The 129,833-nt window shown below is 48.8% G+C and overlaps 2 protein-coding genes across 3 annotated transcripts; both read left to right on the plus strand.

Moving 5' to 3' along the window:
• The first annotated feature begins 7,720 nt into the window (after window positions 1–7,720).
• On the plus strand, window positions 7,721–112,428 carry LOC133350076 (protein WWC2-like). Of its 2 annotated transcripts, none has more exons than XM_061564070.1 (24): window positions 7,721–8,054; window positions 47,828–47,937; window positions 59,900–60,103; window positions 60,582–60,658; window positions 61,797–61,876; window positions 70,316–70,445; window positions 72,265–72,411; window positions 74,072–74,145; window positions 76,518–76,760; window positions 81,375–81,464; window positions 83,056–83,331; window positions 84,122–84,480; window positions 93,840–93,963; window positions 94,710–94,793; window positions 95,857–95,943; window positions 98,250–98,442; window positions 102,856–103,017; window positions 103,797–103,909; window positions 104,162–104,435; window positions 105,218–105,388; window positions 105,971–106,063; window positions 107,053–107,283; window positions 107,614–107,741; window positions 110,377–112,428. In XM_061564070.1, the coding sequence occupies exons 1-24, from the start codon at window positions 7,927–7,929 to the stop codon at window positions 110,441–110,443; spliced, it is 3,645 nt and encodes a 1,214-aa protein (XP_061420054.1). In that variant the 5' UTR covers window positions 7,721–7,926; the 3' UTR covers window positions 110,444–112,428. The 2 variants fall into 2 exon arrangements, with proteins under 2 accessions (XP_061420054.1, XP_061420055.1); XM_061564071.1 differs by having other exon boundaries at window positions 107,623–107,741.
• A 5,705-nt stretch (window positions 112,429–118,133) lies between these two features.
• LOC133350077 (kelch domain-containing protein 8B-like) lies at window positions 118,134–128,494 on the plus strand. The gene is made up of 5 exons (XM_061564072.1): window positions 118,134–119,234; window positions 121,979–122,143; window positions 123,311–123,535; window positions 124,655–124,756; window positions 125,353–128,494. The coding sequence occupies exons 1-5, from the start codon at window positions 118,808–118,810 to the stop codon at window positions 125,538–125,540; spliced, it is 1,107 nt and encodes a 368-aa protein (XP_061420056.1). The 5' UTR covers window positions 118,134–118,807; the 3' UTR covers window positions 125,541–128,494.
• Window positions 128,495–129,833: the final 1,339 nt, after the last annotated feature.

Raw genomic sequence — 129,833 nt, forward strand, 5'->3', positions numbered from 1 at the left:
GTACCTACGTGACTTTACCGAAAAAACCGGAGAGTATGTAGCTCTCTTTCAGACGCGACCTGACCACAAATGATAGCTCAACGAAGTTGCTCATTGTGCAGAAATGTTTAGCAGCCAAATACTCGAAACGCATCTTTCTAAATGTGGAGGGGAAACCCCAAAAGCAAATCTACGCGACGACGGGGAAAACGTGCAACCTTCAAATATGCAGGTATCAGGGTCAGGACCGAACCCATGACTTCCTGCATACTAGGCGATGGCGATAACATCTCGCCATTTCAGCACGTACAAGTATCCGAATTTGCTATGAATAGCGGGGCAAAGTCCGTCTTCTTCGAGATTTAAATATAACAAATTTAACACAATCTCTATTTTAATCAAACTACTACCACCGGTGAGTTTTAATTGCCAGGTTAACAATCACAAAGATGGCATTTATTTCATGAGAAAACCCTCGCTGAGTTTGAATGTTCGGCTAATTCCAATAATGGGAGTTTTGCAAATGGGAGGGACCGATCCTGGGCTTCCCCTATGTTGACTCGGCCACAAATTAGTATCAAGTGCGGTGTGTAAACGTCGCCACTGTGCCGTGTCGGCCTTCATAGGTGCTCGCTAACAGCACATGCCCCAAATGTCAATTTAGGCTATATGGGGAGCTTTGTCTTTGCAGTCACAAAGATGGAGTACCTTGGTGATATTATGCCATAAACACGTCAAAGGTAACGAGCCTGGGAGCACATCCACCGTGAAGATGCAGCGACAAAATTTGCTCAAATACAGGTGCTGGGTGGATCGTTACATCACAGGATCATTCGAGTCTGTGATGACGCCACCTTGCGTGATGAAGCCACCTTGCGTGATGACGTCACCTTGCGTGATGATGCCACGCCAAGGCAGCCGAACAAGCGCTTGTTCCTACTCGCGCTATATCCAATTCGCATCCGCGTTGTAAAAAAATGCGTCCGCGAATATTGAATCGCGTTGTATTCAATTCGCGTTATGAAAACACGCGTTATAGGAGAACAGACTTTGCTTCTGTACTATGTCCCTGCGTGAGAAGACACACACGTGCATTCCGTTAAGAAGTATACAGTAAAACCTTGGATTGCGAGCATAATTCGTTCCGGAAACGTGTTTGTAATCGAAAGCACTCGTATATCAAAGCACTCGTATATCAGTTGTGATCACGTGACGCTCGGCAAACAAAGTGTATACACGTACTACTCGTATTGCAAGACCTCGCTCGTTTATCAAATTAATATTTATTTTAAAATGTTGCTCGTCTTGCAAAACACTCGCAGACCAAATTACTCGCAATCCAAGGTTTTACTGTACGTGATTTAAAGCTTTCGTGATTGCAGGAATGCATACTCTTTGGGTCTTTCGGTAAAGTCACGTAGATAGAAAATAATAGAATTAGAAAATAATATTATTTTACGTGACTTTAACGAAAGACCCAAAGAGTAAGAAGAATACGTGTGAGGCATAACAGCAGAGTCCGGAAACTCTCCGAAAGCAGGAGAGATATTACATTACAGCAAAGCAATTTTTGTGCAATTAAATGTTTCCACAGAAATGTACGAATCACAATTGGCGCGTGTGCGTAAACTGCTCAAAGTGGGCTGGGGTTTGTTTGTGGTGCTGCTATGCCACTGACAGCTAAATTGTTTGTTTGGTATCCACTAGCAGACTGTGCATAGCAACGTGTTTTGTTCTTGTTCAAGTTACAGGCCGTGTCAATAAGCGATAACAGAAGGGTGCAGAGACCTTCTAATCCATGCTGCAATCCCAACAATACAACATAATGATCTAATCACAATTACACTCCTGTGACCTGTAGCTCTGCCTTTTAAACCGTGACATGGATATGAGTCACTCGCTAGCACTCTAAATGTACGGTCGTAATAGTTATGATTAGCTACAGCTCATTGTCGACCCACTGCTGGATGACAACCTCGCCACAACCTTTGGCAGGGAGCGTTGGGTGACGGGAACTTGAGCGCATTCTGCAGTCAACAAAAGCTCAGCACGCTCATCAGCAACACCGCGCAAGGAAACGGAAATGGAACAGACGAACTTTGGATTTCAACTCCAGCCCGCAAACCATTTGACAATGATGTCACAGCGGCATCCCAATTCCCAGTAAATGACTCGGTTTCAGGGTTGCGTTCCTACGGTTCATCCGGAGCAGATTCCATGCGAGTTCTCTTCGAAGACGAGCATGTTTTTCTCTCCATGTTCGCGAACATTAAATATGATTTTCATCATCACGCCTCACTTATGGGGAGCAAGGTCACGTCGTCCCCACCTCACGGTCAAATTACCTGCCCATAAGTGTGTAATATTATTCCACAATAAAAATACGTGAAGGCGTTCCAACTAAGACGTTCCCATTACATCCGCTTTCAATGCGCTATCCGTTACCGTGCTAGGCTATTGCATTAAAGCTGGTGACAAGCCTTTAAAAATCGACATAAAATTGTCTCCTTTAAGCACTGCATGCTGTTGCTGACAGTTATTCTTAAATCAGCTGCCTCCCGGTTTAAGATTATGTTGATAGTAACTATGTTGTTGTTTGCGTGTAAGGGGTATGCACTCTCTTTGGCTGCGGTTGAAGTCCAACTCGTATTGCACCACCCTGTGATGGCTGTTGAGTCTGTTGAGTTTGTAGAGGAATCTCTCACAATCCACGGTGTGTCTGTGAGCATCAAGTACCCGGACATTTTCGCTACTAACGTCACTTTGTCCATCTCTTATTTCCCCCCCTTCTCTTTGAAAAAGGCCGTCTTAGTTTGAAGGGATAACCTAACCCTGCCACCCAGTGTTCGAACCCAGGAATTGAACCACAGTTCGTAAATTGAGACGTGGTCTTGTGCAATGCCGTACACTTCTGAAATTACCTAGTTTCAAGGGTCGACAACAACTATTGTCTTGTTTGGTTGAATTTAGAGCATTTTGGGATTCGGGAGCAAATCGAAGTGTGCAGAGAAGAGCTCTGAACGGTGGGAGACGAGACAATAACAGCAGCAGCGTTCATCACAAAGTGGCAGCGACGTCACCACGGCGCCGCTTGTGCGATTTGCACGTCAAGGCCACGTGAAGTGTCGAATGCCCGCTGGCAAGAGGTCATTAAACACACACCCGGGTGCTGTGGGTTGGCTGAGATGACTGACTGGCGGATGCACCGACTGTGGTCTCCACGGTGCCAACTTGCTGTGCTTTAGCCACACGGCGTGTTCCGCTCGTTGTTGTGAGCGTCGCTCCTCTGCCCTCCGTTGTTGTTGGTGGGCGACTGCCTCCAGCTGCCCAGCGGCGTCCTTCACGAGCCTCGTCCACAGAGGCCGATCTTGACACCGCTGGTACCGGTCATCGGCAAGTCCACTCTTTTGCCCGCCTCAGCAGTTGTTTCGTGCTGTGGTTGTCCCACCTGATGACGGACGCTTGTGTTGCGTCCGAAACATCGTCATTAAATGTATTTTGTTTTATACCTACGTGACTTTACCGAAAGAACCAAAGAGTATGGGTCCCTGCAGTCACGAAAACTTCTAATCTAGATTGAAGTCCACTCAGCACCACGTCCTGCTGTACCGCGTGAGCTCATCTCGTCTTTTGCCGCTACGCACAGCAGGCGAACACACACATTTGGCCGATCAATGCGAAAATCCATGTGGAGGGAAAATCGGAGGACCCGGAGAAAAATCTGTGCGGAGAATTCTCAAGCTCTAATTATGCATCTTCTTGGTTCTTTCGGTATTTTATTTTATTATATTATTTTATTATGTTTTATTTTTATTATTTTATTACTTCCCTTCTACGTGACTTTACCGAAAGAACCAAGAAGATGAATCCCTGCAGTCACGAAAGCTTTAAATCGAAATCTAATTATGCAGCAGGCGTCAAGGTCTGGATCGAACCCACGACGTCCTGCACACCATGCGAGGTAGTTAACATCTCGCTACCGCTGCGCCCGATACAAGCAATAAAAAAAAAATTGTCGTTTAGATTTGTATTTAATATTTTTTTACGCAGATGGCCGGGAATCATTTCGCCAGTATCCTGTAGGAGAATGACAGCTGAATGAATGAATCGATTGCCTTTGAACGAAACAACGCTGGGCACTTAGCGCGCTTTGACCACGAGGGGGCGCAATTGAATCAGATGTTTGGGGGGAGAAGCAGAAGAAGCAGGAGGACAAAGTCACCGACTGGCACCAACTTGGAAGAGCCGCGCCACCTCGAGGAGTTTGAAGAGAGAGAGGAGAGGGGGGGGGGGCTGCCCCGGGGGGGGGGGGCTGCCCCAAGGATTGCGTCACCGTAGCGCAGTGCGGTGATCGCCACTGATTTGTGTTGTGGCTGTGTGTTGTGGCTGTGTTGTTGTTGAGTGTTGTGGCTGTGTGTTGTGGCTGTGTTGTTGTTGAGTGTTGTGGCTGTGTTGTTGTGGCTGTGTTGTTTTGGCTGAGTGTTGTTGTGGCTGTGTTGTTGTGGCTGTGTTGTTGTGGCTGAGTTTTGTTGAGTGTTGTTGTGGCTGCGTGTTGTTGTTGAGTGTTGTTGTGGATGTGGTGTTGTGGCTGAGTGTTGTTGTGTCTGTGTTGTTGTGGCTGTGTTGTGGCTCAGTGTTGTTGTTGAGTGTTGTTGCTGTGTTGTTGTTGTTGAGTGTTGTTGTGGCTGTGTTGTTGTTATGGCTGAGTGTTGTTGTGGCTGTGTTGTTGTTATGGCTGAGTGTTGTTGTGGCTTTGTTGTGGCTGAGTGTGTTTGTTGTTGAGTGTTGTTGTGGCTGAGTGTTGTTGTGGCTGAGTGTTGTTGTGGCTGTGTTGTTGTTGAGTGTTGTTGTTGCTGTGTTGTTGTTGTTGAGTGTTGTTGTTGTGGCTGAAGTGTTGTTGTTGTTGAATGTTGTTGTTGTGCGCTACGGACCTGGCGATCCGGGTTCGATTCCCGCTCACGGCCACCAACACCAGGTGACGAGTATCTGAAACCGGTCCTGGGCCTCTCCTAAGTCGACTCAGCCTCAAATGAGAACCTGGTGCGGTGTGTAACATTATCACCACTGGGGAGACAAAGGCGGCCGAGCGTGGTGCTGGCCACCCACCCCCTCGTGTGCCACAGTGCCGGCCTTCGTAGGTGCTCGCTAACAGCACTTGCCCCAACAATCTGTAGAGGCTATAAAGTGGGAATCTTTGTCTTTGTAACCTCAATGTTGTAGCCCCACACTGGCTGCTCGTGTTTGGTGACACCCTGAAGCCTTCAAATCTGCTAACGTGATGAGCTGCAGGGCCAAACAACGTGCGCGACTGACATTGGCAGAGGCGAGAGAGGGCCTTCGTCCCACGGCATTGGCAAGGGGCTCTTCTTTTAATGATCAATCATCCTCAACTTAGAGGCGGTTCAGTCTCGATCATCCTCAACTTGTCAATAAAGTGAAGAGTCGGCTAGAGTGTGGCACGGCTTGATTCGTGCGGCATTGCAGTGGGAATAAGTTGGTTTAGTGGCACGTTCAGTCTGGAAACATTCTCACTCTGATATCATTATTATCGAGGCCCCATGGTGAAGCGTGCAGTTTACAACTATTGTATTATTCACCATCGATCTGTGTGCTTACGAACAAACCTCGCCTAGTATATATTGTACGTACTATGTATGTATATATTCAAGAGCCGAATGGCTCACAGGGCTATACCAAATAAATGAAACTGAATATAGAGTGTGCGCTATACATGTATAGTATATATAGTACATGTTTTATATAGTACATACTATATATGTAGAATAGATATAGTACATACCATATATGTAGAGTATGTACTATATATACTTTTTTTCTCACCAGGCAGTTAGTGACATTCATGTGTTGGCCTTTTGTTAACTGTAAGTTTTGTTTTAAGTGTCTTAATCTGGCTCTCTAATGTCCGTGCACGGTGAATGAATGATAATAAGCTGTTGACAACACGACGAGAGAAATTCCGTGACAACAAAACCTCGGCAGTTTTCGTTTGGGTTTTTTTTTATTGTCGGGCATCAGAGAGGGAAAACAACAACAACAACAACCACAACAACGAAAAGAGCTTCATAGCTCATCGGATTCCTCTTGCAAGTCTACAGCAAGATTCTGATGATGTATGCCCGTGGCTCTCTCGCTTGTGAGCTGGGAGAGGCAGAGAGAGAGGGGCTCGCTGGAGAATGATGGCCAGGGACGCACAGAATGCGCGCCCCTTTGTGGCGCTGCGGCTTACGTAATGCCCCAGGAACGCAGGAGGCTCAAGTGGCAACAATGGGCTTTGTCAATGAACCGCTCGCCCCCCCAACCCCCCCACTACACCACACAACCCCCCACCACACCACACAACCCCCACCACCACACCACTCCACCCCCCCCCCCTTCACAACCCCCCACCACACCACACCACCCTCCACCACCCACACCACCCCCCCCACCACACCACCACAACCCCCCCCACCACACCACACCACCCCCCACCACACCACACCACCCCCCACCACACCACCCTCCACCACACCACACCACCCCCCCCCACCACACCACCACAACCCCCAACCCCCCCACCACACCACACAACCCCCCCACCACACCACACAACCCCCCACCACACCACCCCCACCACACAACCCCTCACCACACCACCCCCCACCACACCACCCCCCCACACACCACACCACCCCCACCACACCACCCCCCCACACACCCCCCACCACACCACCCCCCACCACACAACCCCTCACCACACCACCCCCCACCACACCAGCCCCACCACACAACCCCCCACCACACAACCCCCCACCACACCACACAACCCCCCACCACACCACTCAACCCCCCACCACACCACTCAACCCCCCACCACACCACCCCCCACCACACCACCCCCACCACACCACACAACCCCCCACCACACAACCCCCCAATACACCACCCCCACCACACCACTCAACCCCCCACCACACCACCCCCACCACACCACCCCCACCACACCACTCAACCCCCCACCACACCACCCCCACCACACCACCCCCACCACACCACACAACCCCCCACCACACCACCCCCACCACACCACACAACCCCCCACCACACCACCCCCCACCACACCACACAACTCCCCACCACACCACCCCCACCACACCACTCAACCCCCCACCACACCACCCCCACCACACCACACAACCCCACACCACACAACCCCCCAATACACCACCCCCACCACACCACTCAACCCCCCACCACACCACCCCCACCACACCACTCAACCCCCCACCACACAACCCCCCACCACAACCCCCCCACCACCACACCACACCACCCCTACCACACAACCCCCCACCACACCACCCCCTACCACACAACCCCCCCACCACCACACCACACCACCCCTACCACACAACCCCCCACCACACCACCCCCTACCACACAACCCCCCCACCACCACACCACCTTGACAAGTGAAACGGCGTCACCCGTTACGGCCGGCGCCGGGGACCCTGATTCACATAACGCGTTCACCGACCTAATTAACATAACGCTCGGCGGTGCTCATTAGCATAAGTGAGGCGTGGCGATAGGGGGGGGGGCGTGGGCAGCATCGGCGACACGATTGGCCAAAACGATCGCGCGCGCTCATTAGCATAATTTACGCGCGTAATTTATGCTAATGAGCACCTACCCCGTTAGCGAGGCCACGCCCCCGTCGCTTTATGTTAATGAGGTCGCCGTCCGGGCAAGATGGAGGGAGGCATTGCGGCGCTGGCGGCAGCGGCGGCGATGCTGCGCTGATGCCCAGACCGGCGGTGACGACCATGCCGACTCCTCTTCTTCTCCTGCTGCTGCTGCTGCTGGTGATGATGATGATGATGGTGTCATCATGGAGGAGCTCGACTCTGCTGCTGCCGCCGCTGCCGCTGCTCTAGGCGGACAAACATGCCGAAGAGAGGCAACGGAGGGCTGCCTCTCCCCAGCGGGTGGGAGGAAGCGAGGGACTTTGACGGCAAAGTGTTCTACATTGACCACAACACCAAGCAGACGAGCTGGATCGACCCCCGCGACAGGTGAGTGAGGGTTGTTGTTGTGGTGGTTGTTGTGGTGGTGGTTCGCCCGACTCCTCTGCCCGTGCGAAGTCGCTCTGCCACAACGCCGTGGTGGATGAAGTAGTTGTTGTGGTTGGAAGTTGTTGTTGGAAGTTGTTGTTGGAAGTTGTGCCGGGGAGTTCCACTCCGGGATGAGTGGGATTTGTTGAACCTGGAGGAATCCGAAGAGCTGTAAAGCGCTTGCTGCTTCACAGCTGTCCAGGGCGCGCTCTGTGGGCGTTGAGCTGCCAGTGGACAGCGGCCTGACGCGCGGCTTCGTGTCCCACTACCAGATAGCTATAGTACTGATACTATAGTACTGCTGCTATAGTACTGATACTATAGTACTGCTGCTATAGTACTTCTACTGTAGAACTGTTCCTATAGAACTTCTACTATAGTACTGCTCCTATAGAACTTCTACTATAGTACTGCTGCTATAGTACTGCTACTGTAGAACTTCTACTATAGTACTGCTCCTATAGAACTTCTACTATAGTACTGCTGCTATAGTACTGCCGCTATAGTACTGCTGCTATAGTACTGCTGCTATAGTACTGCTCCTATATTACTTAAACTATAGTACTGCTCCTATGGTACTGTACTTCTACTATTGTACTGCTACTATAGAACTTCTACTTTAGAACTTCTACTATAGTACTGTTCCTATAGTACTGCTGCTATAGTACTGCTGCTATAGTACTGCTGCTATAGTACTGCTACTATAGTACTGCTGCTATAGTACTGCTACTATAGTACTGCTGCTATAGTACTGCTGCTATAGTACTGCTGCTATAGTACTGCTGCTATGGTACTGCTGCTATAGTACTGCTGCTATGGTACTGCTGCTATAGTACTGCTGCTATGGTACTGCTGCTATAGTACTGCTGCTATAGTACTGCTGCTATAGTACTGCTGCTATAGTACTGCTGCTATAGTACTGCTGCTATAGGTACTGCTGCTATAGTACTGCTGCTATGGTACTGCTGCTATAGTACTGCTGCTATGGTACTGCTGCTATAGTACTGCTGCTATAGTACTGCTGCTATGGTACTGCTGCTATAGTACTGCTGCTATGGTACTGCTGCTATAGTACTGCTGCTATAGTACTGCTGCTATAGTACTGCTGCTATAGTACTGCTGCTATAGTACTGCTGCTATGGTACTGCTGCTATGGTACTGCTGCTATGGTACTGCTGCTATGGTAACGATGAACTCTGGGCACAAGTTGACAAGCGGTGTTCGTAGCCCCCTGAGCGTCACGTGTCGTGGTATCGTGGGCTACGGAGTTGGCGGTGATCCTCTCGTCATTGATGCACAACGACGATGATGATGATGATATGTCGCGATGGTTGTGATAGTTTGACAAGTTGTTGTCATCAATGAGTTTATGATGATCGCGATGTTTTGTTTGAAAGACCGGCGATGCTTGTGCGGGTTATGAGTTGTCCAATCGATATTCTTCAACCCCACGAGTTATTTACATCGCTGGCTTGCCAGTCAGTCGAGACGGGATTACTGATTTAGCAGTTATTGACTTCGTAGTTATTGATTTCGTAGTTATTAACTTGGTAGTAATGATCCTATCGGCTCGGTGTCGATGTGCCGCCGTGATTACCCGGGGTAGCGATGATCATCACCAGGGTGATCCCCCAAACCACAACTTGTTGCTGTCAACTGGGAGTTTTGGTGGTCGTCGTGTCTGCTGTGTCGATGAGTAGCGGGTTAACACGTTCTTGACAATGAAACGTTGTTCTGATTGTCATTGTGCACTATTAGTAAGAGAGTTGATAAAATCTCTAGCGTGCGGTTGTACTCATTGCCCGTGGGTTTACCTGGTGGGTGGTGATGATGCTGCACAGCTATCAACACAATCACACGCGTTAATTTAAAAAACTAAATGTAACTTTTGTGGCGACGTTTCGGGCAATGCCCCTGATATTATTTATGAACGTAATTGACTTGACGTGTTTTACTCTACGGAATTTCACGCAGCATTGCCATTTAGATGTGCCATTGTTAATTTAACAGTTAAGATAACGTTGTTATTAATGTTGTTTTTTATAACTACACAATAAGTGACGATTAACGATAGTGATCGTGCGTTAATGTTGACGTGACATGACGTGACGGACTTTAGTCGCAGCTGATGAACATTTCATTAATGGCAATGCTACTTTTAGTTTAAAGTTTCGAGCTGTCTCCATGTGTTGTAATAAATTAAATCCTGATATTTCACAATACAGATCTGTATTGTAACACCCGTATCTCTGACTTGGTATTGGCGTGAGAGAAGCTGGCACAACCATAACGTATGTTATCAATGAGTTGTGATGAATGAAAGCATGATTATAAAATAGAAATCATTTCTGTAGTAGAATTACTCCAAAAGTTACACGAAACACCAGTGACTTTCTCATTTACTATTCATTGACATCGTTTGCGTAGTTTTGGCACGACCAACCCGATAGAAACGCACTTAATAGCGATGTACAGGACTGTATCGTTGATTTGCTAACTTAAAGTTTGTTTAGTGTTGGTGTGACGTGAGTAATGCATGACAGTACGTGAGAGAGGGGGGGGGGGGATTATTGTGGTGCTTGTAAAATGTTCGTAAATACTGTTATACGGAAATTAAAACGATGTATCATCATTTGACACAATTGCCTTGATTTTTCTTCTCGACGAGAGGAACCTTAATATGGTATTGCTACTTTTAGCGTCACGTTTTCTGTTTTACGTTCATGTAGGGTAATTAATAAGTGTTTGTTAAAAGCGATTAATATGGAAGTATTTCTGAAAGTGCCAATTAACTGGCCGTAACATGTCTGTCGTGACAATGCCATTGTTTTATAAAGGAGTTTAAAACAGCGTCACCATTAAATATTTAGTAATTAAGTTTATCGTCGAATTTGTTTAGTGTGAATGTGGTACATGATCACTTAATGCAATGTAATAAAATAGCAACAGCGCTTCCGTTGTGTTAATATTAAACGCATTGTTTGGCGAGTCTGCGATGGCAGTGGTAGGGGAACGTTTCGGACAATGTCCCTTCTTCAGAGTACTAATAGAGAAGCCACTTTAATCCTTTGCCCTCTCTAGCAATGTGTGCACTATGAAGAAGGGCTTCTTGCCCGAAACGTCGCCTATTATATACTTTCACGGCGACTGTTGTTGATGTACGTCTGTGTTAATATTGCGGGGTTAACTTTGTACCTGCAAATGATTTATTTACACCATTGACATGAACTTGACTTCACTTGATGCAGCATTGTTGAAGTTAAAACCATACACCATTGTTACTTTTAACTTGAAGTTTGCTTTGCGTGCCGTGTAAATGTGTTTGTGATAAACTACTACAAGATTATTGAAGTTAGCGATGGTAATGATCGTGTTAATTAAAGCGTTTAATGTAACTGCATGACAGTTTCAGTAGCATTGATTGTCTGGTTGATTGGCATCGTTGGGTTGGCGTTGACATTATTAACACATTGTGAAAATGTGGCGATGAAAAGTACATGTTCTGGTTATTGTACTGTATTAAAAAACGGTGTTGTAATGTCTATTGACTGGTATATTATTTTGAGCTGTGATTTATTGACGTAATAGAAGTTAATACCGTATTATTAAAATAAATACTAATTACAGTATATTTATATAATCAGTTGTGATTCAGTGTAATGACTAAATACATGACTAAGATAGGGTTATGAACATTTGAGAGTTGTATATTAAACACTGAGCTTGGTGCTGTGTTAATTTACTCAAGTTAGCAATAAATACTGCACAGTTGTACAATTCACCTGGTAATTCACTGACTTTTCTTGGACGTAGGTGGTCTGATACAAGTGAATAATGTATTATAAATAAATAAAATATGGTTACATTTAGCTGCAAATGTTGTTTGTATGAATGTTTATGTGATTAAAACATGCTAACGACAGTCCACTACCTAGTACAAGTATTAATTCTTACGTCCGATGTATTGCCCCCTGCCGATGTGTTAATGACATCATTGGAATGCTATTGGCATGCTCGTGTATTTAAAAGCAAATGCGATGTTACACTTACAATGAAATTGCATAGTCGCAAAATAAATGCACCTTTGTTATTTTTATCATCTAGTGTTTGTGTGTGATACCATTTGATCATTAACAACATGGATACATTATTATTATTGCAAGATAGTGAATTATATGATAATTTCTGGAAGTCCAATTGGACTTGAATAATATTGACCATTCTGTAACTTATTGACATCTTGCTATACATGATGTGCTTGATTAGATTGTATGGGAAAGGTGTAATCTTGCCAACATACCAACGTTTTTTTTAAGTTAATTGTTCACAGTCTAGAGAGCAATGTTCATGCCTTTGTCAATCCAGTGCTGGATGAAGGCATCCCCTATGCTGTGTCAGTCACGGAGGTCGTTTGACCATACTTCACCACATTGGTCAGTGCGGGTTGGTGAAGGGGTGCAATTGGGAAAATAAAGGGTCGATATTTTTATCTTTAAATACCCTGGCCACTTGAATGTTATATCTGGGGGGGGGGGGTGGGGGGAGGAGGTTAGTGTTTTGGCCTTTAAAACACAACTTGAAAACACGGCTGGCTGATTAGTTTCCACGTGTTTATCTTTAAAGCATATTGTATTATAATATGGGCTGTTTTGAAAGAATAGGTTTGCCGTTGTTTTTTTTTTTGCCTCCCACGCCACCTTAACAGATTCAATGTTGTGAGTTTGGTACCTGCTAGGCATGACACGACTACCGTCAGTGGCGAGTGATTTATGAGCTGGGCCTGGCTCTTCGTCGTCACCAACGCGCACACTGGTGGCATGGGGAAGTATGGTCAAAACTACCCCCATGACCCACACGACTTGCTGAGGTCTGCATCCGACACTAGATCGACAACGGGTGTGAATTATTCTAGCGATTTTTTTTTCGGTGCGTATTTCATTCTGTGATTGCTTGTGCTTATAATCTGATTGTGCATATCCCATTTGGATTGAACATGCAAGTACTTGTATATGATTAGTATATTCTATTATGAGTATTGCATGTGACTGGCAGTGTAGTGATTTTTAAACGTGCATATGTTTTATTTCGTGTGATTACTTGTGATATTCTAATCATGCATGTCCATTTATATTAAACATGCAAGTACTTGTATATAATTAGTATATTCTATTGTGAGTATTATATGTGACTGCCAGTGTATATATAATGAGTTGTGGTTGATGGTGGTTATATCTCCGTCGTCAATCGTACCTTGGCCTTGAGTCTTAGGCATATCTGCCTTTCATTCAAAGTGGACTTAACAGGAGCCAGTGTGAGTTGACGTTAACACAGCGCGGAGGTTGAAGTGTTGGATTGGCAGTGGGCTTACATTTTCTTTCTGTTATTGTTTTCGTTAATGTCTGGTTGCTCCCTATGCACGCTTTTGCGCGTGTGTGCTACAATGAGAAGCATTATGCAGAAAATAATCTTGGCGCAGAGTGTGGTAGTTTTGCCATCTGTTAGGAACCGAAGGACTGTACAGACCTTTTACAAATCCTGCGCACACATACGTGTGTGAAACATCTTCTTCGCTCTGCGGTGGGCGTTCTACGTAAGTGCCGAGATGTTAACGACCTCGCCTGGTATGCAGGAGGTTGTGAGTTTGATCCCGACCCCGAGGCCTGCTGTATGTTTGGAGTTTGCATGTTCTCCCCGTAGTCACGTGGATTTTTCTGTGGTTCCTCTGTGTTTTTGCCTCACATTTAGAAATATGCGTTTGTAGTATTTGGCTGCTTTAAATATCCACGTGATGATGAGACACTTCGTTGAGCTATCATTTGTGATGGCCAGGTCGCTTCCGAAAAATAACTATTACAGCTCAGTGGGCCTTACCTGGTAAAATAAAAAGTTTGGTTTTAGCATATATGTTGTGCATGTAAGTTAACACTCCAGTCTATATACGGACACCAACAACATGCATATGCTGCGTGTGCCAGTGCTGTGCTTCGCAGGCCCCTCCGCAGTGTAGTTCTTGGATGAGGAACGCGCGATGAAGGCTGCAGGCTAAACGCCCCGCAGTGGCATTCATTGAGAGCATCGTTGCCGCAGAACCAAGAGGCGATAAAGCTCCGACAAAAGTTCAATATCGTCCATCCAACCCGATAATACATTTACTCGTTAAATGTTTCTTTTTTACTGCCTCTCGTGTTTGATGGATCACACGCCGAACGCTTTATAACCCTCTGTGTTGTTGGAGTGTGCGTATAGGACCCCCTGTAAAGTTTGTGCCACCCGCATTGGCACTGCCAATTGTCGAAAGTGCTTAACGGACACATTTTTTGTAAAATGCCCGTCCACGTGGCCCCTTTCGGTTGGGTCTGGTGCAAGTGCGGATCCCCTGGCAGGCCATGTAGCATTCTTGCGTTTTTCTATTTTTAGGGAGAAATGCGTTTGTCGTTCCGTGCAGCGTTTGCGTTTCGGTGGGCTCTCACAGATATGATCGGCATTGTGGAATTGCCTTTCAGGTGCCGGCGTGGGAGGCGGTGGGGGAGACTCGAATTTAGCGCGGTCGGTTTATCTTGAACCGAGAGGTATCGCTTTACACCCTCACATTGGGTTCACATGCAGTGTAATGCGTCCGCCCGCAATGGGCTTGGCGGCGTCTAGGATGCGCACGTATGTTGAACGTGGAACTTGAGTTTGGCAGCAATGTAAACTGCAGTAGGGTGGTGCGTTTTTTTACGTACGATTGTGTGTCTGTTGGCTGTAAGATACGTGGAAGATGATTTATGATTGCGTAAAATGTGGTTACCACCCTTCACCCACCTTCAACCTTGCTTCAGGTCAGCTTTGCAAAGTATAGACTAAACGACCCTAAAAATAACTTTGTGTTTTTCTTGAATTGGTATGTCTATTTTCTATTATAGCTTTTGGTATCTGAACCTGGCCTGTGCGTCTCTTAATTTAACTTAGCCTTAAAATGTGTACCTTTTACGCCATAGTCAATACCAGCACTTGTGGGAGACAATGATAGCTCGTCAAGTTGTACGTGGTGTAATGCTGCCACTGGCCTCCCTGTGCTCTGAAAACCTTGGTGGAATATGTGCTCGCTAACAACGTCAGCTCCCGGCAGTCCGGCATGCCTAAGGCATCTTGATGATGACACTCTCGTGAAGATTTAACATTGAGTGTTCGGTCCTGGTTTTGTACCTCCCTTTTTGGCCAGTTTTGAATCAGGTGAGGCCCTCCCGCCACACACCAGCTGGGTTCATTGTAATCTCATTACTGCGCGTTAAATGGCATTCATTGGGAGTCGTGTTTCGAATGAAGAGGCATCATTGCGAAAGGAATGTTAATGGCATGATTGGCGTCTCGCTGCAGTCTTCGGCATGGGTGTGGGGAGATTTGTATTGAATTCGTCAAGGCAACAGCAACTTTTCTTCCAGTTCTTTATTTATTTCACACTTTTTCATTCCATGTGTTGCTGCTGATTCACGTCTGTGTGGTGTGTGTCTGCCGGTTCATCGTTTAGCCCGGGTAGTTTTTTTTCTCTCTCCCTACGGATATGTTTTCAACCGTGCACACACGTTCTCTAGCCGATGGAAGTTCCAAGAGACCACAAATTATACTGCCACTGTCCAAGGTATGGGGTTTACTATTCGTGGGAGATATACAAATGCCATAGTTTACAAATCTCCTGAACACTAAAGTCGGTGCTCTGTGTACCCTAATAAATGTTTGTGCTTTTGAGCAAAAAAAATGCCCCCCCCCCTAAAAGTTTACTGCACTTATATAATACTTGGGGGAGTTGCGTTGTGTGCTGACATTCCTCCGTGCTGTAAATTCCATTCTCTTTTACAGTGTGCTGCTGTGTACATTTACTTTTGCAGTCGTCTGTGTAGACAGTCTTTGCTTACCGAGGCCTGCTCTTGTCCGTAGCCCTGTGCTTCCGTGTTAATGCCATCACTCCACTGGTGCTACCTTGCATGAAGTGGACACCACTATTATCTGGCCTCGCCCGGGGGGGGTGGGGGGCTTGCTATGGGTGGGCATAGCACGCCGCCAAGTGCACCAGCCTCCACTGTTTCGCGGTGTGAAGTGAAGCCAGTCACCCATCCATCACTAAGAATTTTTTTGTTAAATCCAATACTCTCTCATCTGATAAAGTGAAGAAAAATCTAATTCATGGTGGAGCGGGATAGCGTTAATAGGCTCCTGGGGCATAGGAAAATGCCACTGCATATTAACGCTGTGTTTGCCGATTTTGAAGGAGACCGCATATAAAGCTAAATTGTATTTTACCAAAATTTCCCTGCACGTTCGTTTCAGAGTAACCCTCTGATTAATGACTCTTGTTGCGTCTTCATTTGGTTTCGTGACAAGACGAACAGAACAACAGATGGACGGAGCTTCTGAATGAACACTTTCAACGTCAGTTGTAAACCTCCACAAGTGCGGTCTGCGCTCAGACCGTGCCGCTCTCGCGCGTTGTAGCCGTGGCCGGTTTGTCCGGTCCGCGTCTCCGAGCGCGCCACGCGGCAGCTGACGGTGGTGACGACGGCTCCTCTCCGGGAGTCGTCAAGAATGCTGCGGGGCCACATTTGAGCCACTTCGTGGGCATTCTGCGCATTGTTTCACCTGCACGCCCGAGTGCCAAGATATTTCACGTTTGTTTGAGAAGCGCCTTCCTCTTCATTGCGGTAATGACTTCGTGGCAGCGTTAAAATCGCTTGCTTTGTGTGGGATTGTGTACAGTCTTTGCGGTGTGTATATGGCCAAATCACGCGGAATGCACCTGGTCACGTCAGATCTTGACAGCTTCGCAAATTTTATCCTGGACCGTGATTGGGTGGGCGACCGCCATATGGAAGACAGGTGTTGTCGGCTCCTATAGGCTAATCTTGTTGACAACAGAGGTCAGTCGAGCTAAACTAATTGTACTCTACTTTATTTTTTTACCATCTATGACCTGCACTGGCCAGCGTGATGAAGTGTGATTGTGTAACCCCCACAATCTGCACAGCTTGAGGAGGCCCCATCCAGCAGCAGCCTGACAAATGCCTGTGGATATATGGTGGCACTTTTGTCTTTGTCCATGTGTGTCTTAGTACTTAAGACCGCTGCTATATAAGAAACGTACTACGTAGTTGCAAGTGGGAGATCGAATTGTATCGACCCAGCTTCATGGCCTGCATGGTCAATTGTTCTAACAATTACATCCCAGTCGAAGCGCTGTACTTACAGTAGAATCGGATAAATTATGTCTTCCTGTAAATAATCCCTCTGGCCATGGAAGAGAGGTGTGTGTTATTAATTGGAGGAACAAAATGCCAATAATAGATGTTCTTTTGCACACATTGGTGCTGCTACTGCTGGCTTTGTGAAAGTGAAATTCTGTGTGCAGTGTCTCTGGCTTGATGTCGTTTCGTGGGTCAAGCCAAACCCCGCTGCCCCACCACAGCATTTGAATCACCCACTGCTCGTGGCTTAAGGCTGAGTGCATATGCGGTTCAGTCTGACATGGTAATAGCTCAACTTGTGCATTATAAAACATTGTCGTTCAATCACCGGCAAAAGTCTAATGTTACGAGCCTGCGGAACAATGACCCGAGCCGTTATTCAACCTCGTCACGGTGCCACCGTATTTTATGAAGATCCCAGGCATTTCGGGTGATGTAAACTTTAATGTAAAAATGATGGGATGATGGATTATTTTTTTATTTAAAGCATCATTAAAATGTACTGGACAGATTACGTTTATTTACAATGAGGCAAGAGCCATTGAGACCTGAATCCTCATTTTAAAGAGAGCCCTACTAAGAATAATCTAAGTAAACAAAAAATCGTTATATACACACCGCTGTGGAAACAATGACGCAATCTACCTACGTATTTGTTAATAACACGCTTTAACCCCCCCCCCCCTCCACTATAATTATCAATACATTGTGCAGCGCAATTTCTTTCAATCATCACAAGAATGGAGGCAATGTTTGATCTGTTGAACCGTTTGGAATTCCACGTCGCCCCTGTGTTTGGCATGAGGGTGGAGTCGCTGAGATGCACTGCGGCCGGCCGGCGCGCGGCGGCGTGAGATGTTGACAGCCGCATTCTCCGGGCACGGGGCGACCGCGCTGCTGCTCGCACGCAGCGTGCCGCTGACAAGTGGGGAGCGCGCGCCTTTGTTGCACTTGAAGGTGTGGGCCCCTTCTCGAGCAGCGTGCACAAACATTCTCTACGCCGTTCGGAGGTGCGCTTTGCCAATGACGCTTCGTTCTTGTCGGTTCAGAATCGATTTTGAAATGCTCACGACACATGCGTCAGCGTCCGAGCTTTTTAGAATTCGTCATTTGCAATTTATGAACACCGTATCCAGGTTATATGATAACGTTTCGCGTTTGCCAATTGAGCAGGTAGTGCAGACGGTACAAAAGAGACGGACAGGACATGTCAGAGGAAGGGTACAAACCGGACGGGCAATTCAATTGAGACGTTCGTCACGAGATGGACAATAACAACTGAGACTGCAATCAAGGCAAACAAAAGCTCGATTCTGGATTCGAATCGTGACCGTTCCTCAAATTGCTGGAATGGTTAGGGATTGAGTCGTTACATGCCTGATGACTGCTGCAGTTTGTCCCCAGCGGGAAGAGATGGATGGAGGGGACCTCTGAGCTGGTTCATCGCACTGCACCACCCCACCGTCGCGCCGTGTCCCTACTGCGCAGCGTGGTTTAACAGAACGAGCGCTGGCTGCTGATGAGTTCTGTCACCGTGTGACGCGTTCTGATGAGTTTTGCACGTTCCCTGTGCTACCGTACCAACTCCACTCCCCACCCTCCACCAATAATCCAGTGATTTTCATCGTGTACAATGATTTCCAGGGTGCTTGCTCTTCTTACCGGTGTTTTAATAGCAGGGAACGGCCAGAAAAAAATAAGCAACTTGTATGTTGTTTTTCTTGTCCCTTATACTGTGTAGGCTGAAATAAAGAAACACTCCACCTCCACCACATTTGTCATCGATGCTTTTGTGGGTCAGGCCAATAAAATAAGCCTCCAGGTTATTCAAGTTTCAAACAACACCCTTTCAACTTGTGTCTTTCTGGACCGCACTTTTTCCTTTCTGATGGGTTTTTTTTTCTCTTATCCTTTTGGAGATTTGATTTTTAGAGTGCTTTATTGCTCCTTGAGACTGTAAATTTTTTATCTGTTTTTTTTCCCCAAAGCTTCAAGCTCGTGTCGTCAGACAGCCAATTCTAGGAAACTCCTTTGATACGCTTGTGCAAGGTAGTAAGAGTTGTCTTTCGTTGATACGTTTAATCGCACCGAGACGCCCCATCGTTTTCTTGACGTAAGACGCTAGAAGAGCGACGACTTTACCCTCGCATTGCGTGCACACAGCATTCTGGTAAATGTGGGATAGAAAGGCTATGTGCCAGGTTTCCTTGGTTTAATTATTCTCTGGATGGCTGCCTCGAAATGTTTGTGATGTAATACCCATACATATTTACACATATTGCACGTACACTATACATCTGTACAATATTTGTGTGTGTATCTGTGTATGTGTGTGTATCGGACAAATATAAAATCAATAACATCTTACGTGAGTTAATCCCAAATGATGATGTATGGTTCCCCAGGGTGAGTTTGAATTAGAAAAATGCATTGTATAGCATCCGGACACTTATTTAACCGATTTATGATGCTTAATTCGCAAGCTCATGCCTGAGATGTTCTATCGAGAAAAGTGTTTCACCAATCTGATAAAATGCGAAGTTACACTTTTTGTGTGCTCCATTACCGCATGGCATTTGAGGTATCGTACGCTGCATCGTGAGAATTTGACCCCGACCCCCCCCCCCCCCCGCACATAATTATTTTCATCATGCCATAAATGCAAGATGTAGCGTGTCAAAATAGATCCCTCGCAGATTTCCATTTTTGCTGTACGCGTAACAATGCACGCGCTGCCATTGTTGCATAATCGGCAGCTGCTTCAAACCAGCCTCGGCCCCCACGCACACCTCACTTGTCACGTCCATTGGGGAAAATGAAGGAACTGAGCGACCTTCGAAGGAACAAAAGCTCGTCTGTCCGGCGAGGAGCGGGCCAGGTAAGGTTTGGATTTTTTTTTCCTACCTGCACTTTATTTGGCGTCGTGTTTCCAGGGTGCCGGGGGGGGGGGGGCGGTGTCCGGTTGCGGGGCATTAACCCCGGTTTGGCCAGTTTTTGAATAGCACCACGAAATAAGCCTACTGAGCTATTCGCTTCTGCACCCAAACAAGCGTCCACGGTGCGATGCGGACAACGGATTCAATGCGGATCGCTTGCAAGACGATCGCTCCCTTGCTCATGAGTTTTGGCTTGAGGCCACCGGAGATTGGTATGTGGGGTGCCATTGTCTTTGCCAGGCTCGTGAGATGGCACAAATCGGCAGCCAAGGCCCTCGCGGCAAAGAAGCAGAAAACAAATTGATAAAACTTAACGTTGGCCTATTTTGTTCCCACGCACTTCACCTTTGGTGGCATGAGCTTCGTCACAGATGACCGCGCAAAAAATGAACGATGGTAGCTCTCTCCTGAGTCGACGTACGGAGTACGCTTTCATTTCGTGTTTCTTAATTCATTTTAATTTCTCCACCACCGGGTGACACCCTTTTGAAATGATGGAGTGTCACAGCAAGAAAAAAATTTGAGTTCAGACGAGGTTCATGATCGTCATTATGAGCCATGATCTAGCCACTGCTGGATGAAAGCCTACCCAAACCATCACCATCCATCAGTCTTACGATGCTAAAATCCATCCCTTTCCTTCACGTGAATTGATCTCGTTGCTGCATCTGCACTGCGGTCTTCCACTGAGATTAATTCCCTCCTTTGATTGCCACTCCGCTGTCATTCTCCAACACCGGCCATGTCCTGCCCCCAAGCCCTCTTTACTTTTCTTAATATACAAGGGTAAAGGCTGTACATGTGGTGTTCATTTGACTTTTCAGTGGTTAATTATAAAATGTCGCATTTGAGCTGTGACACTGGCCACAGTCAAAGGCCGCACTTGTGAGACGGTCTTCACTGTTCACTTTAGGTGAGAGCACCCTGCCCACTGGGCAATTCGTCCATCTGGGTTTGGTCATTCTCAGCTTTAATAGTGAATGGGCATTGGGCAGGTTATCGTGGCCAAAAAAGAAAGCCCCTTTTAGGCAGGTTACAGAAGGGTTCTGTCTCGGCATTGGTGCGATGGGATTGAGCAACATTACCCGGGCATTAGCTGAACGGCCGTCTGTGAGTGGAGCGAGCGTCGCTCTGCACCTGTCGCTGAATGATCTGCTGCAAGGCAGCAAATGAAGGAGGCCACAACGGCAACGCCACAAAACCGCGGGGAAAACAAAAACCCGGCGGCCGTGGTCCAGTTCACGGTGAGTGCTGCCGCAACAAAGGGACCTAGATGGGGTTTCTTTCTTTTAAAATTCATAGGATTTAGTGAAATGCCTTCGAATGAATTTTTAAACCAAGCCACTCAAAGTGAGATCGGGTGTCAAACATAGGGGTCTTTGTGGGGTTTTTTGGGGGGGGGGGAGGTGGGGGGGGGTTTTGGTAATATGGTGGGAAAAAAGTTCCCTTTTTGAATGGAACATTAATATTTAAATAAATAAAGCTTCCCAAATTTACGTTTTATTTAAATGCATTTGCAGCAGTTTTGTTTGTAAAGCTGACATTGGTCTTGAATCTAAATGGGAATTGTTACAGGTATCGTCATGTCATGAATTGCGGTGAACCTGAGCTTTAGGGTTGCAATAGTGCATATGTTGTGTGTAAGAAGAGATGGATTAAAGTGAGATTGCTTCGTACACGATGATGGGTCCCGGGTCACTCCTGCAGCCACTGCAGGTGCCAACGACGAACCACACAAAAAAATGCAATGATTGATTTGTGAAAACATTCGTGACCCCGAATTCTTAGCGTTCTTGGTATTTCAAGAGGTCAAATTGTGGGAGGGCATGTATTTTTCTTCCCCTGTGTAAAATACAGATCACAACTCGTGCAATGCGCGCACTCGGTTGTGTACTTAGCATTGACGATTCAAACCTGAAGGTGAGATATATATCTTATCATATTTTAATGTATATAGCACCTTGGTTTAGGCACTGAACAAAGAATTAAATGATTCGCGTTCCGTTCACCAGCGTCGAGTTGCAGTAGTTTGTGGTTGCCCGCTCATTGCGTCCCCGGTCGTGTGAGTTTCTGCCTGGGAGACCAAAACCACTTTGGGTGACATTGCCGCTCCGGGCTTTCAGCCCTCCTCCCTTTGCGCTCTGCCGCCAGGCCTCTTCCGAGAGGCACTCACTCAGCATCGGCTCAGCATCGCACCCGCGGCCGGGAAGGAAACGGCGACTCTTCTTGCCGTGACAGAGTGTCGCCGCACATTTTTCTCAGCCCCGGAGCGCGGTTTCTGTCCCTGCGATGGCTCCCAAGCCCCTGGGCTGTCGAGCGTCAGGAGCTCTAGAATGGGCTGTTGTGACTGGTGTGTACACAGAGTCACGAGCTGAAAGAAAACAATTTGGAAATGGTTTTTTTTTCCTACAGCGTAACATGACCCCCTTACGTGTGGGGCCTTATTGTACACATGGGTCACGTGTGTCTCAGGCAGAAAAACAGCTTGAAACAATGCGGAATGATCCTGTGTCTGTGCAGAGCCAGGGACTCTTCTGCCTGCGTGTGACCGCCAAATGCAGCAGGGCAATTTGTTAATTTGGTGGGTTTTGAAGAAAATGCGGCTTAAGCTATTTTTGGTTATTTACTTTGTATAAATTGGTAGGAACAAGAATAGATCTCTGTAATCGGGAATCTCACAGAGGTTTCTGTTTTAGGAAGTTTGGCCAGTTTCTTTACGAGTGAAGAAACAGCACCCAGAGAAGCCCCACACATGCAAAAGGATAAGACGAACTAGAACAAATCTGTTGATTTGACAAAAAAGTAAATTGCCAATGACATCTGGCTATAGTTTCTTTCTGTAAATTATAACCAACTCTGGGCTCCATTTTTATCCTCACTTATCAAAGAACGAATCTCCCTGCTAGCCTTCACATTCTCGCAGCATTCCTAAATATCCATGTCGCGCAGGCCACGTGGCGGCCTGAGGTTTACATTGGCTCGTGTTCTATAAATATGTGCGTGGCGATTATTAGAGTATTCGTTTCGCAGGGGTCAGCAGGAGACACTGCATTGTAAATGACCTGGGGATTAACATCCATGCATTGGGCACCTTGGGTTCAGTCAGAAATGGACATTTCCTCTTAAAAAAGTGTTTCATGTCTCTTAAAAAAAAGCATTAAGACTTGGCTGAGGTACAGTACATATTTTCTACGGGAGAGCGAGTGGAATGTCTTGCCCCAGTCCGTTAGGGACTCCGTCAGTCGATGTTTTTAGGGCTCGTTTGAAGACGCACAATTGTTTTCTCCTGCGTATCTGTTTGTCGGGTTGTTTTCCTCTTAGTTTTAATGGTTTGGTTGGATTGTGTTGTAAAGCACTGTGAGTCCTTGTGTGAATGGCGCTACATACATATAATCAACTGACTTTTGGTTACTGTCGTAAGATTGAGATAATGATTATTTATAATCGAGTTCTGTTTAAATTACACTTTGATTTTTTCGTTTTGCCGGTGTTCACACCAATGCCTGGTGGGGGAATTCGTCGCGTCTACTTTTCACGAGGCTGCTTTGGTAATGTCTCGTAGTGTCACCAGGTGGGTCTGAAGGCATCGGCATCAGATGCAGAGTGCAAATTGACCCACAAGCCTCTAGGCTACAGTTCCCCTCCCTCCGTACAATATTGTGAACAAGGAAAACGTTGCAGCAAAAGTTAAATATGTATTGTAACCTTGGACATACTTGACTTAATTAAATCGTTGTCCACGTGAACAGGTCTCTCAAGTTTTCCCCGTTTCCCTCACTCATGAATTTGTTTCACTGAAGTTTATCTGAAGGAAGCTCTGAATGTCTGTTCTGCACCGACGTTCTCCAACACAGCCATCTGCGTAGCCGGATGACCACCAGCAGGTGAATTTGACTTGGCAGCTCAAAGTCAATCCTACCAATTTAATGTAACTCTTTGAGAAGATAATTACCTCCACTCTCTTGCAGAAGCAAGCTGTCATGCGGTCGCAGGCAGTGACAGCGTTTTGGCACAAGGAGATCTAAAACCAGAAATACTTCTTTGCAGATTAAAGCATATTTCATGCTCCAGCAACCTATGAGAAATGCCATGAGAAATGCCATTCTTGTGTTTGTGTGTGTGTGTCTTTCTCCCTTGTCGCATTCCGCATAAGACTGGTATTTAAACCACTGTTATTTATTGCACGCAGTAGATAATCGTGGTTGTCATGCGCGTGTATAGTTTCAGAATTTGTTTGCGAGTTGGTGAAATAAATTATTTTGGTTTAACCTTCAGCTATGCGGACTTTGACGGCTGCATGGCCATCATTTTTATGTCGGCTGTTTTAGGAAACCCGTTAAAAGTTGGGATGATGAATGACGTCCACCCAGACAGGTCCAATTTCCACCTCTGCTCCAAACACGTGGGGGGGGGGGGGGGGGACACCCGAATCGTGCAGTAGAATTTCTGTGAAATTCCGGCATTGTGACGAAATTCCTTCCTGACGATTTCGCCAAATTTCCCTCGCAGCTTTTGGGAATTATTTGTTGCGGGGGGGGGTGGGGGCGGGGGGAGGGGGCAATGGGTGGAGCCCCATTTTGTAAAAAAAAAAAGCGCATCCACTCAGAAAAGCTGGAGAAGCGCCAAGGTGAATGCGAAACGGCGCCGTGATGAGGTCGGCACGCTCGTGCCGCCTTGCGCTCCATGCCGACCGGTTGGGCTCCATCCGTCTCGCACGCGCAGACGCGTGCACGTGCGAACGTGTGCGTGACAGTCGAGCGACCCCCCCCCCCTCCACCGAGGTGTGCAATGTGGTTGCTAAGCCAAAGACGACTTGAACAGCACCATTGGTAATGAGTGGACACCTCCCCATGCCACCACCGTCCCTCATGGTGGTCCTGGGACGCAACAATTCACCTGGAACCTCCACAAGGGCTGATCTTATCACTCCATCTCAACGGTGGATGTCCTCTCCGGCGTCTGCCCTTCTTTGGCTGCCACTGGTGTTAGTCTTGACCATTGGTGTCATTCCTTCTCGTGAAGTGTCCTTCACAAGCCCACTTACTTTTGCAAAAAGAATCAATGTCAATTTTGCAAAAACCGTGTCACAGCAGGTAATGTACACGAATAAAAACATATATCTTCCTTAGGCGTAATGGTATGATACTTTTCATTCTCATTTCATGTAAAAAAATACTTGCAACCTCCTCTCATCGCCCTCATTTCATTACTTGGATTCTGGCCGATCTGCAACAGCTGTTCCAGATGTTTATGTATTCTCATTTGTGTCCCACAATTGCAAACTGGAATATTTTAGATACTTTTTTTTCAGAATCGGTCGTCTTTATTCCAGTGAGTGGTGGAATAATGCCCAAAGTAAGCCACACGAATTGGGCCCACGGTGCGGATGCAGGCTCTGATGGATGAATCTTTTTCCCCATTGTTGGAGCTGTGCTGCACTGTACGCAAATGCTGTCCAGGGATCTCGCTGATGCTGAACATTTTTGTAGGTTTTTATTGCTTACTTGACGATATTTCTTTCTGTTTCCCTTAAACCCTATGAAGCAGACGCAGATTTGTTCTGATAAAGTACGTGTGGATTATCTACCCGGCAATACCTCGCTAAGCCCCATGACCCTGTCACCTTCGCAATGGAATTCCACCTCCGTGTGAGTGTACAATGAAGAGGACCATTTATTTTTCATTATTTACGTGTGAATGGGGTTTTTAAGGCCTCGGATTTATGTTGCAACTTGGACACAAAGTGGCCTCCTCCGACATGTAGTCGCGTCAAAGGGGCATTAATGTTCACTCAACGGAAGATTGCATCTTCGGTTGACGCCTCAACATCGTGAGGCTGCCGTGGGAATTGAACCATTCACGACAGCGGCCAGCTGGCTTGGTCATCGGTCACAAGTGCACTGGCCACGCGGTTATCCAAACTTTAGCAAAATAACAAAACTGCATGTAAGTGCCACAACATGACATGGCTGTAACCCTTGAATCAATTTTTCAATTATTTCTTGCAAAACGGTTTATGCTGTCGAGGCATTTCCAATTTTATTTGAATAACCGTGCTTTCAATGTTTTAACTGACCAACTTGTGTTGGTTTAACACGTAGGCTTTTGCGACCAATATTATTCATAATAAAGGTTTTTGGGTTAGATCGCGTAAGTATCAATGGGTCGTAACCCTCCCCCACCTGACACGGCCAATTAGTAAGGGATTTGTCGCGTAAACTTAACGTCAGTTAGTTACTGCTTCAGCCCACCGGTGTGTTGGAGAGTAAATCCACAACATTTACAACTTGAGTACGACGTTTCGCTGGTAATTACATCCAGCATCATCAGGCAATTTGCCAGAATAGTCTATTCTTGGTGGAGGGTTACGACACATTTATACTTACGCGATCTAACCCAACAACCTTTATTATGAAGCTTGCGTTGGTTGCCACGTATTACTGTGCTGTTGTTTGTGATTCTGGTATGGCTGGCTGAATTCCTGCACGTTTTGTGCTCATTGAAACTTGTTGTCTGAATCGATGCAGCGCATCATTTGACCGTCCTGCCGTGACGACAACGCTTTTATCTGTGAGCTCTATCTGTCGAGGTTTTTAAAAATGTATTCAGTATATTTATTACAGCGATTGTGCAATTCATAAAACACACAATTTGCCTTTCGTGTTTTTTGGCATTTCATGTTGTATTTCCACATAATCGGACGTTATTTTGTTGCCTCTGCCCAATTGCATGAATGCTGCGTCTAACTGCTAGCTAACAAAAGTAGGTGTTTGTTTACAGACAGCTGCTCTGCTGATGCGTCGCTGAACTGAGCGCAAGCACCAAAACGTGAGCTGGCTGCAATGGGAGCCAGCCTAAGCCGCCTGCTTAAGCGAAATAAAGTACATCTTGAGAAGCTTTTGAAAGGCACAGATGCAGAATGACTCCTCAAGTCATCGTCTTAACAGTGATCCTTTAGCTCGTGATACTTGCGTCCAATTGCATGAGTAATAGTCCATTTTACAGTGTGCACATATTCTCCAGATTATTACACACAGTTATAAGGCGAGCAGCACCTTGGGGTGGTTGTCTTAGAAACGGGTCGGAGTGTGCGTGTGTGACTAGATCTGTATAACTTTATTGACTCTGGCCCCGAATTTGGGGTGCGTTGTTGTACGCTATGTCACACCCCAATAATAGAGTTTTTTGGGTTGGATCACGTAGATATAAATGTGTCGTTAAACCCGCCACCACCCGACACAGCCAATTAGTAAGGCTTGTCACGTAGAACGTTTGTCACGGAACATTCCAATTCGTTACTAGTACAGCACACTGGTGTGTTGGAGAGCCAAGTCACAACATTTACAATCTGAGAACGACGTTTCGCCAGTAATTACAACCAGCTTCATCAGGTGAAAGCCAGATTTGTGGAGAGATCCTTCTGTTTCGTTCCTTAGATACAGGGATAGGTGTGACGGCGTCACTTGTGTCACACCTGCAGCCACTAGAGGAGTTATAACTAACCACAATGCTGAGAAAGAGAAAATCATCTCGATTAGATTTTTTCCGTCGAACGTTGATCCCCCGAATCTCGACCCCCCCCCTCCAATGATTTGTTCTACCGGCTTACCCCCCGCAACATAACACATCGCCGCTTCAAGTCCTCCGTAACGCAGAGCTCCTGTGTTGAGGTGGGAGGCGCAGCCTGCAACCTCGCACTGGTTCTAGCCGCACGGTGTGACGGCGGGGAAGAGAGGCGCTATGAGCACATGCCGGTCGTGTTTCTTTGAGGGCAGTGGCTCTTCCACGGCCCTCATCGGCGTGGCGCGCTCGACTCCTCTGCGAGCCGCAGGCGACATTCTTGTCGGCGCCCACGCTTCACAATTCAGTTTCCAGAAGTTGCGACGAGGTCTTCTTCCCGCTGCAATTTCTTTCCTCCTCTTCCCGCCCCCCTGGCCCCCCTTTTTCTCTCTCGAAAGTGTAGCTTGCGGAAATTACATTTGTACAGTGTGGGGCTTTCTTTGCAGCAATCTCTCACTCGTTGTTATTACCACGCCGCGTTTTTTTTTTGGGATCGAAAATGTTTGTGCACTGGAAACGACCCGGCGTGTTTACAAGAATTTCCGCGCGGTGTTGGATTTCGTTGTACCAAGCGGGTCACGTTGGACGGCGCATGAAAGGCCGATTTACGATGAATAAAGCGCACATTTATAAGAGTTGAATATCCTCGCGCGCTGTGTGACTAAATCGGGCAAAATGCAAACCCTGATCGCGAGAACGGCCGGTTTTGTTTTTTGTTGTTGACTACTTTGACACGGGCTAGCCCCCAATCGGGCAGCAATCCCGCTCGCTCACAGCTTAGGGGCCTCGTGATAATCAAACAAGGCGGGTGCACCGCACAATTCGATCGCACCCGAGCGCGCTGCCTACTGACAAGGAGCTTGACTTGTTTATTGAATGTTAAAGCAACTCCATTTCGAGGCCTCTACCTTAATGCTGCCCAACTTGAGAGGGGTTATTTTTTTGTACCGCTATCGCGCTGGTTTTAGCGATTTGCGCTGTACAGTACAGCTCTCTGGCGAGTTTTTAGGTCGTGCCGCGTGTTTGTTCCACGCGACGTTTCGCTCCACGCGCTGAGAACTTCTCCTGGAAATTGGTTCTGTTCCTGGAAGAAGCTCGCCCCCCCCCCGCACCGGAGAGCCCTTGCGTCACGTTGTCACGTCCGGGAGGTGTTTTTTGGCCGTGACCCCAGACTTGCACGTGACGGTCCACCGCGCTTGGTTGAGGGTTTTGTCAAGTTCTTAATGTCCACAAGCTGGAGGGTGCTGGACTTTGGGCTGATGTGGGGTTGGAAAAATGCTCTAACCTTGGACTTGAAGACAAACCACACACAGCCTTTCGTTTGGTGGTTTTCTGATTAAATCAAGGTTTTTGTGCCTGCAGGTCACGCGCATGCCACAGGCGTTGGTTGGGTTGTGAATTTGGCAGTGATATACCGTGTAATCAGTTTTGCACTTTTACAGTCTGTTAATTTGGAAACTTGGACCTTGGGCAGGTCACGAGAGCTGAACTTGAAATTCTGTACCGCTGTGACCCAGCGAGTTTAAGCAACGCTATTTACACAGCAAGTATCTCTGGTCCTTATTAGACGATGAACATTGGTGTATTTGTTGAACGAAAATAGTTGATTTGTGGTTGCAAAAAAAAAACATTGTTAACATGAGTTTGGTGCTTTTGTGTTTTATTGAAGTTTTTGATCTCGTCTTTAATGTGTTTTACCACAGTTGCAATGTGCCTATTGTAGATGTTCAGCCGTGGCTGTTAAAGGAAATAGTTGACATTTTTTTCGACTGCATACCGCAGCGCCTAACTGCTGTACGCTGGAAAGTAACGCGTGGGTTCTGAGAGCATATTTTGTGTTTTCTCCCCTCTTGCAAACACCGTGCGCACGCAGCGCTCTCGGCCTGGCCTTCACGGCGTGCGCATACTTGGAGATCTTTTTTTCTTCTTCTACTACTATGTTGCGAACAAAGATTTGCTGCCGAGAAAATGTTGGCTATTCATGTGGGCTTGGATTTTTTGTTGTTGTTCCATCAAACACACAGTGTCCCCTCCTCCTGCTGCCTCCTCGCTCTCTGCTTGCCTTGTGAGCCTCAGGACAAGTTTGGGCCGGTTCCTGCCCCCCCCCCTCCAACTAGCCCCCCCCCCACCCCTCCGGCCCTCGCCCCCCTGCGGGCCCTTCCCCCCAGGCAGTGGAATGCAGTCAGGAGAAGTGAAGGCACGCGTGTGTGTGTGTGTGTCTGTGTGTGTGAAGTGAAGGCACGCGTGTGTGTGTCTGTGTGTGTGTGTGTGAAGGCACGTGTGTGTCTGTGTTTGTGTGTGAAGTGAAGGTACGTGTGTGTGTCTGTGAAGGCACGTGTGTGTGTCTGTGTTTGTGTGTGAAGTGAAGGTACGTGTGTGTGTGAAGTGAAGGTACGTGTGTGTGTCTGTGAAGGCACGTGTGTGTGTCTGTGTGTGTGAAGTGAAGGTACGTGTGTGTGTCTGTGAAGGCACGTGTGTGTGTCTGTGTGTGTGAAGTGAAGGTACGTGTGTGTGTCTGTGTGTGTGTGAAGTGAAGGCACGTGTGTGTGTGTGTGTGAAGTAAAGGCACGTGTGTGGGTGTGATTCTAGCACGCCGTTCTGGCCTTTTGACTGCCGAACGGACTGTGCAGAAGCCCATCGCGCCCGGCGAGAGTGCCCGGCTCAAAAGTCCTTGCTGCACTTAAGGGGCACCTCGGCAAGAAGAAATGTATAATATATATTAATATGTTATAGAGGTAGCTGGGAGACCTTTGAGTGTGAGGGTGGGTCAAATGCTGCATTGGAGCACTGAGCCAGTGAGCGTCTTTGAGATTCCGGGTTTTGCATGTGGGCAGCAAGACGTGGATAGAAACCTGGTTCTCAAGTGCGGTGATGAGTTGATGCTCTCGGCTCGGTCACAAATAACTGCTCAAACGTGGCAACCACAATTCCCGCGGATGTATTGTTTGTTCAAAGTTCAAGTCAATCGTCAAACAGCAACGAGCACACGTACATGTGCTCTTCTTTTTTTGTCAATCCACTTTTGGACGAGGGGGGGCTCTCCAAACGATGGGGGTTGTGGGGGTTATTTGACCATACTTCACCATACTGGCCATTGCAGGTTGGCGAAGGCGTAAGCGATGGAATCGTCGTGTTTTGCAGCCCTGCTTATTTTCGCACGGCTGAAATTCCAAAGTGGAGACGCCACATTTCACCGTTGCCCTTATTGGCCGGAATAATTTCTCTGCAGACACAAAAACTGCGATCCGGTCCCTGGGAAATTGGCATCGCCAGAGAGGGGGGCGCGGTCCGGCAGTGGTGGGATCGGCTCCGACAAGTCCACGCCGCGACCCGACGGGAAGTCGAGCGAACAACTCCCCCCCCCCCCCCCCAGCTGCACGCAGGCCCGGCCCCAAGCGTTAGAGCCAGCGGTGGACGAAAAAGTGCACTTAATTGTGTTAATGCATCCCTTGCGTGACCTTTTGATTGTTTGTAAAACAGCGGGCCCATTAGACGCGTCATCGGCGGCGGTAGTTTATAAATACGAGCAGCTTTGCTGAATGGAATGCAATTATAGTTGCTTACTTGCTGCCTGGGTACACAAAACGTTAATTACTTAGGGTTTGTTTACTTATTAAAGTGTTATTTATTAGTTTTCAACTCTTGTGGGTGTCAATTTCACTGTTAATTTTGCAGGTTCATGTGAATGATTTGTTCCGCTGAAAGACAACGGGAGGGGCTGACTGTTAAGAGAACTGCACGACCGTTCAGTGACCATTAAAAATAAAAAGCAGTCGGGCTCGTGCAGGACTCGTCACCGCAAGAAGGGATGACGTTCAGTGGACGACACTCCGTGATGGAAGTGGCAGCCAATAGGAGAGAACGCACCCGCACGGGGATAGCCAACACGAAGAGGAGGCGGTCAAATCAATTCGCTTGAAGGTGCGAGTTGAATTCTAGCGACTGCAGAGGGGGGGAGACCTTTATTCTGCATCATTGGCCGGATGCCTTTAACTTTAAATCCGCACTGAATGAAGATGGCTCGGTCAGCGGGTGGAGTCCTTCAAGGACATTTTCCGTGGTCAGCAAACTCTCAGAACAAGCACGTGCTCATTACCCACGGCAAATGAGCGAACACATGCTCGGGTAACCACAGTGGGTGCTGTGACGGCGGTGATGAATTTGGTATTTTGGACTATGCAGAGCTCAAACCCTGTGCAATGTTGTTGATTGGTGCTGTAGTCCCAGGCGACTGGCATGCATGATCTAAGCAGTACTGAATTGTTGTACGACACATTGACTTCAGCATGGGCACAAAAATAGCCTCATTTTGTAGAGTGACATTGGATGCGCGTTAATTAGCCTTGGTGCGTTGTGAAAATGATTATAATGCTTTTTACCCGAGTAAAGCCTTCCTGAGTCTCATACTAATTTTCAGGAGGGTCCGGACTAGTTTTCACAGTATTGGGGCGATTTTGCTATTCGTAATCCCAATTGAGTAATTTGCAGAATGTTTTAGCAGTTGTTTTTGTTAGCTGTGGGAGGAAACCGGACAACTCGCAGGAAACCCATGCAGAACAGGGGAAGGGAACACACAGACTTCATGCAGCAAGGAGCCCCAGTCGGGAATCGAGCCCAGGATTATTTTGCTCCGTGGCACAGATGTTGCCGCTTCATCACCCTGCACCCAAAGAGAGACTTGGATGTTGCACCTGCAGTCTGGTGAGGCTGGGGATGTGGTTCAGACTGCTGAAAACTGTTTAATCATTCGCAGTAGTTAATGAGCACGTGCTTGCTCTGAGACTTCTCTGATCACAGAACGTCTCCTTGATGTTACTCGCCACTGACCGGAGACATCTTCCGTGCAGGAGTAAAATAAAATGCATCCAGCCCCTACTTGCTTCGTGATAACTGATGCTGCAATCATTTGTTTAGGACCGTTTTGAACTTTAGTAATTATATTATTAATCACAAACATGAGTTATGCATTGTCCATAACTTTTGCCAAAAGGGCACGTGCCCAAAACAAACTTTTAAAAATCTGGTCCCGAAAGAAATATGTTGTGGAGGTCGATTCGTTTAATTCCTCAGTCACGCAGAGCCTCAAGTTCTACATTGCGTCAAGTCTCATGAAACACTTAAACGAAACAATTGTTTATTTTACCAGGTAAGGCCCACTAAGCTATATAGCTCCTTATTAGAAGCAACCTGGGCACAACTAATAGCTCAACGATTAGGCTAATCATGTGGAAATGTATCAAATGCTCTAAACATATGCTTCTAAATGTGGAGGGAAAAAACCAGTGGATAAAAATCCACACGACCACTGGGAGAAGATGCAAACTCCAAATAAACAGCAGCAGGCGTCCGAGTCGGGATTGAACCCACGACCTCCTGTATACCAGGCGAAGTAGTTCAAATCTCACATCTCCATCCGTAAAGCAAGTAAATTATTCTTAGGTTTTTTCGGTAAAGTCACGTAGGTAAAACATTAAAATTAATGAAAGTAAAATAAAATAAAAATCACGACGTTTCGGAGGCAACACAAGCTTCCGTCTTCAGGAGGAACTGTCACAGCCCGACAGCTGTATCATTTACTTGATACTTGATGCAGCTGTCGAGCTGTGACGGTTCCACCTGAAGACGGAAGCTTGTGTTGCCTCCGAAACGTCGTGATTTTTATTTTATTTTACTTTATTAATTTTAATGTTTTACCTACGTGACTTTACCAAAAAAACCTAAGAATATGAATCCTTGCAGTCACGAAAGCTTCAAATCTAGAAGCATGTAAATTGCCTCCTGTGGAGTGCTACACGACAATCACTAGAGAGCGCATGAAGCTCGCTACCAGTTAAATGGTGTTTCATTTGTGCCTCCATGCAGCAAATAGCGGTGTGTCTCGTGCCGCATGGAACTCGCTCCTCAACCTAGTAGAACTCACAATATGCGTCCTTCCACATTCGATGTCTCATCAACAGTCAGGCTTGCTTCAACAATGAATGGCTAGACTGGTCAACAGTTTGCTTGCGTTGAACGAATGCTGCTGAAATTATGCGCTCCCAGAAGGCTGTGTGGCTGATGGAATGTTTAAAAGAATTATGAGCTTACTTTGTCCATCAGTCACAGATTGGCAGCGGGTATTTTTTAAATATCTAATTCGTTTGTGTCCATGTGTTTGCCTCCACACAGGAGTGCTGATTTTTTTTCAAGTGTCGGGTCGAGGCGGCCCAGAGCACTCATTACACGCAAAGTGCTTGCCACAAATGAACGACAATACCTTGATGATCTCGTCTAGCAGCATAAACCATCATGCAAACTCCGGTCATTCTCGCAAGCAGCGACTTTTGCTTAACCATCGGACAAAGACAGTCACCGCTTCGCTCGCACTTTCACATGCGCTTCTGCGGCCGTCTGGAACGCCCTTCCGATATTAGTAAGCCACTGGAGCTATGCACTTTTAAATCTTGATTGAAAACTAATTCCTTTAAAACTGCTTTCTGTGTTTAGTTTGTTGTCCGTCCCCCGCGCCTCCGATTAGCACGGTTGGTTACGTAGGGTGTGAAAGAAGCTCGGCATGCGTGCAGAGAAGGGCCAGGTATTTTGATGCCTGCGTTTGAATCGGGGGAGGAGGAGGTCTCCCTCCTCGAGAACGCACACTCCAGGAGGAGGTTCAAAGCCCCCCTCTACGGACGTGCGGCCACTGTACAAAGCATCCCCTTCCCAGAGGGGTTGGGCCCCGGGCAGCTCTGCGAGCAGTCGCCCTTCTCCGACGACGACGGACGGACGTTGGCCCCGGCGAAGGAATCTCGTCGGGGCCTTAAGAGCAAACATTCCCATGTCCAAAGTGCAGCTCCCTTGGCTGGAGCCGAGGAATTTACGGCCTCCGCCTAGGCAACCGGCGGCCGCTGAGAAATGCTCGGGGCACAACAGGCACAGGAAAGCGCCCGTGGAACCACCGCGCCGCCTCGCATTCAAGTACGGCAGTTGAAACAACACAAGGAAGTGCAATTAATGTCGGCAGGGAGGGAGAAAAAAAGGAAAAGAAAGGGGGTAAAAAACATACAGTGTGTAAAGTAAAAGAAAACAACAAAGAATCGTGTAGACGTTACGATATTGTGTTGCTGCCAACGCTGCCCCCCCCCCCGGTCGCACACAATGCATTTTTTAATATTTCATAAGCGTTTTGGCCAACTTTTGCTCTTGGCTATTATTAACACGATGCGTTTTTTTGTGAAACAAGATCGTGTTTAGGCGATTTTTACCTGCCTGCTTGCAATAATCAAGATGGGTCGTTTTGATAAAGATTGCACCACATCGGTGGCGTGCGGCTCCACGGTGGCTGTGTGGCGTCTTTGCGCGTGCCAAAGGAATCTTGTTTTGACGTCTTTCACCTGTCGCGCATTCTCGACGGCATTCTATTGACCTGAGCCCTCTGTCGATCTGATAACTACGTGTCCGGGGTACCCAGGATTCGACCGCTTGAGGGTTTTGTTCACAATTTTTTACACCAAAGCCACAATTTGTTGTGACCCTCGCAACGTTCCTGGCACGCCAGCTTGATTGAGAAGGGGGGGGGCGGCCGCCTCCTCGCTTTTAACTCTGCCCCCGGGCGGCGTTGCGTTCACAGACGTGCCGTGCCGTAATCTCCGCCGCCGCGTGCTACGAGGCCCCTGTGGTTTTGCAAAATCCTTGGAATGTTATCCATCTTGAGCATTTATGATCCCTTTTGTATCTTTTTTTAACAACTCCACATGTCCTCGGGCGACCTTAGCCGAAAAAAGTCTTGTTTCTTATTGCTATTGAGAGAGGAAATTCACGGTGCCATCTCGAATGCGCCTCATCTCATTTTGTAGGTTTTCGGCGATTTGCGTTCAGCCGAAGCTGCAAACTGTAAGGGAGAGTGGGGGGGGGGGGGTGACCCTCGCTGCAAAACTCATAACTCCTCGCCCCATCATGAGTTTCGAGTTTGCTTGTGTATTGCCAAGGGTGGAGCGATGGCGTATCGGTTAGTGAACTCCGCCACGAACGCGGCGGGCCAAGTTCAATTCCTGTCCACGGCTAACATCGGCGGCAAGTGATGTCTGAGCGGGTCTTGCTGTATATCCCCCGCACCAACCCTCACTGGCCAAGGCGGTGGAGTATAGTCGAATAACCCGCGTGAGTAGAGTACTGAGTATCGTTGGAAGGTTGGGAGTTCAAACCGTGGTTAGTGGTTGACTCGGCCCATCATCCTACCAGGGTCGATAAAATAATACCACTTTGTGGTAGGAGTATGAATTAACAAAGGTTGTCCAATGGATAGGCTTGCCACTGGAATAGAAATGTGGAATGTCCACTGCTGGCTCAGGGCTGTAACAGGAAGCAAGCACCGCCTTTAATGCCCATTTGAGCAAGAAAGAATTTTGATTTTGAATCGAGTGTAAAAACACTACACTTGAGACAGGGAAAAATAAAAAACTCTACCAACTAGACAATAAATGAGATTTAATCAAAATCACAACCACAGATCTTGACAATTCCTGGAATCACTCGGAGGGTAAATCAGTGCCTGGCGAGTCAAGAAACACCTGAGGCGGGAAGCCACTGGGATATGGGCAAAGCCCTCGCACGGCCTTGACCGGATGGGGCCTGCACCCCCGGTGCTTGAGCCTGGATTGTGGAAATGCCGCACGGGTCACAAGGATAAGTACCTCTACAAGAGGGTCCACGCTTGGGGCTCAAGCGAGGTTTAAATGTGCAACCCTGCTTGAACAAGGAGTTGTCTTTGAATTACTCCGCTGCCCTCTCCCCCCCCCCCCCCCGTTAGTTTACGCTCCTTAACCCCTTGCTTGGCACAGAAATTCGGCTGTCTTTCCCCGTGGCGTGAAATCACGGTAATGAGCCAAATGCAAATGTTCTCAAATATTAAGTGTGGCGTGGATAAGGTGTCGATTGGCGTTTTTGTATTATTGTTCTCGTTAAGTTGCCGCCGCGCTCTTTTAAAACTTTGAACGGCACCTAGTGAAGCAGTCGGTCGTTTTAGAAATTGAGGGCACGCCAGGCCGCCGTGCCCAGTGTCAGTCGGCGTGAAGAGCGCACCTCCACCGCTCCACCTGTTAGATGGCGCTCGGCGTGCGGGCTGTGCCGGGCTGCGCCGCGTTCTGGTGAATCGGTGACGTGACATCTATTATGGATGAGGCCGGCAGGATTTCGTAAAGGTCAGCGTTTGCATTTCCCATTGTGCCGGAACGATGCTTTCGTTGGCATATTTTTAACTGGCCCGCGTGTCTTTTTTCCGCTTTGCACAGCAACATAGGCTCCATTCTTCCTCCTCACCCTCACCTGGTCAAGAGCGGAGGAATTTATTGAGAGCTGCGTTAAAAATGGCAACATTTTTATCTGCCCCGCGAGTCATTTTTTTCCACTTTGCGAAGCGAAATAAGTTCCGTTCTACCTCGATTCACCTGCTTTGTTGTGTCTCGTTAGAGCCTCACCTGGTGAAATGCAGAGGAATTTATTGAGCACTGCGATAAAAATAGCAACAGGTTCCCCGAGGCCTTTGCCAGACGCGGTCCCATTCTCGCATTGTAACGTTATGCGTGGAGTAACAAAGTAGAACTTAAGACGTAGCGCGCTCAAAGCTAATGGATTTAAGTCTTAGAATGATCTACTCCCTGCAGCTGTCAGACCTGCGAGGCGTCACCTCTGGTTGGTGCCGTTGACTGCTTGAATCACATCAAGACAAGGGCGTCTTTGTACATCGATCGCGACGCAACCATTCTCAACAGACACAGCGTCGTCGTCGTACGGCTGAAAAAAAAAGTGTCTGTTCACGATCCGAGATGTGTGCACTAAATGTCTGCCGGTCGTGAAAGAACCCCTTATGCATTTAGGAGTGAGGCTCCAGGCCTTTAAAAAAAAACCCTCCATTGGTCTGGTTTGACTCCTGCCAAGACATTGTTTACCAGGGGTCACTCGGAGGTCACCGAGCACGGTGCCTTTTTTTTTACGAACCCCAAAAGTGTCCCCTGCCCAGTTCGGGGGTCGTGTGTTTCCATACACACGTGCGTCGGGTCCGCTATGCAAAGGGAGAAACCTCTCATCCGTCTACGATACAGGGGTGGAGAGGGGGCATGTTTATTGGTGTATGCTAATAACCGTGCCGGTCTGCAAAAATCCCACCTGATATCTGCACAATTCCCACTGGGTAAGCGCACAGAATCCGGACGAGTTTGTGACCACCTCCGGGTCACGGCTGTTAGCCGCACACAACCTGCATACAATAGAAATCATCCACCAATGGCTCATGCCATTTTTCCTTGGATCGATTGGGGTCTGTGGATATTAAAAGTTGTGCGTATTTGGGCTGCATATTACAGGCATCCTTCTGCCTGCTGTGTACACGTATTGTGTGTCTCCCCTGTGGCTGAGCGAGATGATTGATACCTGAAAACTCCTCGTGCCAGGTAGTGCGATAGGTAACTTGAGCGCCACGTGTTGCGTCTCATGGGTTTATTTTCTTCTTTCCAACCCGTGCTCCAGTTTCCCGTAACATTTAACCCCCGCCACTCATTTGCCCTTGCGAATTGACGAGCAACGCTAACGGGCAATGCACAGGATGCGACAGAAACTAAGGGACCCCGTGCGTCTACAGTAATTCACAGCGTACGCTGAAACTGTGCAGCAATTTGCTTGGACACGTCCCAGTCCGTTTCGCACAGGATGCTTGAACATTCCTTAACACGTCCACATCGATCGTCGTGCACTCCCCGCCTATTTTCCCCCCCTCGTTGCTGTGATGTCTCCGGGACGGTCGGTGTAGACCTCCGACTTCAAATGCCCACACACGGCAAAGTCAAGAGGTCGTGAACTCCGATGCAGTTGACCTCTGGGGTCAATTTGGAGGCCATGTCTCCCTTGCGTACACGCCAAACAACAGTACGATGTATACGGCGCAGTCCTGAAGGCGCTACGGCGCCCGATTTTTGCGGCAAGTGTGTTTTCAATTGTGGCAGCTCAATGGCTGCTCTGCTGACTTTTAGCGCTGTCGGGTATTTTAGATGAGTGATAATGTGTTGCGATATTGAAGCGTGCCCGGTACCCTTGCCATCATTCAAGTTAGGTATTGTCAGTGTCACGAGTGTACAAGATCGTATGCCAGTGGGGAAGAGGTTGAATGAAGCCGATTGTAACACATTGTTTTTTTTAATACCTTGAAAGTGTTGATAAATGTCTCTCAGAGAGTCACCATTTTAATCTGTCTGAGGAGGGTATATCAGGGATAGGTATAAAAAGGTTGACCTTGTGTGGTTCAGAAGCCATGAATGATTCACTAACTAATTATGTTTTGCTATGTTTACAAGAGACAATGTATTCTGCAGTCTGTACCCTGATTGCTCACAAAACTCCTGACTGCACAAACCCAAGCTTTACATACAAACTGCCTTATTTAATCTGTTTGTATGTTTTCTAATTATCTTTTATTTTGGCAAATAGATTAAAGGAAATGTCGCTTGGGGCTATCGTGTAATTGGGTTGATGAATTATTTGCTAGCTGTCTGTTATTTTACACGCAGTGAAGATGCCTGTCGCCGTCGTCGTAAGAGAAGTTCTATTTGAGGTGGCCAGATGGCTAGTGGGAATAATGCCCATTCTGGATCTAGGCCAGCCCCTTCAGTCGGGGAGGATGTTGCACAGTGAAGTTTACGAGGTGCCCGTTGCCCAGTGCTCTTGACACACGTTTACAGCAAGCATGAGTTTAAAATCTACCAAGTTCTGCTTGTGAACGAGAATGCACGGGTCCTCCGAGTCGGTTGTGTTCAAACTTGACCGTTTAGAGACGTCTGCAAGTTACGGGGTGGGTCCCGTTGAAGGCTGAATCTCGAAATGCGAAATCGATTCAGTGTTAATTTTTATTTAGAGGGGCATAGCGCCGTTGTTTTTGAAGACATTGTACTCGCCGCAAAGAACTGTAGCGACACGACCGCACTGATACCTGGCGCCAAACTGTAGCTTTGTGGGAGACTCAGTACCGACAAAATTATTTTATTATTTTATTTTAGGTTTCCTCCAGTTAAGTTCCAATGACATAAACGTAATGGAATCGGAATAAAAACCGATGAGGTACACACGCACGTCACATCGGAAGGGGAGAAGGGTTAAGAAGCAGGTCAGTTCCCCAGCCATGGAGGAGGAGAAGAAGAACTGGGTTCAAACGTTCTAAAAAAAACTGGCCAAATTACCGACATTTTGTGGATGTTCGTTCAACTTGGCTCGGTCAATTTCATTACTTTAATTGCATACATTTTTGAGGAGGGGGGGGAAATCGGTGTTTATTTTTGTTCACGCTCGTAAAAAAACCTTAGAAATGTGTTAATAGATTATTAAATAACAGTGGCTATAACAATAAGCTGTGTTAAACATTATTTACGCTTTGGATTTAGAAATGTGACCTTGTGACCCCCTGGCATGCCGATCGTGTTTTCGTGAGTGTCCAGCGTGGTGGTGGTGGTGCGGTTTACGCTCTGAACAATTTTTGGTTTGAATCAGTGCTGCTGTGTTACTCTGTGTGCTCCAGCGAGACAGGCCAATTCTATTTAGTATCTATATAAATTATATATCCATATAAAATGTTTTACTATCCAAATGTTCAAATTACCATTTAACAGTCAGCTCTTACCCAGCCCTGAGCAAGTTAATGAATACCAAATAAATCTATTCTTTATTACTGTGAAACAAAGTCATATATTACACAAATGTTTTTTAACGGCCATCGTTTAAGCACATGACCTCAGAAGCTGTTTGTGCTTTGAGTGTCATCAACAATGTGTGGGCTTAATTTACCAACACCAAAAAAGCACAAACAAATTCAGATTGGAAGTTTGTTTGGCACTTTGGAACCACGGACTTTGGCAAATCAGAACAACTCTTTGTTGTGTAGGTTGGTGCAAGTCCAATACAAGTCATACTTTTTTAATGCTCCTAAAGCGTGCGTGAAATTGCCTTGCCGACGAAAGTTCGGCGGCGGCGGCGGCCGCCCGGCTGCCCGGTCTCGTGGCTCCGTGGGGAATGGGCTGGCCAAGCGCTGAGGCTCAGGCTCGCTCGCTGCCTGGGCCAAGTTCACTCGAGTATGAAGAGCGATTCGCCCAGGAATGCGCGCCCGATAAGAGGAATGCGAGCTCCCGGGGAGATGCGTTGAAAGAGGGCACCGCTGATCAGGCCGCCGTCGCTCGTGCCAGATGGGGCCCTAACAACAAAGAGACGCCAAGACAAGAGAGAGCAGTGGACACGGCGAGGAGAGGGGGTGTCGGAGACGAGGCGCGCAGAGGGAGAGAGAGAAACGCTACTCAAGAGAATGTAACAGCAGCACGAGCAGTGAGGCTTTAAGTATGTCCGTGTGCATAATCTTCATCTTTCCTTCTGAACATTGTGGTGAAATGTAGTCTTATAACTCCCAAGACCTGCACGGCATAGCGAGACCCCTCACCCAGCGGTAGATTGACTAAAAGGCTGTATACGTACACGATGGTGCGCATAAGTTAACAAAATAAGAATTATAATATAATGCAGCCCTTTACAAAAATCGATTATAGAAGGAACGAGTCGTCGTCCCCCACACCTTCTTAGCCATGCGGGTTGTGGATCGGGTACCCAGGACCCCTTCAGATGTCACTCGCCACTGATGCTTCGCCGCGGCTGGGAATCAAACTCGGGTCGCTGGGTTCGTATTGCTTTGTGTGCGCAAAGCGGCACTGCTGCCGCAGATCCACCCCCATGCGCCGCCGTAGAGTCTCTCCAAAAACAAAGCAGAGTGTTTGTGTTTTTTTTTCTCAGCAAGGGGCCCACGTGGATCGAGGCAGGGGCCTTGTTTACTCTGCTCGGTCCCTGTGCACCACAAGTGGCCCTTTGTGGTGCGGTGATGAGAGGGAATTTGTGATCTGTTTTTGCCAGTCCCAACGTGGCATGCGACGGCGCACGCGAGCCACCAGTCGGTGCTTGCGTGTTGATGCCACCAAAGTTTTCAAATGTGTGTACAGATTGTGAACTTATTTAGACCGTGGCTTGTGTTGTACTGATGGACTGTGGTTTGTGTGCGTTTTGCGGTACTCTACCGTGTTTTTCCTGCTTGTTTATCTGCGCAGTGACGTCGTGGTTAACACGCTGCCCCATGAAACCGTCGACCCGAGTTCGAATTCTGCCGACGGCTATCACTGGTGACAAACATCTAAAACAGACGTGGGCCTCCCCTAGGTCGACTCAGCCTTACATGAGTACATAGGCGGCGGTGCTGGCCATCCACCCCTTTGTTTGCCTTTGTAGGTTCTCGCTAGCAGCACTTGCCCCAATGGTCTGTTAAGGCTGTAGGGAGGAACCTTTGCCTTTGTTTATTGCCACACGCATATTTTAATTTGCATGTTGAACTTCTTTCACACTGTACGTAGCCAACTGAGCTAATTGGAGGTGCGGAAAAATATAAAATTGGTAGCTACTTGCATCAGCAGCGCGTGTTTAGTTTGAAGTTGTTCATACACTTGTAGGTGTATTTGTGCATCTCTCGATAATGGCATTGTTGAAATAATAATACTGTTAAATCCACTCCACGTCACGAATAACCTTCCTGATACGCGCCCATCGTGAGAGATGGCGGTGGTTTGGGGGAGGCCTTCATCCAGCAGTGGATTGCCACCTTGGGCGGAGTTTGCAGGGGGGGCGGTGGCATATGGTGGGGGGGGGGGCAATGCCCCTCCCAAACTGTACGCCTTTATTAATTTATTTTAATTAAATGTTGCCTCAAATCAATGAATTACCGTAGGCGCCACCGTGAATCCTAATGCGAGGGACAAAGCGAATCTCTGCCCTCCCCCCCCAAATATAGAAATCAAACTCCGCCTATGATTGCAGAGAGACAGTTGTACGTGGGTGCTACGTAAATCCAAACTGTGTTCATTTCCTTGGTACTTTCGGTAAAGTCACGTAGAAGGGAAATAATAAAATAATAAAAATAAAACATAATAAAATAATTCTCACGACGTTTCGGCCACAACGCAAGCAGCCGTCCTCAGGTGAAGAACAGGTCTGTCGGAAAGACAGTTGTTCAGACGCTGTTATTATTATTTTATTATTTCCCTTCTACGTGACTTTACCGAAAGAACCAAGAAGATGAATCCCTGCAGTCACGAAAGCTTTAAATCCAAACTGTTCATTTCATCACGGATGTTGTGGTCGACTTTACAATGAGTCGTCCACGTTGCTGTGGCCGCTGTGAGAACGACGCCTCTGAGTAGTGCAGCTTGGGGGAGCCCGTGGGCAATGGTAAATCGCATGGCAGCAATTTTCATTCTTGGGGGCTTATCGCTTGTTTTCTTATCCACGTGTTTGTAGCCGCGAAATAATTAAAATACTCTATTGTTTTTTTTTTGCGCAGAGGCTGACAATGGTGGACCTTGACCATATTTCCCACTTGGATTTAGTGCTGCTGCTGCTGCTGGGTGATTTAGTGTCGTAGGGTTTTACAGACACAAGAGGAAATAACAAGTTGTTAGGGCCCGTCCATGAAAGGAGGCCTCGACTGGTTAGGGGCAATCATAGGATATGTCCTCGACGTGTAATAATATTGTGAAACATTCCGCGGAATGCCATCTCAAGTAAAGTTGATTTGCACAACAGCCGTAATTTATCGATCGCTGGATGATTAAAATAACTTCCCAAATTGTCGCCATCTCCCACAGTCCTGTGATGTAACAATCCATCTTAGCGGGTTGAATTCATTACGTAATAATTCACGATGGCCATCCTCCTGGGCATGTTCTTCCTTGGGCTGCCGCTGTGTGCGTGGTTCGTCTTGACCTCCTGCTGACTGTCATCCCTTCTGTTGATGTTTCCTGTCCAAGCCAAAGCCGACTAAACTGTCGGGGCAGGTAATGTTAATCAACATCCATTAAGGCCAGCACGGCACACAAGCAGGAGGTGGTGTGGCATACACCACCACTGGCCGCCTTTGTCTCCCCAGTGCTGATGTTTACACACCGTACCAGGTACTCGCCTAAAGCTGAGTTGACCTAGGCGTTTCCCACTACTGATGTCAGCTGTGTTTGAGAATAAAACTTAGGTCGTTAGGGTTCGTGGTACAATACTGTAATCACTTCAGCACGACACCTTTTGTGTACTAAAACAAGCACACACACGTACAAAGATCCCCCATATAGCCATAACAGAATTTGGAGGCAAGTGCTGTTAGTGGGCACCTGTGAAGGCTGGCACGGCACACGAGGGGTGGGTGGCCAGCACCATGCCCGGCCGTCTTTGTTTCCTAGTGGTGATATATAGGCAATGTACCAGGTACTCAATTGAGGCTGAGTCGATCTAGAGGAGGCCCAGTACTAGCTCAGATTACCATCACTGATGTTGGCCGTGGGCGGAAGTTGTCGAACTCTGTTCGCCAGGTCCGTAGTGCAGCGCGCTAACCGCTGCACCACCGCTCCCCACGCGCTTGCACGTACATACGAACGCGCGTTTAGAGGACACGAGTGCAAACGGACAGAAAGCCAGAGCCGTAAGTGTGGGTGTCACTTCACTGTGCTTGATTTGTGTCTCGCACCGCGGCTGTGAGACGCGCAAGAAAACACCCTGTACACGCGTTCTGACGCACGCATACTGCGCGTGCGGCGTAGGAAGCCGGAACGTTACACTTAAAAAAATGTAAACTTTTTAAAATTCCCCATTTATCTGTACCCGCATTTCCAATTTGGCCCACCATAACCATACACATCTGCGTCGTTTTGCAATTGGTAAGCTGTGTGTTACGTACTCTTTGGTTTTTTCGGTAAAGTCACGTAGGTAAAAAATAAAATAAAATACTATTTTTACCTACAGTCACGAAAACTTCAAATCTAGAATGTGTGTTACGTCTCATAGCGATTGGGTTTTGTTTTTTTTTGTAGGTTTGTGGAGACACGAGGTTGGAAAGCAATCCTGCTGCACAGCATTCGATCTACGCTACTTTTCAGACCCTTCAAGGCCCTCACCTCTTTTACGTGGATTTCGAGTGACACAGAGCTTGGTTGTTTCCACCGTCTAAGAATTAGTGTCTTCTTTATTAAAATTAATCCCAAAATCTGGAGGATATCCGAAGTTTATACCATACCACTTGGAAGGTAGCATTCGTGCAAAAACATTTTTTATTGAAGAGTCTTTTTACATGTAGATTGTATGTTTTCCTTTTTTTGCAATTGCTAAAAAGTATTCTGGAGGATGTCCGAGACCTTGGCCTTATCGTAATGTTTTATAAAATAGAAGAATAAACTACTCCTTGTCACGCTGTCTTTCCGACAGCTCTTTCTTCACCTGAGGACGGCTGCTTGTGTTGTGGCCGAAACGTCGTGAGATTATTTGATAATGTTTTATTTTTATTATTTTATTATTTCCCTTCTACGTGACTTTACCGAAAGAACCAAGAAGTCGAAGTCACCTTAGCGACCTCTACCTTTGTGGCACCCGGGCATCATCTTTGTGTGTCCCCTGCCATCAACGTTGTGTGTCTTTGCCATCATCTTTGTGTGTCTCCTGCCAACATCTTTGTGTGTCTCTGCTATCATCTTTGTGTGTCTCTGCCATCATCTTTGTGTGTCTCCTGCCACCATCTTTGCGTGTCTGCTGCTAACTGGGCACGAGCCCTGTCCCCCACCCACTCTGCAGCCATAACCACTATCGGTGATCACAACCACCTCAACATCACAGACGTTTCTGCCACCAAATACATTTTCAGCTGGGACCCACGCGTTCTCTGATTTACAAATCGGGCATACCATCGCTGAAGGGAGGGGGGGGGGAGAGGCGGGGAGCGGGTTTTGTTTAGTGTGTAATTCTTGGTGGGTAGTTTAAACTTGGGGGGGGGGGTGCATTCCACACGGTTTAGTGATTAACTAGGGGAGGAGGAGGCAGGAGTTGGGGGGGGTTGGAGCTGACTGTTGAGCTGGGGGGTGTTGGGCCATCACCGCCGCTGTGGTGGTGGGGGTGGACGGGTGGCTGCTGTGGGTGCCTGCCTGGCTGTTTACGACATCGTGTGGGCTGCACAGATTTTGCGATCCAGGAATGCGGAATGAATGGCTGCTGCGTCTCCTAGCGTCGTGGTCGTCTGGAGGGGCGAGCCGGGTGCTCGCCGCTCTGCCCAACAGTTGCCACGACATTCGCCACACTTGAGCGCGCTGCTGCCGCTGCTGCTGCTGAGGTCCCTGCTTATTTTTTCCTCTCCTGCCCCCCCCCCTCCCCACGTCTCTTTAAAGAAAAAAATGTTGTTATGCTGAGAGACGCCAGAAACGTTCGAAGGGGTTTGCGAGGTTTTCTTCTCCTCCTCCTCCTGCCTGGTGTTTTGCTTTTACAACAACGAAAAAGTTGGTATTTGGACGTTGAAAACCAGCCTTTTTGGAATGCGCCTAACTTTTTGTGCTGATTATAAAAGTCCGATTACTGCTGGATTCTAGTTTGGCGCAGCAGATCGTGGCTTGTTATCCGTCTGAACCCTCGGTGTGGTGTACCATGTGCAACGAGAAATGACATCCATTCTGTGCAATGACGATTCCAACTTTTAAATCTATGACTGCATTTCAAAGAGTACATGCATCTCCATTTCTGACAACCAAAACACCAACGGGCCCTCATCGGCCCTACTGCTGATGTTATGATTTCTAACACATTGTGTTATACGTGAGTAATGCTTTTCAATAACATCCAATAAAAAACAATCTCTGCACTTACCAGTTAATACTTCCTGCTGAGCAGCAGTGTGATGCATGGGCTATGCTTGTGCACCCGGAGCCAGAAGGGGCCTGGGTTCAAGTCCGTACTTGGGCGCGCTCCTGCGTGGAGTTTGTGTGTTCTCCTGTTCTCTGTGGTTTCTCTCTAGATGTCTCGTTTCCTCCTATAGCTTAACAAAAACATACGATGTGACTGGGTTTTGCCAAAAAATCCCAATTAAAAAATAACTACCGTACCTGTAAATTGCTCAACTGAGTTTACTCATTGCAACGTTGCCCCCTACTGCGAAAACTGCAGGACCCTCCTGAAAACGGAGTCATGAGACTCGGCAAGGCTTTCTTGAGTAAACAAAGTGAATTAAAACAAAATACGCAGAGCACTTTTAAAATACCCGTCTGCTTGCCCTGCTTATGGATACTTCTTTCGTTATCATCATCGTCAGCCATGATCAATCATCCCCTTCGTGGATGAAGGACTCCCCCCTCGCCCCAAGCAATCGTCAACCATCTCTCACTCTCCGATGATGTGACAATCTAGCGAGCAGCTGTGTGTTCCCCCTTCTCCTTGTGCCCAATCACTATTCTATTTTTTTATTTAAAATTTTCTTTCTGTGGATTTCACACCTGATGATGATTGCTTGTGTTGCAGTCGAAACGTCGTGAGAATTTTATTGTTTTATATTTATATTATTTTATTATTTCCCTTCTACATGACTTTACCGAAAGAACCAAGAATACACTATTCTATTGTTATCTTTTTCACTTCTGGCCTCCTTACTCTGGAACAAACTGCCCCTACATGTCGAACAGTCAGCTTCACTCTCCAATCATGAACACCATCATCGCCTTTCCAATATTCCCGACCCCTTCATCACACTCGCTCATCACTAGCCGCTCATTGTCACTTTCATCGTCGTTTATTGCACGCATCATTATATTCATGTACCACCATACTTCTCATCAACTCAACTAATCACACTTCTGCTGTCAAACTGGATCATTCTTTATTAAGCGCCTTGGTAAAGGTGCTATATAAATCAATAAGATAAGCACCTCCACTGATTTCATCGCTCCCATCTGCGCAGTGGACGTACGCTGGCGCGTTCCTGTTTTTGTCCGCCACTCCGAGCCGTTAATTGTGACCACCGTCATCATCCCCTCTTGCTACGGCGTCCTCTACAAGCCAACTGACTTTTACTTCGCGTCAAAGCGATGTCTGCGATGATGCCCCTGCGCTTGCTCCTACGAGTTCCGCTCACCTGTGCGCCGCTGCTGTTGCTGCCCTCCCGTTGTGCGCCGTGCGCTCGCAGGCTGACCAAGCCGCTGTCGTTTGCCGACTGCATCGGGGATGAGCTGCCGTACGGCTGGGAGCAGGCCTACGATCCCCAAGTTGGCGTCTACTATGTCGACCACATCAACAGTGAGTCTTGGCGATGGTCGGGAGCAAAGCGAAACGGTCCCGTGCATGCATCGAAACGATTCACACCACCTTGATCACTAAAACACAGTCATTCGTCAAAAAATGGTCTAATAAAACTACTTTTCTGTATTTATGTTGAACTTTTTCGCACCGTACCCAGCCAACTCTACTAATCGGAGGTGTGGGCGAGGACGACAAACTACACAAAAAAGGAATTCTAAAACACAAAGCAGTGTTCACGATGAAGGTGGCAAGTCTTTTTGTCACTTTGTTATTGTTATAATATTTACCATTATTTTAGTTTCCACGACATAATGATGCCTTCTATGCCGGAGTCTGCATTGTCTACTCCAATGTGATTTTAATATATGGTCTGCTCCATCTTAATGTGTCGTAATATTTAGTCAAGTCTCTGTTGTTGTCATGTTCTGCTTTGCCATTTCATTAAACCCAAAGTTTGCTGCTGGGTACAACGTGGCTAAAACGTCCACCTGGCATAACACACCGTTTGTTTACACGAACCTTTCAATGCGGAACGTCTTTCAACGTGAAACGTCTTGTTTAACGTGGCTGTCGTGTTCTACACGTTGTTTGTATGTACACCGAGAATTGGTGTTTGTGGACTCAGCGCTTCTTTAAGTAAACACGCAATTCAAGAAAATCTTTAAATATTTACAGATGACAAAGGTTTACTAATTTACTTGATACATTGGGATGGCCTTTTTGTGTCCGCTGTCTTACAAACACGTGGTATACATTTAAGGGATGCCCTGTTTTGAGACATTCATTTATTTCCTCTTTTGTATCTAGGACACAGATGTTCCGAATTTAATATGATCTTTGACGTGGCGATTAGGGCATTGCAGCCCTTATTGAAAACGTAAATATTTACCCTGTAGGGAGTAGAGAAAAATGTCCATTCAATTGCCTTATGTTCTGTTGGCAGTCACAAAGACAAACATTTATTACAGACAAGAACACACATCTGTCATTTGAACACTCTTTGTCCCTCTGCGTTATCTGCGCGTCACATGCACGTACAGACACGCGCACCCCCAGCATCCCACGTGACAGCACGCTTGCTTCGTGCAAACAGCCCATGTGATCACATGAACGAATGTCACCCCCATGTCTGCCCTCTTGCACAGAAACCCACCTTATTTCAGTTTAATTGAAAATGTAGTCAAGGACTCATTATACACGGCCATCTATTCAAATGTACCCCAATGATTTCTAATGGCACTCACACGTTCTGCTGAATAGGTGATTGAATGTGGTGAAAGTAAGCGCCCCCCGTATATCGTACAGAGGCGAGTGTTAGCAGATGTATTCACTATGTTGAGATGAATGGGAGATGTGTAGAGGCTTTGAAATGAAATGTTGCTTTGTCTAGAATTTCTCTAGATTATTTTAGTGGGGTATCAATAAACGTATCACCCTGAAGGCCATGTGCTATTGTCATTGTCTACCTATTAAGGCCACATGACATAAAGGGCTGGTGTCATCGTTGATATGCTTGGTCACCTATGTCTCCCCAGCACTGAGGTTGACTTGCCCACCCACTTACTCATTAGTGGCTGAGTTGACCGAGGGAGTTAAATTTGTATTTTTCTAATAGCACTTTCTCCTTTGAGAATAACTAGTGACTCCAATGTGGCTCGGGCTGTGGTTGTACCATCCACACTGCAGCAATTGGTCTAAAAATAACCAATACATTATTTTCTGTCCGTAGTACTATGTTGTACAGCGTATTGAAATGTGGCTGCATTGCGTCACTTTATAAATCCAAATTGTAATGTATCCTACCAGATAAGAGCCCATTGAAACCAACGTTCTTTTTCAAGGGAGACCTGGAAAATTTCCACAAAAATATTAATTGGCACCTGTTATAAGCGTGCAAGCTTGATGTCAAGTCACGGTGCGCGCCTGTTGAAACGAGTGTGTAACATCTTCTTGGTTCTTTCGGTAAAGTCACGTAGAAGGGAAGTAATAAAATAATTAAAAAAAAATAATAATAATTCTCACGACGTTTCGGCCACAACGCAAGCAGCCGTCCTCAGGTGAAGAACATGTCTGTCGATAAGACAGAGTCTAAATGACACGTGTCACCTGAGGACGGCTGCTTGCGTTGTGGCCGAAACGTCGTGAGAATTATTTTATTATGTTTTATTTTTATAATTTTATTACTTCCCTTCTACGTGACTTTACCGAAAGAACCAAGAAGATTAATTCCTGCAGTCACGAAAGCTTTAAATCGAAACCAGTGTGTAACAGTGTTCATCTCTTTTGACTGCGCTCACCCATTAGTTGCAGTTCCACGTTCGTACACCGTGGGTGGCAAGTCTCTCCTCCGTACGTTTGAACGTTGGTTGTAATATTTCACGTGGCGATTCTCGTCGTGGCACACACGGCGAGCGCGTGAAATTGGCTCGCGTTGTCGGCCGTTTGTTTGTCATTTCCCATCGCGATGCTGCAGTCCGTGGTTTTTTTTTGGTTGTTGCCAAATTGGCGGAGACATAAACGGGTGGTGGCCGTATGTATCTTCAGAGTTTGGCAGAAAGCGACGACAACGATATGGGCGGCGGGTTTGTGGGAAAATTACGCGGACGGCAGTTGATGACTTGAGAAGAACAAGCGAGCGAGGGCTGCCAACAGCGGCAAATCCACACACAATGCGGAGCCTCTGTAGCTTTTTTGTGAACTCAATTTAAATGGCTGATAACAAAGTACTCTTAATGAATGTTTGAATAGGGTGCCTTATACACGCATGCCTTCGTAATCTTGACTGAAATCTTGATCAAATCGGTAGGGAATTGTCATCAATTGCAAGTTGAACTATGTAATACTGTAATAATGATCCTGCCAACAAGAAACAAGCACAGTTTGATGACTGATTAGTTTATACGTGGATGCAATTTATAACAAACCAGTAAAGCCTTTGCTTTGTCGTGTTAAGTGAGAGGCTGGATGGGTGCCAATGTTTCATTTTGCAAAATTGCTTTCAGATACCTCCTTGAAGCAACACGTTATAGCCACAGCCGTCTGCTGCCCTGACACATCAACATTGAAACAAGTGCCGAACTGTCGGCAAGAAAGTTGCTTTGAAACTTAAATTTAAATCTGAAATAGCAGCGTGTCATTGTAGATTTTCCAGCAATGATTGCATACAGTGGCTTATGCCAATATTCAACAATAATCCGAAACAACTGTTCCTTTACCATGAGTGCCCTTTAAGATCTCCGCCATTTGAATTTGTTGCTGTGTCACCCCATCTCTCATGTGCACAGTTTTGTTACTGTTGATTCCCATTTCACCCTTGTGTCAATTTTTTTAATGAATTTAAGTGGTCACGTCGATTTACTGATTTTAATCGTTTTGAGAATCTTTCATCGTGGAACTTTCAAAATTTGTTTGCAATGTATTCACGAAGTCAGAAAGTGCGTCTTCGCAACCGTGAATCTGTGCTCAAGCTTACCGACTCTTGCTTTACCCAATTAGAAAAAAAAATCATTTACACGGGGAGTTTGTGTCTGCATAAGACGTTCATCTCCTCGTTTTTTCAGTGTTTCAGACTGATTTTAAATTAGGTATGCATTCCTAACGTTGAAATGTTGATGATAATGATGATGATGGTAATGATGATGATGATGGTATTGATGATGAGGGTGGCGGCTATCCTGTAACAGGGTCCGTCTGTTAAGCCCCCTTACAGATTGCTCCTAAAGAGTAGTGCTGTTGTCTCGGGGACGCGACCCGTAACGAGCGATGCGTCGTTCTCGTGCCACACCGCACACGCAGGGCCCCATCATTGAGCACCGCAAATCTTTTTTGTGTTGTTGTTGTTGTTGCTGGTAAATATATAATTAAATGCTCTAAAGTTGAGCGGCCAAAATGTTGATGAGCGGATTTTTCATTTGCTCGTCCCCCATTTCACGATGCAGTAACTTTATAAAAACTAAAACTTTTTTTGCGTCTTGAAGGGGTGAAAAGGCAAGCAAGGCCACCTTGGGGTGGGGGGTGTCGCTCGTTGTTTGAAACAAAGAGGGCATGAGAGGGCAAAGAGGTGATCAAAGTGTCAAATGCTTGCACGGTCTTTGCAGTCCTTCGTATGCTCAGACGTTTCCTGTGGCATGTGCGTAGCTGCCCGCTGACAAAAATTGGCTTATTTTGATTTAAAAAAAAAAACGATTTGTGCAAAGATTGATGCGGTTATTTTTTTTGTAGTGACTAATATCTTGTAGCATCAGGTTTCCTGGGCAGCATTGGCTAATCATGCCACACAGTGCTGATGGGACTTGACAAAAGGAAAGTATAGTCTCAAGATGATCTTTTTTGAGCAAATACTGTTGGGGAAACAATATTCTGGAAGGGCTGTGCATTTTTAAAAATCAAAATGAAAATAAATTGACAGGTGGCACTGCGGTACAGCAAGAAGCTTGCGATTAGAATCTTGCGAGATGTTAACTACCTCGTCTGGTATGCAGGAGATTGTGGGTTCGATCCCGACCCTAACGCTTGTATATTTGTAGTTTAAGTCTCTGTCTCTCTCTTCGTGGTTGCGTGGATTTTTCTCCAGGTCCTCTGGTTTTTCCCTCCACATTTAGAATCAACGTGCGTTTAGAGTATTGGGCTGCTATACATTTCCACATGATGATAAGCCACTTAAGTTTAGCTATCATTTGTGGCCAGGTCGCTTCTGAAAAAAGATCTACATAGCTCAGTGGGTCTTACCTGGTAAAATAAAAATAGTTTGTCGTTTAGTTTCACAAATCCTGGTTGAACTCGGCCTGTCATGCTTCATGGGTTAGAATGAGTACCACTCTTTCTGACCATTACAAGCGGTTGTCCGATGGAGAATACTTTCCCCGGCTATATAAATCTGGACTTTCTTCCTCTGGCTCTCAGGGCTCAGGTGAGCACTGCCTCAATGCTCATTTGAGCAGGAAATTACTTGGACTTTCATATTTCGTGCTTTTTTGGAAGCAACGTATTTCATAAAATGATTTTAATTGTATTTTCCCCAGGTAACGTTACTTTTACAAACCCTCGGTCATCACAAGATCGGCTTAAGTTTAAATTGAACAGTCTACAGTTAAAATCAAAAAGCAAGCTATGGAATTTAGCAAATCACAAAAATCACTGCATTGCAATTTATATACCGTCTTCGTGGAACCCCATCTCAAGATTATTTTCCAAGAGTGAGGGACGGTCAAAGCAGGGAAACGTGGGAGGGGCGGAGAGACGAGGGAAGGCAGAGAGACGTGGGAGAGCGAAGAGAGAGAGCAACTTCGCAACATAGCCCAGGACCGAGCATCCAGCGAGCAGCTCTGTCAACGCGAGCCCCAGGGGCAGCCTGGGTAGCCCCAAGCAAGGACCGAGAGCGTCACGTTGATAGCCTGGTTTGGTTTACATAATTCGTAAATAAGTGTTCAAATGGCAATGTTTCATAATTTTCGTACGTTCAGTCAACATTTAGTGCAAATTTTTGTGAGTATTTTGTGAGGGTCCTTAAAATTTTTATTGTGGGGGTATTATTTGTTGTGTGTCTGTCATTCCGGACATTACTGGCATTGCAGCAAGAAATTAGTTTGCATATTAAATCCTTTGGATTGACATTTGCACCAGGACAGACCTTAGAGTAAAAGCTTACTTTTCTTAATACACTGCATAGCTCTCAAACACTGTGGCTTTACTCGTACAAGAATGTTCACCTGATTTGCAAAGTCAATCGTGTCGTGTCCATCATTTTTACATACCTTCTAGAGTAAATACCTTTTTTTTCAATCTCTTCCAAAGTTTGGAGGAGGGGCCCAAATTAACCCCCCAGCGGAGCTATCTCGAGCCCCCTCTACTGAAGGCCATTTCTGCCAGCAGTGAGTGGCGTGAGCGAGCGATTGCTGGGCTGCACTGTTATCTTCACATGTTTCACCTATTTTTTTGTGAACAAGAAATAAAGGAGTGATTTTAGATGCACCCGCCCCTTCTTTCAGGGAGCAGACAGATGGCAAAACCAAAATAAATACTTAAGAGTCAATTGGTTGTAGATAAGGCTGCTATTCATGTTATTTCAGATAAGTGGCATTCCACACAGATAGGCTGGATAGCTGTGGATTACTCGCTGTTAACCGCAGCAGTGGGCCCTCCTACTGGGAAGATAGGAGGATGGGTGATAGGGTCCTGGGGAGATGGAGAAAGATGGGAGAGGCCTCGAATGGGAGAGGAGACTCCTCTCATTCTTTAGTTCTGAATTCCCATGGTGCCTGAAGAAAGGCAGACGAGGCAGACGAGTAGAGATCAGAGTTGCTCGATAGTTGGTCAAGCCAGATGCGGTGCCTTCTTTGGTCCCCCTGGGTTGTCGATATGAGCCCATAACGGTCACTTTAAATAGTCTATTATTAAAGCACCTTGCTCAGTTGTGCCAGTCTCGTGCACCACTCGTTGAGTAAGTACAAACATGTATTACAAATCAGGTGAGAGCCGCCCTGTGATTAAATGTTCGATTAACTTTTGGCAGCCATTGTTACCGAGGGCTTCTAGTGGTGGAGAGTTCACCGTCGTGGTGAAGTGGGGCCCCAGAAGCAGGTGTTGGAAAAGTGCAAACCTTAGTCCTTGAGCTGGAATAGGGAACATGTGATGGGGTTACCACTCAGGACTGCTCAGTCCACGGAAATTATTTAATATGAAAGGAGACTTGTGTGTGGTGATCATTCAGTTTAAAGTGTTTGCCCTGCCAGGGGCCTGATCATTTATGTCAGGAGTTGAGTGGCTGGTGCAAAAGGAATTGATATATTTTTTTGCATTACACATTAAAAATTTAATTGGTATTTAACTTTGTTTCTCCACTGCTGTTAAACAAGGCATTGTTCATCAGGCTGAGTTAACCCAGATGGAAAACCTCCCATGCTACAAGTCGATTTATTGAAATGGTAGGCGAAAAACATCTCAATCTTCTCCATCAATGCCTATATCTCAAGTATTTGGATTATTTGTGGCAGCTTTTGACTCTGTGGAATTGCTCATGGTGAGGCGTAGGAGAGTTTAGCCTTGACAAACATTCAGGAGGAGACTATGTAGATATTTCCCTATTGCTGCTACTATGGTCACCCAAATTGCCCGTGACGGTGCGGTCTTTTGAACCACGTCCGAAGCGTAACCTTTATACCCACCCAGTTTAGTATATATATTATTATTATGCAGCGCTGTCTATTATCCGGTGTCTCTAAGGAGATGTATAAGAGGTTCGTCATCGAGTCTGAATCTGCCAACCTTTAATCAAGCTTGTGGTAACCTATAGGCAGCCTGGGTATTGACAGTTTTAGATGGAAAAATACATCACACAGGCTCGTGTTAAAATGGGAGCATCTCATGTGCTTGTTGTGTGAGAGACTTGTTACTACTATTTAGTATTTGACCAGGTAAGACCCACTGAGCTATATCGCTCTGTTTTAGAAGCGACCTTGCCACAAATGATTGCTCAACGAAGTGGCTTATTACGTGGAAATGTATAGCAGCCAAATACCGTAAACGCACGTCGATTCTAAATGCGGAGGGAAAAACCAGAGGACCCGGAAAAAAATCCACTCGGCCATGGAGAGAACGTGCAAACTCCACACATACAGGCGTCTGGGTCGGAATGGAACCCACGATCTCCTGCGTATACCAGGCGAGGGAGTTGACTTCTCGCCACCACTGGTTTTGTCGGTGGGCTTCCAGCTGTCAAGTGAAATGGAACTGAAGCACACTGCCAATGGGAGCCAGCACTGCATCACTCGTGCCCGTCCACGCACACATTTACGACTTTTAACATTTATATACCCTCCCCCCTCCCATGCATCTTTCTTAAATCTAAAGGGTGGTCTGGATAACGGGCTGCAAAGGCTAAATACAGTAATTTTAGGGTGGTGTCGCAACGCTTTAAATCGTAAATCACACCACAGGCGTGGGAGGGCAGTGGGTGGGTGGGGGGGTGGTGACCTCACGAAGCACACCTTGATCCATGTGTCTCCGTGTCTGCATACCTCTGCTAATTTAGCGTTCAACTGGAACGTGCAAAGCCTACGTCTCAACCAGCCCTGCCCTTTGCAGGGCTCGAGTTGGTATCGTCTCCTCTCGGCATTGCCAAAATCCGTGTCATTATACCTCATCATTGGCCACTGTAGAAGGGGGGTTATTTATTTATTATATATTCACATGCAACATTCAGCGGCTCCTTTAAATATCACCGCCGACGGTGTCAGCCGCGTATAATAACAGCGCGCGCGTGCGCCTCGGAGCCCGAGCTCGTCTCTTAAACATCGCTAAATGTCAAATTCCTGAGTGCGACGTCGAGCGGATTCCGCTGTGCGGCGTGGGGGGACGGTGTTCCTTGCCAGCGACGCTGCCCCCTATGCTGCCATCCTGGCTGCACCGCCCGGGTTGAAATTCACAGCTTCTCGGCCTAAAACTAAACTATATTTTAACTCAACAGATAAGGCCCCCACTGAGCTATGCATCTCTTTTTCAGAAGCCACCTGGCCACAAATGATAGCTTAATGAAGTGGATGATCATCACGTGGACATTTATAGCAGCCAGATACTCTTAAACACGTGATGTTGATTCTAGAATGTGGAGGTAGAAAACCGGAGGACCCTGATAAGAATCCACGTGACCAGAGAGACACGCAAACTCTAAATATACAGGCATCAGGGTCGGGATCGAATTGACGACCTCCTGTATACCGGGCGAGGTAGTAAACATCTCGTCACCACGGCGCCCCAGTCAGGAGTCTCTCCTCGTCCAAGTTCGAATGTGCACATTTCCCCTCTGGCGTCTTGTGCAATGTCACATTATTGCGGTCAAAAATTAAGAAATATGTCGGCGATTTCCATGGCATTGCCCTAATTCCCCTGGCAAGAAAGGAAGGGCCTGCCAACAGCGGTTGCTGTTCAAGAGCAGCGTGCTTTGTTATCTGTCTGAACCACAGCTTGTGGGACCAGTGAGTCAAATGCGGCCTTCTGGACACCGCACCGCTCACCCCGCTGCCGCCGCGCCGGGAACGTGGCCTTGCTCACCGAATCACCGCGGGACTTTTTTAAGTGTCACGGGAATGGTAGACCGTGTGTCACCGCCACGGCCAGCGTGACTCGTCGTCGTCGCAGCAAAGTGGCTCGTGATGCACAAACACAGTCCGCCCCCCTCCCCTTTTGAGTGATGGATGTGGGGCTGAGCATTCCTGCACCTTGCAGCATGCAAGGGAAACGTACGCTTCATGAGTAAATATGTACTGAAATGCAAATCGGTGAACTGCGTTCACATACCTTACCAGCCTTTGGCCCTCCGAATGTTTTCAGAATCTGAGAAAAGTACACAACTTTTGTGAGTTGAAATGCCTGTATGCTAACATCCGCCGTCTCAGCGCTACCAAAATGGATATTGTTGTTTTTCTCGAGTAAAGTGTGAGCCTCAAACTGTAAGTCATTCAAGCTGTCTGCCCTGTCTCTACATCGACTAAGTCAGTAAATATCCTCTCGCCTCTATACAATTAAGTCAGGCAATCTTTGCCCTTTCTTAACTCCGCCTGTCAAGGCAATTCATTACTCGGTCCTTTCTCTCCGCCAACTAAATCAGGCAGTCTCCCTTCCTTTCTCCGCATCCACTCAATTCAGGCCGTCTTGCCGTCCTTCCCGTACCCCAACTGAGTCAGGCAGTCTATTTTCCCAAAACATGAACTTCTTGCAAACATATTTCCGGCTGTAAGGCAGAAGTGATTATAAGACAGTGAGCCTTTAAACAAAAAAAGTGTGTTATATGTTGTGATTTAAGCACGCTTGGACTTAACCGTTTAATAAAAATAAACAGCCTTTAATTATTTTCTGTGGCATTCCATTCTGTCAAGACCATGCAGTGCAGATGAAATACGAGGCAAAGAAGGTGCGTGTAATCACTCACGACCAGCTCACGTTCTCATTATTGGCATAGCTGCATTTCTCAAATAGCAGCAGCTCATTATCCAAAGCAAGAAACGCGACGGACATGACGGACATGACGAACATGCGGCGTTGCGTTATTGGCCCCGGCAGCTCAAGACAGACGCTCCCCGCCACCGTGACCCGCAGATGTAACGTTTGTTCGCGTGACAAACATTGTAAAAAAAAAATACCTCGTAGCACATAAAACAACCGTGCGCTGTGAAGAATGGCCATTTCCCGAAATGCGACTTGTTCTATATTCTATTTAAAGCCGCGCACTGTTGTTCAATAATGTGTTGCGTTTTTGGTCATTGCGATTGTGTACCACTGCCAATGCAGCAGCATCACCGACTAATTTGTTTAACAATATTTGTAGTCCGCTGTTCAGCAGATTGCTGTAATGTATTCAGCACGGTGTCAGATTAAACATTTCTCTTCCCTGTGCTGAAATGTTTTAAGTTGTTTTTCTAAGCAGAGGCAATTAAAATAGTTGAGGTGCTTTGAATTCTTTCGCGGGTGACTTGTGTTTTATTATTGTTTAATGATTCATTAAGTGTTCTGAGTGCAATGTGTTTTTAAATTCTGTAATCTCTTAAATCTTCAAGAATGTGTGCTTTTACCAACTTGAAAGGGGCCTTAACATTTAGTAACTGGACTTGTAAAGTTTTACAAACATTAAAAAAACAAATGCAAGTGTGAGGGGCCAACATTTAGTTGCATACGTCAGCTTTTTATTACTAGAAAAATATTTACTTTTGTTAAAACAGCTTCTTGGACTGTGCCATTATTTCTCCATGTTAGGAGGTAGCAACATAGCGCAGCAAGCTAGGATGACTCGTGTTCACCAAACCCGAATTGGAAAAGCCACAGTTGTCTGAAATGCATTCGTAGTTGAATGCTAATTTATGACCCCGGCAAGATGTGGCATGGATGGTGCATTCGTGGGCAATGCGTTTTATGGTTTGGACTTCAGCACAGTCGTAGGTCGCCGATTATTTGATCGTTCGCTTGGGGGAAGGCGTCTCCCCACGCTGCGTTCGAGCAGCACGGTTCAGCGAGGTCCCGGAGTTATCGTGGCAGAGCGAGCGAGAGAGACAGGAGCTCGCTGCTTCCACAGGCAGCTCCTGCTCAATGAGGTTTTTGTTTGCCCCACGTCCGTAGCCGCCCCACGATTCCGTCCAGCGAGTGCCGACGTCTTTATTTTCGGCTAACCTTTTGATGCAGTGTTTCTGGCCGAGGCCAATCGTGTTAAGAATGCAGGGCTCGGTATGACATTTGACATCAAAAACTGGCCGTGCAAAATCATTGGGGCACGGCCGTAAATTAATTGAATACAGGGTGAAGCCCATTAGGCAGTTATTTTCTATAGGTCATCTCTTATTGGCCAAGTGACACCACTGCCCAGTCAATTTATTTCTGCAAATAACGATAATTTTGTCTTTTTATGGGGTCGAGGCTGAGTAAAATAACAAAATGTCAGCACCCAAAGGTCTGTTCAATTAAGCATTTCGATGAGTAATTGGTAATAAAAAAATTGCAAAGTGGGTTCAGTGGTTTAGAAAGATTAGGTTTAAGACAAATGTTTCTTGTGCTCAGTGTACAATGTTATTATGTAAAGTAAAGCTTAACGTTCAGCTCTGCAAAGGTGCATCAATACCTTGGAAGTCTGTCATTATTAGTAATACTCGTAAGTTCTGAGTGGACATTGAACTGCGCCAGCAAAAAATAAATGCTCACTCAGCTGTATGTGTATGGGATTCACTAATCTGTGCCAAAAATGTCTACGTTCCATCATTGTCCATGTTTAACTATGCTGATGACGGCGGTGCTGGCAACGGTAACGATTATCGTGAGGACGCCGTGATGTTCAGCGATGAAAACCGCATTGTTTTCACAAATTACCGAAAAATCCAAGGCCCTAATAACGACGACGCTAATGAGTGTCCAGTAAACAGTTGTCGTGGCAGCCCATGCGCGTCTTTTGATCGTCTCTCGTCGTTGTTCTTCCGTGCAGAGGTGACGCAGATTGAAGACCCGCGGGCACAGTGGCGGGGCGAGCAGGAGGTGATGCTCAAGGAGTACCTGGTGGTGGCCAAGGATGCGCTGGACGCACGCTGGGAGATGTTCCAAGTCAAGCAGCAGCGGCTGGCGCTGGCGCAGGAAGAGTACCAGCACCTGAGCTCCGTGTGGCAGGACAAGAGTGGCTCGCGCACCAGCTGTAAGTACACGCGCGCACTCCTCTCGGCTCCCGTCAGCGACATGGCCAAATCTGTCTGCCGCCGCCGCCTCCTCTGGTCTTTTGCCTGCCCGATGCTGTTGACATTGACTTTGCTGCCCAGATCATTGATTTGATGGTAATTAATGCACACCCTTTGTAGATGCTATTCTGTACATCACAGCAACCGGTCAAACGCATAGATGGGCGGTGCGGTGAATTCATGAGAAATCACTGATGGGCTTGGCACAATTTTTTTAGTGATGACCAGTTTGCATGGCCAGTGACTGGGTAGTTGTTGGCACACTGCGCTGTGAACCCATCCACTGTTACTCTTCAATGGGATGGCTGTCTTGTTCTAAGCACTCGATCACATCAGACCTCTGATGTGATGTTGGCAGTGTTGTATATCAGCGCAATCTGCAGATAGAAAAAAAGTGGTAATGACACAGGGTTAACCCCGCCCCTCTTTCTCTTGCAGTGCATTCTGGGTCCTCGGCAAGTACCAAATACGACCCAGATCTCCTGAAAGCTGAAATCGCCGAAACAAAGGAGAGGGTAAGATATATAAATGCACGGGGTGAATGTTTAAATATATTAAATGTGCTTTTAAGTTTTGATCTTTTGTATTTATTTTTAGAGTGCCTCCTAGTTTAGACACAAAGTCAAATATTGTTTAAAAATCCCCCGTGTAGCCTTGAGCAGAATTTTGGGACTAGTGCTGTGTTAGCAAGCAGCTGTGAAGGTCGGCACAGCACACAAGGGGATGGGTGGAAAGCACCGTTCCCTGCTGCCTTGCCCTACCGAGTGCTGATGTTTTCACACCACACCAGGTACTTATTTGAGGCGAGATCGACTGAAGTGAGGCCCATAACCGGGTCCGATATTTGTCACCAATGTTCGCTATGAGTTGGCGTAAAACCCTGGTTGTCAGTTTCGTAGTGCAGCGCACTAACCACGACACAAGCACTCAAACAGAAACACACACTTGAACACACAAGGCCTAAGCCTTAGGCGAGAGAGCAGCCGTGGCAAGAGGTTATGTAGGTAACAAGGGGGGAGCGGCAAGGGGGGAGAGAGATTGGGGGGGGGGGTGGTCAATCCACTACATCCCACGAAATGGTGCAGTCCCACAACCACCCATGACAGCCTGCATGTGGCAGGACCACCTCTCCCAGCACTATCCAGGCTCAAACCCGCTTGGCCTTCCAACATCTGACGAACGAGTGTGCATTCCGTGTGATTCGGTCATAGGCTTTAAAAAGAATCTTTACCCGATGTTAATAATTTTAAAGAAAATCAATGCATTTCCTGAAACCCTTTTGAAGGCCGATTGGGATACGATGTCGGTTTAGTGAGGGAGAACCCTGAGGTTCTGCCGCGTTCGGACTGCAGATCACCGGCTGCCCTCAAGTGGCAGCTCATCGAGATCAGAATCGGAATATTTATTCGTACCTTCGGGATCTGATGAGCTATAAAGCTTTTTTTAACAGATGTCCAGTCGGGGCGGGTCGGAACGTTACAGCAACAAACAATACAAAAACACGATAGGAGTGCAAAGTGTAGGGAAAAAGGTCAGCAAATCACGAACAAAAAATGCACAAATAAAAGCGTAAACTATTTGTATCTTCCCAGGTAAAGCCCCCACTGAGCTATTAGCTTCTTCCCCCTCCCCGGTGACCGTTGCTTCCGGCAGGTGTCGAGGCTCAAGCGGGAGCTGGAGAACATGACGCAGGAGCTCAACTACAAGGAGAAGGGCATCGAGACCCTGCGAGAGTAAGTCCTCGCACCCTTCCGCGAAGCGAGACGCCCCGGCTCGTGCGTGAGCCCGTCTAAACTTTACGTAGAGGAAGCCTTTCCATTGCTCCAAAGTTCTCCCGGGTACTGCCACGTTCGTGCTCGAGGGGGAGACCCCAGCGACAGCAGCGGTAGTTTTCGACTGGTGAGGCGCGTACGGACGTGTGTACGTACGGACGTGTGGCCGTGCAAAAACAGCTGGGATGACTGCATGTGGTGGAAAGGTGACAAGTTCAGATAACTGTCACGGTCTAGTCGGCTTATCGCCATCATTTCTCGGGGGCCAAAGACAAAGATTCCCCACATAGCCTTAACAGACTGTTGGGGCAAGTGCTGTTGGCGAGCACCTACGAAGGCTGGCACGGCACACGAGTGGCTAGGTGGCCAACGCCACGCCTGGCCGCCTTTGTCCCCCCAGTGGCAATGTTTACACACCGCACCAGGTACTAATTTGAGGCCGAGTCGACCTAGGGGAGGCCCAGGGCCGATTCAGATAATCGTTGTTGGCTGTGAGCGGGAACCAGGTTTGTAATGCAGCGTGTAGCGCTCGCCGCTGGTGAAATGAGCACACGCAGTGGGAAGTCTTTCTCGGTGATTCTCACGTGAATGTGAAATTTTACTTAGTGGTTCAATACTTGGCAACAGAGATGAGCACCTTGCCTTTCTCACAGCATGGAATGGCCTCGCATTAAATATATATGAACGTTAAGTGTTGTGTGGGGACAATATTCCATTATACCAATTACCCGTATGTGAAGACCCATCGTATTGACTGTCAAGAGAAATAAGTGCGCTTGGGGGGGGGACACGTCACTCAAAGGGGATGATGGCCGATGGTCGATACAAACTACAGTGTGGCAACTAAAGGAACACTCCTGAGAGGTGGACCGCTGCGGAGATGGAGTTGTGAAAACGGTTTGTTGCACCGCAGGATTGTGAGAGATGACGCCGGCTTGCGGAGGTCATCATCCAGCAGTGGACGGATCACGTCCGCTGCCGACGATGATAATGGTGACGATATTTGACCTGCGTGCTCATTGCGTACGTTTATCCTGAACAATAAGTAAGTCTTCACTGTCTTCGGGTGCTTGCTCCGTAACGTACCATTATCCCTACTGCTCCTTGTGTGAGGTGGGGGGGGGCACAGCAGCCGTGGGGAGCACCACCACCAACCTCTCATAGGTCCTCTGCCCTCACCGTGGCGCCAGCAGTTCCCTCCACTCGCACGCTCCGTGGCAACCGTCTCGCATGACGCGGGAAATGTTCCGCTGATCTTGAGTGACAGAAATTGGTCTCGAGAGAGTCCCCCGGCAGTAGCGAGTGCGAGTGCTGTGTTTATTGCAACTCCTCGAGGTAGAGAGAAACATTTAAAATTGGGCCAGATTGAATATTGTGCTCCTGCGGAGGTGCCACCACCATATTAGCCACTCTCAAGCACACAGTGGCAGGCTGAGAACGTAACGGTGATGAGGAAACGGTTAATGGGGGTGTGTGTCACTGGCGTCTGCGAGGGAGACGGCGCTGGTGGCAATTGAACAAAAAATCTGAAAGAGCAAAGAGCAAGTGCTGGCATCTTTGGGCGATCTGATTATAAAAGGTGGTTGGGCAGGTGGCAGCCGAGACTGTGTCAGAGCTACGCCGGTTCTCGTCTCTCTCCTCCGCTGTGTTACCACTTCAGTTTATCGTCAAAAGTGGGCGTTTCATTTCGCCGCGTGTGACCTGCACCTTGAGACAGGCGCAGCGTGCACCACGGTCCCGCCGCCGCATGCTGCGGGGTTCGTCCACGTTAGTCGCTAGCGTCTTTCCGCCGGTGCAGCCGTCGCAAGCCGCTGCGCGTCTATCGACTGATCGCCAACGAGTCGTTGCAAATAGGGGTGGTGGGGGCGGGGGGGGGGGGTTTGCCGGGCGCCAGTAAAAATCCGCGTCGCCACGAATGGGTTAAAGCCGTCCGCTGCGCGGGAATCTTCCCGTGAGACCGGAGGCTCGGCGACTGCGAGCGAGCGAGGCTCGGGCTGCCGTACCAGCGGGCGCCACTGCCACTCCTCCGGACGCTCGCCGGAAGAGGACGTGGGGGGAACGTGAGCGGCGGTGGCGGCCGTCGCTCAACGCGAAGCTGCCCCCGCGAATCCCTGCCCCGTTCTCCCGCAGCGGCCGCGGTAGAGCTGCTTGCTTCTTTATTTACCTGCTTATTCCAAGCTCCGTGGGGGTTTCTGTGAAGGGTAAGGACGGTGCGTCTTTCTCAACCCACGCTTGCTCATTTCACAGCTCGTTACATAAACCGCGCGAGATGCTTTGTTTAAGGTGTGTGTGTGTGCGCGCGCGTGTGTGTGTGCATGTGTGTGTGCATGTGTGTTTTTTTAAGCACTGACATGGACTGGTTAATCTTGAATCCATCAGCTTTTCCGAATCATTATGAATCGTGGCAGTTTGTGCGTGCCATATTAACCACAGAGGTTAAATAATTCACGAGAATTTCAAAGGCATTCCAACTGCATGCACTGTGTGTGTGTGTGTGTGTTCTCACTGTCTCTGCGCCCTGTGGAGCCAGGGCTGTTCTCAGGCAACACGAGCTCACGGATTGCAGAAACGAGGAGGATTGTGATTTGTTTTTTTAAGCACGAAGATCAAATGTGTCTGAGGCTTCTTAGTTTGGCATTAATTCATTGAGTGGAAATTGCATGTGATATCATAATTTTCATAGATTGATATATTTTGTAAAATGTAAGTGATTAATGAATTGCCAATTTACTATGTAAATATATAGAATATCTGCACATTCTCAAGGCTTTATTAAATACCATAGTTGTAAGACTCTATTGTACACAAGTGCTGTTTGCACACAAATAAATTAAGAAAACCCTTAGGGCCAAGCTGCTTATAGGGTGGCACTTTCTCTACAGCCCAGTGAGGCTAAGTTTTATTTTAGAAGCTTATAAAGGGACAGGAAAGTGGTGTCACCTTGTCCGACTCCATTTGTGATATGGATTTTTCAATTACTTTCTTGTAATCTCAGTGCAGCTGTTCCATTTATGTAATATAACAAATATGTATCTATTTAGGCCTTGGGTTTCTGGGAACTTGAATCACTGCATCAGTTTCCACCGAGACCTTTTGCCAAAGCTAGTCACAGCGACATCGTAATATATTTTATTAAAATTGGATAAACAAAGTCGTTAACATAAAAAACAGCAAATGTTAACCCTCTTCAATTGGCTCCATGGCACAGTGATTCTAAAAGCCATTGGAAATGAACTGCAGGAGTTGATTTGAGAACTTCATGAAGAAGCCTGCAAAGTTGGGCTCAAGATGACTATGAGAAAAACCATAGCCATGCTCAAAGGCATTCAACGGTAGAAGATACATGTCTACAGGACAAAACTAGAAAACAAGTCAGATTATGTATACCTAGGGCAGTAACCAGCCAACATGGAACATTGGGCCAACAGTTTCAACCACATGCCAACGCTGGCCCAATGTTGCGTGTTAACAGGGTTACCGAAGGTCGACTGGATGAAAATGACGAACCATAGAGGAGGGACTAAGTTGGCATTATTTTACTGAACTCAATCGTGAAAAAGCAATACACTAGTGTGCCTAAAACAAGAACAGTTGTACTCAGCCTGTCGTGTCTGCTGTGACACACGGATAAGAAACAGCGGCGTTGACAAATAAAATGGAACAAGAGCTGAAAAGTCCGTAAAGAAGCCATGGAGAGGTGTGTGCTTGTAAATACAATGAGAGGCAGAAGAGCAGACTCCAGTTCAAGACATGGCATTGATTGCTAAGAAGAGTAATAGGACTTAGGCAGGCGGCGTCGTAGCTAGAAAGGGTGATGGTCAGTGGTCGAGATTCACGGAGAAGTGCTAGTGCTGTTTTTATTTGACCAGGTAAGGCTCACTGAGCTGTCTAGCGCTTTTTCAGAAGTGACCTGGCCACAAATGATAGCTCAACGAAGTGGTGTATCACGAGCAAATTTATAGCCGCCAAATACTCTAAACGCATGTTTCTAAAATGTGGAGGGAAAAACCAGAGGCTCTGGTGAAAAATCCACACGATCACGTGGAGCGAGAGAGACATGCAGACTCCAAATATACAAGTGTCAGGGTCGGGATCAAATCCACGATCTCCTGCATGTCAGGCGAGGGAGTTAAGTGGCACCACGGTGGCAAGATGGGAAACATGCCTGAGCAAGGAGGGAAGCACGCCCGAGCGTACGTCCACTGCAGAGATGGAGAGGGTTGAGATCAGCTCGTGTGGAGCAGCTCGAGGGTTTGTTGCATCGCAAAGCATCGGGAGATGGACATGGCTTTTGGAGGTCTCCCATCATGGCTGGTGATGATAAAGGACATGCATGTGTAGCCGAATGGCTTCATGGTCGCAGTCACTCAGTCCTCCACGATTCGTATTCGCTTTTCAAAAGACTCACTCATCGCAGTGGGTTGCACAAATTACAGTGGTTACATTTGGTATGTGTTTGTTTTTTGTAAAGTAATTTTCCAATGTAATAATAAAATATAATAATAACCAATGCGGAGGGAGCTATTAAAAAGCTGATTATTGTAATCTTGATCGTGAGAACAGCATTCACATTCTCTTGAAATGAAAAAGTCACAGAGTTAATTTTCGGCTATGAGCAAGAGGGGGTGGAGTACCGTGGCAGCGTCGAAGTTGCACGTTTCATGGCAGCACTGCCACCCGACTTGAGCATTCACTTGGGAGAATTCATTCTTACGTTCTTGGCTATAGTTGAGGCTTCCTCGGATTTCCTTTGGCGTGGGCTGTGAAGGCCCGCGGTGATTTATGCCGGTATACCGAAGGGGTCTCGTCCCATAAACAGTTTGCAGGGATTTTGGAATTTCGAATTGCATTGCTGTGGGAAATACGATATTGGGGGAGACCGTTATACGTGACATAACTCTCCCTGTCCTGTCGTCCTCCTCTTATTAATGGGCAGTGTGGAAATATTTCTTCGGGTCTTGGTCAATTTACGTTCTATCCAAAGCGTGTGTTTTGACCCAACCGCCAGCGCGGGTTAAATTAAAGCTCGCAAGCAGGCAGCAATAACAAAATTAAACGGTCGCCGTGCACGCGCTTGGGGAAACGAACCGTAATTTAGTAACGGTGAGCTAAGTTTTATTCATGTTGCTCATTTCCCTTTCTGATTTAGAAAAAGAAGTCCGCTGTTGGTGTTTTCGCGCGAGCTTGTTATTTTTACGCAAATTAACACCGACTCCTTAAATAATCTTTCCGGCACGTACCGGTGCCATTTTCCGCTGCCAACGTAGATCTTTCGGTGTTGCCATTATTGCTGCCTGACGGGGTTTCGGAGGAGGAGGAGAAGGGACCCTTCTTTATTTATTTTTGGGGTCAGAATTTCACGGGCGCACATGGTACGTTGCTTCGATGCCGTCACGATGAGATTGCACGTTTGCGATTGCGCATTTTGCGCATATACCTACTTTACGATGAGAGCGAGTCCACATTGGATAGTGAATGCACGTCGTTTTATTGAATGCCGTGATTCACAGTTCCTTACGTTTTCATGTTACGCATTTTACTCGCGTCAAAATCCCGTGGTGGCCAACGGAAAGATTGTGTCCAAGAGGGCGACCACCGCAGAGATGGAGCGATGAGATCGGTTCACGTGCAGGAGCGAGATGGATGGTCGCAACAATGAACCGTGAGAGATGGCGACTGGTTTAGTGGAGGTCTTCATCCAGCTTTGGATAGACAATGGCTGGTAATGATGATGATGAGAGAAAAAAAACCCACATGGTCCAATACCCATCCTTACATTTGCAGAACATATTTTATTCATGTCTCAAGTCTCTCAAGATGCTTTAAAAAAACAAAACACACACAGTTGTTAAATTTAATAACGTTTGTGGTCTTCAAATTGTACTGTGAAATATGTTTTGGCACCGGGTGAAATGGTGCGTGTGTAGCGCCAGAGAGCAGCGCGCCATGCCCCAGAAAAGACCACGGCCCTTTCCCCAGCCGTCGTCAAATGGAAGTGCTTGTCCGTTGGTTCAGGGCATCTGTGAAGAAGAGCTTCATAGCTCATCGGATTCCTCCAGTGTAAATAGAGATTTTAGTTTTGATAAAACGTCAACACGGATACTACCATTCTGAAGCGTGTACTACCGCGATATTGCTGTGCTGATTTTTATGATTTCTCTTCCAGTGACTGATAAAAAAAACTAATTTTAAAAAATATTATGTTCACGTCTGACAGTCGTCGCCTAGCCTTAACCTCATAAGAAGCCAAAATAATAGTTTTTTTCAAGAGGGAGAAATTATCATAAGGAGGTGGTGGTATTGGTGCCCTGCTATCGTTGGTGTTGCCAAACAGCAACTTACTTTTCAAACTAAACGTTAGTGTGAACGAATGTTCCTCGCACAGAATCTCTTGTGGAAATGCACAATCCCATTCTCAATGCAACCGCCCAATGGGAGATTTTAAGAATTGAAGTGATGGTCATGTAAATATTTTCACTAGGTTCAAAATGTGTTGCTTGCCATGCTTCTTATTAAACAATCATCTTCACTCGCCTGCTTCCACTCCCACCTTAAAACAACCCCCATCTCTTCTCCCGAGCTCATCCTGCAACTGCTCCTCCCTGCGCCCGCCCCCTCTCTACGACCACCCCTACCCCAGCCCTTCCTTAAACCCCCCCGGCCTATTCTTCCAACTATTACCGTAACTACTATACCACCACTTTGATTAACCCCACTATTTATCTGAACCACTATCATCTTATGCACAATGTTATAATTTCTCTAAAACGCCTTGGAATAAGGCGCTATATAAATCTATATATATCATAAGATGAATTGTGTTTGTTACTCCCAGTTGTGGTGGATATTTGGATGCATTAACTCGCATTAAGGATTCCCCGCCGGAGGGCCGCAGGTGCAAAATCTGCGGGCATTATGTCGTGAGGGTACTTTGCCACGTGGTGTGCTAATGGATTTTAACTCCCCCCTTAAAATCGGCCGTGTTTTCTTCCACGAGCACGCTTCCATGAAGTTGAAACGGTGGCGAGATGGTAACTACCTCGCCTGGTATGTTGGAGGTTGTGGGTTCGATCCCGACCCTGACGTCTCTATATTTGGAGTTTGCATGTTCTCCCTGTGGTCGCGTGGAGTATTTGGCTGCTATAAATTTCCACATGATGAGCCACTTCGTTGGGATATCATTCGTGGCCAGGCCGGTTTTGAAAAAGAGCTATTTAGCTTCATGGACTTTACCCGGTAAAATACAAATTGTAATAGTTTAAATTGTAGTGATGTAACACGTGTAGACATTGGCGGGTGTGCTGGCTGTCATCGCCGTTCGTTTAATTTTACGGAAACTACTCGGCAAAATAATTGTTCGTTAATGAATGTGCTCGTAGACATTTGCTCACCCGTAATATCAGAGGTCTTAGGTTATGGCCGCTTTTGTCCGCCGTAATGTACATTCGATGTGTGATATGTACGTGACTTTTTGTTTCTTCTAGTGAAAGGTCTTAGTTTATTATAAGCGTAGTTGTTGGTTTGTAGTGTCATGTGTAAACTCACCTGCTTGCAAATTGAGTAGCCATGTAAAAGACGGAACTGTTGTAAAACACTCTCATGACCATCGGAGGTCGTCAGCCAGTTGTGGAATTCCGCATGCTTCTGGCGGGGACCAGTTGTGCTCGGACAATATGTGTGTACCCTGCTTCACAACAGGTGGCAACTTCAACAGGTGGTGCCCATTGTACCATCTCTGAAGGGACGACAATGATGATCATCATAATAATTATAATCGTGATGATGATGATGGGCTACGTCGATTGTACCCAGGATATGAAGTCACTGTCATTATTGTGAAGCTGATGAATTTGGCGAACATATCCATGATGGTGGCGATGATGTTGATGGTGGCGATGTTGATGATGCGGCGGTCTGGAACGCTCTTGCGATATTAGGAAGCCACTGTGCACTTTAAAATCTAGATTGAAAACTAATTTCTTCAGAACTGCTTTTTGTGTTTAGTTTGTTGTCCTTCCGATTAGCATGGTTGGCTACGTACGGTGCGCAAGAAGTTCAAGATGCATACGTGTACTATATGCAGTGGCGTAGCATGACTGGCGTGCACCCTGGTGCAAGGCATGAAATGGTGCACCCCCTCTGTTCAATCTCCTCTTCTCTTCATAGCCAGAGGCCAGGTCCCATGGGCCACGGGGCAATTGCACCGCCTGCACACTCGACACCCATGCCACTGACTGCACAGAGTATCCAGTTATTGTTTGTTGCATATTCGAAAGTGTCTCTCGTCTTGCCGACTCGTTGATTAATGTGTTTGTTTACACGTTACCCACGCCCTCCACCGCCCTCTGTGACCATGTCTCCGTTGCTGCGCCGTCGCCGTTTGTTTTCCCGTCTGCGAAGGATCGACCGCAAGATGGCCGAGAGCCAGGGCGGCTACAAGCTGGACGAGGCGCAGGCCATCCTGAGCGAGCTCAAGTCGATCCGGAAGGCCATCAGCTCCGGCGAGAAAGAGAAACACGACCTCATGCAGGTATGAACGCCGCACGCGCGCCAGGCTGGGCCCCACGTCTCCTGTCCTCCCGCAGCCTCACCGCATCGCCAGGATCATTGATCATCGTGCGCGAGTCAATATCCCCGCTGGTCGCTGCCAATGAGATGCAATTACATCGACGCCGTCGCGCTCGAGTGTCCCTTGTGGTTTTGGGGCAGCACGGTGGCTAGGAGGTGTTAACTACCTCGCCTGGTGTACAGGGGGTCGAGGGTTCGATGCCGACTCTGACACCTGCTGCATATTTGGAGTTTGCATGTATTTTTTTCCGTGGATTTTTTCTTCGGGTCCTCCGGTTTTTCCCTCCACATTTAAAATCGTGCGTTTAGAGTAATTGGCTGCTGTAAATTTTCACATGATAAGCCACTTCATTGGTCTATCACTTGTGGCCAAGTCGCTTGTGAAAAAGAGCTATATAGCTCAGTGGGCTTTACCTCGTAAAATAAAACAAAATTGTCAGTGAAAAAAATAGTATTGTATTATGTCACCGGACAGCCGTCGCGTGTGAGCAGGCTTAACCCCATCCTTGAGAAGGACATGCCACCCACAGCAAGTGCTGGAGCTGAGTTAGAGACACGTTCACCGTTAAGAAGAGTAAGCGGGCTGCGTCACTGTTTGACGACATCGTAACGGCCAGGTGAGGGAACACACCCCGAGGGGATTCCCACCGCAGGGGTGGAGCAATGAGATCGGCTCCCTTTGTAGGTACAAGACAGATTGCCGTGTCGCAGGACCGTGAGAGATGGTGCGATGGTTTGAGGAAGCCTTCATGATGGCTGATGACGATCATGATGACGATGATGACAACAATTTGCGAAAAATGTGTCTTTTACGTAACGAGTTTTACTGCAACAAAATGATTGTGGTCCTCCTCCATCTGGCATTTCCCCGCCGGCACGATGTCTGTGAGTAGGCACACAGCGCATCAAGTGGAGGAGGGGGCGGGGGGGGGAAGTAGTGCACAGTAATGTCGACCGCTCGATGTACGAATCCTAGCCAGACTCCGGTTTGCAGATGTGCGTGTGAATTGGCATTCGTAAAGCTCGAGTGGGAGGAGGGGGGGGGACCTTGTGGACTCAGAGTTGTATCTGCAAGCACGCGCCTTTGTTTTTGCGTGTGTGGCCGTCTATACTACCGGTTAGGTGTGCTTCATGTTGGTTCATCTTTGTGATCGATAATTGCCTCTGCACATTTCTCTAGTACCTACGGTTGTCTGAACTGTACACGTGCACTTTGGGTACCACTCAAAATTCATTTATTTAAAAAAAATTCAAGGTCACACCTCCTTGTTTCTAGTCATTTGCCTGTAAAACTGAAGCCACTGCGAGTTTAAAGACATTTAAATATTTGCTGGTCGCTCAACGGAGTCGACAACTCCACGACAGTCAACGCACAGAGTCGTCATCGTGTAGAGGCATAGACGCAGGGAAGAGTTGTGGAGGATCCTGAACAACCTGTCAACAAGAACAGATAAGAACGACATTCTCAGCAGTTAACTTTTACACCGCAAGTAACAAATGGAGAGGGGAGAGTAAACTGAGACTTCACTTTCCACAAGACGTATTGAGTGGCCACCCTTAACGGTCACTGAATCCACCATTCATTCACCGAGCATTAAAATACGACAGTTAGTGCCTACAATGGGCTGCTACAAAGCACGCCAACCGTCATCCCGCCCCTCCGATTAGCACGGTTGGCTACGTACGGTGCGAAAGAAGTTCTGCGTACGTACAAAATGAGCGAGGGGTCGTATAGATTCCCGTGCTGCTCTCTGCGCGTCTGCGCGTCGTGGCGTCTGCAGAGCCTCGCCAAGCTGAAGGACGGCTTCAAGCGGGAGGACGCGCGCGCCCAGCTGCGGGGCAGTCGCGGCTCTCTCCTCGTCAATTCCGACCTCTCGCTGTCCAAGCCCTGCCTGGACGCCGGCTCGCAGACGGACATCACCGGGGACGTACGCAGACGCTCGCAGACACGGCCTCGCGTGCCACGCGGGACACACGCACGCACGCAAACACACCACGCGTGCACCCAGGACGCACGCAGGCAGATGTAATAATGATAATTGTCGTAATAAGAACTTAATACTCTGACATTCTTATAGCGCGCGGATATCGCAAAGGCGCTATGTTTCACAGACGGGTGTGTTCTGCCGTGCGTGTAATCCAGAACGAGTATTTGGTGGTGTCATTCATCAAATTTGGGCCACAGTAGCGTTATGCCGTTTCGAATGACATTGGGGAATCTTTGTAGTTCACTCTGAATCAGACGGCGCATGTTTGTATGGCGAATACACCAAGCGGTAATCACGAGGGTGGCCTGCCACATTCGAACCACGAACCTCTGCGACAAATAGCGAACGAGCTACGGCTCCCGCTGGGCCATTTCCCCCGCGGTCGACAACAATAGCCGCCATTTGCACACAAACACTTGCATTTTTAGAGGCACGGGCATGCACGGGTACAAAGGAAAAAACAAAGATCTCCCATATAGCCTTTAAAGAGCAGTGCTTTTAACCCATTGTTAAACCCTTTTTTGCTATCCAGTTACTCTGCATCTGTATATGTTATGTGTGTATGTGTGTGTTTTCTGTGCCTCGTTTTAAAATGAGTACTTGGTGCGGTGTGTTAACATCAACACTGGGGAGACAAAGGCGGCCGGGAATCGTGTTGGCCACCCACCCGCCCCCTCGTGTGCCGTACCGGACTTCATAGGTGCTTGCTAACAGCACTTGCCTCAACAGTCTGTTAAAGCCTATACGGGGGATCTTCGCCTTTTGTTTCCGTGCCTGTCCAACCTCGTTTAGTGCCCCATCATGCGTGCCCCCACTCGTCCCGCTTGCCAGGCTCGTAGTCGGCCATCCGTTCTGTGATTGTGCTATCGCGACCGCTATCCGAACTGGGAAAAAAAACCCTTTGGACAATAACAACGACAACAACAAAGTAATAGTAATAATAATAAAAATAGTCCTCCGTCAGCCGGATTCCACGCGACATCTCTGAAAGCCTTTGAACGTGTGAATGCGTGCGCTCCCTCTGTGCACTCGTACGCGCCAATCCACGGCACCCACCGTGAGCCGTGGCTCTGTGCCCTTGACGACGTTAGGAGCAGCTCTTTGCGATTCAAGGTCACGGTTCGATCTCGTTCGTACAGCTTCGTTTGCGCTTTGTGCTTGCCCGCATTAATAGCGCGTACTTTACCCAGCAAGCCCTCGCCGAGTGTCAAGACTCTTTATCTTAGGGGGCATCCATTATTGGGATGGTTTGCAAAATTGCATCGATGAGTCTTGTTCGGTCTCATTCGTGCCAGCATCCAAAAGCTAATAATTGTGTGTGCATTTCAGGAATTTTAAATAATCAGCTAAATGATCAAATCACCCGGGAATTTGCCCAATCTCACCAGATTGTGTGAGGAATGCAGGGTTGAGCCCTGTTAGCACTTGAATGGGTGACCACCATGTACACCACGTGGTCACGGTGCGCAGGGCTACATTGCAGTCAGTAGAGAGCACTGCAGCATGATGCATTATCGTCCTCTACTTCCATACCCCGCTCCCAAACGGATGAATCAACGCCTGCACAAGTTACACCCCCCTCCTGCCACCTCGTTCACAGGTGTTCAGCGGTGGCCGTGCCAAGCTGGCTGAGAAGGTGAAGCTCAACCTGCAGTACGACGAGGCCAAGCGCAGGTGAGGGCAGCATTTGAGCAGTTGGTCGTGGGTCGGCGCCAGTGGGTTGGCTCCACATCGCAACCAACTCCTTGGCATTAGCCTAGTGGTTGGAAACCGTCTTGCTTATAATCGAGCTCGGTTCAAATTCCCGGTCACGGCGAACATCGGTGGCAAGTGATATCGGAACCGGTCCGAGCCACCCGCGTTCTGCGACTCGCATTGACTGGCGTGGTGAAGTACGATCAAACAACCCTCCCTGACCGATGCATTACATCCTGTAGACATGTGTACACTTAATTTCAACTAAATAAGAAGGACTGCTCTGGTATTGTATCGCCAGACATGCCCGTGTTAACAAGTAAATGGATCACTATTTTTGCTGAAAGTCTAGATGGGTAGCTTTTAGGTGTGTCCAAGTTGAGCTTATGTTTAATCACCTCTCCTCCGGAACTGGGCAGAGGTCAGCAACTGCGTGTGCGCTTTGCCAATTTGAAGAGCTGGTAAGACTGGCTGGATCAAAAAGACCTGGGATCCCAATGCGGCTTGCGCAAAAATCTCAGCGTTTGGGTTTGGCGTGGAAGGTGGCAAGCTGTGCTGGGTGGAATCTGGAAGTATCAAATTGGCACGTCCTCGTCCGGAACTGGCGGTCGCGGCTAGCAACTTTTCCCACTACGGCGAGAGTCCGAACAAAGCGCTCCCTGTAGCGAAGGAAACCTTAGAGAGTGGGCCGCTCCCCGCGATGAGAGATGAGGAGAGATGGGAAAGTCTGCCACCTGACACCAGCGGCACCTTCTGCCGCCTCGCGAAACCCCGCGAGCCAACAGTGCCTCCTTTTGTCTCGGCACGAGTTGCCGTTTCATCTCAGGTGTGGTGGGCGCTTTGAGGTTTTTCTTCTTTTTTTTTTTTGTCAGATTTTTTGCCGGGAGCCATTCACCCGCTTGTTGTTCCTCAAGCCGAGTATAAAATACTCGCAAAGATTTCTTTACCGGGTTGGTGGGAGAATTTGTTGGCCGGGGGTGTGGAGGGGCGCAAGGCGGGGGAGGCCAGTTCATCAGAGGTGTAGCACAAAAATCGCAACCTCGATACAAAGACAGGGCAGCTGCAGCTGCTGCTTTGGGGTTGGTGAAGCGGCTCGCGGCAGGTGATTGCCGGCGGTCGCGTTTCCGGACGGGACTGCCTCGCGTCTATGGGATGCAGCCGCCCTCCTTTTATCTGAGGCGTCGGGCGTGATGCCGGTGGGAGAGAAAAAAAAGACCCTCGGAGAGAGAGAGGGAGATGGGAAGATGGGAGGGACGAGGATTGTTTGTGTGAGGTCCGTCGCAGTGGTGTGCCCCGCATGGCCGAGCTTGCCACCCTCGCTGGGAGGCGTGGTGTGCCAGCGTTTTGTCTCGTGCGCTCGCGTTTGAGGTTGCTTTATTTGGGCAGCTGGGTGAAAACATAATCCAGTGCGGCCCCTCTCTGGGGGCCACTTCCTGAAGGCACACGGCCGCCGCTTGGCTTTAATATCGGTGGCGCTTTGTGAAAGGCAACAAATAAACCCTGCGCACATGGAGGGGCGTCTCCCCGAGCACGGAGTCACTGCTCCGTCTCCTCCTGCTGTGTTCTTAAAGAAGTGAGCGTCCTGCCCAGGAAATCCAAACGGGGATTATGAGACCAGTAGCCGTGGGTGGGAAATGTTGAGCCATGGCACGTGGGAGAGTTGATGGGTAAATAAGCCGTAGGGTGTCTTCTAAGTCAACTATGCTCATGCTCTGTTTCCGGTGCCTGTGTGTTGCTATGTACTTTGTCCGTGCGCTTCATACCACAAGTTCCTGTGTCTATATTTCTTGCATCGCTATGTCTCCTTTGTACCCATGTTCTTTTGTGCCTCTGTGTGTTGGCGTCCTGTATCCCTTACCTTTGTGTTTCTTCTATATCTGTGCATTTCTGTGTACCCATGTCACTAGATTCGTGTGTCCCTTGTCCCGGTGTTCTCATGTCCCCGGGTGCCTGCGTCTCCATTTCTAATATTCTGGTGTCCTGTGTCCCGTACACGTGCATCCTGGTGTTCGTTATCTCCTGTCCTTATGCCCTGTTTCTCTGTGTACTCATCTGCCCTTGCTGTTGTGTTTCCTGTCCCTGTCTCTCTTTGTCCTATGCCCTTGCATTTCCATATTCCATAATTCATACATCCCATTGTTTTGTTTCTTCATGCCCCATGCCTCCGTCTGCACGCCCCGTCCCTTTATCCCTGTGTCCGCATGCCCCCCCGCGCCCCGTATCTCGCATCCTCGCGACTCAAGTCCTCGAGTCTCACGTTTTTGAGTCGTAACCCTGCGCGCGATATCCTCACGGCCTGCGTGTCTCCCCCCCCTGTCTCCCCCCCCCCCCCCCTCGTGTGTAACCTCCAGACTGGCCAACATCCAGATCGAGCTGGCCAAGCTGGAGGCGGAGGCTTGGCCCGGGGCGCTGGAGGCCGACCGCGACCGCCTGCTGCTGCTGGGCGAGAAGGAGGAGCTCCTGCGGGAGCTGCGCTACGTGAACCCGCGCAAGCGCTCGCGCGAGGAGGCCACGCGGCTCGAGGCGGAGCGCCACCGCCTGGAGGAGGAGCTGCAGGAGGCGCGCACTGCCAACACCGACGCGCTCACTCGCAGGTCAGTCGCTGGCGGAGGCGGGCGTCCGAATTGGCGCCGGGGGGGTGTGGGCGGGAGGCAGGCGGTGGTGTTGCCGACTATTAACTTACTAGCAATTTTTTTTTTTTTACCAAGTAAGTCCCACTCGGCTGTGTAGCTCTTTTTCAGAAGCGACCTGGCCACCAATGGTAGCCCCACAAAGTGGAAATTTATAGCCGCCGAATACTCTTAAACGCATGTTTATAAATATGGAGCGAAAAACCGGAGGGTGTGTAAAGCCTCTGATGAAATTTGGTACGTTATTTCCATGGGTTCGTGCTTCCCAAAAAAGTTAATTAACAATGACGAATGTAAGGTTCCTTATGCAAGAATACAGTTCCAGGCCCAAGGTTTTGTCTGTCTTAGTTCATCTTAGTTCAAATAAAAATGCACTACTACAGAATGGACCCGTTGTATTAGTTGCCGTGATATTATTCTCATAGGTCAGCCATTGAGAATCGTTACTGCAAACTTATTCTTCCTGGAAAGTTATCCTCAGTAATGAATTATGCCCAGGTGTGAGAGCCCAAAGGCTCCTTTCTAGGGAATCCATCCCTGTTCTCTGAAAGGTGTCAAGTATGACAAAATGCGCTGAGCTAACCCATTTTAGGCCTACATTTTTCATCATTATTATTTACGGGCAGCTGTAAAACATCTATAGCAGGGCGCAGATCTCCTGCGGGTGTAAAAATCCGAGCGGGAGAAACGTCCCGTCATCACACTTTTATTTTATCATTATTGGTGCAGCCCCAATGGGAAGGCATTGAGGGATGAGGAGGGCGGGACACGTGGCCCCAGCGCCCGCCCACTCGTGAGTGTCCTTCTGACGTCCTGTCATGGGCTCGGCACTGCCCCCCCAGGCAGCGGGATATTGACGCTCGCTCTCCCCACCCACCCGCTCGCCGTGTGGAGAATGTTGTCTGGCAGATTTGTCATTGATGAACGGGAGTCGGTTGTCAGTCCACTGCTGGATGAAGGGCTCCCCACGCTGTGCTAGTTTTGGTGGTTGGTCCTTGCTAGTTGGCACACGGAGGCCGCCCTGGACCAGATTAAATATCACTGCCCGCTGATGGCAGCCGTGGCCGGGAATCGAACTGGGCTTGGCACGTTCATAGCACATTGTGCGAAGCAGTGATTTACATTCTATATTCCTCTGGCGTGGCTAGTATTACTATAAGGACAACCAAAGTATTGTAAAATCTTGACTTAAAGCTTTCGTGACTCCAGGAATTCATATTCTTTGGGTCTTTCGGTAAAGTCACGTAGATAGGTTAAAAAAATTAACAAGAAACTACGACGTTTCGATCGTCCTAGTACGTATTTTGCTGGCTATAATGGACTGGTGGGCTGAGTTGGCCCTGATTAAATGATTTGAACTGGTAGCCTCCTAATTATGAGTCAAGTTGTCTAGCTGCCTCTGCACGTTGTTACATGGTTCACTGATGAAGATGAAGAACGAGTCCTTGGAAATATGACCCGCCAGCTGGGAGCTCACTTATTACGTCGGTTGAAACTTTACTTAGCACGGCATACACAAACGTATTCCTCCTCTCCTTGACCTATCCCAATTATAATCTTACTTTGTTCGTGGTGTCATCGTGAGCCGAAGAAATGTACGATTATGAACTCTTGTAGCGAGCATTTTGCGCACCACCTTGTGTCAGAGAATGATCCTGGAAGAAGACTTCAAAGAACTACTTCCAAAATCGGCACACCTCTTCGATGGCCAGGGAATGTTGTTGCATGGCAATCAAACCACATTTCATTATGAGAGCTATAATATGGCAATTGAAATGTAAAAGCAAGTTTATTACGTGCAATCTTTCGTGTGTGGGGCTAAACCGTTACATTTTCACACTTAACCGCAATTCGTTCTGGTTGGCTTAGTGGATTCAAACCCCCGTGATCTCAGCAGTGTCGGCCCCAGCGCTCTGGCACGATATTAGCCCCATGAGCCACCCGAAGCGCCTCTTGCATGCAGACGCTTCTTCATGAAACAACAATTTTGCAACGGCAACAGCAAAAAGGGACGAGGGGCACAACATAACTCTCTTGGGTCGGCAGGTTCCAGCGCTCGCCCTGCCGCTTGCCGGTTTGCACGAAACTCTGCACCGGCTGACGGACGGCCAACGTGCCCTCCAACAGGCTCTTCTTTGTTCACGCTCTTCCTGTGTGCGCGGTGCGTGTTGCCCCACGGGCTCTTACCTGAACGCCGTGGGGCCAGTGTAATTTATTATAGCGGTGGATGCCTTTTATTTCGTTAAAATATTTTCTAAAAGCAAGCCCCCCCCCACCACCACCGTTTCCTATCTGTGAGAGGCAGACGCTGATATTCGTCGTTTAATTTCCTTTCTTGTTGATTTAATGAAACGAGCTGTGATAAAAGGCCGCAGGTGTTAAGTGCCCGTTTGATTTATTTCTGTAAAATGCATCGAACGCTTCACGCTTTCACAATCAATCGTGCGCCGTCGTTTATCAGGTACGGCATTTGTTTGGTTGGTTTCATTTATCTGGTCAATTCCCGTGCCAGACAAATCGCGGGAAGCCACATTGAGCTTATCGCTCATCCCAACAGCGCTCGGTTTCAGCTTGTTTCTGCCCTCCAAAGGCCACTGCATAGCCCCATTGTCAACAGGAGCCTCTTTGTGCTCAGCATTTTAAGCCAATTCTTTTGTGGCAAACTGCGCATTGCTTTTTTTACGTCGTTTCGTAAGATTTAACGGGGGGAAAAAATAATAGTCGTACGTTGACAAATATGTGTTTCCTTTTAACATTAACTGAATGTTAATAGATTTAGCTGAACTCTAAAAATCCAGTGCCAGCACACGGTGATAGGCTGCTGCTTGTGGAGGTGGGAACTCAAATGCAGAGATTTTCTACTCGACAAAACACAACACTTCTCTCTTTCCGCCATGGTACTTCAAGCCGCTTATGTATAAACAAGCAGACCAATGTCACGCAGGATGAGTTTTCAGATTAATTAATATTAAGGAGATTACTTGGTCTTTGAAGGATAGCCGGGACAATTCTGCTCCTGGAACTAAACGAAGGTATTGTTATTTTACCAATTCTTTTTCAGAAGTGATCTGGCCACAAATGCGAACCTAATGAAGTGGCTTATCATGTGGAAATATATTTATGGCAGGCAAATACTCTAAACGCACGTTGAGTCTAAATGTAGAGGGAAAATCCGGAGAACCCAGAGAAAAATCTACACGACTCCGGGCAGAGAGAACATACAAACTTCAAAATATACACGGGCGTCCGGGTCAGGATCGTACCCACGACATCCTGTATACCAGGCGAGGTAGTTAACATCTCACCACCATGGCGCTCCTCTTCCCCACGAGGCAGCTGCTTTCAAATGTGATGGCAGCAGCTGTCCTGCGTGAGTGCCGTGGTTGTCTCTGCACCGGGGTGACCGTGGTTGTTGCCACAGCTGTAAAGTTCACGCAGCCAAAAGCACAAAAGCGCTGACCGGGCTCTTGAAATAACAGTGACTCTGTGTTTGCAAAAATAATAATTCAAGCAAACATTTTTCTTTTAAGTGCGAGGAATGAATGCTGCCTGTTGTAGTTACCGGGGGGGGGGGGGGAGGGGGGGAGGTTACTTCGATTGTCGAATTTTCCAAACCGCAAAAAAAGTGACGCGTTTTCAACATTATTCATCTTTACGATCGTACGGTGCTCGGAAGCGACCATGCTGAATGCATCCCCAAAGTATGGCGACCCCTCCAAACATTAAACATCCTCCCAGGAGGCATTAGAAACACATTTGCGGGTCTGAGATATGGATAAACTAAAGGTTATTTAGATTGGTGAAATGAGTCACAGATTAACCAAACAAACATTTCAAGTCGCCTAACATTAGTGTAGCCCAATATAGTTAATTGTTGATTTATCAATGTTCCTCTGGGCTAATACTAGACCAGGCAGGCATTCTGAGATTGGGAGGATTAAACTATGGAGATACATGCAGGCAGCCTTTGTGGGATTGCTTTGCCTTCTTGTTGTAATAGCAATCGTAAGAATAACAATAGTGATCTAAGAGCACTTTGTTGAATCCACTGCTCTAGGTGAAGGACTCCCCACTCACACACTCCGTCAGTCATGGGGGCTGTGTGACCATACTTCACCACACTCCTCGGTCCGGGTTTAGTGAAAGGGCTGGAACTCGGGGCCGGTTCGGATATCGCCCGCCTCTGATGTTAGACGTGGCCAGGAATCCAACTGAGGCATCTGGCGTCGTAGCGCAGTGGGCTATAACTGCTCACTGCGCCCCCTTTCTTGTTGCTATTTTTACAAATGCCGCATAGCGTGAAGCCGACCACAGTGATTCTGGTGCCACGCGTGGATGAACACGGTTATTCCATCAATTCTGGAGCTGAGGAATCACTGCATCGTTAATGTCACGGCGTAATTACTTTTCCTTTACGATGATTATTTCTTACACTCGGCCCACGTGGACATGGCAGAATATTAAAATAAACCGCGATTGTTGAGCATCAAGACGTTAGGGGCCGGTAGGAAACGGCACCCCGCCCAGCCCGCTCTACTTGCTGGCTGAGTCGATGTTCGTGCTCGTGGCTGCGCGCAGGTTACAACTCCAGGAGAAGAGGAACAACCTCCTACGGCAGCTGGAGGATACCACGCGTCTCGCCTCCTACCTGCACACGCAGCTCAAGAGGTGTGACCGCCACATAACCACCCCCCGCCACCCCCACCTGGCTCCCCCCCCCCCCACCCCCCGTTTGCACGCCGGCCTGCATTGGCGGTTCATCGCCGTGCTCGTTTCGCGCGCTCCGCATGCTCGGGATTCCCCGGGACGTGAGCCCGGAGGCTTAAGGAAGGAGCCGGGCTTACTCGGCCATCCTAATGAGAGGACCTAATGAGACTGCACATGTGCGGCGTGCGGGACGAGATGCTTGCTTTGGGAGAGCTTTCTTCAAAACCGCAGTGCGTGCGTGTTGATGTGTGTGCTTGCATGCGTGCGTGCGTGCGTGCGTGCGTGGACCACTTTGTCAACGCTCATGCTCATGGCTTGCTTGCTTTGCAATAACTTCGGAATGGTACTTGGGCAAGAGAGCGAATGCTTTCTTACCGCAGTTTTTGGTTGTGGGCATTGAATAACTTTGTGGCGAGGAGGCTGATTACTAGGTCGCACACGTAACTATTTGCAATGCTTGAATCACTCGTGCCCGTGTACGATGAGTGCATATTAACAAACGCGTACGACATTTGTGCCGACGTGCTCATGAATGGCAATGAGCTACAGACGGGAAGATAAATGTTAAAGTCGAATTGATTCAGTGAGAGACTCTTGATAACTCAAATAGCATAGTCAATGGGGCATCACCCTGCTTTTCGGGCGCAGTTATTGTGTTTCCCACTAAAGATGTCCTTGAGTGATCAAAACTTGGTGGGGCCCTTGCAGTGAGCTCTCATTCCCGAAACGAAGGGAGGTTTTTTATTAGTGAAGCAATGCATCGGCGCCCTGCCTGTGCGAGAGTGTCCACTCTGCCGCCTCCGCTGACACATTCCCCACGTATGATTGTAACATAGAATACGTCGGTACGTATAAACATATACGAGTATGCAAAGGCGTACTTTTCAATTGAAGCCATGCTGTACACACATCTTACGTGCGTAATGATCATCTTGAGCGAGATTTGATTAATTATTGTGATTGGGCATTGTAATTTGATGCAAGAACCAATGTTTTTTTTTGTCAAGTTCGTTCTGTATTGTGCCATTAGCAGAAAGGTTACATTGGAAAATCGTTGCCATAAATTGTTAATAATCAATTCTCAGATACGGTTCAATGCGCATATCCTGATTTCGGGGAAAAAAACTGTTTTAGTTGATGAATCTGTAACTTCATAATAAAGTTTTTGGGTTCGATCGCGTTACTTATTCATAAAAAAATTACGCAATCTAACCCAAAAACGTTTATGATGAATAATATTGGTCGTGAAAGCCTACGTGTTAAACTGAATCTGTACCTCCAAATGTATACACATCATACACACATTAAATGACCTAGAGAATGCCTAGACAGTGTTGTTAAAGCACACATAGTTGCTCATTGTCTCTTGTTCAAATAATCCATCGCGGGATTATTTGAATCCGATTCTGAAATTCTCATTCGCACGATCATCAACGGCACTGCTCCTCTCCTCTTCTTCCTCCTCCCCCTCTTCCTCCTCCTCCTCTACTACCTCACGCCTCTTCATCATCATCATCATCATCCTCCTCCGTCCCGTGCGTGTGGCCCGCAGCCTCTCGGCGAGCACGCTGTCCGTGTCGTCGGGCAGCAGCCGCGGCTCGCTGGCGTCGAGCCGCGGCTCCCTCTCGGCCTCCAGCAAGGGCTCCCTGAGCTCGCTGAGCTTCACGGACATCTACGGGCTGCCGCAGAGCGAGCCCGCTCACCCGCTGGCAGCCGCCTCCTCCTCCTCCTTCTCCTCGTCGCCATCGTCCTCCTCGGGGCAGGACCTGCGGCGCCGCGTCGACGTGCTCCTCTACGAGGAGCGACCGCGGAAGATGGGCCCCGGCGGGTACGTGCGCTGCCACGGGGGCATCGTGGGTGACGGGTGGAGGGGACGTGGGGGGGGGCGGGGCAGGGGGCGTCAATCGGCGTCACTTGCTGAATTTTCAGTTGGGGGTTTCATTCCGGCACCAAGTGCCTTTCGTTCGTTTAAAGCGGGGGTCGGGAACTTACGGCGCACACCCTGAGTACGGCTCGCGACCTGGTATCATGTGCCCAGTATGAGGCCTGTCTCGTTGAAACGGCCCAAAAACGATATCCATCACCATGGGCATATTAGCCAAAGTATTGGGGTATGAGAGAGGAATGTTGTAAATGTGAACAATATTTAACACTGTTTTTAATTTTACATTTATATGAACAAACTGTTTACTTGGAGCCTCTTTAGGTATGCAAAATAAGATTAGGTGTTACCCTTTCTGGCAACGAAACAGGTGTGAAGATATTCAAATAACCAAATAAGTACCTTCTGCAAAGAATCACGTTTGCATTAACCACACGTACTTGTGGTGAACATGCGAACAGACATGCTTTGATAATATATGCATTGTCTTTGAAACTGATTGGCCCACATCAGGCCCCTTGACATATCCTATTAAACCAATGCCGCTGGGTTGTCTGATAATACTGGCCAGAGAGCTTCCCTTAAATCGTGGGGCCCATTCGGTGAGAACAGAAACTGGGTGTGAATATTTTGACTTTGTGATGCCCATGCCCCCCCCCCCCCGTCCATCTGTCCCTCCATCTATGCGACCGTCGACCACCACCACCACCCTCGCTGCTGGCATGTCCGTGCGCAGCGCGGGCTCGGTGATCCGCGAGACTCGCGAGTCGCTGGGCTCCTCCCTGTCCCCGCGCTCCTCGCTCTCCTCGCTCTCCCCCCCCGGGTCGCCGCTCGTCGTCGACTCCGGCTCCGCGTTTTCGGCCGCGGCGCGCGCCGTCGAGCTGGGCCCCGAGTACGCGGAGGAGGACGAGGAGGAGGAGGAGGAGGGCGACGGGGACGACCGCGTGGTCGCTCGCGTGCCCGGCTCCTTCCGCGAGCCGCAGCTCGGCAACCCCGGCAAGGCTCCCGCCGGCACGGCCGCTTCCGCAGGCAACGCCGCTCGGTGCGCCGGCGATGCGGGGACGCAGCTCAGCACCATCTCCGAGGCCGTTGCAGGTGAGATCCCCACGAGAATCTACGGCCCGCGACCCTTTAACTTTACGCGACCCGTGGCCACATGAGGCCCATCTCCTGTGAAATGGTCCGCAAATGATCATTAAACGTTACTCCAAGCATCTTGACCACAGGAACCGGGTCCGAGAGGGAGCAATGTTTTTGACCTGGAAACCCCGTTTTTAATTTTTATCGCACTCAAGTCACTTCTGTCAGGGCAGAGGGCCTCTTGCAGTGACTGTGCCGCCATATCTAACTGTGTAATTCTGGCAATGCTCCCTTTCATAGTTACATTTTTCATTCTTAATAGGTGTCCTAGCTCACAGATCTGCCATTATGGATGTGATCCTCCAAATGGCAGTCTTTTGAGTTGTATTGCGCGTTCTGAAAAAAAATTGCTGGCACAGATGGCTCGTAAGAAAAAAAGTGTATTGCGTAAGTGCGAGAGGAAAGCTGCAAATTCAGGCTGCTTGATCCCACGCTGGTCTCGCCATCACACAGCGAATGCACTGAGCACACTTCATTACTCGCACTAAGAATAGGAATTAGTTAAAAATAACAGTGTTCGAAATACGTGGAAATATACGGAGGCGTTATACATCCTTTGAAGGGAGCATTGATCTATAAATATGGTATAAAAAGGGTACTTGTATAGCTTTTCAAGCCACGAGACGGAGCGCAATATATGCACTTTCGTGTCATTTGAGCTTTAAGATCAAAACAAGCCCTTTCGTGCACCAGGCTGACATCAGGATCACAGTGTTGCTCACCGCACTGGCGGGAACAAAATTCCCCCCCTGGTTCCGCTTTATTCTCCCGTGGGCCCTCCCCCCCCTGGGCCCCTCCCCCCCCCCCTGGGCCCCCCCTTCCCCGCTCTCCACCGCTCGGCTCCCTCCCATGACTCTCTTCGTCCGTCTTGGCGTCTCATAATCCGAACACAGGGGTTCGTTTTTATTTAAATGTCGTTTCCAGCGGTCTGTCCCCCAACGCTGCAATGCATGGCGGCAAAAGATCCCACGGCGCCTTTGGGCGTGCTATCTGCCTAATGGAGGTTAAATTAAACTAAATGGCCCGTGGAAAACGCAGATAATTTGAGGGCACATGGGCGGGCATTCGCACAGTGTCAAAATAAACCGAGAATAAGGCAGAGCACACCAAGGCGTGAACATTGGCAGGAGTTTACATGTTTTATCTCGTATTTACTCGCTCTGGAATTGTTTTTTTATCTTCGTATAGATTTTCGGAAAGAGAGACACATTTTAGAGGTATTTCTTTCGTGTAATATTACTAATGTTGCCAAAATGTACAAAATTCATTGACTTAGCCAAAATTTCAAATTATAGTATAATTAGAAGAATTTACAGGGGACTAGCAGTGCATAAGTTATTGTCACTGACACGGGACAATAACGTCGGCTCCTAGACGTGGCGCTCAGCGAGGGCACCCAGGGGGCTCAAGGTTCATCGGATTATTAACAGGGGAGACCCCACGCTCGGGCCAGCATGCGTTTAAACAAAAACCACGACACAAAAAAGGCTGGAAATTTTTGCCGGCGTCCTTGAAAGGAGACAAAAAAAAGTGGTGGTGGAGGGGGGGGGGTGGTGGGGGTGGGGGCGAGTGAGTGAGGGGAAAAGAAGAAAATGGACTGAAACCGTAGACTTTTTCATTTTGGAATTGCGCTCCTCTTTGATGCGGCGGCTGAATGCACGGCTCGGCAGATTTACAGGAGGGCACGGCAGCTGTGGGCCGTCGGATGGCGGCCGGCGTTTGGCGCGCAAGGCGGGGATGGAGGGTGGAGAGGTTGGGGGGAGGGGAGGGGAGGGTCCAAACGAACCGGAGCCGGAGCCCCACGCTGCGTCAAGCGGCTCGTGGGGTTGGTGGGGAGGAGCTGTTCGGGAGAGATGGGTGGAGTGAGCGGAAGGCACCGATCTCCCGCGAGGGAGCGGAGGCCGGCGGGGGCTGCACGCGGCCACCGTGCGGAATGCCCTCTGCGTGGCTCCCTTTTCAGAGAGGAATGCGACGTGGCCTGTTTTCCCGCACCCGTGGGAGTGGTGCCACGCGTGCCTCTGCACATCGCCGGGGTCCAATTAATACCGTGGAGGCCGTCTCCTCTGCCTTCCGCTCGCGAGCTCGATCGATCGCAGCAGGTCGTGCGAGTGTGGCCGGCTGTCTTCGTACACTTTTCTTCCTGCGGTTTTGTTCTTCTTATTGCTACAGCTCAGGGGGTGTCCAAACTTCAGAGGAGTCTTTTCCACTTTGGCCAAGTTCAGATCCGCAACCTGTCATAAATAAGCAGCTTTAATGTCTTGCACAGCTCGTGAGGTTTACTTATCTTCGTGTTTTGCCACCCTTCGTTTAAGTGTGGATATAGGGCATGATTACATGATGAAAATAGTTCTAAACACTCCAGAGCGGTTCACTACCCATTGCTCCTCACACCAACGGAAGGACCTGGCTTAACTCGGAACGTTTCGTGTTCTTTACGCCATCGGCAAACTCTTTGTGCGTTAAAAGATGAGTGCATGGGGTACTGCCGGGCTGCCAAAATGTAATTACTGGCTTAGGAATAATGAATGCATGAGCACGTTGTTATTTTCAGCGTGAGTGTGAAACGGCGCAAGATAAGCACCCAGCAGAGCTATTTTCACAATTAGATCCCATGATGGGATTAGGGAAACATTTTAAACCGACGCTACAGGAAAAGAACAATCCATTATCGGGCTGCGCTTGGTGACTACTCAACGAGCCTCAGCCCCGACACGGAGAGAATAATTCCCCGTTTCTGCCGGGACCGTGGTGGCACTTGCAGCTGCGAGTTTGCGGCCGCTGCTGCTGCTGCGGGAACTCGCAGAGTTTCGGTGAGGCCGCCCAATGTTGTTGCACGTTTTTCAAACGCATTCATGGTGGGTTGTGACCCCCCCTCCCACCCTCCCACCCTCCGCCCCCCCCCAAAATAAAAAGCTTTCCTCTCCGCGTGAGAACCCTTCTCATGCAGTGAGGAATGCTGCTTTTTTTGTGCGACCGCCCCCTCGGGCTTGAACTCGGCGCCCCAGAGGTGCTGGCTCGACACCCAGGCATTTTTTATGTCTTTCTTTCTTTCTTTGAGCAGTGTGGCTGCCTTGATCTGTATACAGCTCATTGGCAAGGCAAACCCCGCAGCGCTCTCTCTCTCCTCTCTCTCTGCGCTAAGTAATCACGGGTGACTTTGTGGACAAATAGGGTGCGATGCTGGAACGCACGGGGTCCCGGCTTGTTCGGGTACCGTGGGATTGTTTACATTCACTCGTTAGCAGGTATAGGATTTTTCCGGTGGCCCCGTTCGATATTGTCTCAAGTCATGGACTGCGTTGTGATCAAAGCGGCGATGTGGCGCTCGCGCAAGCCACAAAGCGGTCGGTCAGCTTCAGCCGTGAAAACATACATCTGACCCTGCGGGCCACACTGTCTCATTCTCTCCCATTCAGTGTGTGACTAATACAACGTTCCCGTACACACTTGGGTTTTGTGATGCATGTTATTTTATGGTAGGCAGTGACATTCGGTGGTGTTTAAAACATGCAGTGGGGCCGCTCTCTCGTTAAATAGCTGTGGGCGTAGTGGCAAAGGTTGGTGGGATATGCAAATGTGTGAAACTGCCTAACCTACTGGGCCGCGAGGTGGCTTGCAGATGACAGTACGACAACTGGGTGCATGAACAGATCTGTTCAGTTTTAAACATTATCCCCTCAAGGGTATGGCTTTTCTCCAGGGTCCTTTTGCTTCATCCCAACAGTAAAGCACTGCTTTCAAGGAAATTTGTGTTATTATATTTGAATCGATACTACGAGAATAATGGAGAGCAATCGGAAGCATCCCAAATGCCCGCGTAATGATTATCATATGAGACTGGGACTGGAAGCTGCACACCAAGTACTTATGAAGGCAAGGAGCACTGCCTGTAACGACATTCTTTGTTAAGAACCTTTAAACTACGTGCATGAGTCAACTTGGACTGGTGGAATGTCCCGTTGCGGAAAAATGAGGTTAAATCGCATTTAGCACGTGGGAGGAGGAGGAGGAGAGTTCCACCTCGAACAGTCCACGGTCTGCTAATTCAGGAACATGATTTCATACTGACTGGTGTGCAGCTTTTCCTGCATTAACCTTTGATGTCCACGAGCAGTCGTCGCATTTTCGGTGCCTGCCGCACCGCAGGGATTCCACAGTCTTGGTGGGTGGGTGGGTGGGTGGACGCGTGAGGGGTGTTTGGTTTAGGGGGGCGGCTTTCCGAGCTGTGTCATTGGAGTTTCTTGGTTTGACGCACCCATTGAATGTCTTCTTCCTCCTCCTGGTACAAAATCGGGCAAACATTGCGGGCCCCATCAATTTGTCCTCACTCGTTTTTTGTTTTGTTTATACCCAGTATCGAATGTTTCTTCACTCACATTATTGAACGTATTTCTCAGTTGGCCTGCGCTTGCACAACTCAACATTGACTTGACTTTAAATATCGTCTAAACTACGATCTATTTTTAGATTTGTTTGCACTCAATTCGACTGATAACAATGTGCCCTTTTTGGCGACTCATTTAATCGACTCTGTTAAAAAGCTAAAAATATTATTTACAGTCCTTTGTCAATCTGCGTGGTCATGTCATGAGGATAATTAGACCATACTTCACCACACCGGCCAATGCGGGTTGGTGAAGCTGGGACCCAGGAGCAGGTCCGAAGTCATTCACCACTCAGTGTTAGCCACGATCAGGAATCACACTCAGGTCACAGAGTTCATGGTCAAGTGTGCCATCCACTGTGCCACTGATCCAGAATTTTTATTTAGTAATATACCGTAATTACGATTATACTTATCGCAAGATTAAAAACATTTCTGATTTAAAACACAGCTGATGAAGGACTCGCGTATGGAATTTCCCATGGGCAAGTAACAGAAAAAGAGTTGTACGCATAATAAAAGCCAGCGCGGAGCGATTTATAATTCATTACAAGGAGAACCCTGGAATGGGCCGCTTTATCTGCTGTCCTTGATTGTTGCCACGGTGGGCGGCGATTAAACCATTGACAAATGTCTCAACAGCTGGGGTCGTTGAGCGTTCCCGACCGATGACGGCTCTCATGGCACGAGCCGTGCCTACGATAACGCCGCTACTTTTGTTTCTTTGCCTTCGGTGCGATTCGCCAATGCCTTGTCGCTCTCGGCACGGTGTTACATGGCTTACGTTCTCAACGAATATTCTCCAGGTCGCCGATAGACCGAGAGGTGGCAGGTGACTGGGTAGCCAAGACTGAAGTTAAAGGGTATCCTGGATGTGGTGGTTAACAATGTGCCGTAAATATTTCTGGTGTCGCTGACCCAGACAGGACAAGGCCGAAAGAAATCCCTTCATAAAGCCAAGCATTGTAACCATTCCTGCGCATCCTGTATGTAAGTTCATCTTCTTTCGCACCGTACGTATACAACCGTGCTAATCGGTACACTTTTCTCCGCGAAGGAGAAAGGGTTTTTTGCTCGGCTGTTCCCATCCCGGTGCAATCCACTAAATCCCCCTTTTGCCCAAGTTTGTAGCTCGCGGATGAATAGTTTTGCCGTGCTCACGCACACCCGGCTGCTCCGCATTAACCGATGGGGGGGGGGGTGCTTTTTGTCCGGACGTTGGGTGTAATTGAATGATTGTATTAAGCGACGCTCGCCCGGCGGCTGTTTTGTAGTTTGCACAAATAAGGTCGCATTAGGCAGGAGTAACTGAAAACATAAACGATGACATCTTTACGGGATGCGGTAATGCCGTGCGCAAATTCGGTTCAGGAGAACAGCGCCAGCCATTGTTTGCATCCAACGTTTTCCAAAGCAGACAGGCCACGAAAGAAGATCTTTATAATGTGTTTTTAGGAAGAATAATAATACGACTAATGTCATTATTTATATAAAAAGTATTTCTGAGTCTCAAGCCCTGTTCTCAGGAGAGTCCTGCATTCAGATGTTTGGCCAATTTCATATTAAGAAGCATTTGTGTGTGTGTGTGGGGAAATCGGAGTGACCTTTAGAAAATCCTTGCTTTATGAGCTCATCTTACTAAAAATTACACACGGATAGCTTTACCAACCCACATGGTGCACCACTGGCATATCCTGCCCAGTGGCCACGTCACTGCTCAGTGGGCCCAGTGGGTTTGGCAGTAGCACATCTGAATGGTCCGCCAATTCTTGCTTGCAAAACACGAAATTCCTGGCATGTGCTACCATTATAACTGCATTCACTTCTGCGGCAAACGTTCGCTCGCACCTCTGTGATGCATCTCGTCCGTACTAAACAGAATGCGCGTGTCACGTGATGGTGGCAATGAGAGACAGTCCATTGGCTCACAAGCTACCTTAAAGCTGCACGCATCGCATTTTTGTTGCTGCTATGTTTAGGTTTTGGTCATCTCTGACATTCAGACGCCACGTGAATTCTAAACAGGATGTCAGGTGGTAGGATGTGTCAAGTCATGGCAGTGGGCGCTCACACTTTGCACGCCCCTGAGCATACACACCGCATAGTAGTGTGCGCCCGTAATCTGCACACGCCCCATACCTTTGTTAAATACAAAGTATTTGTCCCCGAGGTGAACTCACTGGTTGAAAGAAGAGGGGGGCTGTCTTTGGCCCGCGTATTGGTCGCCCTTCACCGGGGGGGGGGGGGGGGGTGTTGGGGGAGCCTTCCTTAAAATAGTGCCTGACTGTGGCTTTGTGGGCCCTTTGAGCTTTCGTCTGCTGAGTGCCCGCTGCGCCCCGAGACACCGCCCCCAACGGAAGATGGAAAAATAAACCCCGGCTCAAAAATTAGTGCGCTTGAAACCGAGCCCCTATGTATAGCGCATTTCGTAACAAAAATGCCACGTTAGAAATTAGCCCTTAAGTATAACGTGTCTTTCAAAGTGGCGTCTGGTAATTTCGGCTAATAGAATCGGCGGCAAATTTTAAAGCCGCCTCCCTGTTTGGCAATGCATTTGGCAGAGTCATTGAGTGGGCCCCCTGCTATTTATGCGGTGGCTGAAATGTGCTCAGAGTGTGCGTCTGTGCTCCGAATAGTCGACTCTTTTTACTCTTCTCTGAGCAGCTGACGGGCCTCTGGGCCGAGGTCCCCTATAATTTATCCTCGGCGTTTATGGAATTTTTGCACGTAAGTTTAGCCCTGCTGGGTGCGGAAATAACTTGTGCTATTTTTAAACGTTTTCTTGGTAAAATAGTGATAATATTATTAATTCCTGCCCCTCCACAGACGTAGGTAATTGTATGCAAGATCTGCCCGTGTGCTGTTGCACTGCACGTGTGGCTTGGGATATTTATTATTTTGAGAAAAGTGTGAAGCTGAAGTGGATATTTTTTTTTACAAGCCATTTTCTCAGTGCATTAATAACATATTCAGGGTGTCACATTGAGGCCCATTCCAATGCTGATGTGGGCTGGGAGAGGTTTCTATTACGCACCCATGTCACTTTTGTTGTATTGATGTTTATGAGGTTTATTTGGGAAACTCTGTAACGTATCTATTGGCTCATACCGGCGATGAGTTGCAGGGCTGAAATATGCTCCGAGTGAGCGTCTGCGCCGCCCCAAATAGTCGGATCTTTTTACTCTGCTCCGAGAAGCAGCTGATGGACCTTTCTGAACCAAGGCCCCTTTTAATTTAGCGTGGGCATTTATGGAATTCGTACGTAATCTTAGCCCTGTTGGCCATGGAAAACATCGGCTGGCTCATTCCCACTCTGGAGGTAGACTCAAACTGGTGCCAGCAATTTTGAATAATTATGAAACATTTTTTATCGAGATTTTATTCAAGAATAGCTTCCTTATTTTACTGACATTCATGTTGTCTCATTTTTAGTTTTTGCTCCATGAGCCTAAATGTAACATTACACAATGATTCATAAAAACATAACAAAACTCAATCGATTCTTACACACGATTTCACATGTATATTGTGAGCATATGAATCGATTTTAATTGGTGAATCGATTCATTATTACATCCCTACTCATCTACACACTATTTTTTTGCGTAAATGTTCATGTGAGGAGTTGATTTTCTGGGCATGGCTAAAGGAGTGGTGAGTGATGTCTAAACCAATTCCTGGATCCCTTCCTTCAACCAGCCCGCTCTAGCCAGCATAGCGAATAATGTTCACACAACCCCCATGGCAGACACTGTGGGTAGGCCTTCATCCAACAGTGGATTGACAAAGGGCTATAAAATGTCGGTACGTAAAGTGTATAAACATAAATGCGTGCGATGAATATAAAGTCATCTAAACCACTCGAGTGCACTTGCCGACAGTAATAAAGAAAGTCCTTCTTGCGATTGCCGTCGGAGATCGGTGACATGAAGATTGGCACTGAAGCGCCGTAATTGATGACATCTGAGAATCCCACTCTTGGTACCATTGCATCCTCGCTCCCAGAGTTGCGGCTCGGCGATTGAGCCGAGCATCCAGGCGTAGTTGTTCCCGCATGGGGCCTGCTGCTTGTAGCCCTGCTATCGCCGGTGCTTCTCTTGGGCAATGTTCGTTTTCAAAGTGTTTCTTTGAGCTACGTTGAAATTAAATTAGTAATTAAATACATCTCGTTTATTACCTCTTTACTCCTTCTACCTGCTGTCCAATGCAACACACACTGGCACACAAGCCATTTGGTTGATATTTTCAATTAATTCATCAGGATATGTATGTATGTTGAACTTCTTTCGCACCATACGTAACCAACCGTGCGAATCGGAGGTGCGAAGAAAAACAACAAAACAAAGGTGACTTTAAAACAAAGGTGACTTTATTAAATGCAAAGTAAATCCGCATACTGAATTTGAATTGAGCGTGATCTTCATTTTCAGACATTGCAAGTAACGTTTACTCTGGGAAAGTTTTCTTCACAGCGTCCGAGCTTAGCGATCGATTCTGAAATCAAATGAGAAGGCAGTGTGGATTCTTATTGGAATCTTTTGCTCGCCATCAGGGGTCCTTCATTCCACCTCTTATAGATGAAACTGCCTGTTACCCTCTGTCTTACACAAGTGTACAGCTTCGCATTGTCGCATTAATGCATCCGTGAGTGGCGTCACGAGGTTAGAAGGTACACCACCGGTGAGAGGGGGAAACTCCAGCAAGAAGAAGGTGACGTCACTCTGCCGCTGTAATTAATGACGCGCTGGAATGTAATGTTAAAGCCTCGTTCTCTCGTTTCAACTCGGGTTGCACATCTCAGGACTGATAGCCGAGGGTTCATCTCTCCAGTGTGCAATCTGTTTGTTTTATGGGTTTGCATCTTCCTTTCAACACACTGCATTTTCGCGTTCCCACGGGACTCGTGTGACGTCATTCCGCGCTCCCGCAGGCATGAACATGGCGGAGGACCACGAGGAAGCGCTGGCCGGGAGGAAAGCTCGCGGGGTCTCGGCTGCCGTCTCGGACGAATCCGTGGCCGCCGACAGCGGCGTGTTTGAGGCGCCGGCTAAAAGGTGCCGCAGTCACGACGGCCTCGCTTTGGTGCCCGGCACGAGACGTCTCTTGGGTGCAGACACACGGCCGTGTCACGTGGGCAGGGGCGTGTCTACAAGAAACAACGTGTTTGTGTGTGTCTCTAGCAACAGTGACGATTACTTGAACCGGTCCTGGGCCTCTCCTGGGTCGATTTGGTCTCAAATGAGTACCTGGTGCAATGTGTAAATATAGCAACTAGGGAGACAGAGGCGACCAGGCGTAGTGTTGGCCACCCACCTCCTCCTAGTGTGCCTTTCCAGCCTTCGTAGGTGCTCGCTAACAGCACTTTCCCCAACAGTCTGTTAAGGCCTTCGGGAGGAATCTTTGTCTTTGTAGCAACGAAATACGTTCATTTATCCGGGCCCGGAGGGATGATCGCCTGAGTGCTTCGCATGAATGGAGCACCACATTTATGAGAAGCACTCAGCCCGTCCTCCTTCCAGAATCTATCATATTTCCGAAATGCGCATGTGAAAGATTTACCCTTTGCGGACATATTGATTCTCGTCAATGTGTTTTGCCGACGTTTGACACGCCCTGTCTGCACCCAAGGAAATCCTTCGCATTCCTCCATCACATTCTTGTTACAGTACCAGGTTTACATTTAAAACAAATGTCACGGTGTATTTCGGTGCTTTTTAATTCAGGTCTTCTCTTTCCGCGTGTTTAATTCGACTTGCGTGGAGCGAGTGCCGTATTGATCGAACCCGTGCCTTTTTGGCAGGCCCGACGAGTCGGAGGAGGCGTTTTACGACGAAGATAAAGCGACGTGCGGAGTTGCCGCGGCCCAGATCCAGCTCGACATGAGGTTCGCGACCGCGCGCTCTCGTTCATCTGCGCGGCGACGTTACGTGCCAATACACGGGGCCCGTCGTGTGCAAGAGGTCAATTTGTCCCAATGCAAGCGGCACCCGGGAGATGTATTCCCACCCACGTGGCGGGTGAGGTTAGCGCCACCTCTACCCCGCGCTGCGGTGTTGGCTTTTGTCCAGAGGTGGACCTCTCCCGCCTCGACCGCAACGGTGAGCGATGGCCCTCCCGCGGGGCCGACGGGCCGAAATGAATCGTTGCGGCGATCGGTAACCCTGTCAGCCCGCTGAGACATCGCACACCAACCGCCGGTGAGCGGCGTCTAAGTAAATGTGCGGTCAGATATCCCCACCGCTCGCTCGCACGGCATGGGAAAGTTTTCATCCGGCCACGGACTGCCCAAGGGCTGTCTGTGAACATACATGTAGCTGACTGAGTACGGGGACGTCTTTGCACGAGCGACATACTCAGCATTACGTGGGCGACCCGCCGTGACTTTAGAGATCCGATTGATCACCCAAAAAACGTTGAGCTCCCACGTTGTAGAGATGTGCATTGCTCCCCCGACGGTTCTGACGCGAGTTTGATCGTAACCGCGTTTTTGTTGAATTTAGACATTTGGGCACGAGGTAATGAGAGTGCCATAATGACAAACATGATCATAACTTCACGGAATTTTTTTTCTTATTAACTAAGCTTAACACAAACAGGACACGCATACAAAATAAGAGATGTTTGTGTGTTTTCTTTGTGTGGCTTCCTTTTCATACGCACCGCTTGTTGGCTGAGACCTTGAGCTGAACGACACTGCTTTGTGGTTTCAGTTTGTATTAGTTTATGGAATGATACATAAAATAAATGTGTCGATGAGTGAAGCCACAAAACCATCTAAAAATCACTGTCTAGCTACTTGTTTTTGTTACCTGTGCCACGAAACCACAGTCTGGAATGATGCTGCAAATGGGTCCGTGTGCCTCCTCGTTGGAGCGGTGCTCCGCTCGGCGACAAATTCTCGTTGCCTTGTTTCGCGTGTCTGTGCCCGCGTCTCCCCTGCCTGCCAGGTATGACGCGGAGGAAGGCGTGTTCATGGTTCACGTCCTTCAGCTCAAGAATCTGCAGGCCCTTTGCATCCCCGATGGGAACAAAGTGTAAGGATTTTGTTATCGTTCACACATTTAAGTTCTCCCCTATACTAACGCCCGGCAGTGTTGCGTTCCCGCGTAGTCCCCAGGTATTATTCACGTGACGCGAGCATTGCCACCTCGCGTGACTTTGGAATATCCTCCCATCAGCTCTATTCCCAAGTTGATATAACCTTGCTTATTTTAAGAAGAATATTAACGCTTGTCTATTATTATACACACCTTTCTGATGTTTATTGCTGTCCGTCTGGCATTCTGGGCATTGGGATCTGTGTCTCGGCCACTGTAATAAACTAAATAAGAGAAACGCGTTTTTCAAAGTCGGCGTCCCTCTGGTCAGACGAGCCATGTGGGACAGTGTTCACCTTTGACTTGATATCGTTGGTGTAAATTCAACGTGTTTTTGATTGTGGCCAGCCGCTCCACTGTGGACTTCCCAAAATGTGATACATATTCCATCGGTCTCGGAGAATATTAATTCATGACCTTCCAATTGCTAGTCGGGCTCCCTTACTCCTTGGCCCGGAATGAGGGCGTTTAATTGGGTTTTGGACTGTGGTACAATATTGATTTGTCATTAAGCTTTTGTTTATCCTACTTAAATGCCTCGGGCAATTACAGGCTTGTCAATTACTAGCTTATCGAAAATGGGCCCATTGCACCTCGCCGCAGGGCTCTCGCAATTAAAGAAGTTCATGGAACACAGTCAGACACATCCCGATGTCATTTATAGGCGACGCAGAATCTTTCTGCTTTGCACATGGGACAAGAAGTGCACGCCCATCATTCTCGGGCAGGCACAATCACGGAGCGGTGAATGTGCGGGCCTCTAATGAGCGCGCGGGACTTTAGGTGAAGCCCGTACACGTTTTATTTTTTGTTGTGTCGAGCGCGTGTTCAGGATTAAGGCATTCCATTCTCCCACTTAGGCCCTTTCTTGTGCATCCCACTCGGTGCTTTTGTGCCAAAATGGGAATGGTTTTAAGCAGCCTTAGGTGCCCTTTTTCTGCGTGGGGCGGCTCGTTAGGTGTAACACATGCGTTCTGTTAAAATGCCCCTAATGGCATTTTTAACGCCTTCGAGAGAAGCAAATTGCTCCAGTTTAGAATAATCTGAACAACGTGCACTGCCCATGTGCAGCCGGTGCAAAGCTTAAACATGTGTGCTCTGTTGGGGTATTGAAATCTTTGGATTACAGTGGCAAGTGGATTTATTGAAATGCCAATTATTGGAACATTTTTATGTGCACATTTCGCTTTGATGTTCCAACTCTGTCATGGCTCTTATTATATAAATGGAAAATGTTAAACTCTGATGCAACCCTAATCCTAACTCATTTATAGATTTGCTCTCATACAACATTTAAACCTAACCCACTCCTGAACATCAAACTGAACCTGTCTCAAAGTCCTAAGACTTACTCCAACCCTACGTCTAAACCATCTATGTATGTACGTTTGTTGAACTTCTTTCGCACCGTACGTAGCCAACCGTGCTTTTCGGATGTGTGAGGGAAGTACAACAACTAAACCAACCGTTATCTATGAATGCTGATTCGAACACAAACTCTTACCATTATAATCTATTCCTAAACTCGAACCATAACTCAATTTCTCACCTTAACTTCAAACACACCCAGAACCCTAACCATAACCATTATTCCTGCCCTTAAATTTACACCAACTCAAACCATATCTCAAACTTGACCTCTAACCCTATCCCGAACCCAAACGCACCCTCGGCATCTCTGCTGGACCAGCGGGCATCAATCGTAACAATCGTACGTACATTTGGTAAATGCGCCATTCTTATAGCACAAGATCATCAAGAAAGTTGCTCTGTTTCACAGACGGGCATCGTAGCCGGCGATGTTTCGCCATCATCATCATCATTACGGTCCATGGGCAAGCAGCCCGTAGGTGTCGACTGCACATTTCGTCAATTGTTTCCACATTCCTCTGTCTGCTGTGCCAATATGCTCACGTCGTGACCACATCTTTCTGACACCAATCTCTCATGTCGTCGTCAAGCCATTCTCTGTTGGGTCTTCCCTCTTTCTGGTTCCTTCCCTGTGTACGGTGTCGATTTTTACCCGATTAAGTGATTTGCGGGTAACTTCAGTAATGTGCATCGTGACACGTACAAACGTGGTCTGCCCTGAATCCAAATGTCTATTTCGACTGGAGGAATCCAATGAGCTATGAAGCTATTTTTCACCGATGTGCCTTTCCCCGGACCAAGCCGCCCGCGTGTCCTCCGTACTACCATCACACCGCCACGTCCGTCCCCGGCCCCTCTCCGCGTGCGCGCAGGGCGGTGCGTGCGGTGCTGCTGCCGTGCGGGGCCAGCGGGCGCGGCGCGCACACGAGCCCCGCGGTGCCCTGCGTGCCGGGCCTCTGCTGCCTCGGCTGGAGCTGCCGCGAGAGCGTTCCGACCGCGGGCGCGCTGCGCGCCAAGACGCTGAGAGTCGACGTCCACACCGTGGGCCCTCCGGAGCAGGCTCTGGTACCGACCCCACGACCCCGCGCCCCCACGCCCCCCTCCTCCGTCCCCTCTCTTCCCCCCCCACCGCCTCCGCCGAACACCACCCCCGTCGCTCCACCACGACACCACAAATTCGCGACAACAGCTGTCGCAGCGTTCACAATCGTCAGCTGGCTTCGACATTATCATCATCCTCGTCACTAAATATTATACCAGGCCTTCCATGCGCTGGCTCCGTGAGGCTCAGTCTGACTGCAGCATTGGCTAGCGAGCAGGCTTGGTCTGCTCGATGGGGAGATGTTGCTCTATTGCTTCCCAGTAAAATGTATTTGTGAGTAATTGATCAAATTGCACCATGACGCAAGCTCACGTGGCTCTTTGTGAAATAACATCGTGAGATCTTTAATGTTCACTGTGACACGGACGGCACGGATTTTTATCGTTAACACATTCACCAGGGTGGCTGATGGATTTTAACCGCAAACCTCTGCAACAAGCAGCAAACACGCTACCACTCGGCAGCCTAATCCAGCGCTCGGATGGCATGGGTTCATGAAACACTTTTTTGCGAAACTCCCAGACACGTGCGTATGTGTGAACTTCTTTGGCAATCGTTACGTAGCCAACCGTGCTAATCGGAGGTGCTGGGCTGCACGGCGGCCCCAGAGGTGGCAGTACAGAGGATGGGTTTGTGAACCCATCTGTGTGGACCTGTTGAGTGTTAGCCCCTCGTGTGTGCGCGTGAATTTTCTCAAGATTCGACGGTAGTTTCTTCCCACATGCAAAACATTCCTTGAATGGAATTTGCCAAACATCCCAATATGGGGGACCATCCTAAAAAAATTTATTGAATCCTCCCCTAGGGGCTTTGCTGTATAAATAAATTACATTTATTATCATTACATGACAAAACATACTCTGTGCCCATGCTAACATGTGCTGCGGAAACGTTGACTCTATAAAGGAGGGCCGAGCACGGGAAACTCAAGTGCAGTTTTCCGAGAAGCATGCTAGAAAAATGAGACGCAACATGAAAAGTGGACCAGCGCGTCAGCAACTTGGATGTTTGTATGTCGAACGTCTTTCGCACCGTACGTATCCAACCACGCGAATCGTAGGTGCCGGGGGGAAGGACAACAAACTAAACACAAAAACTTGAAGGGAGTAGGGGAACTTCTCGCAAGGACAGAAGAAGAGGAAAAGCGAACGTGAAACCCATTGTTAAGATTTGGTCGTCAAGTTGGGCAAAAAATGTCGCGGACCAAAGGTGAGGGCCAAGGGAAGAGGTGGAAAGATGATGTCGTGGATTGGTGAGAAAAGAGGACAGGACTGGGCCATGATGGAGAGAGAGAGAGAAGATGTGAAGAGAGGAAGGCGTGGAGATAGGTTATTGACGAAGAGGGCGATTAAATCACACCTGTTTCTGCAGTGGAGCAGTGGCGCCGTGTTTTGTACAGTTGGCTGTAAGCCTAGTTATCCAAGTTCGATTTCCGACCATGGCTAGCATCGGTGGTGAGTGTTGCCTGATTCGGTACAGGGCAGTGCCTGTGATTGATACGGTGTGGTGACCCCTTCACCCAGCAATGGATTATTACATACATAATTTAGTGACATAAATTTTCGTCCATGAAAGAGTACCACACGGTTGACACGAAGCACTGGAAAACCCGGCCTCACTTCACTTCTCCGGCCACACACCTTCATCTGCACTTCCAAAATACCAGTTCGGCACCTTTCCGATTAATTCGCCAAACAAACACTGCCAAAATTCTCCTTTTTTGTCATCATTTCCAACAGAATACCTGCCATAGAAGCTAATCTGCTTTGGAATGTGACCCTCCTATCTGGTGCGTCACCTATGACCTGACACCCTGTGGCCCCTGGAGGTTGGGAGGCAGGAGGGGGGGGATGGTGAGCGGGTGGAGGCACCCACTTCTCTGCAGTGTCGGCTGAGAGGGGGGGGGGGGTCCCGCTGTTTGTGTTTGGTCTGTGGCAGTCGAATTCCCAGACGCTGATCTGTGGGAGGCGGCGGCAGCATTGCTGGGGTCTCGCTGGTGCTGCTCGCTTGAGAATTAACTGCACTTGAGTTTAATCATTATTAAAGCACCGGCATGAAGCCACGTCCTTGTACAAGACAAGTCAGCAGTCCACAAAACCAACCAGTTCAACAGATGAGATGTCAATCTGCTCGCTGAATATAAATCATGACGACAGGGGGGCACAATGGACTTTTTCTTTTTTTGGTTGGAACAATAAAATAAATTTTTACAAATATTATTTCTCTACAGCCTAAGATCAACCAACACATTACATTGTCCTGTAACGTTCTGTGAAGGCGTTCTATAAATGTAAATTAGGTTATAAATTAGATTACCTTAGAATTTTCCGTTGAGACCACACATGCCAATATTCGTTCATTACTGCAGGAGTAGAAGCATACACCTCGACCCCATCGCTGCATCATCCTGAATGCAACTTGTTGAACACTATGTAGTGTTTAGCAGCCTGTCTTGGAATACCAGGTGCTATAGGCTCAGCCTGAGTAGTGGCTATGAGATGGGAGTGGAATAATGAATCGGTTTTTGCGGAGCTACAAGTTGGACCCCTTGATATGCACGGGAGGTTTCTTTGGGCACTCCCCCCGTTTCCTTCCATGTGCCAAACGGTCACGGAATTGACCAAACATCCCAATGTGGGACACTCCTAATAAAAACCCCCACAGTCTTTAGACTCGCTGAAGCTTTTCTGGGTAAATGAAAGTACTTTAATGTTCTACAACCTTTGAAAAATATGTACGTAAGCAATTTCTTCCTCCTGTGAACCGGTAATTAGTTTCTGCTGATTGTCAAGTAAATTGACCGTTGCTTCGAGGAAAAAATGTTTAGCAATAATAAGGTTGTTTAAAATAACTCTGCTGCTTATGGCGAAGACGTCTGGCGATGGAATGTTAAGTATTTTGCGTGCCCATGGAGACGTGACAGTGAAGGTATTTCCGCATTGGAAATGTTTAACCCCGTCGCTTCTGGCAGCTTCTCTCCGAGCCGTGCTTGCTGTCCTCGGATCTGCGGGCCTCTCATGGCTTATCACATGCAGGAGAATTCAGTGGGCTTTTTTTGTATGTGCACCGTCCTGGGGCGAGGTGCTTGACAAGTTTGCTTGGCGGCTACTTCGGTCGACGACAAAAGTTCATTTCGGGCGGCGATCACGCACAACCCCCCCCACTCCCCGCGTGTCCACGCATCCTGTAGATACAGGATCAGCCCGCTACATGCAGCGCTTACGTCCGCCCACTGCTGGATGAGGCCCTCCCCACGTGTTGTGCGCGTGTTCCGTAGTGGGTATTGGACAATGCCTCACCGCGCTGGTCACTGTTAGGTGGCGAACATAGATGTTGGAGCGGAGTGCAGCACAACAACGGAGTTTGCTGCATTACTCTCTGCAGACAACGAATCGCCGCAGTAAAGCCTCTTCTATGCACGGTGGTGGTTGCCCATCCAAGCACTTTCCAGCCTTAAAATCCTGCTTGGCTGCCGATGTCTAAGATTAGCCAGCGGGTTTTTTTTTCCCGAAGCCAAATATGCGTCATATACCGCAGCTCATCTCGATCTGACTAGAAAATAAACAACTGATTTTCAGCTATTCATGGCTTGCTGATTTGCTGTGAATGCTTCGTCTGGATCGGAGAATTGCGATCACATTATTATCATCCAACACTGTACGTGTGACACAGAAGTCACTTTACAATAATGCTGAGTCTCAACGAGGCCTCACCTGGCATCATTACATCGATGATGATGTAAACAATCATCATTACAATGCTAAGTTTACCCAGGAAAACCTCATTGAGTGTCAAGACTAGTTTTAAACTAAAGGTGGTGTTTGGGATGTTTGGGCATTTTTTCAGAGGAAACTGCTCTGAGTGTGTAGAGAAAACCACATTTCAGTGAAGTCCAAAACCTACTTGCTGTCCTGCTCTAGCTACGTGCCTCTTGGATGTCTATCAGGCTGTCTCTCTCAGGTTCCATCTCTGCGTGATCCATCAATACCCGTCTTGCAGTCGTCTAAATCGTCAGTTGGCCTTTTTTTCTTATCGTAGCCCGAAACAATTTGTAAAAATATCTGTGAAGCTGATTGTGCAAAAGGACCTATATTCATCCGAGTATGCCCATTGTAAAAGCAAACATTGGCTGAAAAGCTGCGTTTACAATCTCGTTTAATTAGAAATGCTGTTGCTCGTTGTCCTATCTTGTTATGTGCAGTACTGGCCGCAGCAGGAGTTCACCATCAGCCCTTTTAACAGCAAGCCATCCATCCCTAAGCCAACTCGAGGGAACGTTGTTGTGTGCTGCACGAGTCTGCTGCGTGCATTGGCCCCTTGTGTGCACTGCCCTCCTTCATGAGTGCTCGTTTGTGCGCGTGTATTGCGTGCTGCAGGGTATGGCTCAGATCAGCTTGGCCCACCAGAGCGTTCTGTTGTCTCCTGGATGCTGGTACAACCTCCTGAGCCTGCAGGACCTGCAGGACCTGCAGGCATCCGAGAGGCACTTCGCTGGACGCCCGATGGGGCCCTCCCCCCTCGACAACGCTCAGGACACGGTAGGGGACCGTGGCTTAAACGACAAACACTCGGCGCATTTGTTGACAGCGCCGTTGTCCCTAACGAGAGAGAGATATACACATGAGGCGACGTTTTGGGCAATGGGCCCCTTTTGCATAGCAGAGGGAAGAAGAGGCCAGAGAGACTGAGGAAGTAATGTTTGTGTGTATGTTGAACTTCTTACGTACGCTACGTAGCCAACCATGCCAATGGCGGTGCACTCAAATGCACAATGTGCATTATAATACTTGATGCTTGCGGTTCTGATAAAAGTGTCTTTTTGGGGGACTGTATTAAGTGCTCGGCGTCGCGCGGCCGTGGTAGTCCTGGCCACCGCTCGGTGCGGCGGTGCCGGGCGGTTGCCCCGCGGGCGCTAGCGCCCCCTGCTGTGTGCGCGTCAGCACCTTGCGCGTGGTTTCTATTTCACCGGGTGAAGCCCACCGAGTGCTTGGCCCTTTTTTTCGGAGGCGACCTTGGCCACGCATGGCAGCTCGTCCAAGTGGCTTGCATCATCATCACCGCACGGGGGAATTCATAGTAGCAGCCAAATAATCTGAACGTGTGATGTTGATTTTATAAATGTGGAGAGCAAAACCGGGGGAACCCGGAGAACAATCCACACGACCGCATGTGGAGAAAGAGAGAGAGAACACGCAAACTCCAAATATATAACCACAGGCATCGTCAAGGTCGGGATCTGGGATCGGACGCACGACCTCCTGCGTATCGGGCGGGGGAGATAACATCTCCTTGCCACCGCGTTTCTCTGCCTCCGCAGCACGACGCCGTCTCGGCGCTGCTGGAGCGCACGACGGCACATCTGGAGGCCGTCGAGAAGCAGCTCGCCAGGAAGGGCGACGACCCCCGGGTGGAGATCAACGCCGAGGGCTGGTACGACGCGGCGCACACGCGAGGACAGGGCCCCCGCTGCCAGTCGGTTGTGGTTGCTGTGGCTGTGAGCATTTTCGATCAATGGGAGTTTGTCGCTTTTGTCAAATGAAAGCTTTGTTACGCCACATTGGAGTTTGAATGCTACCCTGTAGGTGTTTTTTATTTGTTGAGGAATTATTTACTCCTGTAGGCTGCGGCGTGGTCACGGTTGGTGACGGTGGAAATGCGCGCGACGATCCGATGTGCGTGCAGGTGCTGCCCTTCTCGAGAAAACTCCCCATTCTCCGGAGCAGAGGGGATCATGGGCAGCGTGCGGGAATTAGAAGAGGAGCTGGAGGAAGACGATGAAGAGGAGGAGGAGGAGGAAGACGAGGAGGAGGAAGAGGAGGAGGGGCAGGAAGACGACAAGGAGGAGCCGGTGAGACTGGAGGAGCGAGGAAGAGGAGGGGGCCTCACTGCGCACGAGGAGGAGCTGGACGGGATGCCCTTGGAGGAGACGCCGGGCGGTGTGGATGAGAACAACAAGGTGACTGCACGTTGCCGTGTGCGCACATCGCGATAAGCTGCGTTATCGTGGAGTGAGACTTCGGTGCCTGAATTCGAGAGCTTGCGCATTATCCTACCTTATTTGACATCAACTTATCTGCAGTTGAACCGGATTTTAGGAGAAAACCGTGACCACATACATTTCAATATTGATTAGCTGCTTTGCCTCGGCCCATAAAAGTTATTGAAGATTGGTTGAGAACAGCATTAGTAATTAAATGAGATGGAGTTACCTATTTCAGTCATGGTGTTCCTTGTTTGAGTACGGACCCCGACAAGCTTGCGTCTTGTCTCTCCCGTCAGGTGCCTGCAAGCTGCTTGCTCTCGCACACCTTGCCCTAGCCGTGTCGTGTTTAACCCGTCTGCAAGGGTCGTACTGGATGACTCAACCCAAATAATAACTCGTCTTTGAATGGAGATGCAGGACTTGCCATTGATGAAGGGAATCATTGCCGAGCCTCGGAATGACCCAATAGAATCCCCAATCATTTTAATGGCCATTCAACAAGGCTGGCCAGTCTCCATGGGCCCTACCATTTTGCCTGAATGCACGTGCTGGCCTCCCCGTGACCAGATTCCTCCACGATTCCACGATCAAATTCGGAATCATTTTGCTTTACAATAACGGAATCGCAATCCCAGGACCAAGCCGCAGCAGCTTGGGCGCGTGTTGCTGCCTTCATCGCTACTTTCCCTCCGACAATCTGCTAACGGCCTCGTGGTGTGCGTGGGACCCTCCTCCGTCTTTGCGTGCGCGCCCAGGTGGACAAGGAGACCAACACAGAGGGGCCTCTGCCCGAGGCGCCGAGCGTGCGGCCCAAGGAGCAACGCGGCAGCTGTGGAGCGGCGCACGCCAGCCCCTTCGTGCGGGGCAGCACCATCGTGCGCTCCCAGACGTTCTCGCCCGGCGCCCGCAACCAGTACGTGTGCCGGGTGAGTGACCCCCCCCCACGTACGGCGGCGCGCGCGGTCACCGTGTTGCGAGAAGGGAGTGCCGAGTTCGGGCACAACCGGTGTGCTACTAACCTCCAATGACCTTCATCCAGCAGTGTATTGATTATGGCTGATGATGAAAATAATTACGTTCTATGCAAACTACTATTAGCAGGTGAGGTTTGCATTCCACCTGGTTACAACTCGGTTGATAGGAATGGTGCAACAGGGCTCCCCATTCATGCAGTTATGAGTTTTAAATCCTCGCCATGGTCAACTCTGACAAAAATATTTCATTACCATCAAGATTGACTCTCTGGGGGCGGGGTTGGTAAAGTGTGCACCGATTGACAAGGCTGCACTGCCGGATGAGCCCTCGGCCGTGATTTGCGTGCAGACGGACTGGCAGCATCAGAATGTACGAGGATTTACACCACTGACTCGGAACCACCAATGTGTCGGGAGCAGTGGCCCAACATTCACTCTAGTGTAAATGGCACGAGTGTCGTTATCATCACCGACCTCGTTATTGTTTTGCGAGCGATATTTTTTTAATTGCCGGTATTTTTCCCCCCCGTGCAGTTAAACCGCAGTGACAGCGACAGCTCGGCAATGCCCAAGAGGACGCCGTTCGTGAGGAATGCGGTCGAGCGGAGGAGCCTTCGCGTCAAGCGGGTGAGCACGTTCAGCTCCCGGGACCCCCAGCTGGGACAATTAACGCCACTCACTTTAAATCCCCGCATCCTCGTAACTGAACGGGGGAGGTGTTAGCCTCTCTGTTTCCACCGCGCAACTGACGGGCTATAAATTCCCCGGGTGTCTTTCCCAGTGGTTGAAGCATGCAACTTGTGGATTAACAAGAAATGTGTGGATTAAGGGGTTAAATCTGCAGGAGCGGCCGATGCCCGTTATCAGCTGGTTGTTTCCTGAAAGAAAATGAACCCACCTTTAAAAAGAATGACATCCTCCCGATACCCTTCATTGTATATTTTCCCATTTCCGGCTGGAAATAAGCGGGAGCCAAACGCCGTGCGGTGAGACACTTCCACATTCTTGACTTGAGCCGCCTCGTGCGGCCTCAATTTCGCTGGTTTCGTGTGGATAAAATGAGAACCATTTTGTGGAAAGTCTTTCGCAAGGGAGACCTGGGGTGCGATTTAAAATTCAACAAATCTCAGTGCAGAAAATGGAATGCAACGGCAAGTAAAAAAAAAAATCTGAAAAATGTACTCGGTCATCAACATAATTAACGCGTAATTATAATTATCCCCAAAGTTTTTTGACATGGGTCATCATCGGGCCCATAAGTAGCGGACGAGAGAGTCCACAATCACGTGAGCACGTCCACCTCCTCAGGCCGACACAGCACCTACGGGGGGGCGGCCCGCTCGTAGTTACACGTTACCGCTCGTGGTTACACGTTACCGCTCGTGGTTACACGTTACCGCTCGTGGTTACACATTACCGCTCGTGGTTACACGTTACCGCTCGTGGTTACACATTACCGCTCGTGGCTACACGTTACCGCTCGTGGTTACGAGCTCCTCCATGTCACGGACGCAGTTTGCCGACAAGACGACATGAATCGTCCACTCGAACGATCGCCGCAAGTTTGCCTTGCCGTCATTTGGTGTGTGTCGCGTGGCGGGGTCTGGGTCCGGCAGTCGGTGCTGATGGTGCCGCGGGTGGAGGGGCCCGGGCGGACGTCGCTCGACCTGGAGCTGGACCTGCAGGCGTCGCGCGCGCGGGAGAGCCGTCTGGGCGACGAGCTGCGAGGCCTTCGCGAGCTCAAGCACCGCCTCGAGGAGGCCAAGGCGCACGGCCGCACGCAGCTGCCCGCCTGGGTCACCGATGACGAACGCTTCCGCAACCTCCTGCGAGAGGCCGAAAAGCAGGTGCCGCCTGGTGGACCCCTCCCCCCCCCCCCCCCCCCCCCCGATAGATTCTCTATCACCTTTGACCTCCGGCCTTCTTCATCGATCGGGTGTTTAACACTGAACGATGTAGTGGAGTCGCCTTACCCGGCCAATTAATTAATTGACACTGTTTGAATTGAAGACGCTGCCGTGCCTCGTCCTCGATACGTTTTCACAGTTCATGGCGGGCGCCGAGCGAGCTTTACATACACCCCGGCATGTTAACACGGGGGTGTGTGTGTGTGCGTCGTGTGTGTGGCCATGTTAACACGGGTGTGTGTGTGTCGCATGTGTCCCTCGCGTGCGGAGGCTGAGCAGACCTCGGCAGAACAGAGGCAAGAGAGGCGAGCGGAGAAGATGCTCAAGAAGGCCTCCAAGGAGGTGTTCAGGCTCCGCGGGCAGAGCACGAAGGTTCCCCCCCAAGTCCAATCCTTCCGGTAAGCAGTGCCGGATGTGGTGTGCCAGGGAGCGGCACGAACTGGCTCTTCATGCGTGCACGACTACTCTTGGCGAGATGACCAGTGCTGCCTTTCTCTCATCGTTGCTCTGTTGCCTCTCTTTGCCGTTGCAGCCAGTGCCTCCTGTGGTCAGTGCTCTTCTTTAGTCCCTGAACGTATTCTACCTGATGTTGAAGTCCTTGTGTTACTCACCCCAATGCGAATTGTGTTGTCTTGCTGACCTACCACACAGTGCACTCTGCCTCCACACCGCTTGCTTGCTAGGGTTTGGAAATAATATCCCAACTTGCAGTTTTTTTTTTATCTGACATTAATTGCTCCCCACTGTCTGATGTGCAGTTGCTGATTCTGGTTAAGTTCAGAATAGGTGTAGACATATCAGTAATTTTCATTTTAAAAGTTAGTTTAGCCATCAGTAAAAAATATATTTTAATAATTATTGACTCTGTAAAATACCGAATTATTTGTGACAGAAACAACCAATTGCACTTGTTGCACTCTTTAGTTCCAATTTCATTTCCAGCGAGGAACCAGCAGCCAGGCCAGGAATTCGGCGAACCCTTTTTGGGGGACCGCGTTGGGGCTGCTGGGCATGGTGCCGGCCACCCACCCAACCACCCACCCACCCAGCCACCCAACCACCAACCCACCCACCAACCTACCCACCCACCCAGCCACCAACCCACCCAGCCACCAACCCACCCACCCAGCCACCAACCCACCCAGCCACCAACCCACCCACCCAGCCACCAACCCAGCCACCCACCCAACCACCCACCAACCCACCCACCCACCCAGCCACCCACCCACCAACCTACCCACCCAGCCACCAACCCACCAACCCAGCCACCAACCTACCCACCCAGCCACCAACCCACCCACCCAGCCACCAACCAACCACCCAGCCACCAACCCACCCACCCAGCCACCAACCAACCCACCCAGCCACCAACCCACCCACCCAGCCACCAACCCACCCACCCAGCCACCAACCCACCCACCCAGCCACCAACCCACCCACCCAGCCACCAACCAACCCACCCAGCCACCAACCCACCCACCCAGCCACCAACCCATCCAGCCACCAACCCACCCACCCAGCCACCAACCCACCCACCCACCCAACCACCCACTAACCCACCCAACCACCCACCCAGCCACCAACCCACCCACCCAGCCACCAACCCACCCAGCCACCAACCCACCCACCCAGCCACCAACCCACCCACCCAGCCACCAACCCACCCAACCACCCACTAACCCACCCAACCACCCACCCAGCTACCAACCCAACCACCCAGCCACCAACCCACCCACCCAGCCACCAACCCACCCACCCAGCCACCAACCCACCCACCCAGCCACCAACCCATCCAGCCACCAACCCACCCACCCAGCCACCAACCCACCCACCCACCCACCCACCACCCACTAACCCACCCAACCACCCACCCAGCCACCAACCCACCCACCCAGCCACCAACCCACCCAGCCACCAACCCACCCACCCAGCCACCAACCCACCCACCCAGCCACCAACCCACCCAACCACCCACTAACCCACCCAACCACCCACCCAGCTACCAACCCAACCACCCAGCCACCAACCCACCCACCCAGCCACCAACCCACCCAACCACCCACCCAGCTACCAACCCAACCACCCAGCCACCAACCCACCCACCCAGCCACCAACCCACCCACCCACCCAACCACCCACCCACCCAGCCACCAACCCACCCACCCACCCAGCCACCAACCCACCCAGCCACCAACCCTGTGCTCGTTTATCACCGAGAAACAAACTCGGTGCCCTCTCCCAATTCACTAAACTGGCCCCTGTGAGGAAGTCGAGTCCCAACTCAACTTGGGCACGGAGCCATTCCAAATGCCCCCACAAAAACAATGACTTTTGTTTCTCACGCAATTTCTCTCAATGTTTAATGTCTGATAGGTCATCTATAGTGCCAGGCAAAAAATAAATATCCAGTCCATTAGGAGTGCCCTGAATAGCGTTGTAAAGCACGATTGGGCGTGTATTATTTATTTCCTATATTTGCTTATGACTTCTCCTGCCAGGAAAAAAACCACATTAAGGCTACGGGCCCCGGCTTCCCAAAGACATTCTCAGGGATGCAGTTGCGATCTAAACTTTAGAAATAGCAAGGATGAGATAAGCACGTGGATACAGAAGAGAGAGAGCGCGGGTAGAGAATAGTTAGTGCACGCCGTGTCAGCATTGTTTGCGATGTGTGTATCGCTATCAAAAATAACAAGTCCTGAGACGTGCATTTACCTATTTGTGTTGCCTTGTCACTCGTGTTCCATGCTGTTGTGAAATTAAAATGCTCGCTTTTATCGGTTACATTGTCGTGCGTAGCACATGATTCAAATTGACGCGCGTAGACTTGTAAAAGGTGTTTTGATGATACAAATACCATTTTATTTACAGGCCTTTCTAGCTGTCCCTGTGCTGTGTATTATCCTTCCACGTCCACACGGCGCTGCTCGTGCAAGTCGTGCATAGAGAGAACGCGGAATAGCTGAGTACGCTCTCCGACCCCATCGATCCGGGTGTTGACCCCTGACCCCATCTCATTTTTGTCATTCTCAGGGAGAAGATGGCGTTCTTTACTCGCACTAAGATCGGCGTTCCTCCCTTCCCGGCCGACGACGTATGATCAACAGAATTACGTTTTTTTTATCAAGACATTGCAAGCCTCGACTCTGTTTTCTGTGTATCGGATAAACCAAAAGTGAGACAACTTTTTGCAGCGGAAAAGCATTACATTTCTGTGTCTCCCATAACCGTTGGGCAATTGAGTTGCGGGTGTGTGTGTGTGTGTCTATGGCGTAAAAAAGTGTAATTGACCAGACCTGTTACACTTAAATAATAATAATTGTACAGTTTGTATGTATTTTAGACGTGTGTTATTTTGAGAAGACACAGGGCCAAGTGTTTTTTTTTGGCGGGGGATGTTATCCATTGATTGTACAGTACTGTATTCCAATTTCTGTTTAAAAAAATAAATAAAAGCAAGAGAATTCTTGTTTTATTATAATAATGAAAAATGCTAATGCGCTTTAATGTCGCAAGACTGTGACCAAGTTCCATTCAGTATTGTTCATTTTAAAAGAAAAGATTAAAGAAGAAGACGAAGACTTTAAAATACAGATTGAAGGATGCTCAGCTTTTATTGGCAGTGCCTGTAGTTGAAGCCTTTTTATGTCAACGTGTTCTCTGGCTTTTTGTTTTTCCCTGCACGTGGTCTACAAAGCACACACACACACACGTACACGCACACACGTACACACCACAACTACGCGCAGCTTTCCTCTTTGCAGTTCTGCCTTGAGGGTAGCTGCTGGCATAAGCTGCCTTGAGGCAGATTTGTTATCTGGGATGATAAAGTCAAAATATTGTTTTTGTTTTCATTGTTAACGTTATTATGTACGTGTTTTACGGTTTGCTTTAAAAGTGTGAGCCGAGTGTTGAGACTTTTCATCACAAATGCCCCAGGGGGAGTGGAGTGTCCCATACAATGTGGGTGCTTGGGGCATTAAAACTAAAACCCCTCCGGGTTCTCAGAAGCAACCGCGTGTCATCGTTTCCACCCGCGCGTGGGATCGCCGACCATCTGTGAGGTTGGATGTGAAGGACTAAGGATGCTGGGGGTTGCATAACTTGTGGGGGCGTGTGGGTAAATGGAAGTGTGCAAATTAAAACCTAAACGGCACCCTGTGGCATCCAGCGGTGTGTGCGAGTCGAGTCTGTGGAGGTGGAGCCGCTGGCTTCGTGCATCACTTTTCATACTGGCGGTCCGTGGATCTTATTTATAACTTACGCCAGGCGTGCTTAAGTCAAAGGGGGCTGGTGACTTGCGGTTTTCACCTGGACGCAAGTGGGCGAGTGATGCTTTAAACAAAAATAAACCTGAGCGGACAAAGGCTGTCTTTCCAAATTGGACCCGTCCCCATGGCACTGCTGTCAGGCAGCTGCTACTGCTGCTGCTGGTGCTGCTGCTTGTCCCCCTCCTCCGGCACAAGATGCACGGTTGTGGCAGTCGCTCTCAACGGTTCGGGTTCGATTTTATTTAAAACTCCATCCATGTACAAAACACGCTTGCGTTTCTCAATATTGTAATGAGCTGGTAATCTCATAAATAAGCGCTTACAAGGGCACACTTGTGCGAGAGCAGACATCGACTCGATGAAAATTAATTCCTTAGTTTATTGAATACAAATGAATAACTGCAATGACCAGCAGGCACCGCTGATGTCACGACTTCTGAAAATCGGGTTGCTGTTTTACTGCCCACACCAAACATCGATGATGGCTGATGAGAGAAAAAATCCTTTCTTGTTTCCTGTTTCACTGCATTTGTTTGTAATCCGGTTTCCGAGCGTGATCATTTTGTAACGAGACACAGCAATATAGATTTATAACATTAACTGGCGGCGTTTATTTGGTTGCTGTTGTCTGGCTTTCTACCCCCCCCCTCCCCCCCAAATAAATAAGCAATTGTAGCTCACCAGGTAACACAGGATGTCGTGTCTTTACCATGACAGATGAACATCTGTTTCCCGAGATGTGTATGTGCTCTCCTTCCGTACCCTACGTGTCTGCTCTTAAAAAAAAACAAAAATAAAATATTTACCAATAAAATCATCGTTGCTTTGTTTCAACAACAATGACCTTGTTCAGAGAGCGTGGCTTGGTATTTTTTTAAGTAAATGATTTGGTGCTGTCGGGCATTTGGAGAATCCAAAAGTGAAACGGGTGGACAAAGGCAGCAGCATTGTGAACTTGTTTTGAACACTGCAGGGAAATGCTGTTGGGAGATTATTGTCAACAAATGAACAATGTGCAACCCATCGGCAACCCATCGTGTTGCTGCCCTCTTGACGTTCTCCGTTCGTGCCTTTGCTGCCCCCTAGTGTACACATTCGTGTACACGGCGACCATTCCACACGAGACTCGCTACATCCACGTTGGCCCGTCAAATGACTGCGTGGTGATGCCTGATGCTGCTGTGCTGTTGTGCTTGTAACGCTGGCAGGAGCAATGTGGCAGGAGCAATGCGGCAGGAGCAATGTGTAAGAAGAAACACTTTTGACGCTGCACGACACCGAGCCTCGCGCACCTGTGCCAGCTCACCTGAGCTGGCTCCCATGCACAACAGTCGCGCGTGGCTGACGTCAAGTCTAATTGTGTTTTTGGAAGGGCGAGAGAGCTGAAATGTGGCACAAATATCGTCACGTCCGTGCTTATCATCTGGGGGGGGGGGGGGGGGTGTTTGGGCCCCATGTGTTTGTGTTTAGGTTGTTGTCCTTCCCCTGCACCGCCGATTAGCACTGTTGGCTATGTACGGTGCAGAAGAAGTTTGACAAGCACACGGACATTCAAACTTGATTTGTACATTCCCACCCAGGATTGCTGGGAGAACATGTTAATGCTGTGTCATGGTTGATGTTAAGCCTACAAGAGTTTGTGTCTGGAGGTTTTGAAGGCCAGTGAATCAATATGTACTGTCACGTTAAACAAATCCGTTAAGCTACATTTCTGTTTTTTTGGGCCACGTAAAATTAAAGAGTGCAAATATTTGAGCTTTTTGTTTTTAAAACTCGGCCTGCGAACGTTTACATTTGGCGGTTTTGAAGGGTGCTGAATTCAAATATAAATTTTTCAACAAGTCCGTGTCTCGCGTCCTTTTAGGAAGAGTAACACCAAAGCGAAAAAGAAGCGAGCTTCCAGTTGCATGCTGTGTGAACGTCTAAGTCTTAACACCGTATAGTGAATACAAATGAGACTTTACAGTTTAAATGTGATTTATTTTATTATACAGCGGTAGGGAGAACGTGCAATCATAGTGCGGGAATTGTGTAGAGGGTTTAGTAGTGAAGGATTTGTGTAGGCAAGGGTTGTGATATTGGTCTTTTGAAGTACAGCGGCGTTTTGTAGTGAATGGTTTTAGTGGGGCATGGGGAACGGGCATGGTTCAAGTCCTCGTGCAGGTCTTTCCACAGATAATTTATAGTTTTGTGGTTGCTTGAGGCTATCTTATGTTCATCAATGAAAATAACGACAGTGATGGAATGTTTTGGCAGGTCTTCTAAGCGAATGTCTCTTGTTTTCGCTGTAATTGCATGGGTATTACATATTAACGTGGAGCCATTAATCTCCGGCAGTCGATCATGAACCACAACATTGGGCATCGGTAGTCGGCATGGTGAATAATCGCCCGGGCAAGGTGCCAGAGCAGTGGGCAACAAGTGGGAAGACGAGGAGAGATTGGGAGAGTGTGGTGGTGTTGTGGGGGGGGGCGGTGCCCCCTACAGTAACTATGAACCCTTCTTCCAGTTTGCCTCCACACTTCAAAGGGACGACCTTCCAAGCACAGGGTGCTTCAAACACATGTTAACACTTACATGAGACGTTCGCTATTCATGGAAAAAGTCTGCTACACTGTAACATGATGACAAATGTAATGTTAATAGCTTCAAATAGAGTCTCAACTTGTTCGCCATCATTGTCAGCACGTGCCTGGAATCCTCTCCAGGTGGTCTCGAGCCCGGAAGGCGCATTTCTTGTGGCATCGTTGCAAATTCTCCGAAGTGTTAACATTGTTTTGAAGCGCCCTGTATGTTCATATGTACGTTGCCTCTGGCTGTTGGCCAGAGTTCAGCATTCCTCGACACTTGGCGGGGCGAGCGCTCCGTGTGCCCGGCCGACCGTGACACCCACGGAGATCAAAGGGGGCATTTTGGCCCTTGTAGACGCTGGCGTGTGTGCCCTCCGGGGTGCGGGCAGCGCAGGCACTCGGTGGGCCGAACTTCACAAATACTGACACTTGCAGGCAGGGAGGGATGGGCGCGCTCAGTGGCCTCGAGGGAGGGAGGGGGGTCTGCACAATTTGTCAGTGGACGATTCGCACCTGCGGTTTGGACAATTTCGTCAATTGGCCTGGTGCCGCAACAGCGCTGGCGCGGATGATCTCACAATCGCGCCGTGGCGCCCGCAAAGCAGAGAGCGCCGTGGGCAGTGCGTGCTCGAGTCGCCCTGAAGACTGTGCCCAGTTGGTCAACATTTGTAGAAAGTTCGGGCTGAAAAGCAACGTGTCCCCTATGTCTACTCAAAAACAGACGATGGATGTTTATGGCAGACGCTTTTCATCTTTTGTGGTCTGGTACAGTCTGCTAACTGTGAAACGTGACAACTCTGTGACATTCCACTCAATCTGTTGGCAACCCTAAACCAGTGGTGGAAATTCCCCGTTCCTTTGGCGGGTGCAAGGCTTGTCTCAGAACAACCGCTGGTGCCGTGGCTACAACGTGGTTTTCCTTACATTAGCCCCGGACGTGTGCAGGGTTGAGTTTAACCCTCGACCGACCAGGAATTGAAGTCCGCTTACTCAAATGTGCAACCTGTGATGTCTCCCACTGCCGCCACCCGGCTGGTTTCAGTTTCAGTTTAATTTATTTGGTAAAGCCCTGTGAGCCATTCGGCTCTTGAATCGGGTGCAACCGCAACAAACAAAAAACAAAAACAAAAACGAGAAAACATCTTAAAGTGACTATGCGCAAACAGAAAAATCCAGGAAAAAACTGCAAAGTCTTCCAGAAAAAAAGCACCGTACACCAACGCTGTGCAAAAATCCCAGTGGGATGCAAGTCAAACAACAACAACAACGATGGCTCCTGCACCCAGCCTGCTTCCCGCTGGTGTCCACTGCTAGCCGAGGCCTTCCCCACGCCGCGTGACCTGTTGGACGTTATTTGACCGCTGACCCACGCTGGTGGGTGCGGGTGTGGTGAGGAGGTGAGGAGGTGAGGAGTAGAACACGTGGGAAGCGCCCGCGTGCAGCACTGCAATGTGAGCCCTGCTGGACTGCCCTCTGCTGACCACCGCTGTGCACAGCCGTGCATCTGCTTCGGTTAACCTGGGGGTGGGGTTGGTCGCTCACCCATCCACGCACTACGCGTGCTCAGCTCTGCTCACCTCGGATAGCTGTCACAAGGTCGGGTGCCTTCCGGGCGATTTGTCCTCTTGGTTATTGGCTGTTGAGCACGTGCACGAGACGCGAATTGACGTATTAGTTTACTCGCATGGAATAGAAGAGTGCATTTATTTTTGGCGCCTAAATGCATTTGCTTCTTAAAAGCACTTTACAAGCGCGCAGATGTGACAGCGATGGTATGGTACAGGTCCGCGTGTGGCAGAGTTGCCAACCCATTTATCAGTGCCTAACTTATTACAGACCAATTCAAAGTCCCATGACCAGGGCGAAACACAACATATGTTTGTGCCCGTATTGAAAGGGCTGTACGCCGTATGAACCTGCAAACTCAATGTCCAGGAATACGTGGTGAACCGTGTGGGTTGACCGCTGGGGTGTGGTGAGAGCGAGGCGAACATCAACAGAAAAGTGAATTCACAGAACCTCCAACCGTGACCCGCGTCTCAAGACGCCGCACAGAAAGAGTTCTGGGCAAGCAGCCTGCTGGCAAGTCACGCCCTCAATGTATTGTGGATCAAGGCCGTAATTATAATGTAATACATTGGGGGGGGGGGGACATCCCCCCCCCCATATTCAAATATGCTCAAAATGCCCCCCTCCCCAATATATTGCTATAAAATAGATTCTGTTTATATGATTGTGGTTATGGTTGTACTTTATTAATCCCTAATCTCTGCCATTACATACAATGAAACAAGAAAAGGTAAAAAAAGAAAAAAACAGAGCAATGTAATACAATACACTATTAGACATTATTGTAAAAAAAAATCCATCCCATGTGTTAGTGAATTTTTTAAATATTTTAGGCAGGAAATTCATTTTCAAATTTAGATGTATTTTTTCTGGGGGGGGGGGACCCCCAGACCCCCACGGCTACGGCTTTGATGGACCTTGCTTGGTAATCCACGTCACTTTCAGAAAGGAAACAAAATACACCGATTTCCCTTTTATTTCAACGGCCTTGACAACACTGACTCTTGCATAGCCTCTCCTTGCAGTTCATTGCACAGGCACCGAGCTGAGGGAAACCACGTCCTGCATGTGTTTCAACAAAATTGAACACTCCCCGCACATGATGAGCAACTCACCGGACGAGAAGTTTCAAGTTTATTTTATATATACAGTAAAGTACAGCATTGAAAATAGTGGGTGCAGTCTGCAAACACATCGGAGTTAATACAAAGAGCAACAACACGAGAGTAATAAGACACCACAAGGTGAATAATGACACGGACAAAAACGTGCAATTCTAACTCCTGTAGCCTTGTATGTCGAATGACATCACCATGCTGCGTGTGTATAGCGGTAAGGATGCACACAGCAGCGTGATGAATCACTGCGTGTCTCCGGGCCGGGTGTGTTGCACGCGTGGCTGTGTTCTCACTGCAGTGGTGGCACTGAGCTTATTGCTGGGGGGGGGGGGGTCGTTTGTCACGTGGACTTTGTGTGTGTGTCCACGCGTGGCACAGAGATGGAGGTTTCGTTAAATAGTCGCTGCTGCTGCGGCTGTTTTAGTATCCACGCGTTCAGTAGTTCGTGGTTGCATAACGTGTGTTCACCCAACCGACTTGCGTGGCTATAAATGGGACTTTCTTTACGATTTTATAACGAATGGAATTTCACCTCGCCAGCGGCCAGCGTAATTAAACATTCCGAAGAGTATAACGTCACAATGAACATTCGTGAATAAAAAGTAACAACCAATAAGTTGTGTTAATGGATGTATACAGTGGCGAACGAGATTTGCCCGGTAAAAAAATGTTGAATGAATTCATTAGTGGCATTGTAAATGGCCAAATCGCAGTGACGGGAACTATTGCAAACAGTGCATATGAACGGTGAATGAAAGAAACGCGAGAATAGAATGAAAACAGTGAACGAATGCAAACGTTAACGCAATCCACGCACCCAAATATCAAGGCAAGTGGGTGAATTGACAGCGAAGTCAGTTTTAAAAGCAAACTAAAACTAGAGCACACGCACTTAAAACAGCGACAATCCGAACACCAATCATTCACAGCAATGGCGCAATAATTAACACCCATTGCACAGCGGCAAACACGACGTGTCTTCACGACAAACAGGTGGAGAGGCCGCGTCAGTAGGGATCACCACCACCACCAGCACCACAACTACCACCACCACTATTACCACCACCACCATCACCACCACTATTACCACCACCACCACTATTACCACCACCACCAGCACCACTACTACTACCACCACCACCACTATTACCACCACCACCAGCACCACTACTACTACCACCACTACTACTACCACCACCAGCACCACTACTACTACCACCACTACTACTACCACCAGCATCACCACCACTATTACCACCACCAGCACCACTACTACTACCACCACCACTATTACCACCACCACCACCACTACTACCACCACCACTACTACTACCACCAGCATCACCACCACTACTACCACCACTACTACTACCACCAGCATCACCACCACTACTACCACCACTACTACTACCACCAGCATCACCACCACTACTACCACCACCACTACTACTACCACCAGCATCACCACCACCACTACCACCACCACTACCACCACCACTACCACCAGCATCACCACCACTACCACCACCACTACCACCACCAGCACCACCACTACCACCATCACCACCACCACCATCATCATCATCCGTCCCACGTTGCCGTTGCGCAATCCAGGAAGAGGCGAGCACGAGGAAGGTGCGGCGCTTCCAAATACCACGACTAACATCAGCGCCATCACCACCACTACTACCACCACCACCACTACCATCACCACACTACCACCACCACCACTCCAACCACCTCCACTACTCCCACCACCACCAACCACTTCTACTACTGCTACCGCAACTCCTACTCCCACCACCACCACTACTATTACCACCACTACGCCTCCTGCTACGCCGCCACCATCACCACGACACCCACCACCACGACCATCATCAACAACCCAAACCACACTCACTCCACCACCACCACCGCCACCACCAGCGAGGTCATGGCCGAGGCATCGCCACAAGAGCCACATTGCTGCTGCGCCCTGCGCTGGAAGTCGCTGCCGCCCATGCCCACGCCGCGGGTCTACTGCGCCGTGGGACAGCTCCTCCCCGACGGCGCCGGGTCGATCTGCGCCCTGGGCGGCTGCGACGGCCGCGGGACGCCGCTCGCCGTGGCCGAGAAGTGGGACCCCGGGGCCGGCCGCTGGCTCCCTCTGCCGCCGCTGCCAGCGCCTCGGGCAGGCGCCTCGGTCGTGACCCCGCGGGCGCAGGGAGGACGGCCCCGGCTGCTGATGGTGCTGGGTGGGGTGGACCCCCGGCAGAGGCCGCTCAAGGAGGTGGTGGTGTTCGCGGAGGACGAGGGGCGATGGAGGAGCGCGCAGCCTCTGCCCGAGCCGAGCATGGGGGTGGCCACTGTGGTGACGCACGGTGGGTGAGCTGGTGTCTGTGTGGGTGAGCTGGTGTCTGTGTGGCTGAGCTGGTGTCTGTGTGGGTGAGCTGGTGTCTGTGTGGGTGAGCTGGTGTCTGTGTGGGTGAGCTGGTGTCTGTGTGGCTGGGCTGGTGTCTGTGTGGGTGAGCTGGTGTCTGTGTGGCTGAGCTGGTGTCTGTGTGGGTGAGCTGGTGTCTGTGTGGGTGAGCTGGTGTCTGTGTGGGTGAGCTGGTGCCCGTGTGGGTGAGCTGGTGCCCGTGTGGGTGAGCTGGTGTCTGTGTGGGTGAGCTGGTGTCTGTGTGGGTGAGCTGGTGCCCGTGTGGGTGAGCTGGTGTCTGTGTGGCTGAGCTGGTGTCTGTGTGGGTGGGCTGGTGCCCGTGTGGGTGAGCTGGTGTCTGCGTGGGTGAGCTGGTGTCTGTGTGGGTGAGCTGGTGTCTGTGTGGGTGAGCTGGTGTCTGTGTGGGTGAGCTGGTGTCTGTGTGGGTGAGCTGGTGTCTGTGTGGGTGAGCTGGTGTCTGTGTGGGTGGGCTGGTGCCCGTGTGGGTGAGCTGGTGTCTGTGTGGGTGGGCTGGTGTCTGTGTGGGTGAGCTGGTGTCTGTGTGGGTGAGCTGGTGTCCGTGTGGGTGAGCTGGTGCCCGTGTGGGTGAGCTGGTGTCTGTGTGGGTGAGCTGGTGTCTGTGTGGGTGGGCTGGTGCCCGTGTGGGTGAGCTGGTGTCTGTGTGGGTGAGCTGGTGTCTGTGTGGGTGGGCTGGTGCCCGTGTGGGTGAGCTGGTGTCCGTGTGGGTGAGCTGGTGTCCGTGTGGGTGGGCTGGTGCCCGTGTGGGTGAGCTGGTGTCTGTGTGGGTGAGCTGGTGTCTGTGTGGGTGGGCTGGTGCCCGTGTGGGTGAGCTGGTGTCCGTGTGGGTGAGCTGGTGTCTGTGTGGGTGGGCTGGTGCCCGTGTGGGTGAGCTGGTGTCTGTGTGGGTGAGCTGGTGTCTGTGTGGGTGAGCTGGTGTCTGTGTGGGTGGGCTGGTGCCCGTGTGGGTGAGCTGGTGTCCGTGTGGGTGGGCTGGTGTCTGTGTGGGTGAGCTGGTGTCTGTGTGGGTGAGCTGGTGTCTGTGTGGGTGAGCTGGTGCCCGTGTGGGTGAGCTGGTGTCTGTGTGGGTGAGCTGGTGTCTGTGTGGGTGGGCTGGTGCCCGTGTGGGTGAGCTGGTGTCCGTGTGGGTGAGCTGGTGTCTGTGTGGGTGAGCTGGTGTCTGTGTGGGTGGGCTGGTGCCCGTGTGGGTGAGCTGGTGTCCGTGTGGGTGGGCTGCCCAAGCCCGCTCACGTTCAAAAGCTGTTCTCCTCAGCCCATATCACCAAGCCCTTGTACGTATGATTAGCACGGTTGTCTACGTACGGTGCGAAAGAAGTTCAACATACATTTGTTGAACTACTTTCACACCGTACGTGGCCAACCGTGCTAATCGAAGGTGCGGAGGAAGGATAAACTAAACACAAAAAGCTGTTCTAAAGAAATGAATTTGCAATCTAGATGATTTAAAAGTGCATATCTCCAAATAAATTCCTAATTTCATAAGGAAGAGCATTCCAGACGGCCCGCAGAAGCGCATCTGAGAGCGCGCGATGCAGTGAGCGCCTTTCTTAGATGGTTAGCCAAAAGCCGCTGCTGCGAGGATGCCCGGAGTTGGCGTGGTGGCGCTTCATGTTCCTTGATGAGATCAGCGAGGTGTTTGTGCTTCATTTGCCTTGCTCTTTGTCTGTAGCGCCTTGCCCTGACGATTGGCACCAATGACCTCGTCTGTGGCCGCCTTGACCCGGGTTTCCCGTCACCTCTCGTTGACATTGAGTTGCCACTAGGGATCGCTCAGCCAGGACCACAACAACCATCATTAATTATCGACATTCGTCGATAAGACCGTGGCCAAGGAGGTTAAACCATCATCACGACACCTCCGGTGATCCTCGCAGCAACGTCGCCATTCACAACTCGCAGAGCAGCAGGCTCATCCCGGGTGTTAGTAGACAACCACCCGTGGGACGAGCTGTCACAGGACTTCATCTGAAATCCCTCCCAGTGGCGTTACTTTGTCTTACTGCCGGGAGTGCACTTTCACTCTCCCACGTGTTGACTGTGAGGAATGTTCTTCATATGGCACTCAGAAATGTCATGTTGCATTCTCACAGCTGGAATTTAGCCAATGACAAGAATCAGAATCAGGATATGTATTTATACTGGAGGAATCCGATGAGCTCTAAAGCTCTTTTTCCAGTTGGGGCGGGTCAGAACGTTACAACAACAAACATTACAAAAACATGATAGGAGCGGAAAAGTTAAATCACGCAAAAACATTACAAATAAAACTATACCACTATTTTTACTTTAACCAGGTGAAGCCCACTGAGCTATGAGCTTCTTTTTGAGAAGCGATCTGGCCACAAATCATAGCCCAACGAAGTGGCTTGCCACGTGGAAATGTATAGCACCAAAACAATACAGGGAAAAAACAACAACAACCAAACTTAGCGCAAGGCCACGTTTAATTCGCTGTGTTCTCTGCACAGCCATCGGTGACTGGGCTGAGTCCATCCGCTCGCTGCACTTGAGAAACCCGAATTAGGATGATGGCACGGTGGACACCCACGTTCGAGCATCTCGGAGCGGTGCTGTCTCAGTGTCCCTGACCCCTGGGGCCGCCACCCATGCCACCTCGGCTGCGTGGGTCGAAATTCGAGACGTGCGCGCGTGTCTGATGGCGCGCAGAAGGGAAGGTGTTCGTGATCGGGGGCATGGGGCCCAACTCCAGCTGCCACAGCAGCGTGCTTGAGTACGTGGAGGCGCAGGATCGCTGGGCGGCCATGCCACCCATGCCCACGCCCCGCTACGCCGCAGGGGCCTTCCTCATCGACGGCAAGATCTACGTCATCGGTGGGTACCCGCGCGCTGCCCCAGGCCTCGCGATGAGCAACATCTGGACCCGTTTCGACGTTGGGCGTCTCGTCAGCAGAGTCGGGCTCTTGCTTGTCACGATGCCGAACTGCTGGTGAAAGCCGCTCGCATTGATTCAAGCAACGTTGACTCCTACGAGACGCTATATGTTGACATAGTCAGCCATCGTTTTTTATTTTATTGGAACAGGAAAATTTTACAGTAAAACTACAGAAATCAGATATCTGTGAGTACAAAGTAAAGGTGCAGCCCTGCAATTGCTTGCTTATGCTACTGCTATTTGAAGAACCTCCACTAGCAGGAGCTCCAGAGAGCCCCTCTGGCCAGACGTCTTGGAAGAGGTGAGAGCAGCCGTACTCTTTACCCCACCAAGATGGCGAGTGAACACGAGGCACCAGGAGATGATGGTATCGGACCGGCCACCTCCAGGTTGCAGGTCCAGTGTGCTGACCGCGGCACCATCCGGCGGGTATATCGAGGGATCACAAAGAGCGAGGACGCTGCTGCCCCATCGCAGGGCTCCGCTGCACCATTTGTCAGGCCGGGAGCACCCTCCAGCGAACTGTTGACGCACAATCCGCTGCATGTGCAAGGGACTCGACGCCTTTCCCCCTGCCCCCCCTCACCTCCCGCCCCCCCCCCTGACTCGGAGGTTGAGGATCAGCCCTGATCCGTGCCGGAAAAGAGGAAATGGGGGAGGCGGGAGGTGATGTGAATCTGTGGCTGAGTCACCCCCCCCCCCCCCCCCCCCCCCCACTGGGAGAGATTACCCGCCGCTATAATTAAGAGGCGAAAGCCACACGCAGCAACTCCGCACAAAGCACATTTTGCCGCTGCTGAGCCGAGGCGTGGTGGTTATCGCCGCGGCGGCTCGACGCCCCCCGTTGCGAAGAATATTTATACGCGCCGCAATCGCACGGACGTTGCGACAATGAGGAACGAATAAGACGTCCGCCCTTTTTCAAATCGTTTCGCAGCGAATCGTCCTGACGGGACATCTTTGCGGTTGTAACGGGGCGGCCGCGTCGCTCCAACGATCGCGAACCGCTGCGAGAAGCGCCAAAGGCGCCACCGCTCGGCCGTGACCTTTGACCTCCGGTGACAGCGGCAGCCCGCTCCACACGCTCGACGCGCGCGTGTCTCCAGGTGGCCGGCAGGACAAGCGGGCGGTCACGTCGCTGGAATGCCTCGACCTGGAGACGAGGTCGTGGACGAGCCTGCCCGAGCTCCCCTCGTCGCACGTCTTCCAGAACCACGGCGCCACCGGGCGGCTCATCGTCACCGCAGGGGGAGTCGTGCCGCCGCCGGCGCGCGCCCGCCACGCGCACCCCACCTTCACCAGCGCCGTGCACGCGTTCGACGTGCGCCAGAGTGAGTCGCCGTCGCGGGTAGGGTGCGGGCAGCGGTAACCCTTGCTTTAGTTGAAACTATATAAACTTTTAATTTTATTTTGTCAAGTAAGGCCCCTGCTTAGCTATGTAGCCTTTTTTCGGAGCTGGCCTCAGCCGACATAGAAGGCAACTGGCTGCACTTTATTGCGTTTTATTGACACGTGGCAAGGTGGGTCATTTCCTTCACAAGTTAAAGATGAAAGAGTTGCCCTGTTGTGAATGTGATGAAGTGTCATCTGCTGATCACAGGAGGCACGGACGCTATACAGCAAGGAACTCCTGATGCCATGGAATGGATCACCAGCCTCACAATTATCATACTTTGTCATTTGCTCTTCATAAGCTCTATACACTTTTTATTTTACCAGGTATAACCCACTGAGCTATATATAATCGTTAATAAATGCATTACGGATTGGTTTTTCACCACAACAATTAAGTTAATTGCCCATGAGGCCCCATTGCCCCAATGGGTCTTTCGTACCAGTATTTTCCAGCAGCATTTTGTTAATCGGTCAATCCTTGGGCCAAGTTTGACGTTACGCACCTCATCAGGATTTGTGCGGCCTATGAAGCCGCTGGGTTGTCTGGTGTCGCAGGCAGGAGCACCTCTCCAACACCGCGGAGGATGAGAAATTAATAACAACAATAATACAAACAAACTCGGTTTTCTATCACGCTGTTCGCACAAGGCCTCAAAACACTTTACGTTAAGCTTCAGTTATGGAAAAAGGCTGTTGTAAAAACAGGTGAGTTTTAAGATGCAATTTTAAAAGTGTTACTCACTCAAATTCCCTTATGGACGAAGGAAGGGAATTCCACAATCTCAGAGCCTGGCTGCAGAAAGCTCTTGTCTCCCGTAGAACAACAACGTCTGGTCTTTGGCCTATTGAATTTTTACAGCCCTCTGTCAATCCACTGCTCGATGAAGGCCTACACATGCTCTGTCAGATATAGAAAGTTATTAGACATGTACATTAAATGCAAACGTGCATGTTTGTGGCAATTATCGCCACTGATGGTTAATTCTGCTGTGAGCTGTGTGTTGCCAAGTGCCACAGGCTTTTGTGTGTGTGTGTGTACGTTTGTCCTCCCATAGGCGAGTGGGTGGCCCTGACCAGTGAACAGAGCCTCAAGGAGCAGCGAGCAGATTTTGTGATGGGAACTTTGGAAGGGAAGGTGGTGGTGGCTGGTGGTCTCGGTGAGTAACACTGAAATGTATCTCTCTTTCGTACAGCATTTGAAGAGGAAATGGCAAAGTATTATTACTGTGTGTTGAGTCCTTTCCATGGCATTAGGAGTTATTTGCTGTATGTTATCCGTGCCTCCTGTGATCGGCAGATCCCACTTCTCCACATTCACAACAGGGCGGACTCTTTCTATTTTCATTTGTTGAAAAGAAATGGCTGCGCCTGCCATGTGTTATTGAAACACAATCCGGCAAAGCCAGTTGCCTTCTTTGCAGGCTGAGGCCAGCTCATTCCTGCGTCAGACCTTCTGTTAAATTGCATGTATCAAGTTGGATGGGTTTGTGGTAGACAGGACTAAAACTGTGCCATTATGCAACCGTTATAGCTGCCGTGGCGCAAAGGACGTAACAATCTCGAGGTACGGGTAAGAGGGGTGGCCACCTGATTAGTGAGCGGAGTTGGCAGAGGAGTGGGCAGGGTCCGTGAGCAGTGGTCTGGGTGAACGTGAGGACGAGCGAGGAGGCCGCCACTCGCCGTGTGTCCCGGTTCAGCCTCCCAGACGTTTGGTGGCTTCGTCTCCTCCGTCACCTTCTTGTACCGGTTGCAGGTGTCGGAGGTTGTCCACTGGCCTCAACCGAGGTGCTGGACCCCGACACGAAATGCTGGGCGCCGGCGGGTAAAATGCCCACGCCGCGCGCCGCCTGCAGCACACTGCAGACGCCGGGCGAGCTGTACGCCATCGGAGGGGTGTGCGGCGGGCCAAGCGGCGCCGTCGACATGCTCGCCTCCGAGTGACCTCCGAGTGACCTCTGTGTGATCACCGCGGCTGCCGCCGCCGCTGCCGTTATGGCTGCACGGCAGACACTTATTTCATCGGCGTGTTTGCGGCGTGTGGCGTGCACTTTGGAACAACTGTTGGATGGCCGTCAGGCAGGGGTAGGTCGACTTTAACACGAGGACTTTCACGGCCGATATCAAGATTCATAATTTGTTCCATTTTTGGGTCAGATCGCGTAAGTAAAATGTGTGTCATTAAGCCTCCTTCACCCGACAACAACTTAATGAATTGGCCGTGTTGGGTGGAGGAGGGTTTACAACACATAGTTGAATTGCGCGGTGATCTGAGCCAAAAAGTAAATTCTGGAAGTTTGACTTGTGGGCTTCGGAGAGTCCGTCCGTTTGTGATAATTCGATTTGCGCAGCTTCTCCACCGCCGTAATTACAAGCCCAGCTGAGTTCACAATTTAATTGGCTTCTTAGAAAAGGCAAAATAAATAATTTTTGTGGTATCCGTCTTTTGTGTTTTCTGTGAATTATAACAGATGGCTTGCATCCCTGTATTGTGTGTGTGGGCATGGTTATTACAAGCAAACCATCGCGTAATGTTTCTCACCAATCAAAGCAAATTATATTGATTAAATTAATTAATACTTTATTACTTATATTTGTATCGTTTTCACATTAAACTTTGTATGAAAGGTACGAGTCTATGGTTAGCCTATTGTGATTTTTTTTAAATTAGGTTATGGTATGTTAAAAAGTCAATTTCTTCAATTCAATTGTATTGCCCTTTTTGAATAGAATAATGATTGAGTCATCATTACATGGTTGAGGCGTTTTATTTCTGTGTGCCTCTCATTGTTCATACTTGAATTGTTTATGAATATCAACGAGAGCGGTTTAATATCGGCAGACGAGGGCACGATGGAGTTCTTTTGGAAAACTGAACATGATAATGAATAGTGAAATACACGGTTGCCTCAAGCAAAGGGATTTCAGTGAGTCCATATTACCTGCTTTAAAATATGGGTTTAATGTAAAAACAATGTCCTGTAATTGAATTGGCAACAAAGCTTTAATATCCCACAGTTTGGGTCAGAGCACATATATCTTCATGATTTAGTCTGCAATTAATTCCGAATCAATTTGACATGATCCTGCCTTATCTCTAATTAGTCTGTATGACCTCGTGCCGCGGCGGATTTCTCGCCTACTTCAGCGTTTTTTTCTTGCTGTGGTTGTCTCACCTGATGACGATTGCTTGTGTTGCGATCGAAACGTCGTGATCTATTATTTTTCTACCTCCGTGACTTTACCGAAAGAACCAAAGAGTATGGATTCCTGCAGTCACGAAAGCTTCAAATCAAGGTTGAATACTTTTATAATGAAAAAATGTATAACTGCTGAACGCTAGATTGTTTCTAAACATATGCATAGAATGGATCAGAAAATATTCTTAAACTTTTGTGCTCAGTAGAAATAGGCTGATGTATTTTCATACTTTAACTTCAAAGCAGCCAGAAAATATTGTCTGTTTTTTACATACATCACACGGATATACGCAGGTCCTTTATACAATACAGTACTTCATTAGGGCGGGAAACAACACACGGGACCAAATGTCACAGATGCAGCAAATATTATATTCATTTGATTTACACAGAAACAAGGGCATTGACAAAGAAAATGGAACAAACGCGTGCAGAGAAGCACGGAGAGGTGTGCATGCTTGTAATTAGAGAGAGAAAGAAGAACACATGGATCAGTGAGAAAACCCAAAGTTGGAGATCCTATTGACACAAGACAAGTACATCGGTGGCCTCAGACAAGACCCTTTGCTAGAATGATCGATAGCCAGCGGTGGAGACTTCATGCCAGAGTGGCAGCCAACAAAAAAGCCGTGCTCAAGGCGATGTCCACCACTGAGGTGGAGCGATGGAATGAGCCGGTGTGCAGGTGCCAGATTGATTGTTACATCGCAGGGATGGCGTTGGCTTGAACGAGCCTTCATTCCGCAATAGATCAATGCTGGTGATGACTTTTCATAAGTAGAAGATTTGGCCACGTGTATTTTATTGCTCGATGTTGATTTTTGTTTGTGTGCCGGCCTCGCGTTTACACTAAACCTGCCGTGTGCTGCGTAATTCAGTCTTTTCAAGACTTTGAGTTGGTGGATGACACGGGGATTACATCATCAGTGAGAGGGCGAGTATCATGGCTGATTGCCTGGTCTGATCAGACGGGATGAGGTATGAGAGCACTGAACTATGCAGATGAGGCCGTGGCTTGGCGTGGCCTGGCATGACCAAGTACACGTACTATACACGATAATAATCATAATTGTCAAGTTGTATATTTGTTGAACTTTCGCACCGTACGTAGCCAACCGTGCTAATTGGATGTGCCGGGGAGATCTTGCATGTTGTTGGCTCGTGTGCTCCACTCAGACTGCATATCCCTTGCTCACGATTGCAACATGTGTCCATTTGTTTTTAATATTTGGCCAGTTTTTATCGTGGGTGTTTACACCGCTGCTCTGCTGATTTATTTGTTTAGTTTACCATGTGAAGCTCACTGAGCTATTCGCTATGTTTCATGTTCATTGGCAGCGTTGAGCCAGTGGTGGAAATTCCACATTCCCATGGAGAGGGTCGGCTTCTTTGCAGGATGACAACTGTTCACGTTCCACAAAATGATGTCTGTTGTGCCCTATGATTATGGGAAGGCAGTCAACATTTATTACATAATAGGGACTGGCGATTGCGTCACGACTGGTCCACATTTGTAACGCAAAGCGTCCTCCTCGACATTATTTTCCACTCGCCAATGCACACGCACGACATGCAGCTGGCCGCTCCCCACAGATACAATCCCTTAGCCTTAGTGTGCACATGCTGGAGTGGAAGGCATCATGGTGAATAACAGGCATGTTTGTCATCATTAGAGATGCATAATAAATGTACTGCAGTTCGAGCTCAGTTAATGACTAAAGTCCCTTGTTGGTGTCCTTTATCAAGAAAACGCGCGTGGATACTGCAGCATTATTCATCATTAGTGGGGAATAGGTTAGTTGACGGTGGAGAGTGCTTGCCAAATGTGAGATTTTGGTCAGGGTTGATTCGGCCCATCATCCTTCTAAGGTAGTTAAAACAAGTTCCGCCTTGTGAGGTTACAAAACGGTGTTTGTTGGGAAATTAGTGGAATTCCCTTGGTTAGCCCGGACTATTACCAAAATGTGTATTTTGACTGCAGGCTCAGAACCTTGAGTGGAGATGACTGATACCCATTGCTCATTTGAGCATAGGGCACTTAGAATGTTTTACTATTTTAACATCAGTATTAAAAACGACGTAGTTTTATGCGACGTGTGTGATCACGTTTGGAAAATAATTGGATGCCAAAGAACGATTGTTGGATATAGAGGCCATAAGTGGCGACACTTGTGAGGCTGTTCGGGTAATCGACGAGGGACCTGGTGGAGGCATGGCAGCGAATGGTGTGCAGCTCGGAACGACGGACATCACAACGAGTTTCTGCCACGGGTCGATGAGGGGACACGAGGAGTGTGATGAAGAGGGCTAGCAGTGAAGACGGTGGGTGGGCAATGCCGGGAGGGGCAGTGGAGGGTGATGAGTAGCATGGAGGGTGAATGAGAGCAGAGGAGTGGAGAACGATGAGAAGGTGGTGGTGGTGGAGGGGTGGTGGTGGAGGGGTGGAGGGGTGGTGGTGGGGTGGTGGAGGGGTGGTGGTGGTGGTGGAGGGGTGGTGGTGGTGGTGGAGGGGTGGTGGTGGTGGGGAGGGTGAAGCGAGAAGCAGAGACGATGGTGGTGGTGACAGTGGGACTTGAGGGGAGGGGCTGCGAGTTGGTGGAGGGGAGGGGCTGCGAGTTGGTGGAGGGGAGGGGCTGTGTGGGGGACGAGGGGAGGGGCTGTGTGGGGGACGAGGGGAGGGGCTGCGAGTTGGTGGAGGGAGGGGCTGTGTGGGGGACGAGGGGAGGGGCTGTGTGGGGGACGAGGGGAGGGGCTGTGAGGTGGTGGAGGGGAGGGGCTGTGTGGGGGACGAGGGGAGGGGCTGTGAGGTGGTGGGGGGAGGGGCTGTGTGGGGGACGAGGGGAGGGGCTGTGTGGGGGACGAGGGGAGGGGCTGTGTGGGGGACGAGGGGAGGGGCTGCGAGTTGGTGGAGGGGAGGGGCTGTGTGGGGGACGAGGGGAGGGGCTGTGTGGGGGACGAGGGGAGGGGCTGTGAGGTGGTGGAGGGGAGGGGCTGTGTGGGGGACGAGGGGAGGGGCTGTGAGGTGGTGGAGGGGAGG

This window comes from Lethenteron reissneri, chromosome 32 (assembly GCF_015708825.2).
Source record: "Lethenteron reissneri isolate LAM-NWPU_2019-01 chromosome 32, ASM1570882v1, whole genome shotgun sequence".
Lineage (NCBI taxonomy): Eukaryota > Metazoa > Chordata > Hyperoartia > Petromyzontiformes > Petromyzontidae > Lethenteron > Lethenteron reissneri.

What these genes read in the sequence shown, in the direction of transcription:
- LOC133350076 (XM_061564070.1), top strand. Translation starts at nt 7,927, where the DNA reads ATGCCGAAGAGAGGCAACGGAGGGCTGCCTCTCCCCAGCGGGTGGGAG. An exon ending in TCGACAACGCTCAGGACACG is followed by an intron (nt 103,018 to 103,796) that starts GTAGGGGACCGT and finishes CTGCCTCCGCAG; the next exon opens with CACGACGCCGTCTCGGCGCT. An exon ending in CCCCAAGTCCAATCCTTCCG is followed by an intron (nt 107,742 to 110,376) that starts GTAAGCAGTGCC and finishes TGTCATTCTCAG; the next exon opens with GGAGAAGATGGCGTTCTTTA.
- LOC133350077 (XM_061564072.1), top strand. Translation starts at nt 118,808, where the DNA reads ATGGCCGAGGCATCGCCACAAGAGCCACATTGCTGCTGCGCCCTGCGC. An exon ending in GGCCACTGTGGTGACGCACG is followed by an intron (nt 119,235 to 121,978) that starts GTGGGTGAGCTG and finishes GATGGCGCGCAG; the next exon opens with AAGGGAAGGTGTTCGTGATC. An exon ending in GGTGGTGGCTGGTGGTCTCG is followed by an intron (nt 124,757 to 125,352) that starts GTGAGTAACACT and finishes TACCGGTTGCAG; the next exon opens with GTGTCGGAGGTTGTCCACTG.